At 34.0% G+C, this 123,292-nt stretch overlaps 9 protein-coding genes across 13 annotated transcripts in view; 4 read left to right on the forward strand and 5 right to left on the reverse strand.

Moving 5' to 3' along the window:
• Nucleotides 1–2,442, reverse strand: part of LOC145597390 (respiratory burst oxidase homolog protein A-like) — a 13,691-nt gene extending 11,249 nt beyond the window's left edge. The window contains exons 1-2 of the mRNA XM_081653545.1: nucleotides 1,389–2,442; nucleotides 1,119–1,278 (exon numbers count right to left, since the gene is read on the reverse strand). Of these exons, the coding sequence (XP_081509671.1) occupies nucleotides 1,119–1,278; nucleotides 1,389–2,088 (860 nt within the window). The 5' untranslated portion in view covers nucleotides 2,089–2,442. The remainder of the gene's footprint in view (nucleotides 1–1,118; nucleotides 1,279–1,388) is intronic.
• A 43,701-nt stretch (nucleotides 2,443–46,143) lies between these two features.
• On the forward strand, nucleotides 46,144–48,440 carry LOC145598062 (protein LURP-one-related 17-like). The gene is made up of 2 exons (XM_081654355.1): nucleotides 46,144–46,538; nucleotides 47,845–48,440. The coding sequence occupies exons 1-2, from the start codon at nucleotides 46,215–46,217 to the stop codon at nucleotides 48,229–48,231; spliced, it is 711 nt and encodes a 236-aa protein (XP_081510481.1). The 5' UTR covers nucleotides 46,144–46,214; the 3' UTR covers nucleotides 48,232–48,440.
• A 693-nt stretch (nucleotides 48,441–49,133) lies between these two features.
• On the reverse strand, nucleotides 49,134–56,872 carry LOC145598460 (uncharacterized). Of its 2 annotated transcripts, none has more exons than XM_081654819.1 (7): nucleotides 56,483–56,872; nucleotides 54,770–55,099; nucleotides 52,066–52,221; nucleotides 51,222–51,559; nucleotides 50,431–50,947; nucleotides 50,308–50,340; nucleotides 49,134–49,934 (listed from the first exon to the last, which is right to left on the reverse strand). In XM_081654819.1, exons 1-7 carry the CDS (start codon nucleotides 56,652–56,654, stop codon nucleotides 49,429–49,431), a joined length of 2,052 nt encoding a protein of 683 aa, XP_081510945.1. In that variant the 5' UTR covers nucleotides 56,655–56,872; the 3' UTR covers nucleotides 49,134–49,428. The 2 variants fall into 2 exon arrangements, with proteins under 2 accessions (XP_081510945.1, XP_081510944.1); XM_081654818.1 differs by having other exon boundaries at nucleotides 52,066–52,224; nucleotides 56,483–56,871.
• Nucleotides 56,873–58,990: 2,118 nt separating this feature from the next.
• On the forward strand, nucleotides 58,991–64,153 carry LOC145598808 (serine/threonine-protein phosphatase PP1). Its single transcript, XM_081655197.1, has 4 exons — nucleotides 58,991–59,373; nucleotides 61,420–61,979; nucleotides 63,446–63,658; nucleotides 63,801–64,153. Exons 1-4 carry the CDS (start codon nucleotides 59,196–59,198, stop codon nucleotides 63,813–63,815), a joined length of 966 nt encoding a protein of 321 aa, XP_081511323.1. The 5' UTR covers nucleotides 58,991–59,195; the 3' UTR covers nucleotides 63,816–64,153.
• Nucleotides 64,154–64,620: 467 nt separating this feature from the next.
• Nucleotides 64,621–68,973, reverse strand: LOC145598807 (lysine--tRNA ligase-like). Its single transcript, XM_081655196.1, has 6 exons — nucleotides 68,758–68,973; nucleotides 67,058–68,088; nucleotides 65,988–66,956; nucleotides 65,734–65,840; nucleotides 65,162–65,233; nucleotides 64,621–65,066 (listed from the first exon to the last, which is right to left on the reverse strand). The coding sequence occupies exons 1-6, from the start codon at nucleotides 68,794–68,796 to the stop codon at nucleotides 64,753–64,755; spliced, it is 2,532 nt and encodes an 843-aa protein (XP_081511322.1). The 5' UTR covers nucleotides 68,797–68,973; the 3' UTR covers nucleotides 64,621–64,752.
• Nucleotides 68,974–72,530: 3,557 nt separating this feature from the next.
• Nucleotides 72,531–86,980, forward strand: LOC145598134 (uncharacterized). 2 transcript variants are annotated; one of them, XM_081654443.1, is made up of 18 exons: nucleotides 72,531–72,669; nucleotides 72,798–72,998; nucleotides 73,367–73,444; nucleotides 75,492–75,564; nucleotides 75,699–75,764; nucleotides 76,719–76,784; nucleotides 76,877–76,959; nucleotides 77,952–78,003; nucleotides 78,177–78,248; nucleotides 81,657–81,724; nucleotides 81,821–81,869; nucleotides 81,964–82,048; nucleotides 82,150–82,251; nucleotides 83,644–83,695; nucleotides 84,308–84,359; nucleotides 84,918–85,034; nucleotides 85,140–86,015; nucleotides 86,128–86,980. In XM_081654443.1, the coding sequence occupies exons 2-18, from the start codon at nucleotides 72,808–72,810 to the stop codon at nucleotides 86,713–86,715; spliced, it is 2,670 nt and encodes an 889-aa protein (XP_081510569.1). In that variant the 5' UTR covers nucleotides 72,531–72,669; nucleotides 72,798–72,807; the 3' UTR covers nucleotides 86,716–86,980. The 2 variants fall into 2 exon arrangements, with proteins under 2 accessions (XP_081510569.1, XP_081510570.1); XM_081654444.1 differs by lacking the exon at nucleotides 73,367–73,444.
• Nucleotides 86,981–87,817: 837 nt separating this feature from the next.
• Nucleotides 87,818–100,038, reverse strand: LOC145598307 (uncharacterized). Of its 3 annotated transcripts, XM_081654645.1 has the most exons (9): nucleotides 99,826–100,038; nucleotides 96,898–99,510; nucleotides 96,711–96,814; nucleotides 94,004–94,073; nucleotides 92,596–93,411; nucleotides 91,779–91,981; nucleotides 89,732–89,852; nucleotides 88,904–89,110; nucleotides 87,818–88,233 (listed from the first exon to the last, which is right to left on the reverse strand). In XM_081654645.1, exons 1-9 carry the CDS (start codon nucleotides 99,979–99,981, stop codon nucleotides 88,093–88,095), a joined length of 4,431 nt encoding a protein of 1,476 aa, XP_081510771.1. In that variant the 5' UTR covers nucleotides 99,982–100,038; the 3' UTR covers nucleotides 87,818–88,092. The 3 variants fall into 3 exon arrangements, 2 of the variants coding, with proteins under 2 accessions (XP_081510771.1, XP_081510772.1); XR_014103531.1 differs by lacking the exons at nucleotides 87,818–88,233; nucleotides 88,904–89,110 and having other exon boundaries at nucleotides 91,779–91,989; XM_081654646.1 differs by lacking the exons at nucleotides 87,818–88,233; nucleotides 88,904–89,110; nucleotides 89,732–89,852 and adding an exon at nucleotides 89,871–90,513.
• A 12,960-nt stretch (nucleotides 100,039–112,998) lies between these two features.
• On the forward strand, nucleotides 112,999–117,084 carry LOC145597868 (endoglucanase 20-like). The gene is made up of 8 exons (XM_081654126.1): nucleotides 112,999–113,266; nucleotides 113,542–113,754; nucleotides 114,760–114,960; nucleotides 115,089–115,166; nucleotides 115,302–115,454; nucleotides 115,894–116,002; nucleotides 116,106–116,272; nucleotides 116,480–117,084. The coding sequence occupies exons 1-8, from the start codon at nucleotides 113,024–113,026 to the stop codon at nucleotides 116,867–116,869; spliced, it is 1,554 nt and encodes a 517-aa protein (XP_081510252.1). The 5' UTR covers nucleotides 112,999–113,023; the 3' UTR covers nucleotides 116,870–117,084.
• Nucleotides 117,085–117,752: 668 nt separating this feature from the next.
• LOC145599489 (WRKY transcription factor 22-like) lies at nucleotides 117,753–119,381 on the reverse strand. Its single transcript, XM_081655861.1, has 3 exons — nucleotides 119,011–119,381; nucleotides 118,798–118,917; nucleotides 117,753–118,299 (listed from the first exon to the last, which is right to left on the reverse strand). The coding sequence occupies exons 1-3, from the start codon at nucleotides 119,379–119,381 to the stop codon at nucleotides 117,891–117,893; spliced, it is 900 nt and encodes a 299-aa protein (XP_081511987.1). The 3' UTR covers nucleotides 117,753–117,890.
• Nucleotides 119,382–123,292: the final 3,911 nt, after the last annotated feature.

The following is a 123,292-nucleotide window of genomic DNA, read 5'->3' on the forward strand; positions in this document are numbered from 1 at the left end:
AAGCATAATCCCTCTAGATAAAGTTCATAGTTTTGTTGCTAAGTCTGATTTTTTTTTTTTCACCTAAAATAAAAATGAGGCAATCAATGGTCAATAAGAAATTACAAAAAACTTAAGAACAAAGGAGTATATAGATACAACTGTACAAGTGTATAACTACTTTCACCATCTTATACCCTTATCCATAAATTTGTTGGAAAGGACCAAAATGCCCTTAATTCCACCCTTTCACATGTTCTTTACTTCCAAGGAGTATTTCCTTGTGTAAATTTGGTCACTTGATCCATCAAACAGCAAAAGTAACCTCTAATCCTCTATAGTTGGAGTTGTTACCTAACATGAAACAAAATGACCAAAATATCCTTTTATGACGCAAATTGTAGTACTCCCTCCGTCACTAAATTACATTCTTTTTTGGAAATTTACACGGGAATTAAGGAGGGAAGAATAAGAAAAAAAACAATAATCAGATAATACAATGTTATTACTCATGAGTCATGACATATCATCAATCCTTTGCCAAAAAAAGAACCAATCACATGCTCCTAATTGAAAATTTTTAACCAATCATATTCATTGTAATTTGGCACAAGGATTATGAGTGAGATTAGGTAAGAATGAGTGAGAAAGCATTAAATATAAAACAGAAAAAGAGAGTTGATTTACTAAAAAAAACTTACCAAAAATGGAAAAGAGGAATGTAATTTTGACATACAAAAAATAGAAAGAAGGAATGTAATTTAGGGACGGAGGGAGTAATGATACCACGAGTACTTCGCATTAGACTGCTAATGACCCCAATAATAGCCAACCATATGCATCATCATATAACGTTGGGATTGTAATTAGTGGGACAATCATTAGCTTCATAAAAAAACATTAACCAATACTACATTATTTTAGTATCATTAATTAATTGCAACAAATCAATCAATTCAAAAAAACATTGTGTAGGTGTCAACGGGATGATATGGAACAGTTAGGACTTACCTTACCTTACGATAAAATTCTATCTACATCACTCTCAAACACCATAATAAAACTCGAACAAAAAAGTAAAAAAGCAGAAATTTAAAATTGGTAAAAAAAAATATACATTAATAAAATGAATTACGTACATGTCGAAGAAGATCTGGAGACGAGAATCAAAGCTCTGATCTGTAATCTGAGACCAATACTCATACAATTCTTCCTTGCTAATCTTCTCCACCTTCAACCTCCTCCGCCTGCTCAACGCGTCGAACATTTCCAACGCGAATGCCTCCGAATTTTTCATCCCTAATCCACAATTCAATTCAGTTCAATTCAACTCAAACAAATCACATAAACAATAACTAGAGCTCAACTTGATTAATTAAAATAGAACAATTAATTTTGAATTTTGTTACCAATGCATTCAGCGAAGTCAGTGCGATAAAGAAAATTATCTTTGGCTAATCTGGTGAAATTGTCTTCAACTTGACACCAACTAACACTTCCTTTACTGCTAATAAATCTAAGCCCCTTGAGAGCTCTATGCGCACCAGACCGAGTTCGATTGAGTTGAGCCAGCTGTTTCCTCCGATTCCTCGCCGCAATCGCCGGGTCAACTGCCGACTCACTCGACGACCCTTTCATCGAAGCCGAGTAGTTCAAGAACTTTCCAGAGAATCGCTTCGTCAACTGCGCTGAGAACGACTGCTTCGCTTTACTTATCTCCGCCTTCAACTCCTGCGAAAACTGCCGTATTCGGCTGCTCGACGACGTCGTTCGCCGAATCGTCGGAGTTCGAGACCTCGACGCCGGAATCTCAATTCCTCCGACGGAAGCCAACGCGGAATTCGGCACAGCTGATGATGTTGACGCCACATTCACCGACGCCGGTGCCGGAGGTGTCGCCGCCGGCTCCACACTCCGGAGAATGATAGTCTCGTCATCTTCGATATCGAGAGTAACCTCGACGAATTCATCGGCGTTTGAACGTGGAGTGGAGTATCCCGACGTAGTGACGTCACTTGTCGGCGAAGATCCGGTACTCATCGCCACCGACGGCGTCCGGATGTTGTCGGAGGCCCACCGGCGGAGTTCGTGCCTTGCATATCCTCTCATTATTTTAATTATTATTTTAATAATTTAATCAAATTGAAAAAATGGAAATAAAATTAATAACTAATACCACCACCAGAAAAATCCTTCAGCATTGAAAAAATCACCGAAAACGCGTGGTTGATTGAGATGGAGGAGAGAGAAAGTGGTGGAAGCACTGTTTATCTCTCTAGAAGAGGGGAGGTTTCTCTCTCTAGAGTGTGAGTGGAGGGATGGGTGGATTGGATGATAAAGAGAAGATGGTTGAACAGAGAAAAATGGGACAGAGGAAAAACAAAAAAAAAGGGAAATAAAAAAGGGAGGGAGAAAGGTGGTGGAAACGACAATAAGGAATTATTTGAAAAAGGAAAATGAGGAAATGAAGTGGAGTTTAAGAAAGGTGGGTCTTTTTATATAAGCGGGGGTGGAGGAGGGGTGTGAGTTTAGGACATTTGCTAGTTGAGAACTTGAGATGTAACGTAGAGTCAAGTCGACTAGAGTCGAGTCGGTCAACTATCTTTTGACGATACGTTTTGTGGGAAGAAGTGGAGTCATGAGTATGATTTGTGACTTTGTGAGCTAGCTACTCATATTCATGTGGCGATGATGGTTGAAAAAATAAATACATACATAATGATGTGGCTTGTCAATGTTTTGGCTACATTTATGGGCAGATGAGAGTAATGTTTTTATTCATCTTGAGAAAAAGATAGAGAGTTCACTTCACAAGATCAAAGGAGGTTCCATCCCAAAACCATATGGCAATAGGAGGAGTAGCCCCTTAGCCTTATTAAGTGTTTAATTCTCTCTTCTTCAACCAATGTGAGACACTTACATGTGATGACACTTGAGAGGTTTATTCTTTAACACTATCTCATAACTCACAAATGAGGAATACACAAAAGAAGGTTTTTTCCTTGGGAGGGTTTTTTGGTTCCCTTTAAGGTTTCTCGTTGGGATGGTTTTTCTAGCCTCCATTGCTGGAATTTTTTCTGCTTTTTTTGAAGGTTTTCCTTCACTCTTCTCATTTTCTTTCCTTCTCTTTCTTCTGATCTCAATTGTAAATTTTTGTAGGGGCTTCCACCGATATTTTTACCGGTGGTAAGCCCCAAAAAAATTTTAATTGCTTTCAATAAATGGATCCCATTTTTATGATGGTGTTTAATCAACTAGGCTTATTTTCTTTGTTTGTTCGTGTGCTAAAGATTGAAGGTTTAGGGTTTCAACGTATCCGAAAGTATTCAAAAGGTCATACGAGTTTTTTCACCCAAACAACTACTCATCCGTGGATCTCAAAACTTTAAGCTAACTTACATATTGTATTGTTTATGATGAAGTTTTTTATTAAGGCGATTGTTGATCGAATCTACGATGTTACTAGTTCTAAGGTGATTTGTATTTGTGTTGAAATTTTAAATTTCCTAGGAATTGTTTGTAAGTGCCGTTTGACTATCTTTCATTAATAAAATTATTTTTCGTCTCGTCAAAAAAAAAAGAGAGAAATACACAAAAGAATCTCATATTATTTCTGAATAATAACATGTAATATGGCTAGGATTACCCTAAGGAATTTATAAAATACTCTCTTAAACTAACAGAAGCAACGGAGTCGTGGAAGCTGAAAAAACCCGAAGCACTACTTATTAAACATTTAAACACGCGTGCCTTTCTTCACCTGGTGAGGCACACCGCACACTAGATAGAAACTCACACAACCTTCTCAAACGTACATCTAAATAGCTACCCTCTTTGTTAGGTGCAAGTGTGAATAGTGTTTTATCCCACATTGAATAAAAAAAAATAAAAAAAAAAATAAAAAAAAAAATTGACTTTCTGTTTATAATTTAAGCAGCCAAGCAAAGTACTACAGTACTACTCTTATTACTAATTGATTTTAGGATGGAACCTCATCGTTGGCTTTGATTTGTGGGTTTTTAGGTTTCTCTCCCATAGTCCCATCTATTATAACAATGATTTTATGTTTCGGATGGTGCTCAAAGTATTTTGTAAAGAATGAAATAGTGGCTTGTAGATACAATCGATAGCTTGTACTCCGTGATTTCTATTGCCTTAGATATAGTTAGATTGTGGCTCATTATGGAAAGAAACTAAAATCAGTTATTTTCCTTAAAAATTGTACTATTGCCTATTTCCACAATTGGGAAAGTATATATGTTCCATTTTTGGTGGGTTCAATTTTTGATATCCTTTTACAAATATATTAATATGTTATCCATTTAATCCTTATTAATATTTTATAGTAATATTTGCAATTGTTATCCAATCACCTACTACTAACACTACAGTATGTATTTTTGGTAGTAAACTAAGGGTGAGTTTAGGATGTATTATAGTATGTATTTTATATGATAACTAGTGCTTAGCCCGGCCAATGCCTCGGAACATACGTTATATATTATTGTAAAATAGTTTTCATGTATCATACTTATAAAGATGACTTTGTCTGAGCCTTTCATCCCTAGGTGGTATGAGATAATAGTCATATTCAATACTTATTAAATTTATTTTCTAAGTATCTTATTATTTTTTTTTTTACAAAAATATTAAACCTTGTGTTTTTCAATTATATACTTTTTTTTTTTACATATGGATAACGTGGTTGGTAATTGGCTTAGACGGTTAAGTAGTAATCTTTCTTATAAGAGGTTGGGGGTTCGAATCTCCTTAACCTTGTCTTTTAATGTTGATTTCTTCGGTGACGTGGCGTAATAGTTGAGATGGTTAAAGGTGACGTGGCATCATGAGATGTTGGGAAGCTGACGTGCCGTAACTAAAAAGAGCCTACGTGGCACATCGACGTTCTTAGAAACACCTTTTAATATATAGTATAGATGTTAAGCTAACTAAACTCGAGAATATAACACAAAATACATACATCTAGTTAAGTTCTAGTAAAACAAGTTTTAAGAAGTTAAAATAAGTAAATACTACTTGTGAGCAAAGTCTAATGCATTCATTTGACCTAAATAGTGTTGTTTAATTAGTGACTCTATTTAGGATATTTACCATATGAAATGAAACATCAAGTGTCACATTATTGTATTCCATATTACTTTAATTTGATAATTTTATGAGTATTTCTTAAGAATTAAGTGTTCTTAATTTTGTTTCAAAAAAAAAAAAAAAAAAGTGTTCTTAATTTGCTAAAAGTGACGTATAATTTGCTTGTTTATTAATAAATGTCAAACTAAGCTACTTGATTTTTTTGAATTACAGTTGTAGTCTTCTTAGCACAACATGGACACGTTAATGTTATGTGTAAATTCAAACAATTTGCAAGTAGAGCTTAGAAATTACTTGCCGTCTATCACCTCTAGCTAACAAGCATATCATCATAAATAAAAATTGTAATTACAAATAATCTATTGCAAGGTAACCAGTAGTCAGTAGAATATAACATAGGCAACTCAATCAAAATTAGGATTTATCTTCGATTTTTATTTTGTTATGGAGTTGACTTCTTTGGGAAGAAAAATATTGAGATATATCACATATTATATTTTAGGAAGATATTTATTCCCTATTATTATCTTATGTATTCCTTATTATTCTAGGATATCTTACAGTTCTAGGTTAAGGAAATATGTAATGCTTATATATTGGGGGAGTTGTTTAATGAGAAATCAAGCTATTCTACTCTAATTAATTTGTCATGGTATCAAGAGCAGGTTAATTTTTTTTTTCTTCCTTCGTTTAATTAATCCACCATGGCTGGCGTTTCGCCACCTAGGGCTGTACACCGGACCGGACCTGACCCGGACCTGAATGGACCGGGACCGGAATCATTGAATTTTGAAGACCGGAGACCGGACCTGAATTAACAGGTCCGGTTCCGGGTCAGACCTGAACAATCAGGTCCGGTCCGGGTTTGGACCTGGACAGACCCGATTCTTGATTTGTGTTATTTTTTTCCCTAATAAAAAATCTGCTGGACCTATTATAAAATTAAATACAAAAAAAAGAAAAAGTGATTTCAAAAATAAAATTAAAAAAATTTTTAAAAAAAAAAAACAAGCACCAGCAATCAACATTAAATTTTGAAAGGAAAAAGTAGTAATATTACTCCAGATCAAGGCATAGGAAATTGATACTTCGTAGCCCCTCACAATCTCTTTAACTTGATAAACCATTTAACAATCAAAGGTGGGCTATCAATATATTAAATAGATCTAAATTTCTCGCACAATTTCATACTCCTTGGCGTGAAACTAGCAGCGGGTATCTGCGAGGACGATGGTTGCTTGTGAATTCATCATACACGCTTGAAGGTGGTTGCTAGCAGGGGTAGGCGGCGGCGATCGTGACCTCTTGGTACTTGATTAGGGTGGTTGCTCGTGAGAATACGAGGGTGGTGTGGTAGATTGGGTGTTGGTGTGGTGGTCTGGTGTGCAGATCTGCTGCGTGAGGGGGTGGGTGTTGGTGTGGTGTCGGCTGAGAGAGAGAGTGAGTGAGTGAGGAGTGAGTTAGGGTTAGTGGGTTACAACTTACAAGAATGAAACTGACTTGTTTTCAAATTTTGGAATTTTTTTTTTTAATAAAAAAACGCATTTTTACCGGGTTTCAGGTCCAGACCTAAAAACCCCGGGTTTGCACCTGATCCGGACCGGGACCGGAAACCTTGATTTTCAAGGACCGGGACCGGACCTGAATCTACAGGTCCGGTCCCAACAGGTCCAGATCAGGTCGGTTTTCAGGTCCGGTCCTGTTTATGTACACCCCTACCGCCACCACCTCCACCTCCACCTCCTCCAACCAAAATTGAACCAAATTCTCCCTATTTTCTCGGTCCTCAAGACCGACCCGGGGATTTCATAATTCCAACTCTTCTCAAAGGCGACAACTATGAAGAATGGGCATCTGATATTCAAACCGCACTAGAAGCTAGGCGTAAATTCGATTTCTTGGATGGAACGATTGTGAAGCCGCAACCTCCATGTACAAAGTCGGACTGGACAGCGATTAATGCCATGTTAATTTCATGGATTACGAACACTATTGATGCTGAAATAAAATCATCTCTTTCTAAATTTCGAGAGGTAAAGCCTTTTTGGGATCACCTCAAGCAGAGGTTTGCACAGACCAACGGTCCTAGGGTGCAGCAACTTCGATCTTTGCTTGCAAAGTGTGAGCAAACTAAATCTATGTCTGTGTCAATTTATTATGGCAAATTACACGCCCTTTGGCAAGAATTAGATCATCACGAGCCCTTGATTTCGTGTAATTGCTGCACCAACTACACGGCAGGCCGATTACATGAAGTTAGACGAGAGCAATCTAAGCTTCATGATTTTTTGATGGGGTTGTATGCGGGTTATTACTCTGCCTTGAGGACTAATATTCTATCACAAGATCCGTTGCCGACCCTTGACAGGGCTTATCAGCTAGTGACACAAGAAGAAAGAGTGCGTACAGCCAAGCAAGAAATTGAAGTGAAGCAGCCCACAGAGGCAGTAGGCTTTGTTGTTTGTGCTGCTTCAACCGGAGGACGAGGCATCAAAACTTGTTCTCACTGTAAGAAACACGGCCACGACATCTCAAGTTGTTGGTTTCGGTTTCCTTGTCCGCACTGCCAGAAAAAGGGGCATGACCCGAGTAAGTGCTTCGAGATTACAGGGTATCCCGAGGGATGGACTCCTCGCAATCAAGGGGGGGCTCGCTCCAGTGCAGGGGGGGCTCGTGCCAATGCAGCCACGACGGAACATGGGCAGGCTTTTTCCACCGAGCAATGGAAGGCTCTTGCTGGTTTTTTGGGTAATACTAAAATTCCCGACAATCGCTTAAATGGTAAGTTTGATGATACTAGTTGGATTATCGATACCGGAGCGACCCACCATGTCACCGGTACCAACACTTGGCTATTTGATACTCACAGTGTTCACTGTCCAGTTGGGTTGCCTAACGGTGATCAAGTTCTTGCTACTCTAGCCGGTTCCGTTTGCTTGAATGACAAAATCACAATTTCTGGAGTTCTTTTTGTTCCAAATCTAAATTGCAATTTAATTTCTGTCTCTCAATTAAGTGATCAGTTAGAGGTTGTTGTACAATTTAATTCACATATGTGTGCTATACAGGACCGACGGAAGAAGCTGATTGGAACGGGTCTTAGGCGAGACGGGCTCTATTATCTAAGCAAACCGGATGTGGTGCAACGTGTGTCTGTGATTGAAGCGGCATCGGATTTGGACCTTTGGCATAGACGGATGGGGCATCCTTCGGAAAGAGTAGTTAAGTTGCTTCCTCACATTAGCAATAATAAAAGTAGTTTAGCAAAGGGATGTGAAGTTTGTTTTCGTGCTCAACATCCTAGAGATAAATTTCCATTGAGTGACAATAAAGTTTCTAGAATTTTTGAAAAAGTACATTGTGATTTGTGGGGTCCATATCGACACGTTTCGTCGTGTGGGGCTCGTTATTTCTTAACTATTGTTGATGACTATTCCCGTGCCGTTTGGATTTATTTGTTGATTGATAAGACTGAGGTTTTTCAGATGTTTATGTCTTTTGTTGCTATGGTCGATAGGCAGTTTAATCAAACAATTAAAATTGTGCAAAGTGATAATGGAACCGAGTTTAATTGTTTGAAAGATTATTTTGTTGCTACTGGCATTCTTTTTCAAACGTCATGTGTAGGGACCCCTCAACAGAACGGGAGAGTGGAGAGAAAACACAAACATATACTTAACATTGGGAGAGCCTTGAGATTTCAGGCCAAATTACCTATTTATTTTTAGGGGAGTGTGTGTTAGCCGCTGCTCATTTAATAAATAGAACCCCTACTCCACTTCTACAAAATAAAACACCTTTTGAAATATTATTCAATAAATGTCGTTCATTTGATGCCATTCGTACCTTTGGGTGCTTGTGCTTTGCTCACAACCAAAACACCAAGGGGGGATAAGTTTGCTAGTAGAAGTAGGAAATGTATTTTTCTTGGGTATCCGTTTGGTAAAAAGGGGTGGAAACTTTTTGATCTCGAAACCAAAGAATTTTTTGTCTCCCGTGATGTTAAATTTTTTGAAGATGTGTTTCCTTATGGCTCCCCGGATGATGTGAATGTTGATGCCTCTATGTGTGATTTGGAGAGTGATGTACATATGGATTTTGCGGATTATGATTTGTCTGATGATGATTTGGTAGCACCTAATAATAACGAGGGGCATGATATAAATAATGGGGATGAGCATGTTCCAACTCACCCCCACGAAGGCAACACAGCAGCTAACTCCGCAGCCTCCTTGCGGCAAAGTGAGGAGGACCGCAGGAGGGCTGCGGAGCCCACTGCCGAGGCTGGGCAGCCCCTGCCACAGGGTGCCGCTGCACAGCAGCTGCCAGCCACACAACAGCAGGCAGCCCCGCAGCAGATGGCAGCAGCCCAGCAGCATAATGCTGCCACTGCCCAGCCCGAGCAGCCTCTTGATTCTAGCACGGCTCCGAGCCAAAATTCTCAGATGGGTCGGGGTTTTCATGAAAAGTATTCTTCAGTTCTTCTTCGAGATTTTGTCACACACACGGTTGCTAAGAGCCCGCCTCCGCCATCCAATCAGTCTCCAGGTACTCCGTATCCTTTAGCGCATTATATAAATTGTAACAATTTCTCTGTCAATTATCAGAAATTCATTGCAGCTGTTGTTCAAAGCTCGGATCCTAAATCTTTCAAAGAGGCTATGAAGTTCGATGGGTGGCGCAAATCTATGCAAGAAGAGATTCGAGCTCTGGAAGATAATGGAACTTGGATTTTGGAGCCTCTTCCTCCGGGTAAGAAAGCTCTTGGAAGTCAATGGGTCTATAAGACCAAGTTTTTGTCCAATGGTGAGGTAGAACGCCTCAAATCTCGTTTGGTTGTATTTGGCAATCATCAGAAAGCAGGAATTGATTATGATGAGACTTTTGCACCGGTGGCTAAGATGACCACAGTTCGCACTTTTCTTGCTATTGCAGCTTCCAAAAATTGGGACATCCATCAGATGGATGTACATAATGCATTCTTACATGGTGACTTAGTCGAGGAGGTCTACATGAAACTTCCTCCCGGGTTTGAAAGTTCGGATCCTAACTTGGTGTGCAGATTGCGCAAGTCTTTGTATGGCTTGAAACAGGCTCCCAGATGTTGGTTTGCTAAACTTACCAAGGCTTTGAAACAGTATGGTTTTAAACAATCTTACTCTGATTATTCCTTATTTACATACTCTAAGACTAATGTGCAGATTAATGTCTTGGTTTATGTTGATGATCTCATTATTTCTGGGAATGATTCCGTTGCACTTACTGTTTTTAAAGCCTACCTTAGTGATTGTTTCAAGATGAAGGACCTTTGTCCTTTAAAATATTTTTTAGCTAGGCATCGAAGTTGCACGTAGCTCTGCAGGTTTGTTTCTCTGTCAACGTAAATATACGTTGGATATTATTTCTGAGGCAGGGTTGTTGGGTGCAAAGCCTAGTGGTTTTCCGATGGAGCAAAATCACAAATTGGGTACGGCTACCGGTGATCTTCTACCGGACCCTGAGTCGTACCGGAGGCTAGTTGGCCGGCTGATATATCTTGTTGTCACTCGGCCTGATCTTGCTTATTCTGTTCATATACTAGCTCAATTTATGCAGGCTCCTCGTACTGAGCATTGGGATGCTGCTTTGAGAGTGGTACGATATTTAAAAGGCACACCGGGTCAGGGAATTCTATTAAGCTCGGGCTAGTGACTTGACTTTAGAAGGGTGGTGTGACTCCGATTGGGCGGATTGCCCTTTGACTCGGCGTTCTCTCACAGGTTGGCTAGTGTTTCTTGGAAAATCTCCCATTTCATGAAAAACGAAAAAGCAACCTACAGTTTCTTTTTCTTCATCTGAGGCCGAATATAGGGCTATGTCCGGTGCTACTCGTGAGCTCAAATGGCTAAAGGCCTTGCTGCTAAGTATGGGTATTCAACATCCAAAAGCAATTAAATTGTTTTGCGACAGTCAGTCTGCTTTGCACATTGCACAGAATCCAGTTTTTCATGAACGAACGAAGCACATTGAGGTTGATTGTCACTTTGTTCGTGATGTGATTAATGAAGGCTTAATTTCTCCATCTCATGTTCCTACGAAGGAACAATTGGCTGATATCTTCACTAAAGCTCTCGGAAAGTCACAGTTTGATTATCTTCTCTCCAAGTTGGGCATTTTGAATCCGCATGCTCCAACTTGAGGGGGGGTATTGAGATATATCACATATTATATTTTAGGAAGATATTTATTCCCTATTATTATCTTATGTATTCCTTATTATTCTAGGATATCTTATAGTTCTAGGTTAAGGAAATATGTAATGCTTATATATTGGGGGAGTTGTTTAATGAGAAATCAAGCTATTCTACTCTAATTAATTTGTCAAAAAAGCATACAAAGGGTTGACTATTTTTGTACTTGTAATCATTTCTTTGTTTTCCCAATATTTTTATAGGATTGCAAAATGTTGTCGATGTTTAATTTGCCTGTTTAAGTTGAATGATTCATTATGTTGCTTATATTTGCCTGTTTTAATATTTAATTTAGAGAAATCTTACGATTGCACACTAGGTTTTTTTTTTTTTTTTTTTTTTTTTTTTTTTTTTTTTTTTTTTTTTTAATACTTGTATTTTTTTTAGAGAATGTTGTATATATTGCTGCTGAAGTCTATTATATATGCTTTGTATGTTGAAGTCAAAATATTCATTTTAATTATATGTTGCTCCCATTTAATTTGTCGATTTCAACTTGTAATAAAGATAATATTTTTTTTTAAGTGTAAGTCATGACATATTGAGGGTTTATTCTGATTAACTGAAAACAACTGAACTGAACAGAATTGAATGAATAGAGCTGAAATGAATTGTTTATGAGCAAAGGTAATTGGGAACGAAAGTTAAACTAAACTGAACTGAAATTAAGCTGAACAAAACAGGCCCTGACAATCTGATATCAATTATTTTTTCTACGCCATGCTTTACAACCAGATCCTAATTATGACATATTGTAGTTAAAGTTAAATGTCTTGGAAAATGAGGGTATGATGAGACTCAAATGCAAGACCAGTACAGGATTAAAGAGGCAATTCTCTAACAAGTCTCACCTCGGCCTTTAATTGCATGACATGCATAAACATGCACAATATTGAAGATGAGAAGAATGTTCAACATTTCTCAAATGATGATTAATGCGAAACTAATAAGCACTGAATAATTAAGTGAAATTTAAACCACTCATACTCAAACTTTCGGCTACGTCCTTAAAGTTGCAGCACTAAAATGACAAAATTGTTTTTGACATTGTATTGCATATAACGTATTAATTATATATTATGGAGCCAAATTAAAGCCTTAAATAGGAAGAACTTGCAGTGACATGTATGTATAAGGCAATCATTACGGAGTAATAATCAATAATCATTGACTTTTGTAAATCTAAACATGGAATGTTATGATTAAACAATATTTCAAGTTCCGAATCTTATAGCATGTGAAAATGATTTGACAAGCCAACAATTGACACTTGCTATAAAAGTTAAAATTATCAATCAATTCATTAGAAATTGGACCAATTTTTAACTTATATCGTACAATTCTTGCATAATTTCAAGTTTTCAACATTTATTTATATAGAAATATAGAATCACATTTTAAAATTTTAATCAAGTATGAGTAGGTCAAAACTCAATTTAGCTAAACACAAAGCTGCCTATCCTAGAAGCTTGTAGATTTTTCATTAAAAAAATTTACTTGTAAATTAATGTAATTTACAAAAAATATGAAATTTGTAAACGGCTGGATCAAGCATCTTAAAATTGGCGTGTATAATGTGTTGAAACGGAATTTTTATCCTATTTACCTTTATTGGCTTGCTCCAAAATATTGAAAGTATTCCACCAATTAATCTTGTTTATTTGTTATAAACAAGAACAAATTTTTCAGTAATCTTTTCATGATATCAGTACACTTTCCCTTACTATATACCCTCTTTCTAAATTCTAACCATGATAAAATTTTCTAATTCAAACTACATTCAATGTTCATAAATATTGAACAATTATATACGAAATTCTTACAATAAAAAACAAAAATGGTAAGAACATTAGAACGTTTGAATCCTGAAACGCTGCAGGATGATATGGATTGATGAGGACGGCAGAGATAGATCGTTGGGTAGGTGGGCTTCTAGAAGATTCATTTACATAAAATTCCATTGGGCCCACCCAATGCTTTTGGAAGTTACAGCCCACCAACTTTTGCATTTCCAAAGGTACCATTTCAATATTATTATGGTCCTTAATTACCCACACGGCTACACTTTCATACTCCCTCCGTCCCTAAATTACATTCCTTCTTTCTATTTTTGGTATTCCAAAATTACATTCATTCTTTCTATTTTTGGTAAGTTTTTTTTTAGTGAATCAACTCTCTTTTTCTGTTTCATGTTTAATGTTTTCTCACTAATCCTTACCTAATCTCACTCATAATCCTTGTGCCAAATTACAATGAATATGATTGGCTAAATTTTTTTTAATTAGGAGCATGTGATTGGTCCTTTTTTTTTGCAAAGGATTGATGACTTGTTTTGAGTAATAACTAATCTATCTTTGTACTTCCCTTATTAATTCCCGTGTAAATTTCCAAAGAGAAATGTAATTTAGGGACGGAGGGAGTACATATTTTTTTTCTATATATATTGCCTTTTATGACTCTCAAAATCATTAAACACAAAATATGTATGCCTTAAGCTTTGACGACATTTTTTTTTTTTTAATTATGATTATATTTTTTGTAGGCAACCATTTTAACGAGAAACATGCATGCCATCACGAATCTTAGCATAAAATCAAACTAAACAAGAATTATCACAATAAATTAATAATTAATACACATGCATATACTACTAGATAGAGGCGGGGCTACAAATGCTAACAGTTAAAGTGGCCCGGTGCAATTTTGTTAAATTAGGATTGAAAATCAATTTTTTAAGGAAAAGTATTTTACTAAATTAAAAAGTCGGGGCCCTTTTATAGTAATTTCACTTAGGGGCCCTGTGCGATCGACCACCCTGTACATGCTCAGAACCACCCCTGCTACTAGATTAGGTCTGATGGTAAATGATTGAATTTGTGACTTATAGGTCTTTGATCCGACTCCCTTATTTTAGAGGTTTTGAGGAGGAAACCACTTAAACACTTGATTTTCCGTCCTTGATGTGTATGTATGAGAGTGAGAAATCGCCAATTAATAGCTAGATCTATGTAATCAACTAATTATAGATGAATAATAATAATAATAATAATAATAATAATAATAATAATAATAATAATAATAATAATAATAATAATAATAATAAGGCCTAAGCTCGCTTCACAACTAAACATTTTTATTATGTTGATGTCGAGTGGTGATGCTTAAAATTTGATTTATCAAACTTATTTTATACACTTGTACAGTTGTACATTACTACGGATTTGAAAAATAAATAAAATAAAATATTTTCTTAATATTGTGAATGTTATCAGTGCTTATGCTCCCCAAGTGGGTTTAGATGCAGAAGAGAAACGACAATTTTGGGAGGACCTAGACGAGGTGGTGCAGGGTGTCCACCACTCAGAGAAGTTATATATTGGAGGGGATCTAAATGGGCACGTTGGGGCGAGCCGAGATGGCTATGAGAGTGTCCATGGAGGCTTTGGGTATGGGCAGAGGGACGCCGGTGGTGAAGCTATTATGGATTTTGCCCAATCATATGATTTAATTTTGGCTAATACTTGGTTTAAGAAGAGGGATTCACACTTGATAACTTTTCGGAATGGAGCAAATGCAACTCAAATAGACTTCCTGCTCACAAGGAGCATAGATAGACAAAGTTGCATAAACTGTAAGGTTATCCCAGGGGAGAGTGTGGTCACCCAACACCGGCTATTGGTAATGACTATTCGTCTGAAAGAGAAGGCGAAGAAAAAAGTTAGACAAGAAGAACCAAGGATAAGATGGTGGACCCTAAGGGATGCAAAAGCTAAGGTTTTTACAGAAAAGGTAATTGAAGAAGCGGATTGGGATGGAGAGGTGGATCCGGACATGACTTGGTTACGAATGAAGAACTGTTTCCTAAGAGTGGCCAAAGAGGTCTTAGGGGAAGTAAGGGGAAGAACTTCGGTACAGAGAGATACTTCGTGGTGGAATGAAGAGGTGAAAGCAGTAATTAAGCAAAAAAGGGAATGCTATCAAGCCTTAGGAAAATGTAGGAGTGATGAAACCTTTGCAGCGTATAAGGAGGCTAAGAGTAAGGCAAAGGCAGCTGTTCGCCAAGCAAAAGAAAAGGCATATCAGGAGGTTTATGAAAAGCTTGATTCCAAGGAGGGAGAAAGGATCATTTATAAGATGGCAAAGAGAAGACAAGAGGCAAGGAAGGATATTGGCATGGTGAAGTGTGTCAAAGATAAGAACCAAATGGTCCTAGTGCAAGAGGAGGGCATCAAGGACAGGTGGAAGGGGTACTTCGATGAATTATTTAATGGAAGTAATGGAGTTGTGATAGGAGATACCTCTATGAGTGATGAAGAAATCAACATGGAGTATGTGCGAAGGATTAGGAGAGTAGAGGTGGAGATTGCACTGAGGAAGATGAAACCTAAGAAGGCGGTTGGCCCTGATGGGGTACCGATAGAGGTGTGGAGGTGTTTGGGTAAGATTGGTATTGATTGGTTAACAAACCTTTTCAACAAGATATGGACGGCTACAAGGATCCCACAAGATTGGAGGAAGAGCACCTTGGTCCCGGTTTATAAAAACAAAGGAGACGCTCAAGATTGTTCTAACTATCGAGGAATTAAGCTTATGAGCCATACTATGAAGTTGTGGGAAAGGGTGATTGAACAAAGGTTGAGGGCATGCACAAGCATTTCAGATAACCAATTTGGTTTTATGCCTGGGAGATCTACTATGGAGGCAATCCATTTGATAAGACAAATGATGGAGTTTTATAGGGTAAAGAAGAAAGATCTTCATATGGTCTTTATTGATTTAGAGAAGGCATATGACAAGGTGCCAAGAGAGATACTTTGGTGGGCAATGTTGAAGAAAGGTATCCCACGAAGGTATGTAGACCTAGTTAAGGATATGTATCGGGATGTGTCAACAAATGTGAGGACATGCGGAGGGTTGACAAAAGATTTCCCTATTACAATCGGATTGCATCAAGGGTCTGCATTAAGCCCTTTTCTTTTTGCAACGGTTCTAGATGAATTAACTAGACCAATTCAAGATGAGGTTCCATGGTGTATGCTGTTCGCAGATGATATCGTTTTGGTGGATGAGACTAAGGATGGGGTTAATGTCAAGTTGGAGCAATGGAGGCAAAGGTTGGAATCTAGAGGGTTTAAGCTAAGTCGGAGTAAGACTGAATATTTGGTATGTCGTTTTGGCACTCAGAGGGGGACAAGCAATGAAGTGGTGAGTTTGGATGGAAAGGATTTGACCATGAGTGAATGTTTTAAGTACCTAGGGTCGATCATCCAGAAGAATGGTGACATTGATCAAGACGTGACCCACAGGATTAAGTCAGGGTGGCTTAAATGGAGAGCGGCCACGGGAGTGTTATGCGACCGCAGCATTCCCTTAAAGTTGAAGGGAAAATTCTACAGGACTGCCATAAGACCAGTGTTGCTCTATGGTACAGAATGTTGGGCTTCTAAGAAAGAGCATATTAAAAAGATGGAGGTTACGGAAATGCGCATGTTAAGGTGGATGTGTGGAAACACTTTAAGAGATAGAATCAGAAATGAGGTTATTCGCAAGAAAGTAGGTGTGGCGGGCATTGTAGATAAATTAAGGGAAAATCGTCTGCGTTGGTTTGGACATGTAAGACGGAGACCCGAGGGTGCACCGGTGCGAAGAGTGGAAGAGTGGGACCATGGAGGGATTAAACGAGGAAGAGGGAGACCAAAGATGACTTGGTTGGAAGGAGTGAGGAAGGATATGAAGTGCATGGATTTACGTGAGGATGAAGTTTTGGATCGTAAGGGATGGAGGAGAAAGATTTATGTTGATGACTACACGGAATAATCAAATTTGGTTCATGTTAGCCGACCCCACTTTTGGGATTAAGGCTTTGATTGATTGATTGATTGATTGATTTATACGGTGATCTGATTCGGCTATCTTTTTAAGAAAATTTGTGGTAATTTGGCTATCAAAATAAAAGCTAAGAAAAAATTGAAAACAACATTTTGGCCCTTGAGAATTGCTTGTAAACACCATTTAAATTGTCAGATATTCCTGCCTAGACCTAAAATGTGTATAAAGTTGGTTAAGTGATACAATAAGTAGTAAGCCAATAATCAAACACTAGTCTCCAAAGTAGACTAAGGATTTCGTGAATTCTACGTTTTAAATACGACCACATACTCGTATATGGATGGTACGACCGTACAACGTATCAATTTCATTTTTGCTTCTCTAGAAACTTCTAACAAAAATTCAGTGTGTACTGTGTAGCAGTGCATGCATGTAGATGGATTACAAGTACCGTAGTAGGTTTAGACTTCTTATATGTAAATATTAAACATATTATTTAAATGCAATATTAGAAGAATCGTGCTCCCTTTTGTTTTTTTTATATGCATCAGTTTGACCGGTATATTTGCCGAGACGCTACTTTAACCATAAATATCTTTAATTGTGTGCTAGTAAAAATTGTAACAAAATTATCTTATGAAACTAGACATTATGAAGAATCTAATGATATATAATATAATGACATTTATTCATTTTTTAGAGGTGAAAAAATTAAGTCAACCATGTATGTGAATAGTGCAATTGTCAAAGTGATGCATATAAGAAAAATAGAGGGAGTAAAAAAGACAAGAAAAAAAAAGTGATATAATTTTCGATATCTCATATCTCTAATATAAAAATTACAGCCAAATTTTGGTGACTGAGTGACTTTACAATTTTTTTCTAGGAGTTAAGTTAGAATTTGTTACTCCTTTGATTTGTCTTGATGCATGAACTTATCAACGTCAATTAGAAAATATATTACGGAGTAGCTAGTCAAAGTGTGGAAAACCGAGCTATTTACTCGGGTTTTGTTTAAAGTTTCAGTTTTTTAGGTTGGATATGCCTTTCTCACAATGAAAGTTTTGGGAGAATGTTTTCTCTGTATTCCAAGAAAAACGGCGCTCAATCCTCTTAGGGATTAGCAAACCTAGTATTGTACAATATATACAAAAGCTAAGCCACTAACAAGCTTACACCTAGGCTGCACAAAAGAACAAAAAAACAGCTAAGAGCAGCTAGCTGTACAAAGAACAGAGCTGTACAGAAGCAAGATACAAATACAAAGAAAAATACAGAATACTAAAGCATAGAGGTTTTCTTCATCCCCTCCTCAAGTTGGACTTGTTGATGAGACACAAGTCCCAACTTGAAAGATAAGAACTTATGTTGCTGCTCTGAAAGGGATTTGGTCATAATGTCTGCTAATTGAAGAGAAGACCCGATGAAAGCAGTAGACAGAAAACCTTCTTCAAGTCTTTCTCGAACATAATGACAATCTTTGGAGAGGTGTTTGGTGCGCTCATGAAAAACAGGATTGTTAGCTATGTGCATTGCAGATTTGTTGTCACAGTATAAAGGAATGGGCTTAGGGATAAAGAACCCTAAGTCCTCAAATATACCATCCACCCAAACGATTTCACTGGTGGTCTGTGACATGCTTCTATATTCAGACTCACAGGAAGATTTCGAAACTGTTGCCTGCTTCTTAGTCTTCCAGGAGACTAAATTTGCTCCAAGAAAAACACAATAACCTGTTAAGGATCTGCCAGAGAACACACAAGAGCCATTATCAGCATCACTGTAGCCTAAGACCCTTAACTCTGAATTGTTTGAATAGAAAAGACCCCAGTCTGAAGTCTCCTTTAAATATTTCACCACATGCAAAGCTGCATCCCAATGAGGTTGCCTAGGACAACTCATGAATTGGCTCAATTGCTGTACAGAATAGGAAATATCGGGTCTGCTCATATTAAGATATAGCAGCTTCCCTATTAAACTCCTGTATCTTTCAGGATCAGTCAAAATAGTTCCCTCATGAGTAGAAAGTTTAACATGTTTGGGAAAGGGTGCAGTGACAGGTTTACAATTACCTAACCCTGTATATTCCAAACTATCAAGCACATATTTTCTCTGATTCAACAAAGTTCCCTTGCAAGTTTTTGACACTTCTAAACCAAGAAAATACCTCATTTCACCCAAATCTTTAACAGTGAACTCCTCATCCAATTGTTTCTTCAATTCTGAAATATATTGATCATCATCACCTGTAATGAGCAAGTCATCCACATAGACTAAAACAATAGTCTGTTTTCCATCCTTTACTCTAGAAAACATACTGTAATCTCGAGTAGATTGATCAAAATTTCTTTCCTTTAGGAACCTAGTAAGTTCCTTGTTCCATTGCCTTGAAGCCTGTTTAAGGCCATATAAACTCTTCTTGAGTTTACATACCTTCCCTTTTGGAGCTTTTTCATATCCCTGGGGTGGTTTCAAGTAAATTTCTTCAGAAATAAAGCCATGTAAAAAGGCATTATTGATGTCAAGCTGGTGTAGTTTCCAGTTCTGCACTGTGGCCAAGGCAATGAGTATCGTAAGTGTAGAAAACTTGGCTACAGGAGAGAAAGTGTGCTTGTAATCCTTCCCTTTCAAATGTCTCTCTCCTTGAGCCACCAATCTTGCTTTCAGTCTCACCACTTTTCCATTTCTATCAAATTTCACTTTGTAGACCCATTTTGAGTCCAAAGCTTTCTTATCAGCAGGAAGATCAGTGAACTCCCATGTTGCATTACTCTCTAGAGCATTCAGCTCTTCCTGCATAGCTGCTGTCCACTCTTTGTTTCTTGAAGCCTGTGTGTAACTCACTGGATCTTCAGTCTTCATGACATTGTTAAGGGAGACAATGTAATCTCCATCATAGAACTCATTCTCACTGAGCTTATGAGCAGCAAATGAAGGAGATTGATCATCATGAATAGCTGAGTTACTAGGGGGAAAATCAACCTCAAAGTTCTGAAATTTACTTGGGATTCTTCTGTCCCTGGTAGATTTTCTCATAACAGGTGTTGCCCGTTCTGCTCGCAGTTCTTCTTGCAAGATCTTTTCTCCTTCTGGCTCTTGTTCTTCTTGATTGATCAATCCTTCATCAACCTCCTCTCTCATATCCTCTGTATCATCATCATCACCTTCCCCAAGATTAACTTGGATCTCTTGATTTACTAAAGGAATACTGTTGTATATTCCTTTGTTCTCTCCTGCTTCATTCTTAAGATGCAAAAAAGGGAAAATCTGCTCTTTGAATTTCACATGACAACTGGTAAATACCTTTCTTTTTTCCAAATCATAGAGCTTGTATCCCTTTTGCCCCATAGGATATCCAATTAAGACACCACCCTCTCTCAGCAAATTTATCATTATTTCTCTTTGTTTCACTTGCATAACATAAGCACCCTATAGTTCTGAGATGCTTATAATCAGGTTTCTTTTTCCATAATCTCTCAAAAGGAGTTTTCCATCCTATAACAGCACTTGGGAGCAGATTGATGATGTGTGTTGCTGCAAGGATGCATTCACCCCAGAACCTCTTGGGCAACCCTGCATGTATTCTCAGAGCTCTTGCTGTCTCAACAAGATGCCTGTGCTTTCTCTCTACTCTCCCATTTTGTTGTGGGACACCAGCTATGCTAGTTTGGTGTGCAATTCCCTTCTTAGCAAACATTTTACTGCATTCTGACTGGACTATTTCAGTTCCATTGTCTGACCTAATCGACTTGACTCTTGTTGCAAAATGATTTTCTACATATGCAAGAAAATTTTCTAACACATCTCTCACAATGTCTTTGCTTTTCAACAAATGCACCCAAGTTGCTCTACTATAATCATCTACTATGGTCAGAAAATATGTAGAGCCATCTATGTTAGGAGTTATATATGGACCCCACAAGTCAACATGCAACAATTCAAATATAGCAGATGCTATGCTATTACTAGCAGGTAAAGGAAGCTTATGGTGCTTAGAGACAGAACAAGTATCACAGCAAAAACTTTTAACAGATTTGCAATTACAAAAATCCAAGTGTTTCATCTTAGACAAAGATCCATGCCCAAGTCTAGCATGCATAACATCTAGAGTCACTGTATTATTACAAGCCAAAACTTCAGAATTATTTACCAAGCTTGCTGTTAAGACAGTCTTGCTAGTTGATTTTTTGCTGCCCAATTCCCTGCTCAAGGTGAACTTGTATAGATCATTTGTGATCTTCCCAAAAGCCAAGCTTTCTTCACTGGTAGGGTCCTGAAACACACAACCATTTTGATAAAAAATCACTTTGATGTTGCTGCACTTTATTATCTTGCACAAAGATAATAAATTGTTCTTGAATTCAGGAAGATACAGGACATCATAGAGAACTATCTTAGGCCCTAGCTTTATAGTTCCTATTTGAACTACTTTCTTTACTGAGCCATCTGGTAATATCACCTTAACAGGTCTTGATAGATTTCTCAAGTCACAAAACAACCTTTTATTCCCAACCATATGATCTGAAGCCCCAAAGTCAATAATCCAAGAATGGCAGCCAAAATTTTCATGAAAACTAGCCACATTCGAGAAAGAAATTATACCTGCAAAATTGCTCATGGTATTTCCCTTTGAGTGACCACTTCCTGTTCCTTGTTTTTCTTGAAAAGCTCTCATTACTTCCTTCACAACTGCAGAAATCATGCCTGGATCTGGCTTGCTGGAACCTGGTCCTGCATCATATTCTTCTTCATCCAAGGGAGAGTCCATCACATCTTCAAGCTTCCCAACATTTGCTGCAGTTCTCTTTCCCTTATACCAGTCATGAAACCCATAGATTTCGAAGCACCCAGACCTGTCATGACCTTTCTTCTTACAGTGATCACAAACAACATCAGATCTTGGTTTCCTTGCTTCTCTTTTCTGGTACCTGCTCTCATTCTGGTACCTTCCCTCACTTTGTTTTGCTGGTGGATATCCTCTAGACTCCTTCTGAAGCTGGAATGCTGAGGCTTCTGCTATCTCTTGCATATCACCAGACACTTTCTTCTGTTTTTCAGTTTGTTGCACTAAGTGGAAAGCTTTGTTAACACTAGGGAGAGGATCCAAACTGAGAATGTTCTCTCTAACATTCTGATAACCTCTATTCAAACCTATTAGAAATTGAATCACCCTATTTGTTTCAACTGTAGCCAACATCTTCTTGTACATACTACATGTACATTTTGCTACAACCCCACAAGTGCATTCTGGTATTGCCTCAATATTGTAAATTTCATCCCAAAGCTTCTTCAACTTACAGTAGTAATCACCTACTGACATATCTCCTTGTTCAAGCTTTCCAAGATCCTTCTTGAGCTGGTACAAAAGAGGAATGTTGCTCTCAGAATACCTCTCAGTCAACTCATCCCAGAGTTGTTTAGAAGTTTTAACAAGGCTTAAACCACCAGCCACCTGATCAGTCATCGATCTAAAGATCCAGCACCTCACCATGTAGTCATTTCTCTCCCACCTGGCGTAATCTTTGTGCCCTGCTGCTGGTTTTGGCACCTTCCCTTCAATGAATCCCCTTTTGTTCTTAGCCCCTAGAGCTAGCTTCACATTCCTACTCCAGATCATGAAGTTTGTTCCATCAAACAACATTGAAGTTAAAGATGCAGCATGACTATCAGAATGTGAGAGAAACAATGGGTCTTGATAGTTCATTTGAGCATCACAACTCTCGTTTTCAGGCATTTTGAAAGATTAAAAGTAAAGAGAATGAAGAAAAAAGGAGAAAAATTAAAGCTTTCAGGCGGAATTTAACCTGGTAGCTCTGATACCATGTGGAAAACCGAGCTATTTACTCGGGTTTTGTTAAAGTTTCAGCTTTTTAGGTTGGATATGCCTTTCTCACAATGAAAGTTTTGGGAGAATGTTTTCTCTGTATTCCAAGAAAAACGGCGCTCAATCCTCTTAGGGATTAGCAAACCTAGTATTGTACAATATATACAAAAGCTAAGCCACTAACAAGCTTACACCTAGGCTGCACAAAAGAACAAAAAAACAGCTAAGAGCAGCTAGCTGTACAAAGAACAGAGATGTACAGAAGCAAGATACAAATACAAAGAAAAATACAGAATACTAAAGCATAGAGGTTGTCTTCACAAAGATATGTCAACCTCATATAGAAGAAATATAATTACCAATGCAATGAAAATGTGGCCAGTTGGTAGTTAACTAAGCTAGAGAGCTAAAATCTTAAATGGAGTACCTATTTAAGACTTTGCATCGTATATTCATGTATAAATAACCTCATATAGAAGAAATTATGGATGTGATTTCATGTATAAATAATCTACATTAGTCCTGTATTTGGCATGTGATTAATATAAGATTGATATTAATGCAAGAATAATCTAAACATTCACACGCACCCCTATTAGCTATTACCTCGAAGGTTGTTACGGTCTCTTTCTAAGTACGGAGTATTGTTTTGCATGCATTGGTGGGATCGTGAGATTAAGGGGTTTGGATCTCGAACTCAATTTCACAAATAATCAAATGCATGCTAAACAAATTAAACAAATGATTAAATATTATTTTATTTATTATCACTAATCTCTAATCTTATAACTATCTTATCTCTCTAAGCAAAAAGCTATAAATAAAGAATGCATGCATTAGCTTAGTACCTCTAATGGGAAAGATCGAGACAGCTCATAGATTAATAACAATCCAATAGAAGCATTTCCCTTGTTAATTAATAAGACATGTGGGATTATTGTTTAAAGGGATTGATATAAATAGATAAATCAAAACCCCCTTAAATCTTACCGTAATAATATTTGGGGAGGTAGGTTGCATGCATTAGGGTGGGAAAATGTTAAAAGTCATTGATACCTAACTTATTCTCATAACATGCCAAAAAAGTTATGAAGATTAATATTAATGAAATCTCACCACTAATTATTCATCCCCATCCCATGCACCTTATAATCTCCGTCCATAATAATAATACTAATCTCATTAAACTAAGTGATTGTTTCTTTATAAATAAAAAAGCAAAACTAGTATTTAATTAATAGAATAATATTTTTCATGTGTATTTTCATTTCCTACAATCACTACACTTAGCTAATTTTTATTTGATTTAACAATAGATGATGTAAAAGTTGTCCCAATTATGAAAAGTAGAACGAACTTCATACGAAGGTTAATTTCATTCCCATTCTTTATTTTGCCAATCAAATAACGCATATGCCTATATGCCCGCTTTAGATTAATGTGTGATATTGTATATCTGTGATACATTATTATGTTATTTTTTTAAAAGCCTAACACTGGTATTAATGTAAGCTTCTATGACTATTAGCAGCAAATAATGAAATTTCTACGTAGTTTTTGTTGGCAAAGATTTCTACGGAGTTGACTATAGCATGCAGATGAATTGACGTCGTAGATTAGTTGTTTACCGGTTTGAACGTACTTCACATAACAACGACGACTTTGACTAATTAAACTAAACACAGTGATTGACGCCAAAATGAATTATAGTAATTTTTTTTTTTTATAATAATAATACACATAAAATGCCCTTATTTCAATTTGTACTCCCAGGGTCAATACTGCCATTAGTACCCCCTTTTGTGTTACTTTTATTGAGTTGAAGTTAAATAAGTTTATTTTTTCTCCACATTAATTAATTTTAAATTTAATAATATTTTGATCTAGACCTCATCCAATTTCCAAAAGAAAAAAATAAAATAAAATAAAAAATAAGACCTCCATATAAATACATATACTCTGAACCGTTAACCACAAATAATTAAGTTACTGAGTTACAAATGTCATCTTATGCCAAATTGTCTTATCCGTTGTTTATTTTAAATTTTCAATCCACCAGAATTCCTCTCCTTATCTATCAAAGGACCCTTCTCCCTAGTTAACAAAAAAAATATAATTATCTCCTTTACTTCCTACAAGGAGTTCAGCGTGCCAATTGCAGACATTAGGCAAGCATTAATGCATTATATATGATCTTCTCTATATTCAAAAAAAAATTTATGATCTTCTCTGTTCGTGTTATACAAAAAATGATACGTATTTTAATTTTGAGTTAAAGACAAATAAATTTATTTTTTCTCCCATCATTACAATTTTTAGCTTCTTTTTTAAAAAAAAAAAAAAAAGGAATTTCAAATTAGACCTCTATATTCTCTTGACACTATTGTTTGGACCATTTACGCCTTTTAGCCTATTATTTATGGTCTTCTCCATTTGTGTTATAAGAAAAACTTAAATTATTTTCTCATTTTTATTATATATGGAGTAATACTTTCAAATGTTAGTAACTGACAGCACATATCATGATATCATTGTATTTGTTTTATATGATTGAAAATTACAATAATATATGGTCATTTACTACATGCATGAACTAAGAATTTAACCCATATATTAGTAAAAACATATAATAGCAGGCTAAAATTAAGTGACGAGGTGAGCATAACGGTGCACTTAGATATCAATCATTGTAAAGGAAGAAATTCACAGCATAGAACAAATTTAATGGGGAAATAAAATGATACATGCTGAAAACGATATCGTTGGTTCAATTGTAGACATATGGCTTGTATTTTGCCATATATATAAAATCACCATGGCAGACAACTTTTTTCCTAACCACATTGTTAGTACGACCACACATAACTACATAAATAATGGCCTGAACAATTGCACGCTTGCTATATCCCCACCCCCGAATAGATCGAAATATATATAGAGAGGTGTATTTTTTTTCAAAACCTTTTGCATGCCTCCGGTTTACAATAATTTTATTGTACATCGAACATTTTGCGAAAAGTGACCCTTTTTTTTTTTTACAAAAGTGACCCTTTTTAATTACAAAAGTGACCTTTTTTTCATAAAAGTGACCCTTTTTTTTCACAAAAGTGACATTTTTTTTCCACAAACGTGACCTTGAAAGTGACTCTTTTTCTCACAAAAGTGAACTTTTTTTTTCACAAAAGTGACCCTTTTTATCACAAAAGTAATTAAGTTACATATGCAAATTGCAAAACAGAGTATCAAAATGTCACTAGTTTTTTTTGTTTTTTTCATAAGTAACCCATATTATGTTACTTTGATTCGAAATTTCTACTACTTTGATCTATTATTATTGCTGCTATTGTTACTCGCTTGATCTGTTGTGAAAGATGAACTATCAATTTAAATACAATTTTTCTGTTAACGAGGATCAAGCTCACGTACGGTAGTGGTGGTGGCGGCGATGGCTTTTCGTAGTGGGTGAAAAATTAGATGAACATACATACCTCGAAATTGGTTGTAGAAGATAAATCATTTATCAAAACATGAAAATTATGTTACAAAATCAAGATAAAATCAAAAAAAAGAAGGAAATGGAAGAACAAAGGAGAGAGAAAGAGGGAAGAAGAAGTGTAGAGGAGAGAGAAAGTGCAGAGGAGAGAGAAGAGAGCAGACAAAAAAAGATCAAATAGAAACCCATGAAGAGAGAGAAAAATAGAAACTGTAGTACTCCGTAAAATTTTCTCACGTTGAATACCGTCATTCATTAAATTATTGTAAACCTGCTTTTTTTAAACTTTTGTGATTTTTTTATTCATATTACACATGTCCACGAGTAACACATTTAAAGTACTCCATACAACTAATATGTCGACGTGTGTAGTGCATTCACCAATTACGTACGTATGTGATGTATTTCTAAGCTAAGACAACATGAAAATGATTCTTTTATTTGTTTATGATAAGTGGTGAAAATGACCTTAGTTGAGCACGACTGCACAAGTTTTGGATAGCTCCCTATTAGTGTATAAGTTCAAGTTAGAGCTGAGTGATCTAGTCAATAGGTGGATGCAGCTAGATTAAGGATATGCAAGTCATAATAAAAGCCATTTATATTCTAACTCAACTCTTTCCGGAAGGAAGGAAAAAAAAAAAAAAAAAAAAAAAAAGAGGAAGAAATTTAGCTCAGTGGCAATTGATTTAAATAGACATATCTATAATAATATTATTATTATTAAGAATTCTTTAATCCAAATAGTCAAATATTTACAAGGAAATTATTTTGATCTCTTTTTTCGTTCAAATTATGATAAAAGCATTTATAAAAAGTTTCATGGTCCCTAACATATCTAATCTTACATATGTCATCTAATCATCTCGACTTAGTGTTTGTTTGGTTCACATGAGAATGAAATCCCCATGGGAAGTAATATTTTTATGTTTTTCGAGAAAATAACAAGGATTTATTAGGTTGGAACAAAGGTACTTCGTAAATTAATTCTCATATTTCGTGAAAAATAAAATTTTATTTCTTCCATTTCTGTTTTTAGTACTAAACCACTAAACCAAACAAATACGCAAATTATAGTAATTCACTATTTACCAAAAAATTCAACTTTTCCCATTTTTTTTTGGTTAACCAAACAAGGCCCACTATAATGGATCTTGTGCTGTGTATCACAACTGGGCCTCATTCTTCCTAATTATTATGGGAACTTGGGCTGATAACCACTTTTAGATTTAGGCGACAAAAGGTCAAAAGCCTTTGACAAAAAATTCATGTTCAACTCCAAATAAAATTCTATGTGAACATAGAGATCGGATATTCTGTGTCATTTTAGTTGGTACTAAACTACTAATACTACAATATTTGTTCGTCAATTTATTTCCATTGTCATTTCTTATCATAGTGTTATTTCTTTACTATTATAGGGCCTAAGTATAAATTGTGAACACAAGATCTCCAATTATTTGAAACATCAGTGCAAAAACTATAACCCTTGGAACAAAATCACCTATATTATGTATATATTGGCAACAACAATCAACACCTACCATTTATCTAGTAAAATTTTAATTTACATAAATTACAGTGTTCACTCAATAATACTAGAAAATTTCTAAAAAAAAAAAAAAAAAAAAAAAAAAACCAAGGCAAAGATCGTACAAGCTAGAAAGAAAAGCAGAAAACTAGTCGTTGCCAAAAATGCCGAGTCTGAGATGGAGGAGGTGGACATTGAGCCACATTGGATGGTTCGCTATTTGTAACACACATTGCGAGCTGTTGAACCACAAATCTCGCATGTTGTGTTGCCTCTAATTTCGAACCAATTTTTGGCACAATGTTCATGGGCTACAGACATATCTCCTTTACACAAACAACCCAATAGAATGAACACATATTCAGGGTGGCATGACTCATCGAGACAAATTCTACACGGCATCTCCTCTTTCATCAGCGCTAATATCGTCGCCGTCGTCGGGGAAGAAGAAGATGATGATGATGATGAAGGTGAGGGGAGAGAATTCCTACTCATATCGATCTTTCTAAATATCTATAGTTTGAGTTCCTTGCACCTTTTTTATTCGCAAAATGCAAGTTCCGTGTGTTTAAAAAAAATGTGTTGAATCACAATTCATAAATCCCCAACTACCAGTCTACCATGTGATAAATTCTAACGTCCAAGAAACGGAGTTAACGGCAACAAATCTAACTTTGCTTAACAACAGTGAGTCATACAAGAGTTATGACACATAGTACCATGTGATAAATGTGTTGAAGCTTTTGATGAGCTCTCTAGGCTGGCCAAGTTCAATGTTATCAATTCCATATAATCGGTAGTAGTACATACATAATATTGAAAAGGATTTGGATCGGATTACATTTTCTTCATTTTATCGTTGTTAGATTGATAGACTATTCTTTGATTAAAATTAAGATGTACTTCGTATTGTTTTACGTGTCTAGGCTGCATATGTATAAATTGATAAACACAAATTCTTATGTGACGCGTTACATCATTTGTTGAAAGTGTGACGTATGGGTACACATTCATATAGGGCATTGATAAGCATTATTTGGTTACTAATGAGGCTTTAGAAGTATAAATGACTTCTAATAAAAGTCTTATGAGTTTGTGAAGGGTCACTATATCTTAGATTCTCAAATAAGTCAATTATCAAACTACACATTTGTTGCGTGAGGATTAGTTCATTATTTGTAAATGATCAAATACAATAACGGGTTGTATATTGAACAAGTACAATTTTTTTATTATTATTTTTTTTTTTTTTTTGTAAGGAGAAGGGGCCCTACTGAGCCGGAACCTCTCACAGGTCCTCCCGACCAGGATTAGCGGGCTAGGCACTTTGAAAGTGGGGGGGAGGATAAAAGAATCCCCACCCCAAAGTGCCCTTTAGTGGAGTTTAATCCCACAACCTCATGGTTGTGAGATGCAAACCTTACCACTAGACCAAGCATAGCTTGGTTATTGAACAAGTACAATAACTAGTTGTATATTGCGAGGTACCACAACCGGTTGTATAATTAAATTTCCGGCCGTTTGTGCTCTTGCAAAAAGTTTAACTTTAAAACTTTATAGGGTACTCGTAGTCATACGTGATATATTCTTATTCTCCGATCCTCTAAGTCTCTAAGGCGGGAAACAGCTACGTGGGAATGTGCATAATATTTACACTTTGTACTTGTTTGCTATTCGCACATTTCTCTTTCTTGTTTACTATCACTTCAAAGTTCAAAGTTTTCAATATTCTAATTCTAAGTTGCTAGCAGCTTTAAAAACATTCTGTAACCCATTTTACAACTTAAGCTAGAAGTCAATGAAAAAGCTTCTAATTAATGGAATAAAAATAAAGTTTCGTGTACTTGTGTTGACAAAAGCAAAGGTGTTTAAGGCTTTGAGTTAACGATTAAGGGTCGTCATCCTTGTTTTTCCATTGCTTTATATCACTAACTTTTCAGCCGTAAAAGCTAGAGTTCTTCACGTCAAAATCAAATAAAACTAGAGTTTTGTACGCAATATTCCCTTTATTTGTATCAATAGTCACATTCACCCAATCGCTTATAAATTTATAATTATGATTTCACGTCAACAGTGTCAGTAAATAATTAAAGATCGATATCTCTAGCGAAGTATAATATTATAAGAGTTGTATATATTTTTCTCAATTCTCATCCTCGAACCTTTCAACCCTCCACGTAATAAGTGATATTCGTGCATAATTATTTCTATTTCAAAATAAAATTTGTACGTACTAATACTTAAAAGTTGTGATAATGTACGTTTTCAAATATCCGAAAATATTATATGTTTCTATGTTTTAATTTGGACGGAGGAGGATATTGTAATGAGCTAGCAATGAATTAAAAGTAATTTGTAAGGAATTATAGGATGGTAGCTGATGGAACCTGGAACCGTTGAGATTGATTATGAATCAGATGCTCCAATAAAGGGGTTGAATTAGTGCATGCTAGCGAGATTAAAAATTATATATATTCCTTAAACTTTCTAATTGTAGCTCCAAAGTATAAGTTTACTAATGTTGGGCTTTAAAGTATTTGCTTTTTAAATGGGCCTTCCTAGATTTGAATGTTTGGATGTGAAACTTTGATGCTTCTGGACATTTGGACCTACCAAAAGTTGCTTCTTTTTTTATTTTAAACTCTAAAGGATGCATTTTATTACTACTACCTCTGTATCATACTACGTATGATTTATAATTATTTGACATTTTTACTCACATTTTATGTCAAATCATTGCAAATAATGCGAAACGGAGGTAGAATGATCTTTGTCAATTTTTTTTTATATTACTAGTATGATCTTTATGTACCTAATTTTATCTAGGTACTCATAAAATTTATGTTGATTCTGTCAACAAAAAGTTTATGCTGATTAGCAACAAAAAAAAATACTCTTTTATGAGACAATAAAAAAAGAAGTGATTCGAATGAGTAATTAAACTCCATTTATTTTTAGTTGACACTTTACTTTTATCACCTATAACAACATGAAAGTTTAATGATTAACATCACTAATTATTACTGTAATAAATAGAAACTAAAAAATAAAAGGTACATTAAACCAATTTTAAATTAGATTGAACATGATTATGTTTTATAATAAGTACTCCGTATATAAATTACAATAGCTAGTCAAAGAAGAGTTTAAAAATATTGTGAAAAGTCAAAACATGACAACAAAAACAGAGAAAATATACTAACTCCATAATTTTATTAAATTAGTTGGCCAATATCCAAAACAAGTTAGTCAAATGTTTTTTAGTTGGTAACGTTTCTTTCCTAAATTAGTATCAACTCTCAAGTAACCGAATTATTTCCTAAAAGAAATATCTACTCCTTATTGACTGAGCTAAGGGTGGGCGTGGGTTGATTTGGGAAGTGTAGAGGCCTAGAGAGGGCCGAGAGGCAATGGTTATGTTTTGTTAACTTGAAATACAACCTGTTAATACATTAACTTGATACTAATTTGAGAAGGCAATGCATAATACTAACATGAGAATATCGAAACTTGAGATTATTCCTTCTAATTTTTTAAACTCCGTCCCTTCGTTTTCATGTATTGATGTACACGTCACCTTGAAATTTGTGTAAAGTTGATTGTTAAGCAAATGGAAAAATAATAGAATAATTGGCTTTTCTACATCTTCTTTCATTGTTCCAAATTTTGACTAATATAAATTAGAATAATAATCTCAATTTTAAAAGGTCATTTAGTTCTTTCAAAAATGGTCCCCAATTAATCAAAAGTCACAAGTAAAATTTGGCACAACATTAAATCCTTGATTATAAGAGATCAAGTGTGGATTCATTATTTACATGGAAAAACCCAATTGCCTTGTTCAATAGCCAATTGTCAATAAAGACCAATTTAAAAAGATTGATTTATACTCAGACACATTCTGTAAAATAAAAAATACTTAGTATGTAAAGTTTTTGAATGTATTTAAGTTCACTTTTTAAATGCGTTCATATCATATGAAGTATTAGTAATTTTTTTTATGAGTAGTTCACATTGAGCTATGAGAAAATCCAAGTTTATCTTTGACATAAAATTGTAAAGATATCTCTTCAACTATTCATTTAAGATTAATTCGACATTTTTTTAACATGTACACATAAAATACAACATCAACTATATTACAGGCCTTGGTACATCATATATACACTATTAAAGCATCAAGGCAGGTATCATAGTTTGAACCTAATTACGAGTAATTAAGAAAGTGTATGCAAAGTATAAACCACAATTCAACCAAGCAAGTAGTTTTATGGATTACTCTATATCTATGGACTATGCCACCATGTATAATGTATAAACTAGTAAGCACATTTGGTTTCAACTTAAATAAGAGAGGAATTACATAATAATAATATCTTTAGTCTATTCATTGATTTGTATAAAGAAAGACTGTTGTAAGTTGTAGTATTATACTTATATTAGTTTATACAAGGATTTTGTAATTATTGATTCAAGTTTCTTTTTTGAAGAAAAAAATAAACCGGCCAATACATCACACTTGAAATCAGTCGGTGTCAATTGGATTTTTGGGACATGCAATACTAATAAATTATCAGCCAATCAATTAGTCAACATTTTAGGCTATCGTCACATCATTTGTAAAAATCACTCACAATTCACAAATTTAGTCCTTTTATCACAAGATACGACTCTAATCTGCCGCACCTATTGTGGACATTATTCCTAATTCTAGATATTACTACTATGTTTAAGGAATTATTATTACAAAAGTCATATACATGTTCTTCTTTTTTTCCTCTAACAAGAATAATGTTGGTTGGATTTTCGCTATCGAACCTTTGGATTTGAAACTTAATTCTGTTACGAAATTTCTAGATACAATTTGTAGAAAATTTGACGGTTTGTTATAATTTTATATTGTACTGCTTAATTGTTATGTAAATATAACATACAGAGTACATATAATTTCATGAAGATTGGTTACTGAATCCAAAAATAATACAGTATATTACAAATTTACAATATTTATAATTTGTAAACTCAACTTGATAAATTAATTTGATAAATGCATTGCTTCTATCATTCTCCATTTATCATGATCATTTGAAATTGTACTGTATTAGAAAACTCAATAAATGTAAATAAATACAAAATCATAAACCATTGAATCATTGTTATGAGCCGACTGACTCGATCAATATATAATAGTGCGCCATATGTGTAACGTTGATAAGTACTAAGAAGTATAATCATTTCATTCAAAACTGTCACTATGCTTCACGTGTAGAGCAAGAGAAATATGAGTCAGATTGGAAGCAAGTAATCTATTTGCATGCGCTTGATCGTTCATCCAATCTATTTTGCCTTATCCTATATTCCTATTTAATGCGAGAATCAATTCGATGATATAATACTACACTTTAATAAGACGATTTCACATATACAAAGTGTGTTTACAATTGATATTCCTATGGCTTTCCTTTCAACAACAAACTAACTTATACTTATCTCATTCCTAATACTACGTATTTAATATTATTTTCTCTCTTTGATATGAGAAGACCTTATAAAACGGAGGGAGTATATAATTCAATCAACAACTCATTTGACATATAAGTGGTATTAACTACTTGAATTTTCGTGTAAAAGTCCTATCATTATTTTATGTTGTTTATGTTGTTAGTACGTACTACTTCTTATATGGGTTTCAAATCTTTCAATGCATATAAGTAAACATTTTTTAAAATGTAATGCAAAATTTCTTTATAAGGATAATATTTTGAAACAAAACCACACATTTTTGGATGAATCAAGTGAAATCTTATGTAAGCATGCATGTTTGTCGTCGTTTCTTTTCTCTTCTTTTTGGTTGAATCTTATGTGAGCATGTTAGTTGTTTCTTATGTATCCATCGTGAGGGTATTATTATAATAAATATATCAATGGAATATAATATGTATCATCAATGTGTAAAATTTATAAATATATAAGAACAACATCAAAGAAACAAAGTGTTTGGTAATCTTAACTAAAAATAATAGGAAATTTTGCCAACAACTACCATTAAAATGACCACTTTTGAGAATAACTACCATTTATAAATTTTTTTTGAAAAAACTACCACAAAAACACAAAAAGTTTGAGTAGCACTACCACATTTAATGTTTCCGACAATAATCTCCATTTTGGAGGCATATTTTATAAAATTTTCCTCTATTAAATGACGATATTGCTCTACATTAACCCTGTAATTAGATAACACATTTCAATTGCCCCAACTCCCCCAATTTCGTAAAACTCTTAATTCAATTTTTTGATCATAAACCCTTATTTTAAGGATTAATTGAGAATTTAAATCAACTATAATGCGAAATTAAAAATAATTGACCTATAAATTTGTTTGATTATCGAAATCACTTGTTTTGTATACCACAATTTGATTGAAATTTTATAAACTAGGTTCCCTTTACCGGAAAGTGGTAGTGCTACTCAAAATTTTTGTAACTTTGTGGTAGTTTTATTAAAAGAAATTTTAAATGGTAGTTGTTAAAAAAAATGGTCATTAGTTTTATTAAAAGAAAATTTTAAATGGTAGTTGTTCAAAAAAATGGTCATTTAAATGGTAGTTGTTGGCAAAATTTCCAAAATAATACAAGACAAAAACATTATATTTTAATTTAACAATTTTATTTAATTTGCAAAATAAAGTATAAAACACGTACTCCTTTTTAAAATCGATATTTTAACCGCTACATTTATCGAGGCACAACTTTGATTAATAATAACTTTATTACAATTTTTTTTTTTTTTTTTTTTTTTTTTTTTAGGGCAAGCAAAGAGATTAACCATCAATAATCCATGAGTACATAAGGGGCTACATTAGTGGAAACACAACTCTCCCAAATCTGTTTTGTTCCAAAAGGAATATAGCTAGCTAGATTATGTGCCACTGTGTTCCCTTCACGTTTGACATGCTCCCAGTGTAATCTCGTGAATGAAGCGCTTTGAGACATAATTTCACTTAGCACAGCATCCACGTCCGTGAGATAAGCAGCACCCTAGTAAAATGAGTAAAATTTATTAATAAGAAAATCGATATTATGAAAATGTATCTTTTAGTTAATCCAACAATACTCTATATATTATGTGATAGACTGATAGCATATGTTCAATTAATAAAATAAAAAAATGTATGTGTTAAATATGAGTTTGGGTCGTACTCGTCACAAAGAAAAAGAGTCATAAACAAATTTAGGGGCGGGCCTACCTAGGGGCCACGACCCGCCCCATGAACACAATTTTTTAAAATATAAATACTACTCCGCATATTGTTTCACTAAATACCATAAAATTGTGTTGGCTAAGTTGGTTTAATTTTTACTACAGTATATATATTGCCCAAACACTCTACTGAAACTAGTGGTACCATGTTCGATTCTTGTTGATATTATTTTTTTGGTCTTTCCTTTTTATTTAAAACAAAACTTATAGGGTACGGCCCGCCCACCCAATGAAATAATCCTATATCCGTCTTTGGAAAAGAGTCCATTTCACCAGGATTAAAAAAGATTCTATTTTAAATTCATATGACAATAAAACAAGTAGCCCAGTGCCCCGTTTTATACGGAATAATGTGAAAACTCTCTCTTTTAATATATAACACTTAGGGTTTTTTCTCATTGACTGAACTGAACTAAACTGAACTGAATTTTTTACAAGAGAAGGAAATTAGGAGCTGAACTGAACTGAACTGAATTGAACTGAAATGAAATGAATATTTTATAAGAGAAGGAAATTAGGAGTTGAAATGAACTGAGCTGAATTGAATTGAACTGAAATGAGCTGAACTGAACTGAATTTCAACATAAAAGAATAGGCCCTTACATGTGTTGTTTGAAAATTTTATACTCGTACATTTTCATTGTCGTCATTTATTATTTATTATCGCCTATTAGGGCCTGTTCTCATTGACTGAACTCAGCTGAACTGAACTGAACTGAACTGAAATGAATATTTTATAAGAGAAGGAAATTAGGAGCTGAACTGAACTGAACTGAACTGAATTGAGCTTAACTAAACTGAACTGAACTGAAATGAACATTTTATAAGAGAAGGAAATTAGGAGCTGAACTGAACTGAACTGAACTGAACTGAACTGAATTTCAATGTAAGAGAACAGGCCCTTAAACGAGATCAACTCTGACACGCCAACGGTGCAGATCAAAATCGAAATCCTCTACAGTCATTGTCAGCAGAAACTGCACGTGTTTTGACAATCTTACGAAAGATATCATCAGAAGCCTAGTGCTTGGATTTCCCCAAAACTTGAAAGAAAGGATAACTTTTATGATTACGTTTGCATAGTAATAATACCAACCTGACCCCACTCACTAAATATCTACGCTTAATTTACTCTAACAATCCTAATTTTATACGCGTGTCATTGCAACAATTATTGGCAAAAATCCTGATCATGCAACAAGCCAACAACTTAAAACAAAAGTTTACATTGTTAATCTCAATTTTGATTTTTAAGGAAAGGCTTTTCTGATGTTGGAGAGTCACTTTCACTAAATGTGGCAAGATCTTGAGATTATTGACTAGTAATTTTATATTCCCTTTGTTTTTTAGTGAGTAATACAAGGTTTTTAAATAATTCAGGGTACAAATCTAGCATTACTGTTTACGAGATCTATGGAGTTGTTAATATGATGAAGTACAAGTACTATACCAACTAAGTGTAGGTATACCGATAAAGAAAAGACCATTAAGGACCTGTTTTGATTTATTAAACTGAATTAAACTGAATTATGAGCGAAGAAAATTAGGAACTGAACTGAAATGAACTGAAATTAAGCTGAAGAGAAAAGGCCCTAAATTCAATCTCTGGTAGAGCTACTTTGAGAATGAGTATCCTTCTTCGTATTTTTAAATGTATTTATTCTATAATTTGTTAATTTAAATCGAGATAGACAGATAATTGTTAGTCTTATCGCTGCTAGTCATGATCCAATTGGTATATAGTGAGATTAGGAGCTTCGTGATAAGAGTAAGTTGTATCAGCAAAATTAGATGATTCAACAATTGATGAATTGTTTGTTGAATCACACAAAGATTTGCGCTCGTTCTAAAAAAATTGACTATTCATAGTAAAATTAGAGAATCAACAAGAATCGCCATTTGCCATAAAACTAAGCGGTCAGTATAATTGAGATCCTTTCATTCTAAGTTGCATATATTTACGGGGTACTTAAAACTCTATTCTTATCAAAGTAATGTGAATAAAGTGAGACGAAAGAGTTTGTACATTGATACTCAAACTTTTGTAGTATCAAAATCAAGTTTCCCAAAGTTTACTTCTTGTCCTTGTTGACTACTCATAAAGAATAATTGCATGATATCCACTTTTAAGTAGGTTTGAGGCTTTGAGCCGTGGATTAATTGACACCTCTCTTTAGGCAAAAGTGGATTATAGATACTTACTTTTGGTTTGCTAAATGAAGAATGTATACTGTATGATTAGTCATAACTACTAAAATTGTGTGCTACCCATGTAAATTTTGCTATGTGTTTGCCGTATGTTATCACTAATCATCAAGAAATGTATGTTTAAGGCTAGATAAGTAGATATAATTAAAGGGAATTGTGTACTTTCTGAAGTTGGCCGCAATAAATTACCTTTTATTTGTAGGTAGGCCTTACTTCTTTTTTTTTTTTTCAATTGTGTCAATTGTAAGTTCTTGTCATAGAATCATAGATGACGTTTATATGTGTACGTTCAACTTTATTTATTACGGAGTAGAAGTTTATGCAAGAAACTCTTTAACATTAACACTGTGTTTGGAAAAAAAAGGAGGAAGGAAAAGAAGGGGAGGGAGGAGAAGAGGAGGAGAGGGAAGAATGTTGAATTTTCCTTCCAAATCTTTCCATTGTTAGAGGGATCAATTTTCAACAATTTAATCTCTCCATTTCTCTCCCCTCCAATTCCCTCCTTCCTTATTTGTTATCCAAATGAAAGATATTCTATCTCTCCATTTCCCTTCCTTTCTTTTCCCTCCATTTCCTTCAATCCAAACACACCCTAACTTTAATATGAAACTGTGAAAGATATTTTTTTATTAAGAGTATCATTTTTTTTATATGATGATGCACAAATAATTAGCGTGAATTGGTGTATCTTGTCTAGAAAAATATCAATTCCTTCATTTCAGAATAATTGACACAAATTGACTTTTTGTTATGACTTTTTTTATTTTGACGAGAATATTTATTTGTTATTTACATACTAATAACTTTGAATATACATTTTTATATTATTAATGTATTAAAAAAAACCAATCAATCATATAAAATATATCTATATAGCTATTAATATGAAGTTTCTTGATATTAATTTTTGATAATTTTTTCTAATGTTTTATTTTATACCTTGTATATAAATAGTCTCATAAATCAACATGTATACTAAGTTTGACTATATCAGTTTAATAAAAATATTTACTCCATATAAAGTTTGACTTTTTAATCAAAACATTATATACAGGAAGAAAAATAAAAACCAGAATAAATGTTTGAAATCTCTAGTAGCAACTCGTATCATATTCATATTGACATATACTGATATACCTTATCACTTTATCACTACCTTAGAGTTTATTGCGTTCATACAACTCGTTATTTCATACTGTTTGATTCAATTATTGTAACAGTAATCAAAGTAAAATGGGGCTATATGTATATAAAGTAATACATAGCATATAGTCATATACTCCATAAAAATAATATTTCGGCAAACACTTTTCAACAGCCTAATGAGTGAAGTTATTTGTCAAATCAACAGTGTTATACACCATTAGAACAACCGACCAACATGAATGAATGTTCTAAAAAGCTATGAAATGTAGTGATCGATCTGATGGTTCAAAACTGTAAAAAGGGCACTGAAATTCATAATTCTTTGAACCCAAAATATAATAAACGCGGTGACCTTTTTGCCGCAAGATTATCGGACAAATTACAAACATAATACAACCAATAAAAGAAAAGTATGGTTTGTTTGGTGTGGTTGTACTCCAACCACAAAATACTCTTCAAGGAACATTAACAAAAATATCTATTAATTGCTTTAAAATCATTCGTAAAATCTTTATTATAATTAAATTTATCTTGATTTGTGTATGATATGATATAAGTTGTTATTGTTAAATTATGGGCATTGCATTATAATGTGATTTGTGAATTATTCTCTCCACAACAAGAGGATAACAAAAAAATGATATACATGATAAGTTCACCGAAATGGTGGTACGTAGTAATGATCGAAAAGGACATAATTTAGGAAATGTTTTGAGTGCCAAATTAGTTGGAGCATCAATGTCAAAGCATGGTTAAAACACTTCTTATATTTGTTTCGTATATGGATTGTGATGTAGTGAGTCCGAGAATTGGCTATCCATTCTCCTCCTCTTCTTTTATTGGATAAGTAAATATGAAAAAGGTAATGTCTTAAGTTAAATTAAATCATTTAAGACGTGTTTTCATCTCATCATCAGCGTATAATTGAAGAACAAACGAAGTTTTTGAAGATCAAACATCCTCTTATGCAAAATCTACCATATTGAAAAAAAAAACCATTAACACAATAACACTAAGGGTATGTTAATTAATTCACTTGATTTTCACTCATTTGAACTTATTTTATGTTATTTGAACTAATCTGAACTTATAAGACCTTAGGGCCTATTCTCATACGTTGAAATTCAGTTTAGTTCAGTTCACTTCAGCTCCTAATTTCCTTCTCTTATAAAATATTCAGTTCAGTACAATTCAGCTGAGTTCAGTCAATGTCTCAATGAGAACATGCCCTTAAAACTTTTTTCAGTCATAATTTGTACTTGATAATAAATGAAAATCAGGTGAACAAAACATACCCTAACAAGCAAGTCTTTTAAGGTAGGGGAATTTGATATGACGAGTATAATATTTATTATTATTATTTTTTTTTTTTGAGGGAACCGCATTGAGCAAATTATATTAATCTAGGGACAAGGTGTCCGAGAGTAAAGTAATATTTATTATTTGGTAATAAAAAAATTATCAATGATTGAAATTACACATTAAAACATAAAATAAATCAATTTTAAATATATAGACATAACTCTAAATGTATATGGATACGTACGAATGTACCAATGTAATGCAATCTATTCCGCTAATTTGTAATAATCAATTAGGTACACTAAGATTGTCCTTTCTAGTCAAAATTAGAGACAAACATTATCATGGAGGGACAAATCTTAGCGAATCTCACCCAAAATCTAATAAAAAGTAACCAAATTAAAGACTGCCGTTCGTTACATACAAAGTTAAGAATGTAAAAATAACAAATAAATGCAACATGCTACGGTTGCATTGCAATTCAATTCGTGGTCATTTTAGCGTTTTATCGACGCCAATGAATTTAAGGCATATGCACTTCCACAAATTTCGTCTGTTTTCTTTGTCTCCAAATCTCATTCAGTCTCTGTTCTTGAGTGTTCTATACTTCTATCCAATACCTTTCAACTTCATAAGAAAAAAAAGTATCTTTTTAATACGGAAGCTCAATCTCAAGTAAGCCATGTAATAGCAATGGCAAAACTAAAATAGGCCATTTAAGCTATAACATACTCCTCATCGCACTTGCTTTCCTATAACTTCGGAGAAAAATATGATTACGTACTAAATGAATTTTGATGACTTTAACGATACGATTGTACGATGTATACTAAGAACACTATAGTTAAACAAATCAAGTTCTTAATTACATAGTGTATTGCCCGCAAATACTGATTCTTCTAAACATTAAAAGAATTTACTTAATTACCTAGTATTTTTACTACTAACAAAGTTATGATTATTTAGTGTAGCTTTAATGATTTTAGCTAGCTAAGCAAGGTCACCCACAATCAAATCCTCCTAATTATATGTTCTTGAAGTGAAGGTCCCTTACCATTCCACACCACTTTTAAGTTTCGACTTGCAATTATCAGCCATTAAAAATAGTAAAATACTTTGTATAAAAGTTGAGGCATGCTCATCAGGATCCTTTTCTTTACCGTGAACAAAAGGTTAATTACTTTTTCTTGATCTAATTACAGTTATACTATTCAATTTGATTACTAATTAATTAAGGCTTGAAGCTAACATATTTGTCAAAATGTCATTAGTCATTTTGTTTTCTTTTATAATTTCCACGTCGTTATTTATTTCAATGCACATGGATATACGTGGCATTATTTCCTGCGTGCGTAGCCTTCATTATAAAATGACGTGCTAAATTCTTCAATATTTTCTGCGAAATGAGCTAAAATATTGACTGTTGTCTGACTAAAGATATGGTCTGAATAGGTGGGTGAGGTAGAGCCCATTCAGTGTCCAATCCTTACTCACGCGCCTAACGCCGCCAAAAATTATACAAATACTACAAATTTTGAGTGAGAAATATTACAAATATTGTGAAAATATTATTATTAACACATTGTTAGAAACTAGATTAGTACTCGTGCGATGCACGATTTAAGAATGAAAAAATATTTTTACTAATATTATACTATTAATTGATTTTGCAACAAATTATATGAAAGAGTACTTTTAGGAAGAAGAAGGTCATTAATGTGTTTTTATTAATTGATACTCATACCTTTTTTTTTAATTTCTAGAAACTAATCTTCCTAATATTTGAATTTATTTGTTGGAAAGATAAAAAATTGAAAAAGAAAAATGATTGAAAAAAAAGATGATGTCATAATCAATTTTGGAGGGAAATTTTTTAATGAAAAAATAACATGTGTACAAAGATGATGTCGGGGTTTTAATTTTAGTAATAGTTATAGATTTGTTCTTATTCATTTTAGAAATTTTGTGCATATCTCTTGATTCAGAAACCATGTGTTTCACTACTCACTATTGTCTCCTTTGGTGTTTGGGTATGTGCCTATGTGGTGTATTCTTATTCGGTGATAAGTTATAAAACCATGTATAATTCATTGAACTATTCATTCATTAATTAGAATGTCATATTTCATCCATTTCTTTATAATTACAACATTTTTCGAAAATAAAAATGTCATAAACTCACAATAGTTGCAATACATTATAAAAGGAAAATTTTTATGGTAAAAATTGTACTAATACCTTTATTTAAAACACATGGTCCACTTGATTATACTCCTAACAATCTTTTAACCCCATTTTATGTGCACTATATCATGTAAAGTCTATTTTTCTTAAATACCGTGATAAATCTTGTGTTACAACTATAAAGAAACGGGGGAAGTATAATGACTTACTTTTAATTTTACACTATTCACATGTGTTTGTGCTTTTACTTGTACATACAATTAAATATAATCAAGTGAAAACTTGTCAGAATTGTCTAAATGTATAGTTTCATATATAATATTATTTTTTTATGATCTGTATTTAATAAAATTAAATATATTACATAGCATTAGTTAAAGTTTTACATTGTAATATGCTTGTCTAATAATTGGAGAATTTATTTTGAAATAGGTCAAGGGAGTACAAATATATTGGCTGACTGAAGTGTTTGCTTGAACATTAAGGTGAGTAAGAGATATACTACCTCCGCTTCTTATTACTCGCAACAAATTCCTTTTTTGGAAGGTTCACATTACTCGCAACAATTTACTTTTTTTCCTTTTATGGTAGGTTTTTTCTTATAAATTGACAATTTTACCCTTACTTATTTTATAACTCACAACATTACTACTCCTAATCCCCACTAAAAAAGATTCTCTCCCTCACTTTCTCTCTCCTTCACATGGACCACTTTTCTTTTCCTCCCTTTTAACTCCCCTAATACTTTACCACTCCCCTTAATTAATCCCCCTTCAATCTTTTGCCTCGGCCTCCGCAATCTTGTACTTTGTTGCGAGTAATAAGAAGCGGAGGTAGTATATGAGTAGAGAAATTCTTGTCTTCAAACTTTGGCATTTATTCATAAATTCTCTATAAGTCGATGAATGAAAGTTATCAATCCTAATAAGGAACTTAGGTTAATGAAAAATTCCCTTTGTGTTTGTCAAACATTATGTGAAACACTTACAAGACACATAGAAATACATTATTGGGCACACCAAATCTCATGTCTATACATAATTAGCATACACTGATTGGGGTTTTGCCAACACAAAATAAACAATAATAGCCTTAACAATTTGATTTGTGAACACAATTTATTTTTTAAATTAATGTAATGAAGGTTTTCCTATTTCAATTGAAAAAAACACTAATGGCCAAAAAAGTGAGAAGATATATCTTACACTCGATCACCACTAAGTTCATATTAGTGGAAGATTGATAATACAAGTCTCTTCTTTTAGAATTTAGCTCTATAAAATCATTATTTTATAGAACACACATAATATCTTGTTTTTTCGAATATCAATGTACATGGAGGACCAACTTGCTATTTAATTTTTGCTATCTTCCTCCTTTTCTATGATTGCTTTATTTCCATGGAAGATTTAAGTCTTATTCTCTTTACTTGATATGAGTGATATCCACTTAACAAAATTAATTATGTTAAATAAAATTAAGTTTATTGTGGAGTAATTAAAATTTAAATTACTAATTTATTATATATTATATATGAGAGTGAGGGATAGCTCAAGTGGTTAGAGGCTTAGAGCTCCCCTCTCAGTTCCAAGTGATTGGATATCTTTACTGTATAGAAATTATTTATTTATTTATTTTTTGTTAAAAGAAAGGTTTTAGACCTTTAGTGATGGATGGAATTATTGATGTATAATACCAAAAGATAAAGCACAAAATATGTGAAAATTCTTGTGAAACATATGACAACAAATCACCAATTAATCAATTTTACAAGAAAAAAAAAAATTCTAAAGATAAGACTAAAAGAGTATCATAATGTTCATTTCCTAATTGTTTAAGAAAATACAAATTGTTTGATAATTCCAAACTTGTTAACATCCTTGATCAAGGTACGTATGTAGTCCCAAACTTTGTCTTCCTAGCTTAATGGCATCTTTAAATTTTATTTTATTTTTTTTAATAAATTTTTTTCCTGATTTTTTATTTTACTTTTTTTGGGCATAGTTGCACCACTTGCACAATTACACTTGACTCTGAAGTACAAAGTACATTTACAACAGCTAATACCACAATAAATGACATACGCGCTGCTTTTTCATCCACTCAAAAATGGATTAATCATATGCAATATTTTTTCATTGAAAAAAAAGGTATTCTCTATTTATAGCAATAAATAGTGACATGTAAAAAATCCAGAGAAAATTAAACTTGAACCCGAAAATTATTCGAACAAAAAATGTGAGTAACCAAATAGTTAGAATATATCATCGAATCATTAAATTACGTTTGTCGAAAGTGCATAATTGACCTGAACTACAGGTTTATATAGCTGGTCGAAATCACAGACATATGGAAATTGCAACTTGTAAATACAACTGTATCTTTTTATTGGAGTACAAAATTATTATAGACCCTTTTAATGTCATCATATGCAAGTTGTGTAGGAGACCCTAATCAAATTCACATATGTAAATTGTGTTTTTTGTAAGTACCGTGTTTAAGCAAAGATGGGACTGATCGAACTCAATAATTGAATTATTGAATTGAATAAGCATGCATGAAAGTTTTAGATATGGTTTAATTTCAAGTTGACAAAATGCGACCTTAGTGTATAATAATTACCTGAAATACGTACATTTACAACAATAATGTTACCTATCCAAATAATTCAAATCACACCCGTAATCCATGTATAATTATTCTACTTCAATCGTGTAGTATGTTTGTTCAAAGGCATAAGTTAACGAATGTCTCGGGGGCGTTGGATAAGATAATTAAAATTTGAAATACTCTATTAAATTAAAACGAAACATTAATTATACCGATTAGCGTGTGATTTTGACATTTATTTTTAAATTACGAAGTAATACTTTTTCTGTCACATACTGTAATACATGACACGGCCAAACATTGCACACATGCCAATGCATAATTTGACTTTATTTTTATATTATTAAATATTAATGAAAATTATTTTATGAAACTTTATACTTCCTTTGTTCTTTTTTTTTGCACCATGAGGGATTTCATGTTTGCCAAACATTACTTTAGTTGTTAATATCTTTAATTATACTTTTGTAAAAATTATAAAATTTGATATTTAAAAATAAGAGATTTCGAGACGAATCTAACTAGCTAGATCCTACATGACTATATTTTTCCTAATGGATAAATCACAAATGATGGTCAAAGAAGATTATGTAAATAGTGTAAAAGTCCTAATGGTGCAATAAAATAAAAACGGAGGAAGTATTAAAAACTATTTAACAATACATTTTATGATAAAATACGGAGTATATTTTATCATGTTGATAAAGAGTTATGGTCAAACCTAATGCATGAATGGTAAAAAAAAAAAAAAAAAAAAAGTTTAATATCTTTTGTATTATGGGACGGAGGAAGTATCACTTTAGAAAATACATTAAATGCTTATCTAATGCCTTGAAGACGTTCGTTATCAAAATCCTTTAAAAAAATATACGTTAATATCGTAATTGCTTACTTCATATTAATATATACATTTGTAATTATAAAAATATGAAGTAATCAAAAGGATTGCAGAAACTGTAAAAAGAAATACTCTGGAAACGTATATATCTCAAAACTGTTAGGCTCCGTTCTTTAGAGCTGCTTTGCTCTGCTCTGCTGAAATCTGCTCTGCTCTGCTTCAATCGGCTCTGCTCTGCCCTGCTCTGCTTAAAAGCAGTACTTAAAAATAGCTGCTTCAATCTGCTCTTCTTAAAAGTAGTACTTATAAATAGTTGCTTCAATCTGCTCTGCTCTGCCCTGCTCTACTTTGTGCTTCATTTCTCACTCACTCCTTCTATAAAATCAGGCCCTAAACATTAAAATCAGTCATTATTAAAAAAGAGAAGAAAAAAAAAAAGTCATAACAAGTACCAACGCGCCTATTAAATATCCATCTGTAAACACGTGGCATCATGGTTGAATGGTCGGCACCCACCCAACTAGCTTTGTGCTTCATTTCTCACTCACTCCTTCTATAAATATCTCCTTTCTCCTTCCTTCTTCCCATTTCAAACTTCACCAATAATCCAACCAAATAAAACCCATTTTAATTATTTTCACAACCCAAAAAATTAAAAGCAAAAAATTATGGTTCTTTTTCTTAAGGCTAAATCTTGTACAAGAGTTACCGATGAAAAACGGTGTCTAGAAGATTGCAAGGAATACATTTACAAGGCCGATAATGATAACGGTAACGATAACGATAAGGATAAGGATGGTGGTGTATCATCAGCTACATGTACGTTTTTAACTGTTTGGAGGAAGTCACTTTTGATGAGTTGTAGTGGTTTTACTGTTATTGATTCTACTGGTAACTTGATTTACCGTGTCGATAATTACCGTGGGAGGCCTGGTGAAATTGTTCTAATGGATGCTTCTGGAACTTCTATTTTCACTACGCGTCGTCATAAGGTAATTTAATATATTCCATCCGTTTCATAATAATTAATTAGCTGTGATGTAATGTTTGAATTGTTATTATTATTATTATTTTCTTTTTATGTGGATGTAGTGTAGGAAAGAGAATAATGAGGATATATAGTGGTGAGGTTGTTGACGGTCGGTAAAAACACGAATTCTTATAGTGGTTCTAGGGTTGGTTCTATTAGGACTTTGAAAGAGTTTTAATGGATTTACATTATCATCTTTCCTAGTCATGTATGGTTTACATTATTGTATGTAACGTAGATATTCTCTAGAATTTATTCTTAAATAAACCTATTGTATTGTTTAGGAATATTTGATATATTTACAGTTCAAATTCTACAATAGCTAGTAAATGTGTCACTTAAGGGCCTATGTCTTCAGCTTCAGTTCAATTCCTAATTTCCTGATTTCCTCCTCTCATAAAATATTCAGTTCAGTAAATCAGAATAAGTCCTTAAATTGTTACAATATGGCCAATTTTGCTTGTTACAAAACGGGTAAGAAAATGGTATGTTCGGCCGAAAACTAATTATTGATTTACTCATGCGAAACACCAAAATAAGCATTATTTAGAGGGGCCACTATGCATTTAACGCCTACAACCATGCGAAACACCAAAATAAGCATTATTTAGAGGGGCCACTATGCATTTATCACTGTTCAACCTCATGCTTACAAGTAATTGCAATGACTTTGTTGCCGATTTTGTAACATAATCATTCAAAAGAAGTAACTCAAGCAACTTGTTCCACAGAGTACATGTTAGAATTTGAGTATGTCGCGGTTGATTTTACATGCTTAGTCCTTATCACGTAAGGTATTCTATTTGAAATCAAATCTCATCTATTACTAGATGTTAACCAATTTAGTTCGATGTAAACCAAAATCTAAAATCAAATCTCGTCTACATTATTTACCATTTTATGGCTATAATTCCTATTACAACAATTATATAGTCAATATAGTTTTACCTTAAATATGAGAGACGATGTGAAAACTTTAGCATAAGATTATCACCCTCCATTTATTGTACTAAGTAACGTATTTGATATTCTACGTATCTATGAGACTAATTGGTGTGAAAGAATAAGACCTTTGAGTAATCAGTTTCGGTCCATAGGATGCATACTCGTCTATAATTGGCTCTCTAGAAGTGGATAAGAAAGAACATATTCTACGTGTCTAAGAGAACAAGTTTTAAAATTGTTTTGATGAACTCTTAATTAGATTTTTAATTTTGCATAATTTATACTAAAACGCATTCTAATCTAAATTTTTCTTTGATGAACAGACGATACGACTAGTGGACGATTGGCTAGTATACAAGGGTGATGCTAGTTATCATCACAATTCCAAAACATTCCAAAAAAAGCAGCCTATTTGTTACGTGAGGAAGAATGTTAGCTTACTGCTAGCAAATTCCAATGTACTTGCACATGTTTTCCTAGGGGCAACAACAAAAAACCCTACATACGTGATTGAAGGCTCTTACGCGCAAAGATCGTGTAAGATCATCGACAAGTCCTCAAAAAAAGTTGTAGCAGAGATCAAGAGGAAGGAGGCAGCTAATGGACGTGCTTCCTTTGGTCTCGAGGTTTTTCACTTGGTTGTATATCCAGGATTCAATCCTGGGTTCGCGATGACCTTGGTTTTGTTGCTGGATCAGATGTTTAGTTAAGAAAAAACAAATGTTTCATTTTTAATTATTGTTCTTGAGTGCCCCTCTGGTTTTTCCTGCCAAGACGAGGGCTGATTCCCCTGTTGTCTTAACAAAGTGGGATTGTAAAACTAATCAATGTAATCAATTGCTAACCTGTTAACTAACCGCGATAGCTGAAACTTTCTTCAGCTAAGTAAAATATATGGAAAGTTGCTTTTTTACTTGCATATGAAAATTTTGATTTCCTTGATTCTCCTCATTTCTTGAGCTGTGATTCTAACCGTGCTAGACTCTGGCATGTTTAATACTAGTCATGTATTAGAGTGTGCATATGAGCTAGTTTAACTAATTTAAACAAGTCTTAAGTGATTGCTCAAAACGGTTCATTGATAACTTTCTTAGATTCAGACTTCTAGTGCCTCGGTATGGAGCTTCCCTTCGGCCTTCACCCCTAAACCTTGCCATCCTCCTGAATAAATGTTGATTGCAAAAAGATCTCCCAATTCCTTACTACGGACTCTTGTTTATCTTCAGAGTTTTCAATGTGTCCGAACAGTAGTTTTATGACGGATCTGTAGTTATATACAAGTAGATAACCACACTCAGTCTGCAGGACGCAAATCATTTTGAGAGGAAAAAAATGATGCTCGCCTGCAGTGTTTTCCTCCCTTAAAATGACAGATTTATTTGCTTATAGTAACACTTTGAGCTTATACATCCATTTTGTCACCCAGTGAGGCCGGCTCATGCAAGGCTTAATCATTTTGTTGAAGTTAGATTGGATGGGAATTTCAAATATAATACAGTGTGGCCGAAAAGATCAGACATCGACAATTCACTTATTCAATATAGCATCTGATCAGTGATAATGCTTGCAATTCTGCACATAGGTAACTAATGATAGATTAAAAATGGCAACAGACAGGAAAGAGGGAACTGAAATTACAATTGCCTCATGGAATGGCTCTGTACAAGGCAAAGAATACCCCCCCATAAAAAGGAACCTCTAAAATCTGTTCAACTTATAATGTTACAACACTGGAATTTTGGGCCTCACTTCAAGGAGGACGCCACCATCAATCCTGAGCTACACATAAACAGCAATATATACAAACTAACATGTTCAGCTAAATTTCATATGCAGTCATAACTTCACAACAGATCTTGGTATTACAACACGCAACTTCCCGATGAAAGCTGCTAGGTCCATTCAAGCTAGCTTCTTGTCCTGTTCCAATCCATTGGCGAAACTTTTCTCAACTTCTGTGGGTTGTGGTTACTCCTATCCAAAACCCTTGGAAGAGGAGGAGGAGGGGGAGCTATATATTGTGGTTTCACAAAGCTGTTTCTAGCTTCTGTAACAGAATCCCTAGACAATCTGCTTGGGGATGTTCTGTTTGATCTTGGAGCAGAAACAGAACTCAGTCCTATAACTGCATGAATGTGACTAAATTCTTCTCTCCGTTCAACCACAGAGATTTTGGGCTTTTTTGAAGAAGATCCATACTCTATGCTCTTGACTACATGATTGGCTAATGTCTCTGACTTGGGTGTCATAAACTCCTCCGGTTTTTCACTCGATCTTGACTTGCGAGCTTTCATGGATTTTTGGGATGGTTGTTTTGGCCATTTCAACATTCCGTTTGAAATCCTATTTGAGCTATCATTTGCAATGTCACAAAGTGTCTGAGCAGCAGCCAATACTCTGGGAGAATGCAGTGCTGCCAACAAGAACCAAACAATGATGAGAAGAGAGGCAACTGCACAAAGTAATTTTAATGTTGGAAAACCAAATGGGTAACCAATCATTTATAACATTGTTTGAAGGTATTGAGCAGGTTTCCATTAGAAAAAGGGTATTGAACAGGCAGAACAATACTTGCTCATAATGAGAACTTGTAAAATTGATACTCCGTATCAAATTTGAAAAGGGTATGAATATTTTCTTGAAGCATGACACATGGCTCACACCAATAAGTCAAAATAATTGAGTTTATGCTGTAGGTCTGACTAGAATTTATACAGGTGAAGAAGTGAAGCACAGATCTTAAGAGAGGTGAAAATAATCATGCTTTTTAATCAATAGCCACATACCACTAATCTTGGAGTGCACATTGCTTCCAGATTCTGCAAACACATAACATGCATTAACCCCAAACACTAAACACGGTGTAAAATTAATTAAAGCCAAAAACTTTACGAGAGCTAGGTTCTTACCAGAGGGTGGCAGACAAGCTGTTGGACATGCAGCCGTTGAAGAATTCTGCTGACAGCACAGTTGATTGACAGGTACGGATGAACTTCTTTCGGTTTCGGGAAGTTTGTACATTAATTGTCCTGCTGGAACAAGACTACTATCATAAGTGAGCGAGTCCAAGTCCACAAAAGCTTCATTGCCCCCTCCAATAAAACTGGCAGTGCTCCTTATCCTTACCCATCTACCTTGGCATGAGCTTTTATTCGATAATCTTACAGCATCATTATTAGATTTATGGTGCCCATTAAAATTATGGGACCAGGGAAAAGGCGGCAAGCTAACTCGATGAGATGATGTCTTGCCATTACGTGAATCATTAAGCTTTGAGGATACCACTGGCTTCACTGCATCCTGCAACAAAGAGTCTAAGTCCTTTGGTGGAGGAAGTGCCAACCTTTCCAAAATATCTCTAGGTTGATACGATGGAGAATCCTTTTTGTCAGCAGGAGTTTCAGCCTTCATAGACGATTCCAGATCCTGAAGAAAAAAGAGCATGGTAATTATGCATAAGGATGAAAAAGGTGACCACTGCCAAGTACAACTAAGCCATATTGTTACCATGATGTTTAGGCTTTCATCTATTTGTGCTGGAGATAGGGGACTTGGAAAAAATGATATTCTTCCCCATGGAGGATAACTAATTACACTTTTAACCTTAAAATATGGTTCTTGTAAAAATCATACTTGCATTAACACACTTTTATAAACACAAACAATAAAACTAAAATAAAAGCTTTCAGTAGCTACTTACCTTTTCACATTTGGGTAAACCTGCAGTAAGACTACACTCATCACCATCAGAACCATTTAATGAACTTGTGTTAGAGGGAGATGATGACAAAGGGATTTTCTTGTTGGTCTCATTATCCATCTCTTCTGCTTGTTTGGCCTGTTGCGTCCCTGGAAGCCTAATGACAGAACAAGCCTTTTTAACAGAATCCAGTATATTCTCTGTCGGATTAGCTACTTTCTTCCCTTTATCTTTGCCAAGATTAGGACATTTATAGGTTCCATCAAGGAGTTTATCCAAAGAAATGTCATCCAAAAGTTTTGAGACATCATGTATATCTGGCTTGAGACCATATATTCCTGCAAACAAATGTCAAAGGAGCATCCAAGTTAATATGCTAATACACATACACAGCAAGCAACAAACAAAAAGACCCCGCAAGTATAAAAGCTTTACTTTAAAGGCGGCCAGAACTTGACCAAAAAATTAACCGTAATAACTGAGTATTTCCAAATTGATGTCATCCATTTTGAACAACCAGCAACTAGAATGACCTACTAATAATGACGACTCGTTTGGCAAAAAAAGGTGCCAGACAAAGTTTTACTTATTGCAGGGTAATTTGTTCAAACAGGATACAATCAAAGCTAAGAAACAATACACTACATACGAGTCATTTATCATATTATGCAAGAAGTTAGGAAGAGTCATACTACGACAAAGCTACAGAGGGTTATAGAAGAGAATTATTAAGAAAGCACAAAAAAATTCCATCCTAAGAAAAATCTTCTTAGCTGGAGGTTATGGAAGATCCAAACCTCAGAAAATTTATAGCAATCTCACAATAGAGATACCAGTTTCATACCAAAAACATTGCTTCCTCCACTTGTAGGACTGAAGTTTGTCAAGCCAACTTTCAGTGAAAATGGATCAAATTTTGCCTTCAGTGGAACTTTAGAACTTCTTCTATCACCCCTTCTGCCGTTTATATTGTTCTTTTGTTTAACTGTCTGAGATTTGTCTACTGTAAAATAAATATGAACCAATATCAGTCAAACTACAAGAACATCACTAAGACAAGGAATAAGCTTTCAAGAAACTTGAATCACATTCCTCATATGCCATAAAAAATTAAAACAATACAGACATCACATTCATGCTAACTATTTTCCACATGAAGACAAAGTCAAGGACAAAACCATCAGTTGTTGACTGTTTATCAGTTGACTTGACAGCAATGATAATTGATAATTGCTATTGTACTGCTAGACCAAAACAACACACTCAGCTCTAAAAAAAAAAAAAAGGAATACAACACAGATGACTGCCTTAACTTACATCACCTCAAGAACCTTTCGAAGACATTAGGTTTGAAAGTTGCAAATCTTTTATATTGCTTGCAATTGTCTAATCTCCAACCTAGTTGAAAACAAATCATCTATATTATACTCATTTACTACTGACTTAATCAACTAGATCAATGATAGTAAACATATCTAAACATCAAGACAAAACTAGAACCAACTCACAGAGAAACTAAATAGAGAGTATATTGAAGCCTCGTCTATTACAAACACAAAGCTTGACTTGAACAAGAACAAGATTTTTTGGAGATTCGCTATAATACAGCAAAAATTAGGCACCCTCACTTGACACGAATAAATGAGACTATTGATGGAGTTTGAGCAATGGATGAAGAAGTAATATAGGATCCACAAATACAGCAGAAAGCAGTAACTAATATTTTCACCCCACTCCGTCAATCTCAAAAAAAGAACTACACGTATAAATCTAAACCAAGCCAAGGCTCGATATCTTAGTTTGCTGCTAAGAAGGGCACATGCTCTTTAGAAAATTTATTTTAATTTTAAAACCAACAGATTCAAAAGAAAAACCCAAGCGGATCATATACCAATAAAGATTTTGAGTAACTATGTCAAACTACAAATGTTTGACAAGAAATCATACAAATCATATATAAAGAGATTACGTTAAAAAATTATATCAACAACACGGCCAAAATGAAATGTAACTTTGTTTAAAAATTTGGAAATAGAAGAAAGGGAGGGAAAGGAACAACTTCCCTTATTTGGATTAGAAGGTTAGGGAAGGAAAGGGAGAGAGAGATCCACCATTCCCTCTTAAATAAATATCTTTGTTACCAATTTGAAGAAATTTGGTGAGAAAATGGAGCTCCACCTTTTTATCCATACAAATTGTCAAAGAATATGAAACCCACTAAAGGGTGAATAACCTCAAATTAAATTCAAGCCCTATATTCATATACATTTGCTTAGAGACAAGGAATATTGTATGAGATATGTCAAAGTAAAAAGGCTACACAATCATGAAAAAGTTAATATAAAGCTTGATAGAAATAGTCAATGCTCTAGAAATCCAACGGCTCAATATCCAAATATTTCGTTAGCATTTGTGGAGGGAAAGGAAGAGAAGGAAAAAGGAGGTAAGAGAAAGGGATATGAGGGGTGGAGAGAGTAAGTATTTATTTTCAATCCAAATCTTTCAACAATAGGGATATTTTTTGTTTTATTAAAAAGGGAAGAAGTACAGATTCCTCTAATTCATATCCCTTCCCTTCTCCAAAGTCTTATCTAAATAATAGCTATATATCCCTTCGCTTCCCTTCCTTCTCCTCCATATCTTTCTATCCAAACATAGTTTAAATCTAAATTCCAAATATTAAATACAGTCTCTCAAAAGCTTGATTGGGAAGCGACATTAGGATGTGACATACATGGTTTCATGACTATGACATACCAAGTAATGATCAAATTGATTAAATGAGCTATATATAGACAATATCTTGCAAAGCAGGAAAGAAGAATAATGATGAAAAAGTTCTAAATCTCAAAACTACAGAAAACCTCAAGAAAGAAAAGAGCCAAGACAGGCTTGACACAGCGCATACAAGTATATTTTAGTCGTGTTTACTGAAAGGTGGATGCAATACTGCACCTCAATCAACATTATGCTCCTGGATCATTATAAATACAACCACATTATGTAGGGCCATCTATAAGTACAAGAACCCATCCAAGCATCCATATCATGTCTAACTCATCTAAGTGGTTAGAAATTAAAAAGCATGAACATCAAACATTTCTTAGTATTGTTTGGGGTTGGGAGGGGAGGGGGGGGGGGGGGGGGACCCATAAACTAGTATTGTTTGGGGTTGGGAGGGGAGGGGGGGGGGACCCATAAACTACCTATAGAAGATCCACCATTTCAGCTTTAGTGCTTCCTTCTGTTATGTACAGGCCGTAGACAGTTATTTTAAAAACAATGAAAGCACAATGCAAGTCATTAATCTGCACAGCAGTATGCATTCCATTGTGGATTACTTGCAAATGTAGAGGAGTCGAAAATGAAAAGAAAGAAAGTCACTTAAATAAAACAAAAAGAATAAATAAAATTAATTACACTCAAATAAGCATATATAACAAAATCCTCTATCATAATAATATAGATGCTATCAGAAGCAAAACATTATCTTCCTTGTCAGATAGCATTGCCAGGAATAATATGGCTGTTCACAGCCAGCACATTACCTGCATTGGAGCATTTCACTAGGTGCGAGCCAAGCTTATCTGAATCTATCTTCAGTTCATCGGCCTCTGCATGAGACGAAAAACTGTCCGGTTGCAACATTCGGGGTTTCTTAAACAAGCCACTTCCATTTCTTGGAACCTTTCCCACCTTCCGTTGAATCTGTTTTCCTTCATATTCTGACATTAACATGGTAGAACCACTTGAAATCCCGTCAACCAACCCCAAGGATACATCCTCTGTCGTTGATCTAGATGGAAGAAAATTGTTCCTGCATAATGCCGCATCTGATTTCTTCAACCAGGGAGGTGGCCCAGAAGCAGTGGAGGTACCTGATCAATTTTGGAAAGCATTAGAGGATCCGATGTACAAGCAGCAAATTAAAACTTTAATTATCAATATTCTACAGATATTTACTCCTCTATATAATATTCTAAATTCAACTTGAAGACAGAAGCAAATTATCTTGATACAGTATGACATTAACACCAAAATAAGTTGGTTAAAATGATTGCATATATTTTTTTAACCTATCACGAACCAGAATTTAGCAAGAGTTATATGATTAAGAAAGCCTCATTGTCCTTAAGGAGTTCTATCCATGTCGGCCCTACTACAAACCAAAACTAGTAAAAAGCTTACACATGACAAAGATCTTTATATTAAGTTACATTATAAGTAGCGTAAAGATAAATCATTGAGAATTTAATTGCATAAACACAGAAAAAAAATCCCTATAACAAACAAAGGGCACTTGAAAAGTTGAAATCATAGCAGATAGAAGTAATTCATGGCACAAGAGACCATATTCCAAAAGTTATAACACCAATGTGACTTTTTTTCAGGAAGTCAGAAAGATGAGAGAGGGACGCTAAGAAAATGAAAAGGAAAAGGAACTAACAGCATATATTGCACGGTCTGCATCAGGCACGTAGAATTTCACACGATGGCTACAAATATGATCTTTCCGTATCCAAACACTGATACATATCCTCCAATAAGACAGCTTCATATACCATAGTTTGAGCATGACATCATTTACTAGCCATAAACAATTTCAAGAGCTACAGAGAGTTGCAACACAGCAAGCGATATTGAAGAAAATCAGACACTTAAACCGACAAACAGCGCCTATTGCTTGAAATGATTCTACAATAGCAACAATCAAACCATGGGAAGACAAAAAAAACACCACTCACAATAATACATGTTCAATGGATCTGAAACATAGCCAGATACTCACATTAAGACAGAAAAGTATCTTAGCTCACAATCACACCCGATATACCAATCCAAAACTAACCAAATACTCAGACAATATCAAGCGATTTCAACCATACTGAAATTGATAAATATTAACAACACAATTGCCAATAGTCTTTTAGGGGTAAAGAACCAGACTTTGCTAAGGTTAGCTCTCGAAGCTGACCCAACTCAAATCCGGATTAGTCGGAACTTAAATTAGGCTCAAAATTACCAGGTGAGATACCTCAAGTCAATAATAACTACTGGGCATTTTTATTTTTGATCCAGAACAACGACGAAACAAGACAAGGTAATTATTTCCTATCCAAAAATAAAAGTACAAATTAGTAAAGTAGCCTCTAATTAAAAATCTCCAATCAACCCAATACACAATCAATCAATACTGAGCTGAAACACCCAAAAATCAATCAAAAACCAAATAAAAAACAACATAAAATCAAAAAATTCACCTCTATGATTATGTAAAGAGGTACTGCATTCATCAATTTTCGGACCACGAAAAGGCGAAACGGTGTCGGAATCACGAGCTTCTCCATCAGTAGAACAAACCCTAGCTCCAACAAAAACGTCTGAACCCATCTTCGAAACATCCACCGGAATCGCCAACTCAACAGCTTCCATCACCGCCACGTCATCGTCATCACTCACTCTTCCACTCAAACCAAACCACCACCAATAAATTCAAAAATAAAACCCTAATTGCAAACCTCAAAACACCTCGGATCGGCGAAATCGAGGAATCGACGAAGAACAAAAACCCTAGGAGAGAGAAAATGGAAGGTCGGAGAACGATTTAGAGAGAGAAATCGGAGGAGAGAGAAAGGGGTTGCGGCGGAGGAGAGGCGAAAATGGAGGCGTCTAGGGCAAGAAAAGGAGGGGGGTAGAAAGATAACTATTTATAGTTTTCGGGAAAAGGGAGAAATCAGGGTCACTTTGGATTATCGGAGGGGAATTTTCCGGTGAGGTTTTGAGGGAAATGACGATTGTGCCCTTGGTTACGTGGCAGGTTGTTGGGGACATGAAGGGGAATTAATTGAGTTTGTAGGGGTTTTTTGGGGATTTTGTTGGTGTTAAAGTTGATTAGTAGGGTTTGTGGATTGGCCAATTGGGATGTGACTCGTGTTTGGCTGAGCTAGTCAAGTGAATGGATAGATTGGGGTGTGGATTTACTTAAATGCCCTTGTGAAAGAGAAAGTGTATTTTAGGCTTTTTGGTAGGATTATCTTTAGTGTTTGTGGATTGGTACTTTACTAGGGTGATGAAGAAGTGGGTTGTAACTTGCAAATGTGTATATCTAAAAAGTAAAATAAAAATAAATAAATACTAGTACATACTATTACTAATTTTTTATTTTGGGAGTATTATTGAATTTTAAGTGATGAGCACATAAATTGGTTAATTAGTAGGCTAATTGATTATAATATTGGTAGTTGTAAGATAGATTGTAATTATTGATATTGGGGAGCTTGGAAATGAATTAATAGTAGTTCTTTTAGTTGTTAAGATAAGATACTTAACTTAAATTGATATATTATTAGTCTAAATGGGTTTATAATTCTTAAGGATTCTATATGGTATCAATACGATTCATCATTGTAGTTGAAACTTGGATATTTATACATCAAATATTGTATATTTTATTATTTTTAGTAAAATTCACAAAGTATGAATAGAGGACGGACCACCATTGGAACTTAATTAGCTTAATGAAAAGCTCGTATTCAAATTTTTTTGGTTTTCCAGTTCCCTTCTTATAATGTACTTTCTATTTATTATGATTAGTATGTTAATAAAATAAGAAAAAATGAGGGAGAAAGTTTCACCCAACTCTAAATTAGAACAACCATCATACCTCACCCACTCTTCTTCAAGTAAATGGATCCCCATCATTCTCAACCATATTCTCCCAACAACCATAAAGTGCAACCTTAATTGCCCAAAGCCAACCCTAACCCAGACTATAACGATCCTTGATCACCCTTGTCCATTGGCACCCAATTATCCCCGACATTCATCAACCGCCCCTTTTCAGCTAACCAGTACCATAAGTTGATTTCAATTAATTAAAACAACAAGAGAAGTTATGTTTTTGAAATATACACTTATTTCATTGATTTGAAAGTTGTATGACATGTACAAAAAATTTCAAAAGCAACAAATGTATATTAATTTTGATCAAATTACAAATTCTTACTTTTTCAATACACAATCTAAGTAATAGGTTAGAATTTTATTAAAGTCTTAACTCAACCAAATTAAAGAAATTGTGCAACAAGAAAGACATAAAATCACGTCTTGGATGGTGGAAGCAGACTAGGATACCGCTTACTTTATGAACCTCTTATTCCTTCGTCTACTTGTTCCTTAGTAGCCAAAACTTGAAACTCACCATGTATGTACACAATGTTTGGAGAGAAGGGAGTTGATAAGGATGTCGTTGTGCGTGGTTCTAAAGATCATATTTAAATAATATCATGGCAACATATTGACTGGCTACAAATGGTGCTTCATTACAATTGGAGGCCGTTCATTATCCACATTGATTATTTGCAAGTAATGAAAAATTTAAAAGAAAAGAAGTGAGTTATTATTTGATGTTGATTCTTTTTATCATATTTTTAAAAAGACTAATAAAGCAACACATTATACATATTGTGTCTTATGACTCTTATCTTAAGTTCTCAACACTTTATCAGCGTTCTAGCATAAAATGTCTCAATAACGTTATAAAAAAAAGTAATTACCACCGATTTTTGCTTAGTACGGAGTAGAAGGGTAAAAAAATCATAATTGATAAAGCAAGAAAAATATCTGGAATCATGATATTTTAAATTTTAATAACCCTCTTATACGGCCACATGACAAAGGTTTGACTTGATAAAATAACAAAAACATTATTTTACCGATAGGGTTTTCAATAAAAACCTAATTTAGGTCATCACATATTTTGGGTTTTTTTCTTCATTCTTCTTCTCACCTCCAAAACCCCATCAACGGTCACATAGAAACAGAGCAAAGCTCTTTCTGGGTTGTTAATGGCGGCCACTCACCATTAAAACGACCTCGTTTTTGTAAGAGTTAACACCCAGAATCCTCTGCTTCGCGGGTTTACTGTAAGGGTTGATTTGTTGATCTTAAAGATTGAAACTTTGACGGTTGAAAATGGATATTGGGGTACTTGATGAAATCATACGGAGGTTACTTGATGCTAAGAATGGAAGAACTGTGAAACAGGTTCATCTTCCTGAGTCTGAGATTCGACAGCTTTGTGTTGCTTCTAAAGAGATTTTTCTCAGTCAACCTAATCTTCTTGAACTTGAAGCTCCAATCAAGATTTGCGGTATAATTTCTAACTACAAGAAATAATCCATTTTTTTGCTTATTCTTCTAATTGTAAATTGGAATTTAAATTGGAATTTAAATTTGAATTTATTTTGGGTGTAAATTGGTTATCTTTGAGCTAATACGAGTTTTGGGATTTTAATTCATATGAAACATGATTATTTAAATAGGGATTTTCTTTTTCTTTAATAATATTGATCAATAAGTTCATTATTCGTATTTATACTCATAACAAAAACCCCATTTTTTCTTTATTGAATTTGATTTTGATATGGGGTGTTCTATAATTTGGTGACTGAGGGATTGCTTGTCTGATTATGAATATGATGCATTAAATTGATTGTGTTTTGAGCTACCATTTTGGTAGAAGTTCAGTTGTATATGTCTCTTATGCCGATGAACAATTTTTTGCGCTACAATAGGGGGTTAGGTTGTGTGTTGTTGTATAATTGACTTTTCAGTGATTGCCCGCCAAACCATGGCGCATGGTAGCCAGTATAGGCATATCCTGCTAGTTTGATTTTCTTTTTATTGGTGATATACTGATCAATATCTAAATTTGAGATGATGGATGTTATGGAATTTAGCGGCAATTTTGATGTTAGTAGTTCCAAAGGTGTCACAATGGGATCCTAATTCTTATTTGGATTGAACTAATTAAATAGCAATTTACATTTCTTGGTGTGGAATTTTCCCATTGGATAGTTACTTAGTTAGTGTGCTTTAAGTTACATGGTTCACAACTTCACACTGAAGAATTGAATTGATTTCTTGCCCTGTATGCTATACATGGAGCATGTTTATTGGTTGTTGGGTGAGAAATGGTTCTTACTTTTGTCAAAAAAAAGAAATGGTTCTTACTTGAGTTTAGTATTTACGTTCCTTATTCCACCAATTTCATTTATTATTGGAATTCAATGATCCCCTTTTCAGGATAGTATATTGCCTATTTGGCTTATTTGGTAAATATAATAAAGACCGTAATGTTAATGAGTTATGTGTAGTTTTGTAGAGAAATTCTTATGTTTATGGAACTTTATCCCCATACATATACATGTGCTTTTCAATTCAACACTTCCTATAAAGTGGTATTGGTTATTTGTGAAGAAAAGGACATGTTTGAGGTGGATAAGCACTACCATGAATGGTATGCTGATTTCTTACAAAAGTACCTATTAAATTATTTTTGTTACTTTCATCAATCACTGTCTACTGCCTATTTAAAACATGATCGTAAGGTACATAGGTAGGATATGGGCGTATGTGGGTAGGAACTGAAAACAACTATTTGTTATGCAACTATGGGGTTAGTGTCATGTGGTGATATAGTGACTGAAACCAATATCTATGATGGGCAGTTCTAGAGTAAAGCTGTAAAGATAGTGGTCACGCTTACAATGTTTGCGGCAAATATGTGGATATTGGGTGTATTCTGTATTGGTACATGGTGTACATGGTTCACTTTGAAAATGACTTGCTATCACACCTGTATGCTTAAGTGGGGGATTCAGAACTTGTTGCTCTATAATATCGATATGTGGGAAATGTTCGACCTCATGTTGCAGATGCTTCCAATTTCATAATTGTTCAAGGTCTTTATTCTCTGTTTTTCCACTTCTTGAAATGTATATTACCTTTAAGCGTATTCGGTTTGGTGTAGTATGTTACTGTCAGTAGCTATCAGCCTATCACATAGATCCTCATGTAGTGGGAGACTGGGAGGCATGTGTTTAGTTCAATATTTTGTATATATGCAATATGGTATTTACACTTGAGTGCAAAAGTTAGACTTCTCATTATGTAGGATGGAATGCTATGCACATTATTGAACAAATGTATAAGATTATCTTCATTGTGCATTTATAATATGAGCATTTGCTTGTTTTGGCACTGTGTAATTTGAGCTTATTATGCTGCACGTTTTATTACCAAGTATATGTCCACAAATATTGGTGGAATTATCTGTGGTATTATAACCAAATAACTTAACTGCTTTAAATCTTGGGTTGTATGGGAATGCTGACAAGACTACTTGCTGTCTCAGGAGATATTCATGGTCAGTTTTCTGATCTGCTTCGTTTGTTTGAATATGGGGGCTTACCACCTGAGGCAAATTATTTATTTTTGGGAGATTATGTAGACCGTGGTAAGCAGAGCATAGAGACCATTTGCCTTCTTCTCGCATACAAGATAAAATATAAAGAGAACTTCTTTCTTCTTAGGGGAAATCACGAATGTGCTTCAATAAATCGCATATATGGGTTTTATGATGAGTGCAAGCGAAGGTATAATGTTCGCCTTTGGAAAGCGTTCACAGACTGTTTTAATTGTCTGCCTGTTGCTGCACTTGTGGATGAAAAAATCCTTTGCATGCATGGAGGATTATCACCTGATTTAAAAAATCTAGATCAGATAAGAAATTTAGCTCGACCAGCAGATGTTCCAGATCAGGGCCTTCTTTGTGATTTGTTGTGGGCTGACCCTGAGAAAGAACTTGATGGCTGGGGAGAGAATGATAGGGGGGTCTCATACACTTTTGGAGCGGACACTGTCTCAGAATTTCTTCAGAAGCATGACATCGATCTAGTATGCAGAGCGCATCAGGTAATTGCTCGGCATTATAATTTATTGCTTTTGCTTGATGTATAAATTGCCTGTAGAAGTGGGATGTAATATTGAGTTATTCTGTAATTATTGTAATAGTTGCATCCTTGATAATGCTTTTCATGTTTTTATCTGATTACTTGTCTGTTTACATGTAAATAAGGAGTATAAGAGGAAGCCCATTGATTGTTTACAATTTTCACCTTCAATGAAATGGTGTATGCATTGTGTCTTTGAGTGCATTGTTTCATCCTCGTTTCTTCCTGTAGTTAAAGGGGTCTCTGTAAGGGTTTACCTTTGTCTAGCGTTTAGGAGAAGAAGATAGAAACCTTAGGGATCTTATTAGATTTGATGATTAAGTGGTAGCAATATTTCTTTTTCTTATCTTGGTGGAGCACCTGAACTTATGAAGGCATAAATTTATATTATAGGCAATATGGCTTTAACTTAATTTTAGCAATTCGGCTGTCTCTTCTAATTTGGGTGTAATCCTGAGATAAACCTATGTGTGGGGCCTTTATATTATGTTCGGTACTGAACTAACCCAAATAGCGCGTTGTAAGGGTTGGGCCATTGAGGAGAATTGTAATTATCATTCCATTCTGTTTTGATGGCTGCTTTACTTTATATAAGTACACTACATAGCACTTGTAAGCACTTATGTAGTTATATTGTGTTTTGATTATATTTGGACTTGCTAATGATCACCTTACTATCTGTGATATTAACTATCCTTGGGGAGTTCTTAGACAACTTCTTTGGAGAGTTTGCTTTACAATACCATTCCCATGGCAACATATACTACTCCCTCATAATATGATGCCCGTTTCTCATTTTTCATAGGAATTAAAGATAAGATAGTAGAGGGAGTGTGTAATGTTCTTGAATGTATGTATATTTTATATGGGAAAGGTAGAAATTTAATTTAATGGCACAAAAAATTGGGAAAATGTAGAGTACTTTATATGGGAAAGGTAAAATATGGAAATATCAAAAACAGGAATATCATTTTGGGAAATCTCAAGGCATTATATTAGGAGAAAACATGTTTTTTTTTTGGCTTTCTGACCTTTGTTCCTGACATATCTTTTTAGGTCTTGTACTTCTGCTTCCAGAACATTTTAGCTAATTGTTCTATTTTCTTGTGTAATTGTGTTATTTGTGACAAAATGTGTCCTCAGATTCCACTATTTTAAAGAGTAATCAATTATCCTGGCTTAGTTTTTTCAGTTTATCAAAATTTCCTGGTTTTGGTTCGTCTCTATCACTTTCTTGAGGGGCTCTCTATTCTTGTATATGAACAAATTTGATTCGTCGCTTGTAGTATGAGAAAATGTGGGACTTTAACTAAGGTGGGGGTGGGTGTTCAAGCTATCACTTGTTTAGTAGATTTCCATGCAAAGCATCTAAATCAAAGTAGGAGACTAATGCCACCTCTCTCTCCTTGCTGGTTCACAAATTATCAGGTTGTGGAAGATGGTTATGAATTTTTTGCCAATCGCCAGCTTGTGACCATATTCTCTGCACCAAATTACTGTGGGGAGTTTGATAATGCCGGAGCCATGATGAGTGTGGATGATTCCCTGACATGTTCGTTTCAGATCCTCAAAGCTTGTGAAAAGAAAGGAAAAATGGACTTTAATAACCATATGTTGAGACCTGGAACTCCACCGCGAAAGGTAAAATATGCTTCAATAGCAGATTACGTTGTACCTTTTGATTCTTATTAGTGATCTCTACTATTGATCAGCTGTAACATGTTTGGCTAATATCATTGGATTGGTCACCAGATTGGTTACTAATACAATTCTCTGGTTGCAGGGAGGGAAAGGTTAACAGGTTCATTATACTTATTCAGCTTGAAGCTTCCCTGTCAACTCAAATTCTGCTAAATTACACAAGCGATGCAATGTCATCTGTAAGAGAGGCGACTTTTTCAGGATCCTGTGTTTAGTCGAGCAATATTTGACCGTATTTTGTTGTAATAGCTAGTAACTAATGTTAGATCCCCCCTCCCCCTATTATTGAATCTCCTCTTATGGCTCAAGAGTTTTAATTCTGGAAGGTAGCAGAAATGAGCAAGCCAAAATTGATGTTCAGATACTTGACAGTTGACACTAGTGGTGATTTCACTTGCTACAAATTTAGTACTCCTTATTTTCTTTTTGAAAGCAGTGATTAAGCTAAATTTGAATTTCCTTTGATGTGGTCTTTGGAAGAGTAGGTGCAGAGATCTTGTGTTAAGGACTTGACTACTTGAGGTTCAATAAGACTTGGACAGGATGTGCTCCAATTTTTTTTTGGCAAATAGAATGTGTGCTTGCCCGTTAAGTGATAGGGCATGAAAGTTGGGCATGAGATGCATAGCTAGCCATAACTTTAATGGAGTTGTGGGTATCAGGTAAATCTGCGCCTGTGACTTGTGAGGGATACATGGAAATTCAGTTTTAGTCTTAATAAACGTCTCATTCTTTTGTATTACAAGAGTGACATTGCCTTCTCTAGTCTTGTTAAGCAAACTCTTATGCTTGCTTCTTCATTTGCAGGTTTGATTTTTGCTTGGTTAGTCTGCGCCTTGTGGCCTTAGAATATGTCCAAAATTTTTAACATAGATCTGATAATACACAGCCATAGTGCCATACAGAACAATAGTAGGGTAGTTTGATGTAAGCTTGATGCTCAATTTAGAAAGATGGACAATTAGTGTTGTTAATGATTGATAATCCATATTTTATTTACATTAATGTTTCTTTATATATGCATAAATTGAAAACTAGTTACTACAAAATAGCAGATGCTCCTCTTCAAGTGAGGATTCATCATCCAAGATTGACACCCAAGTTTCCGCTACCCTAACTACTTTGCCACCTGAAAATTCTACCACAGTGAATGCCCGAATTGAACCTCCGGTGCTTGGAAACTTCACTCTGGGAACAATAGCAGCATTCAGGTACATGGTTTCCCCATCAATTGCTATCATCTTTCGAGAACCTCCGCAAGACAATTCTTTATGCATGTGCCCAAACACTACCAAAGGAATGTCATAGCTGGTGGTCTCTTTCAATTGCAAAATTGCTTGTGCTAAATCTGTATAACATGAGTAATTTAAACTCAAGAACTAACATAAAAAAAAGTTAATCTAGACACAAATATATAGATTAATAAATGAAAACACATATTACCTGGATCCCCATGATCTCCAGCTTCAGGCTTCCAATCAATGCCGCATATGTCATCTTTGCCAGAACCAAGACCTGCATCAAGCAAAAAAGCAAGATTTAACAAAGCACTCCCTACATAATTTGTATCTCAAAATAACACATTGTATCTCGGAATAACACATCATAATAAGTAGTTTACTTTAATATCATCAAAATTGGTCAAAGAAATTTGTAAATCCACAATGTACCATACTTGCTCAATGCAATACATATTTTGGGTAATTCCAGGGCATACAAAGTTAATTTGATATAAAAGTTCCAATGGTATATTTTGTTTTTTTTAAAAAAAAAAATTCAATGGCGTACCACGGCAATATATTTATAATAGACATGAAAATTCTGATTTTGAATAAAATTTACTTGATTTTGAAACTCAAATTTCAACAGTATACAAATGAGTATTATGACTGGTGAGCATATGCAAATTTACAGAAATTCTTTATGACAATTTTGGTTATAAACTTAAAGAAGTAATTAATTTGAGACAAAAATAGCTAAATATTTACCGCCAAGTTTTAAAGAGCCGTAAATACCTCTTGGACCATTATGTGAGAGAAGTATTATGGAATTTTCCTTTGGAGTCCGTAAAGCAGCCTTGTAAATTTGTTCAGCACTTTCTTCCATGTTATGTACTCCATATCTGAATTTACATACACCATCAATTAGTACTACAATAGCTATCATGCAAAGGACAAAAACTAGCAAAGAAAAATGTAACATTCCATTTCACACAAATTATGCGACACAACTTATGCTACAACTAAAGCCTGCCATTATAGTTTCGTACCTGGCCGTGATAAGCTTTTTCCTGAATAACTGATCGCCTCCACAAGAAAATGGTCTCCCACCTACAACACTAAGCTTTAACGGAGGGAAGTCCAAGCAGTCATATCCGACATGAGCTTCACCAAGGTATTCCAGCTGAAGTTGAACTCCATCTTTCTCCTTCTTGGAGAACTTACTAGTGGACCAGGAATCATGATTTCCAAGTATTGCTCCTTTAGGGAAATTAAGCTTCCCAATACTCTTTACAAGCTCAACATTCTCATTGCCGAAGTCACCTGTGAGAAGCACCAGATCAGGCTGTAGAAATTGAAGCGCTTTGGAGTCAAGTTCAAGACTCCAGTCTTCATGGGTGTCTCCAACAACAACGATACGGAAAGATGAAGACATAGATGATAATGAACAATGACTTTCATCAGTAGATGGCTCAAACATAGGCTTCATGGCAGGGAAGAGCAAGACTTCCTGTATGCTTCGGGAATCAGTCACCAACATTGCTAGATAATCAATACCCAATTCCCAACTAGCAGAAGGAGGCATCCCATACTCAAGCGCTGTACAAGTCTCATCCAAAACCACTGCTCCACCATCTGATTGTGAATCCTTCAGTTGATCAGTAAATCGTCGGTGCTGTACCATTGGATCATTTGCTTCAGTGCAACCATTGCAAAGCACATTTTTGTTCACAAACAACTTGAAATACTCGGTTAAGCCAGGCTTTGATCTGTGGCACTTGGCCAAAGGATGAATCGTTTCTGGATAATCCATAATGAAGGTTGGATTTAAACAAGTTTCCTCCAAAAAATGTCCAACCAGTTTATCTAGCAAGCGAGCTGATGTTTGTGGAGGCTGACATTTCACACCATATTTCGAGCATACATCCATCAAAAATTTGTTAGCTTCTTCACTAGCTAAATCCTGTGGTATGGATAGCTGAGTAAATTTTTCTAATTCATCTATCACATAAATCCTCCTGAAATTCAACAAGCGAAGGTTGTCATAGTGTTCAATATTCAAGAATATGAATAGAAAGATGCAGCCAGCACAAAAATAAACGGACACAATGTAACATACCTGAATGGAGGGGTAAAATCAATCTCAATGAACTCCTTATCTGGGTCATTTGAATGACATTTTATAATGAAACTACCAGTCAATACCTTCACCATCTCACTCAACATCTTTTCGGTCAGCCACATCAGATCATTGTAATCTGAATATGCCATATAGAGCTTGCAAGTGGTGAACTCAGGGTTATGTCTCTGGTCAATAGCCTCATCGCTAAATTGCTTTCCAATTTCATAGACACGGTCTAGTCCACCAACGACTAGCTGCTTTAAATGAAGGTCAGGTGCTGTACGCATGCATAGCTTCATATTCAGCTCATTATGATGGGTCACAAATGATCCTGCAGAAGCTGCACCCCCAGGACTCATATTCATTATGGGTGTTTCAACCTCTAAAAAATTTAGATTGTCAAGAAACTTCCTCACATATGTGATAAACTTTGAACGGGTCTTGAATACTTCTCTTGCTTCATCATTCAACATTAAGTCCAAGAACCGCATGCTATATCGAGTTTCTTCATCATTCAGGAGGTACAAGTCAGGGTTCCTTGCATTCCCCAGGGCCCAAACTTGACTCTTTTTCACACTAGCATTCTCTAAAGGTTGATCCTGTGTAGGCATTACGCGGAGGCAATGTGATAAAACAACAAAAGACTTCGAAAAAATACTCAGCATCCCTCTCTTGGTTTTCCCAGGGAATCCAATTACACCAATAACATCAAAACACTTCACAGAAGAATGGAACTTGGAAAATTCAGCTTCTTCCAACTCAGAACTCCTAGTATCAGCGACAACCTGGACTTTGACACCACCACCATACAAATCGTAGAAGAGAAGCTTTGATGAAGATGGGCGCTTACTCTTAACCCTTCCCGCCAAAGAAACTAACACATCCTCAAGACATTCCCCATTGTCCAACCCACCATATGTCCCTATGAACTCGGCTACAGTCATCGTAACATTGAACTTATGAGGGTATGGATTCATTCCAGCAGCTTTCTGCGCATCCAGGAATTTTACCCTGCTCTCGTAGTATTCCTGCAGCAAAACCAATAATTCAACACGGAAAGAAAACAAATGCAACTTCACTAAATCAACAACAGCAAAAGACAACACCATATCATCTAACATTAACCAACCATCAAATTTTACTTCTACTTTAAATAAATAAAGCGAAAACTTACTCACTGAAAGTCATATAAACAAGAAACAAATCACACATTCAAGTCCCACTTTCAACTACATTTTCTACTCCTTAATGTGTTACTACTTTCAAGAATTTGTTGCTACTTTTCCTGTCTCATGATAAAAGCATTGCATTATGTACAATATAAATTACACTATCACACGGCAATTAATTCTAGACAAAAAAAAAATTGATAATTACATCTAAAAAGTAAGGGTGATTAAACAAAGTCCGAAAAACAGCTATTTTTCAATTGATCAAATATTACCATACAATCATACCTCAAAAAAATCTTAACTTTATTCCAAAATAATTAATTTTCAATGATAAAACATAATAGCAATGATATCCAGAGTAAATTTGATCTTCTCATTCAATTAATTATGCTAATTATTGTAAAATTGATCTTTTCATGCAGTTTATTATACGAATTTTTACAAATTGAGGCCACAAGTTAATTAATTTGAACAAACATTAAAAATAAGAATAAGGAAAAAAAAAAAAAAAAAAAGACAATATACCTTTGAATTTAGGGGTGAATGTGAGGAAGAAAGAGACATAGTGGGTGGTGGCAGTGGGGTTGCGGCGGTCGGCCGCCAATATGTTGAACCCCGGTGTTGGAGAACGAGTGGAGAAGAAGCGTGCGTCGCAGCGTGGTAGTTGTAATTTATATTACCTCCTTACATATTATTTGCAACTAGGTTTTATATATATAATATTGATTGAGAAGTATTACTGTATTCCGTATAATCACAAATTAGTCGAAAAATAATAAAAGTATGAAATATGTTAATTTGTTATTTGCAATTTTAATTGTAGCTTCCAATACACAATTTAAATAAAAATAGGCAAAAAATCTGAGCATTATTTTTTCTTATTGTAAGATTATTTTAAAACTTTGATTTTTGGTATATAATTGCCCATTTTTTTTAGAAAGATTTGTGAATAAATATTTTATTTTAAATATAATAATCACTACATGTTAATATGGAATATGTAAAAAAAATAAAATAAATAAATAATATGATTTTTGTAAATGATTTGTTTCCTTAATTGAAATATTATTTTTTTAGAAAAAAGAAAAAAAAAATAACTAGTGTGTCTTTTAGTATATAGTATTGATTGATTGATTGATTGATGATTAGACATTTTTTCTCTCTACTTTATGTCAAATTGTTGCAAATAATGGCCATGTTTTGAAGAAAGCTTATTGGGGGTATATTAGCTTATTTGACTAACTTTATCTGATTGACTAGTCAAAAAAGCTAATACAAGTATTTGGTAGTAAGCTTATTGAAAGAGCTTATTCCACTAAATAAGCTCTTTTTGAAAAAGCTCATTTTAGGAGCTTTTTCAATTAGCTTATTCATTGATTATTGTGAAATAACACTTATAACCTCATTTAATTTAAAATCATATCTAAACTACCTACCCTATAATTAGCTTATTGTCACATACTCAATCACCTTTAAACTATCAGCTGTTTACCAAACACTTTTATAAAATCTGTTAATACAATAAGTTAGTCAAATCAGTTAGTCAAAATCAGCTAATTAACTCAGTCAGTTTCAGCTTTCAGCTTTCTCCCAAACAGGGCCAATATGTAACAGAGGTAATACATGGACCCTAGCTTGAATTTATAGGGGCCTTGTCAAAAAAATTATACTCCAAAAATTAGTTTAGGTTTCATGCCATGCATAATATTTTACTATATTTAATAAATAAATAATACGTATTGCTTTATAAGTTCATTATGTTTAATACGAGTTTAAAATAAAAAAGTACTAGCATAGTGCCCGTGCAATGCATGGTTTATAAATCAAATATTAATTATTAATCCCTTGGAAAAAGGAAAAAAAAAAAAAAAAAACCTAAGATAATTCAATTAGTAATGAAAGGCTCATTTACTAAGGGCTTGTTACATTTACTTAATTTCAGTTCAGTTCAATTCAGCTCCAATCAGTTTAGTTCACTTTAGCTCCTAATTTCCTTTTCTCATAAATATTCATTTTAGCTTAGGGCCTGTTCACATTTACTGAAGTGAAGTGAAATGATTGGAGCTGAACTAAAATGAATATTTTATAAGAGAAGGAAATTAGGAGCTGAACTGAACTGAACTGCTTGGAGCTGAACTGAAATGAATATTTTATAAGAAAAGGAAATTAGGAGCTGGATTGAACTGAACTGATTGGAGCTAAACTGAACTGAACTGAACTGATTGGAGCTGAACTGAACTAAACTGAACTGAAATTAAGCAAATTTGAACGGGCCCTTAGTTCAGTTCAGTTTAACTTCAATCAGTTCAGTTCAGCTCCAATCAGTTCAGTTCAGTTCAGTTCAGTAAATGTGACATGCCCTAATGGTCGATACAAAAATAAAAGAATGTAATTTGAATAGTACTTTAAGTTTTTAATATTTTTTTATAATTTTATTTTATTAATTGAAAAATAAATTAATATTGGTCCACAATTGCGCATAATTATATAAGAAAAGTAGACTCATTCATTTTCTATCTCTTGTAGAAAAAAAATGTAAAATTTTTGTGTCTTACCTTCTGCTTCAGTAGCTACAATCTAATACAAAATATATATTTTACCCGTCATATTCACCAAAATCATTAACTATTATTATTGTTGTTGTTGTTGTCGTTGTTGTACTGTTGTTGTAAATTCAGCATAAATTTTGCTTGAAAAATATTTTTTTAACCTTTAGATGTATATTTTTTAATCTAAGTTAATTTAATTTTACTTTAGGTTTGTATATTTAACATTTGTAAACTCTATATTTATTTAAAATTACGTTAGATAGTAGTCTAAAATTACGTAGCTAATGGAAAGTACATGAATATTAAATTTTCACAATTATATTATATGATTTGTGAATATTTAGTGTATAACTTATATAATAGATAATTAATGACATTTAATAAAAAAAAGAAAAAAAAAAGGAAGGGATTTTGGAGGGAAAAAACAGCACCAGGAAATGACATGTGTCATTCCTGGCGTCTGTTTTAGTATTATGTAATTGATTGATTGATGATAAGGAGAATTTGTCAAAATCTTCTTTAGAAGTTGAAATACAGTTTTTGTAAGAAACAATATAAAAAGTCTTTTGTTAGAACACACCTTAATTTAAATTTAAAACCACAACCTAGTCAACCCCAATCGTTGACATCTTGACACCACCGCCTAGCCGCCACTAGAACCATCTCTCAACCGCTGGCACCACCTCTAAACCTCTAACACCACCACCCATCAACCTAGTCGTCATCACTGCCTATCCAAATCCCTTTAAACCCACTCGGGAAAATCCCCTCCCTTTCCTTTTATCTTCCAATTAGACTTTCTCTCTCCTTCATTCTTCCTAGCAACCCTTAAATTATGTCAATTGAAGGGGCAAACTCCATAATTTTGCTAGAATTGTTTGCAAAGAACCTCAATTAACCTAATTTCGAGGCAAGTGATGAGGTAATAAAGTTAATAAAATTGGTTGTTAATTTCATACTCCAATAATGGCCTGATAATTTGGGTAGTATTCAATGAAGTTCGGTGGGATTGGTGTAACTCATTATGTGACCTTGAATCACAAGTTCAAGCCCCACTAATTATTCTCGCAGTACTAAATTCTATTAGAATTAGCAATTTTGTCGTGTATCGTGTTTATGTTTGAAAATAAACGGGTTGGAGCCTCAACACTACTTTGAATCATTTAGTAAACATGTTGTCGTTTTGTATTGACTCATTTAATTAAAAGCGTCGAAAAACCTAAACACTAACCCAAATTTTTAGTGTCCAGTTTGTGTCGTGTAGTCATCTTATAAGAAAACACATTATCTCATTCAATAGATTTGTCAATAATTTCATAAATTATTGGTTTTTTGTATTTTTAGGTAGGTTGAGTTTTGTTAATTTAGTCTTGAGAATCTCACACTAATCTAACCTATTTGAACAATGTATCGTGTCGTGTCGACCCCTTTAATTAAACGTTTTAAAACCCTATAAACTTATACTCCATTTATCATATCCGCCTATTCAGATTGTATCGTAGTATCAGATTTTGCCTTCTCACTCGCATTCACACAATCACACTAGACTCATAGTGCAAATCCTTCGGCGCGAGCAACACTAAACATTCAAAAATTTGCCAAAAAAAAAAGGAGCGAATTAACACCAACTTTTCCTTAGGTACAATTTCAACCGTAGATCTTTCAATCATATGTAAATATATACGGTCCACAATTTATATCTACGGTCCACACGACCGCAGACAATAATAACCTTATTATTAAGAATCTCTTTACTCAACTTCTCTCCCATTCTCTCGAACTTCTTCACTCCCAAACTCTCTAAAAACAAGCAGAGTGATCGATAAACTAGAACAACACTCCGGCGAATCTCCGGCGAAAATATTCCGGCGAAGGTTTGAAACTTCCGGTGAGTATCACATTACGATTCAATTTGATGTTAATTTTGTGAAAATCTGCCCTAATTTTGCTACGATTCGTTGAATTTGGTTTCATTAATGTTGGAATTTGACCTAATTTGCTGAAATTTTGGTGTAGTGTGGGTGGAATGAGCGTGGGGAGCGTGGTTTATCAAGTGCCGGCACCGGTAAACGACGGCGGTTCGGGGAAGACTCCGTTGCAATTAGCGTTGGAGGTGAATGCGTGCCGTGTGATTGCTGTTGCGGAGCAGCTTAACATGTGCGCACAAACTTCCGACGACCCTCAAAAATTTCATCATCTTTGTCTTGCTCTTTCCAGGTTTTTTTTTTCTTTTCTCTTTGTAAACCCTAATTTTCTCAGAATTTCCGGTTTATTTGTTGATATTACTATATTGTTGTCATTTTGGAGTGGCGTTGTTCGAAGAAGATTTGATTTTGATGCAAAATTAGGTTAGGTTGATGGTGTTGGTATCTTAGTAATCAGTATTGATTTCTGAAGCTAACAAGTTGTTTCTTGTTTATGGGTTTTATTTTTGGGGGAGTTTAGGTTAGATTGGATGGGTGTGTAGGCGCGTAGTAGCGTGTAGGAAGAGAAATTCTGTTGTTTGTATGGTTTTTTAGGTGGATGGCGAGGGCTAAAGGCGTAAGTAACCATGTTTGTTATGTGCTTGATGTTCAATTTATTAGAAGGCTGGACAAATTGGTCGATGAAGCTCTTGGACATAACCAGGATTTTCAAGGAGGCAATAGCCCGCATGCTTTAAGGCAAGCAAACTTGGTTGCTCATGATTTAAACACTTTCTTATTTTTATACCTCTATAATTACTACTTATTGACACAATCTGGAAATTGTAAGACAATCAGAGAAGGGAACTGATGGTATTGTAAGAATCAGAGATAGCGCTTGTGATGCCTTTTTTCCCTTACAAGGGCTTATAATTTTTATATTTAACTTTCTGGTTTTAAGTTACAGCTATTGGACTCATGTGCGTGAATTAATCATGCACTACATTATAGCTCTGTTGATTATGTATCGCCAGTTGTTTATCCCATTTCTGCATTACAATTTTATGGAGTTGAAAATGTTGGTAGCTAATTTGGAATTTTAGCTTTTTAATCGTAGAGCATAATTGTCTGAATTAGGTACATGCAGAGGTAGTCTGTTTTGGGTCACTTAGGTGTTGAGGACTTGGAAGAGGTAGGTAGTGGCCTACTGAGAACTTAACCAGTGAATTCAAAATGATTGTGCAGTAAAATTTCTGTTAGTACATGGATTGGATTTTTTGTGGTAAATACATTTGAAGTTAAGCATTGATGGGTACACACTGTCTATGACTATATAAAAGGCAAGGATGAGAAGGAATAGTAACGAAGCTACGAGTATTGCTAGTTGGGCTTGGAAATGTATATGTAAAGTGAAATCCAATCTTAAATTTTGCAATGCTGAATGACACATGGATGACAACTCCATCATATAGTATAGCTAAGAGTCTAAGACCTATGCAAGCTCCTTAGGCTTAAGAAGATTCAACAGTGGAGTAACAATGTGCTCCCTTTTTATTTTTATTTTTAAGTGATTCGCTTTCGCTTGAAATTTTCAAAGAATTATAGGGTATTTAAAATACTGGTATTATGGTAGTGTGGTTTGTTGGAGAATTTGTATTATGAGAAACTGAGAAAGTGATAGTGGTTTATTAGTTTATTCATAAATGTAGGATTTGAGTGGAGAGAAATGATTTGAAATGTAAGAGTGGGGACTATGAGAAATGAAGAGAGAGAAATAGTTTACAAATTAGTAGTAGGGGCCAAAGGAGAGAGATATGATGATAAATAATAGAATGTTTCCAAATGGGTAAGTGTGTTTCAAAAATAGGCTAATTATGGAAAGTGTGTCACTAAAAGGAGGGAGTATAGAGCAGGTTCATGGCTAGCATTGATTGGTAGATTGCAATATGTACAACAGAAAATTGCACCATCTATGATAAGGCATGTGATTAATGAATCCTACAATTACTTATTTTTTGACTGTGAGCTCAGTAAAGTGCATGCAGAGCATCAAATACTGGATTGAGAGGTGCCAAAACTACTGATATGTGCATGCTTCTAAGATGGATTGTCAGTAGAACTAATAAGTCAAAGTTTAGGAAGAGGCTTGAGATAGCAGCAGTGGCAGCTGTAATATTTAAGATTTGGTGTGCGAGAGATACAAATTGCTTACCATTTTTCGGTTATCCAGGATGTACAAGCCTACAAGGTTAGGTGAAGAATAGAATTAAAGGTTTTATGGGGAAGTAAGTGTCCTAGGTTGATAGAGATTGGCTGGAGGACCTATAATTCCGTTCCTTGTGCCTTTTTCGTATTCTTGTTGTATGCTTGTTAGGCATGAAGGCCATATTGTTTGAGAACAAAGTGATCATTCCCAGAATATAATGCTGCCGTTATGGTTCATAAGCTGTGACAATGTTGATATCTCAAGCAATATAATCGCTTACTTATCAAATAAGAATGTATAAGAAAATCAGTAGATGTGGGGATCTATTGTATGCCATCGGACAGTTTTGATCATATCCTACAGTATTTGCTGATACATAGATGTTTTAAACTCATGGAGTTGATTTACCCTTGTATTAGCAGACATTGCCAGTACATGGAAATAGTAGGTTTGATATGATTGATAAAATATAAACTACATCTCTTACAGTTTTTTTGAACTACACGACTGTAGTTCAATTGACCTGGATCATCATTTAGATTAATTTTATTGTTTCACAGCATGATTTGATTTTTATGGTTTGCTTAAAATGAAATGCAGGGGAATAGACTATGGGCTTGCAAACAGCGAGGTGCCAGCCCATGCGTCAAAGTTGCCTCCAGTTTTGAAAAAGGTATTCCCATCTATTGAAAATTCTTTCTCCTTTGTTTTCTCTTGAAACATTGGCTTTGAGCTCATTGTCTTGAGCTTTGCTTTCATACTTAAAGATTTCAACAGCATTCTGAGCTTTATATCATATTATCATAGGTGTGTAGCCGAAAAGATGAAATCTTTCTGCAAGCATCTATCATGGTGCTTATGATCTCTGTTAAGGTATGTCACTTATTATAGCTTTGCTTAGTGATGGCGTTTGTGTGGTGAGAAAGCAATTATCTTTGTAGTGGGTGCATTTCTTCATTTAATTATTTCAATTCCATTTCTATGGGATATTTTGATTCTTATTTTTAACTTGTTTATATGTATGTAGATTTAGAGATGGGGAATGGTGGCATTTAACACTCCCCCAAGGACTTGTTCTCTCCAACAATCTAACTTTTTTCAGATAATTGTTATTTATTCTTGTCAAAATCAGACTAGATTAGGCCAGAAATATTCAAATCACACCACTCCAGAACCTTTGATTCTTGTTTACTTATTGCTTAATGTCTTTGATTGTGTATAAAAAAAACTATGAAAATTACATATTGGAAAAGTTTGTGGTGAAACAAATCTAACAGGATCCAAGTTGATAATGTTATTTCTTATAGGTTAGTGTATATATGTAGTTAAAGCTCAGTTAAATTAACACATTAGACCAAGCCAAACCTTTTGTTAATTTAACACATAAGGCCACACCAGAAACACCAGAACAAGTCCTAAGAATTGATTGAGCACCCTTTTTTGATGAGTAATGAAGATGTTAAAGCACCCTTTTGTTAGATATGTTGTGTTTTTGAGTTTCTCTTTCCATTCCCCTTTCCCTTTATTTATTTATTGTATATCTGTTCTCATTTTTCTGCTTTTCATGGGGTAGTGAATATGAATGAACTCTTTTAATTTTGATTAGAGGAGGACCTGGGTTCTAGGGAAAATGACTCCCTCAGATTACTCGCAAAATTTAAGTTCCTTATTAAGCTAATGAATGCTCATCTCTTCATTGAATTCTACTTTATTTTGAATGCTTAGTGAGTGTTACATGTACTCATGTGGCTCTTGCAGCTTTTGAGCATAAATACATGTGCGTGTTTGTGTTGAGCATTTTTTGAATTATGGTTATTTTGTACACAGAATGCTTGCAAACTCGGATGGTTCAGTGTCCAGGATACGAAAGAACTTCTGACTCTTGCAGATGAGGTGGTATCTCATTGCTTACATTTGAACTTTCTTGTTTTCCTGTTCAATCTGATCTTTTTGTTGAAGTTTATCTTTTGATATTTCCCTTGTAGGTTGCAAGCTTCTTCGTGACCAAAAAAGATGTTAACACTGAAGTGTGTAATTTTCTGCCAACTTTTTCTACCATAATGTCCAGGTACTACCTCATGTCTTGTTTGTCATATGCTCCCTCCTTTCAAATATTTCTGTTAGGTTTGGGCACTTGTCAAGGGATTCAGTAGTGTCATAGGTATTTTGGCTGATAGTAAGGGAACAAGAATAAAACAAAACAGATAAATAGAGAGTTAGCGAGTGAGAGGAGTCACACGAGTGTTTAATGTATACACTTGGGTTGAATGGGTGAAAGTATGAAGAAGATTTTTGCAGACATCCTTAAATGGAATACAAGAAGATTATGTGGACAAAGAGATTATGAATTTATGAGCAATACTAAATTATTTTTTCTTTAATCATGGGATGTAGGAGGAAGGTTTTTGTTTATGACTATATGGAATAATTACTTTTGGTTCATTTAGCCGACCTCACTTATGGGATTAAGGCTTTGATTGATTGATTGATGATCATGAAGCTCCTGACCTTGTTGCTTAGTATTTACATGTGTGAATAATGGTTAACAGGCTAATGAAAGTAAGTAAGAGATTGCTGCAAGATGCTCTCCAGAAAATAGAAACTGTAAAATATAACTGTGCTAGAATTGTTAGAGGTTCCAGATTCATGTTAACAGTCTATTAGTCAACCCTATCTGTTCATGGTGTGAGGCCATAAGGAGGCAGAGGTTGCAAGAATGCATCCCAACTTGATTATGGGATTTTTTTGGCAATTTGCTTCTTCCATTGGGAACCCCAGAATATAGTAAATACTAATATATTGGGCAATCCTATGGCTCAAATTTTTTTCAAACAATCTTCTTGCTAGTCTAAAGACTGCAGATTGGTGATGACTTGAGAGGCTAATGGTTTCCCTACTATTATGACAATGGAAAAGTTTTAATCAAAACTGTAGATTTTGAATGTGAATTATTGATTATTTGTTCATGTAATTTATTCTTAGAAAGGGAAATACTTTGTATTTAGTCAAAATTTTGTCCTTTCTTGTTTAAGTAACTGTTTTTTTCCCCTACATCTATAGGTATTATCCGCGATTTAAATTAGGCCATGTTATTGCGTCTCTTGAAGTTGAGGTAGACTTCTAATCCCTATGTAATGCATTATCTCCTTTGTTTTGGTTAAAAGCATACTAGTATCCAATCGAGTCCACTTTTTTAGCCATATCTTTATTGAGTGGGATAGATTGAATCTATTTTTGGCTACATTTTGAAATTTGCACACTTACTGTTTCTGGCCTTTGGTGCAGCCAGGATATGGGACTCACTTGGTTGATTTTCACATCTCCAAGGACATAAAAATTGCGAAAGAAGAGAAAATAGTAAGATTTTTTTTATTTTTTTTGTGGCCTGCTTCAATTGAAGTTTTTATCTTTTGGACGGAAGAAACTTATCTTGTTCACTCTCTGTTTTTGAATCCTTCTCGTTTTTGTTTTTTAAGGGACCAACTCCTAGAAGTCAATGTGTATATTTGTTACAAAATTTATATTCTATGTTATGAAATTATGTCAAATATTTATACTTCAAAATAATTATATATATATATATATATATATATATATATATATATATATATATATTTCAAAACGACGTGTATTTAGAAATAGCAAGGGTGGCGTATCTGAGCAATAATTTTTTTTTTTTTCCTTTTTTTCTATCTGGCTTGGTGTTTAATATATATAGTAAGGTCCCGTTCTCTTCACCTTATTTTTGCTGAATTGAAATTATTTTTACTGAAATAAAATTATATTTGTTGAACTTAAATTAATTTTACTGTACTGAAATTATTTTTGCTGAACTGAAATTATTTTTACTGAACTGAACTTAATATTAATGAATTGATCTTATTTTTACTGAACTGAAATTATATTTACCTAATATTATTTTTTTTTAGGGTGAAGAGAACAGGGCCTAATACCGTGTGTGTGTGTGATATTGGAATTAGGGGTGTTAAGGGGAGGGGGAAACCTATAAAGACTTGGATTGATGTTGATAGGTTGCTATACCAATAATGCACTTAACTTATTTGTCCAATATGAGGTTATCATGGAATTATGTTATTTTTCAATTGCTATTTTGTAGTGATTAAGAGTATTGCAATATAAGTGGTTGAAAGTATACCTTTCACACTTGTTTATCAGTAAACTGACATCGAAGTCGTGATTGAATTTGACACTCCATTTTTTCTTGTTTGGCTTTTATGTGTTTTGCTGTATTTTAAGAGAAGTGTAGAAGAACAAAAAAAATAAACATTTTATGAAGTATTGCACCAAATGCATAGAGAGAAATTGAATCATTAGGACAATCAGGCTTGAAACATCCCAAAATTGGAAGGAGGATTGTCACTCTGAAGTCAAGATTAAATACGGAGTAGTATACTAGTATGTTAGTTCTTGGTGTCTGGAATATATAGCAACAGATTTCGAAGACTGGAGTAATAATATAGAGGATCTTGCAGAATAAGTTTGGAACCTAATTGTGGAGTGGCCTAGCTTGTAATGGCAGGTTGGAGTTTATGGGATTTACTATTTTTTTCATGTTAGGAACATTGGTAAAGTCTCCTTGCTTTCTTCTTTGCAGCTTCGCTTAGCCAACAACTCTACAGCTTATCATTTTGCGTTGATTGAGCACATTTTTGTGTGTGTGTGTCGGGGGGGGGGGGGGTTTAAATGAGCGTACTATTATCGACGAACCACATATTTTTAAAACACTTCAAACTACTCCTTTTGTCCCTTAACTTTTGCCCCATACTACTTTTGGTTATAGGGGACCACACCTTTACTCTCTCAACCACTACACTTGGTCCCACTACTTTTCAATCTCATCAATTTCTTCCAACCAAAACTTAAAAAATTTTCTTACCTCTATGGAAAAAAGGGACGGAGGGAGTATATTGAGGGAGAAATTCTGATGAATCTTGAATTCTTTGTGGTCCAAACTTCAGAAGTTTTTATCTAAAATATTAAGAATACCCTTTGCATCCTTTGTGCAACCCCTGGAACCCTTCTGCGAATGTACTGAATTGCTTCTGGTCCTCTGAATTTTATTCTGTCAATAGTGCTCTCTCTATCTTTCCAGTAACAATATGTCCAAGAATAAGATTTAACCTTAATCTGGTCTACAAATACAATATTATTTGGTTTGTTGTTTGTCGACGTATTTACCTTTATCAGTTTCCACTTTTTAGCCGTTGTAGTTCTTTTGTATAAGCTAAGAGTGTACCATATTTTTATTTGATTATAAGCTCCTGAGTTCTGCACTCCTGCTATTGTCCTTGTCAGTCAGCTTGAAGCAGTATCAGTCCTGGGTGTCATAATTTCCTTTGATTGATTATATCCTTGAATTCCCTTTGTATCCAAATGTCTTATAGTCCCTGCACTTGTTATCATCTGACCATTTAATGCACAGAAAAAGGTAGAAAGAGAGGTTGATTCAGTAGCAAAGCAATATGGTTCCTTAAGTTTTTTCTTCTAAATTGTAATCCAATTAATCCAGAGGGACTCTTGGGCTGAGATACTGAGTTGAGTTGCCATTCGTTTTAATTGGTTAATTAATATGAACCCATAAAGTGTGAATATGCTCGACCTAGAAGACTTTTAGGCTTAAAGTCTTAAACCCCGCAGCAGTTTTTCTGATGTAGAAAAAATGTAATTGTCAAACATTTTCCAAGTCTTAAAATGGATTTGCCCTAATATTTTGTTTTTTTACCCTTTCTGCATAATATATTGGTGGACTGATGGTTTTGAAATTTTGGTGGAACTTGAATATATTCCAGTGAACTTGGAGTGGAAACATCCTTCGCATCATTCTTTCATTTTTATAACGATACGAAACTTATGCATGGATGAAATAAATCCTGAGTTTTAGATATTTTAGGTGAGGGTGGTAATGATATCGTAGCTTTGAGATCCTGTAGGTTTCTTGTTCAATATTCAAATCATCGTCTACTTCTAAAGTATGAAGGGTACAAATTTTTAATTGCTATCACATTTGTTGTGCATTTTCAAATGGCCTACGGGGCAATGAAAGAATCATGAAAATGAGCGTACTTGGAAATTGGAATATATGGCCTATGATATTCAAGAACTGCTGTACATGCCTACAAGTCACATTAACAGTACTGTTTGCTTCAGCAGAATGAAAATTTTGATCCTGTAGCCTGTAGGTCATGTCTTGAGGTGGATGGGACAATGTATTTAGATTTTTGAACAATCTTACCTTTCCAAGGACAGAAGTTTATCTCTTATACTTTTGCTTGAAATCATAAGGACAGGATGACACTTCAGAATGAATTTGAAGTGCAGAGTGCTGACAAGCCATTTGATTTTGTCTGATGTAACATGTCAAGTGTTACCCCAAGATTTGGACTGGCAGTGGTTTTGACTAAAGAAAGGAGTTTAATAGTTGAGTTAACGCTGTTAAATGGAGAGTGTTTTACACACAGAGCATAATTAGAGTATAGGCTATGCAGTTGGCTGACACTAGACACTCATTTGTTGGCTGTTGGTGTATCCGTGTATGGAATTAAATCTCAACATTTTGTTGGCGATGTTCATATATAGCTTTATCTTAGCGTTAGAGACAAGGGTTGGTTATGCTTAAGTTCCATTGTTTTACTCTGTATCTTGTTGATCACTTCATTATTGATCCAGTGTTTTCTTGTTTTTATAATTTCTGCTTATCCTAATGGTAACGTTTTTAATCTATCATTTTGCTTTCTAATATCACAGTATTTGTTCGTGGCTATGAAAGACAACATAGATACATCATCTTGTATTGTTACCCCTCGACAGGTGAAGTATGTAGTCTGCTCCTCTAATCCTCTTCTTCCTAATATACAGATTTTCCCTGCTTTACCTTTTTTTTTTTTTTTTTTTTTTATGGATTTGTGCAGTATCTTGCTCAATGGCAATGCTGTGGATCATAGAAGCAGTTCGTCGATGGTTTGTAATTAATCATGAGTATAAGAATCTAATTGCTGATGTCAGCCCCCCCTCCCTCTTTTGTCTATCTCTTAAGTGGTTTATTGTTTATCAGGATCATGGGCCTCAGCTTCCAACTGTAGTCAATAGTTCTTTAAAATATGGAATAAATCTCCTTCAAGTGGTGGGACAATTTAATGGTATTTTCCATTTGACATGAGAGTCTGCATTGTGTTCTGATCTTTTATTTATTTATTATTTCTATTTAAGTGGCCTCTGAGATATCCTCTTTGATGTGAAGGTCATTGCGTTCTCTCCATTGCTCTTATGAGTGTCATACCATCTTCTGCTCTTCCAGTTCCTCCAGATTATGATCAGCCCGCAACTGCTGCATTAAGCTCAGGTATGCTGTGAGATTATTGGTGACAGTGATTGAGAGTATATGGGCTTATAGTTTCAGACTTGTGTGTGGTTTGGTGCATGCAACTATGCGCAATTTGTTCTAACAAAAAGTATATAAACTTCTGCTTCAGTCTCTTCTATTTTTCTTCTTTTATATATACAAGCTGTGAGACACACGCAAATTGCTTGTGCAACATAAAAAATTAATATGCATGGCTCGATTCTCTTTTTTTTTTTCCCTAAAATATTATCTACCTTATTCTAATAAAAAAAAAAATATTAGTGGGTTTATAAATTGATGAAATCATAGAGGTTAAAAGGTAAGATATGAGTACATTATAATGTTCATGCAAAATATGATTTCCCTTAAAAAAAAATTAAAAATGAAATAAATTAAAGGGTGGTAGTTTTTTTGTTTTTTTTTTTTAAAAAAAATGGTAGTTATATTTTTTAAATTATGGTAGTTTTCTTTTGAAAATCATAAAAGATGAAAGGGGTATTTTGGGAAAGTGAAATTTATCACCCAAAACCCCCTTTCACTTTATATATTACTAAAGATATATATATTTTTTTGGTGGAAAAGGGAAGAATTAAATTAACTTAACTGTCATCCAAGACAGAAACGTACAATACAGAGTTACACCCATCAGTGGGGTCACCCAGCAAGATCATAGTCTTACTAATAGTAGCATACTTTTTAAACTTTATATATAACTTATTGCCTTATTGGAACTGCATGGTTTATTTATCTGTATTTTTTTATAGGAGCTATTAGGTATAACGTTTGTGTGTGTGTTAGGGGGGGGGGGGGGGGGGAAGCTGGCTGCGGGAGAAGCTAGTGTTTCCTTAGTGTAGTGGTATTACAACCATCAGGCTAGTTTTATCCTATTCATAATAATAAGCCTTTACGATTTCTCTCTTCTTCACTTTAATTTTCTCTCGTTCTCCAACTTGTGGTTTCTGCCTCTTCTACCTGCCTCGTTCTTACCTCCCCTGACTTTCTCTCCCTCTCCACCTTTCTGACCCTATCATCCACCTGATTTTTTGTCTTCTACTGTCTTCAACATCATAAATTCATAATTGCCTTAATATCACAATTGACTGTCAGTAACTCATCAACTTCATTGACGTAATTGTTTGAAGTAAAGACAAACCGCAAAAGGCTTGATCACTTCTTGAACTTTTTCCCTAATCTAAAATAAATTGAAGGTAAGGATTTGTTGAATAAAATTCCAGATTAATGACTACTTTGTCTGTAATTGCTCACCAGTGCAGCTGCTCAATCATGGTTGAGCATTTTCATTGATTGTTTACTAGAATGACATACTAGATCTTTGATTGCTCTCTCAATCTCCTTTTTTTTTTTTATTATTTATTTATTTTTTATGGTCAGATTCGGAGATTATTGAAGGGCCATCCCGGGTTAGTCTTCACTGCCCTATAAGGTAAGTTTTGTCTGATGTTCAGTGTCTTCCACTCTGTGCCTTGGTTTCTTACTCAATTTTACTCCTGTATTACTAGTGTATTTTGTGGAGTTTTCACTCATAGGTGTAATAGACACAGATAAATGTGATGTAACTAAAATCTTGTACTGTATCGGGTCGCAACAAATTAACACCTATCTTGTAGTAATGCTGATACAGTATTGCTGTATCCGTGATTTTTGTTTGCTTTGTTTTTTAATGCTAAGGATAAGGCTCATCGTAGGAGGGATGAGTGAGATTTGACCCCTAGCCTCAAGCCTGAAAGTCGGAGAGCTAGCCAACTTCTCTAGCCTCCTATCTCTGTTGTATTCCTGAATTGCATTTCCCTCCACATTATTGCAGTCTTGTATATCCACTGTCTTTGTTTTTTTTGGTTCCTTCCTGTCTCTTTGCCTTTTATCTGTGCTGTCATCATAATCCATGTCACTGCTGACTGCTGCTAATCGTGAATGTTCAGTGCTGGAGTTGCTGTTGCTCCCTGAAACAAAAATTGGCATTACTGATACTGGTGCCTTTCTGACTAACCAAGGGACGCGTAATTTAATTAATTAATTTTATTTAATTTGTTGGCAGTAAAACACGCATCAAAAAGCCAGTGAAAGGAAACTCTTGCAAGCACTACCAGGTAATTGCCCCTTTAGACATGTTCCAACTATGCTCTTCTGCTTTAAATATATGTTTCATTAAATGTTGTAAAAGCTTATCATTTTGTACCTTTAATTGTTTATGTTCTGGGGGAGTATTATAATACTTCCACTGTTTTTTTAGTTGCATCTTTTTGTTTTTTTACGGATTCCTAGGCAATTTTGGAGTAGAGAGAGGTAGAGAGAATAAAAATAAATGGGGCCTGTGTGATAGGAGAGATAAAGAGAATTAATTAGCTAAAAGGTAAAGTGATGCATCTGAATTGAAACTTCCTATCTAAAAGAAACAAGAGGAAGTAGCTTGTAAGATTATGATTATCTGATGCTGTTGAAAGAGTTGTGCAGACCCTTGTATACATTTGTGCGTTGTTGGCCTCTTTTTCACACAATTTCTATAGCTTTTTGGTCAGGATGAGTAGGGGAGGTGCCGTTTATCAACGGATAGGGTTTTTCGGTCAGGATGAGTTTTCATACTTGATATGACCTGCTCTCATTCTCAATTAATTGGATTTTTTTTATAAAAATATTTTTAAATGCAGTGTTTTGACTTCAGCAACTATGTCGAGATCATGTCAAAACGACCATCCTGGCGGTGTCCAAGCTGTAATCAAACTGTGTGCTTCACTGATCTTCGTGTTGATCAGAAGATGGTCAAGGCAAGTTGAATCTGCCTATGTTTTTTTTTTAATTATTTTTTTAATTTTTCTTTTTGGGGTGTTACATATTTTACTCTTAATACTATTGCTTCAATTACTTTTTAGGTCCTACAAGAGGTGGAAGAGAATATTTCTGAGGTAATTCTATCTGTAGATGGTTCATGGACAGCTGTTTCCAATCGTAAGCGTAAAGAAGTATCACCCGATAATACATCAGCTAACCATCAGGAGGGTCATGAACTGGATTCATCTTCTGATATTCTGGAAGCTAGCAATATGTATGATCTAACTGGTGAAGATGATGATATGGAGATTGCTGATCGATGTGAGCCAATAGATGTAAAACCTGTAATCCAGCATAATATTCAGGGCCCATGTGCTCCTTCAAATATAACCCTACCATCAGTGTCTAGATGTACCACAGAATTGAATCAATATTCTTCTGTACAAGCTATGCATGGTCCATCTCTTGGGGCAGGGTTAAATTCCAGCTCTATCGGTTTTAACATCAGGCCTCAAGCACATTTTGGTGGCGTTTCGGGTACCTCAACTGGTAATCATGGGATGACTCCTGTGTTGACAGATGCTGTTACTCCTGCGCTAAATCGACAGACTGATAACTTTCAAGGGACTAATTGTCCAGCAAATTCAATGTATAACAATTTACAGTTGCAAGACGTATATTCACAGGAACTTCTGAATAATTTTCTTTCAATACCCAGAAATGTTAGGAGGGATCCATCTGCTATCCAGGCTCTTCCAGTACCCCAGATCCCTTCTAATCCACTGCAGCATGCAAGACCTAATGTGAGATTCCCTGCAGCAAGCGTGTCCTCTGTTCCTTTCCAGGGGCCTGTTGGGTCAAATGCACACGTTTCTAGCCCTTTTGGTATTACTGTTGAAAGGCAGCGGAATCATCTTCAATCACAAGCCAGGCCTCATCTGTCAAATAGTTCACTACCAAACCATTCAGTTTCCTCAGTAAGTTATCTGTGACTCTGTGTACTAATTTGTCTTTGATTCTGTTGTTTTAAGCTTTCCAGACTAGTTTGTTACGCAACTTGCTTCGTTTAATCATCATTCTGCTTAACAGGGAATGCATCATATGTTGAGCCAGCCACAACATCTAATGCATAATAGGCAGCCACCTCATCTAGCGCGGACATCACTTCCTCGCAACGATCTTCAGCACGGAGCTCCCCCAAGAGCCGGGCTTACCAACTCACCGAGCACTCTCCAACGTGTTCGGCTGCCTCCGCAGGCTTCGCTTGGGAGACAGCAGCAAAGCATGCCTCTCCATACACAGGAGGTCAGGATGCCATCCTCCTTGCCCCAGCACTCGGGAGTAACACCTCAGGTTGTCACTCGGCCTGAAAACTTGATTGATTTTCAATCAGAGCAAAATTGGAGACCCAGTGGCCGAATGCGAGGTGCACTCACGGGGGAAGCTTATTCTCATGCTTTGAGCCAATACATGGGTCAAGCGACTCAGGTTGCACAACCAGCTCAAACTCCTATTCCTAGACCATCTGTGTTAGCAGCATCTTCATTGCCACCTAGCCTTATCCAGATGGCCAATAGAAGGATAGCCTCTGAGCTGCCAGATCGATCAGCAACCATTGCTGCAACTATGTCTGGAACTGTTGGTGCGCAGGCAGAAACATCTCGAGGGCTCAATTAATATAACATTACGTCTGCAGTATTCATTTTGTGGAGGCTGTATATGAAGATAATTTATGTTCTACGGTTAGTTGATCTCTGCTGGGGGCGTGTTGAAATATGTTGCTATGTCGATTTTTATTTATTTCTTGCTGGCTACCACACTTGACAATGTAGGCTGACCCAGAAGATAGATTTCCTTCCACGCTTGTCGTAGTGAATCCTAATTATAGCAATGTATATTTTAGTTATATGTACAGTAATGAAAGCAAATTAGTTTTTGTTTTTATGGTTCTCCAAAGGAATACTTTGTTAAAACAACCTTAAGTACATGGGAAAATATTTCAGATCAGCTACAGTATTCAAAAAAAAAAAACAGCTCTATGATGGAAACTTGAGTCAAATAAGGCTGTGTTAATGTGATACTCAAGTTTCCTCGAATTGCAAAGAGCAGAAGGAAGGCTGCCATTAGAAGGTTACTTGTTAGGCATCAGAAAGAAAAAGCATTGTTCTAGCCTGGCTCGGAATCTAAGCCAGTGAACTCAGCTCAACCAGGGTGTCCTGTACCGTCTAGGAAATGGGATGAAATTTGCGTAATCATATCCACAGAACATCAATAACAAAATAGAAATTTTAATCAAAGCTTGCAAGTTAAAGCACTGTCAACTTGTGCTCACCACACAGTAGATATTGAACACCTTTTTCTCAACTGTCTTCTCTCAGTAAGTATTTTCAATACATTGAAAGATTAAGAAAAATAGAATTTCCCAAACCATGTAGCCATGTAGGTAATTGTGCTGAAACACTCCAAAACAAAAGACTTATTATCATGAAAATTTTGATTAGCTTTATCATTTGTCTCAAAAAAAAAAAAAAAAAAAAAAAAAAGATTAGCTTTATCATGAGAATTTAAAGTAAGAGTTATCAAGAATCCATAGCAGTTCAATTTCTTAAATTCTCATGGCTTGAAAGTTGAAGCAAACTTCAGCAACAAAGTCTTGTATAAAATTAAATTGCAGTGAGAATTATAGCATCCTATGTTAACAAGAAATTAGTAATTAAAGTAATAAGAAACAAAGGGAAAGCAAGCAAAATCAACAAGTAAAGAAGGGCTGCTAACAGAGTTGAAGAATTAGCGAAAATTCAGACCAAAAAATGAATTGTATTGCCTCTAGTCTATTTACGATATCATCAACCTAAAAGTCTCTTCAACGATCCAAGTTATATTTTCTCACTCATGTTGACCCATGAGACCTTCCAAAATGGACATCACAAAAACCAAAATACGTCCCTGGGTCAACAATTGCTAGTTGTAAGTCTTGTAACCATTCTCACATTTTTTTTGTCAATCCCTGTGCCGAAGGATGTATACCTGCCATGGCCTAACTTTCTGTGGAAGCTACAAAAGAAAGGTCCCCAACTCTTGCCCATGCCTTGTCAAGCAGACCTTGCGATCCCCAACCCATTCTAAGTGGTAGGACAGGTCAAGATTGTGAAGCAAAAGATTTAAACTGTCCACATCACTTGACCGAGCATGTACCTACATAGATATTAGAGAAGGTATATGTTTGAGATTGCACCCCAAAATAATCATATAATCATCCAAAGCACAGTAAAAAAAAACCTCCAAGCCAGACAAACAATTATAAGGACATCCTAGCAAGACATCCAAACAGGCTGAATCATCTCCAAACAATAACGGGAGGCAACTAAAGTCATAGTGCTAAACCTCTGAAAGCTACAATTGAATGTAAGAGAGTTTGAGTCAATATGAAGACATAAAAGACACCAATTTCTTTCATGAAGCACAGATACAGCATCCAATTATCTTTCTTAGCATAGTGTAACCGGTAAAGCACATTAACAGGAGAACAAAACAATTCAATATATATATAGCAGAGAACATAAGTGATAATTTACACAATAATTATGACTACGGAAAGAAGACATCAAGGGACAGATATTCTTTGATGTTTGCTTAAAGTATAAAGAAACTTCTAGAACTGCAGAACAGTATATTTGGCTTTCTTGCTGCAAACTACCAAAACGCCAAGCACCTCAGCACCTCTATCACATTTTCTTGTCATGGCTACAAAAATTCCTATTTTCTGTTCAACATAGCAACTCGATGCCAAATTGATGGATATTTATGTACTCCAAACTAAAAGCCACTAATGTACATATGAAGAAATTGCCAATTGAAAGAATACCTGTGAATTTGCCTGTCTACCATTTCCAGTAATGTTTGCCATTATGCTCGCCCTAGAAGAATTAGGCGAGAAGCCTTCCCATGGCGGAACAAATATAAGTTTAGTGCATTGTATGGGAGTAAAGTTGCGGCTTAGCTTTTCCCACCATGCAGATCCCAATGACCACCATCTTATAATTAAACCATGCTCCGAGAAAGCAACCAGTCCCTGCCATTCAAAACATGCATCGAAAGTGTTAGCATGACTAAAATGCATTAGCCACGTCCACAAGGCAAAGAAGAAAATTTATAGATCTAAAGGAGCACTATAACAGAGTTAGACTAGGTAAAGAGAATGAGAGTTTATACCATCCCAGGAATACATAAGCAGAATAGGCCCATAATTAGGCCGAAAAAGATAACTGGAGTCCAAAAGGAATTAATTGTTAAACACTGTGCTGACTCACCCGAAGCTTTCAAGTCATTTCACAACAGGAAGTGTTGACAACAATACTAATGTGGTACAAACAAAAAGGTATTTGGCACAGGTAACTTCAAAAACACTATCAATGGAGAAAATGGAAGACACTTATCCACGCACACACAAAACCCCCCAAAAAAGTCCAAATGAAATCAATAGAAGACTCTTTGATAATGGGATAGTATGACATCAAGGCTAATTATATCTTATCTTACAAACCCAACAAAAGATCAAATAACAAAACACAATAATGATAGGTGTGATTAAGAAAAACTATATCACGAGCTCAATAAACCTCCAAAGAAGGAGAAGGAAATGACTAGAAAAGAAAAAGTTACATCAAGGAAGTAGTAAGCCAGACTAAATTACCTCCCCATCTGGTGAAAAGGTCAATGTAGATATTGCAGTAATGACAGTTTCAGGAGCTCCAGAAAATAAAGTTGGGAGTCCGGGAGGTCCACTTGCATCAAGAATCTTGATTTTTGTGACACTAAAATCAAACAGAAAGAATAGGACACGTTCAGCATCTGAAACAAGCTGGTACCATGAGCAGAAATGGGATGAAGCAGCATATTTTCAATCTTTTCGAAACAACTTAAAACTATTTTTCACAGGAGAATAGAGAAAGCAATACGTTAGATATTAAGTAACCCATTTGATCTATTATAGTAATTATACTCCCTCTGTCCCACAATTAAAGTATATTTCAAATTGCACAATCTTTAAGATATACCTTTGCCATTAATATTTTTTATTATGTATTAATACAAATTATAAAAAGTTGATATTAAAATTACGCATTAAAAAAAATCTAACAAAACCTCATATGACTTTTATTGGAATATAATGAGAATTTTTGGTCATTTTTTAAAGGTTGACCATGAAAATAAAAGTAGACACTATATTATAGGACAAAAAGAGTACTCAACTTCAATTTCCTACTCCAACATCCATTATGGGAAGGAACTGTTTCCAAGCAAGATTGCACTTGCATACAAGCTGAGAACAAATCCTTGCTCCCTAGAACAGTGCTAAGGGATCCTTTGTTATTCCAATTTTAGCATAAATTTGTAGACTACAGGCCAGCACTCTAATTTGAGAGCACTGTACAAAACATGCAGTTCATCACCAAATGCAGACATCCTGCTTGACTGTAGCAGTGAAACATTGACAAAGTAGTTAACTCCAAATGATGACAGGAAAGTGAACGCTAGCAAGGGAGTACCTAATAGGTGCTTTAAGTAGCTTCTAAAAGTAATTCTAACAAAAATTGCTTGGATAAAACTACCTTGAAAGCCAGTCCAAGTGAAGCTTCTATACTAAGTAAAACAGAGATCTTAGAGCTTTGGCTTCAGCTTTCTATGGCTTATCAAGGTCCAGTTGCATTTTCTATGCCTATCAGATTGGTGACTTTGATGCAATCCAAGCAAAGAGTTGTGTACTTGTGTACATAACTTTGTCATTACCTTAACCCAAGAATGCCATTTAGAAAATTGATGGACCGACCTGTGATTATGTAATTAGATAAATGCAGTTCTAAACTTTAACTTATTGCACAAAAAGGTGTTCTACCACATCCCCCCTCCTTCCCCCCCCCCCCCCCCCCCCCAAAAAAAAAAAAAAACAGTAAGGCACTGAAAAGAAAATTGTCAAGTATAAAGGAAGCAATGAAAAATGCGGAGATTGTTTCAATCTGGTAATCGATGACATTATGACCAGCAAAGCAGCAATTAAAATGGCAATAAGCTTAGTCTCAATGAAAAGTACTTAGCCCTAAATAAAACAACCCAATCAGGGCCCTCTTAACTGTTAAGGCACCTACTCAAGTAACCAATAACCCATCTATGGGCCTATAGTATCCTGTATAAATCTCAGACAGATGGTGCATATTAAGCTTCAAATGAAGTAAATGTGTCACAATATTCAAACCAAAAACCACATCACTTTCTAAGCTGCTAGCACATGCTGCAAATCCAAAGAAAGCATGAAGAATGGAAAACCGGAAACTCATTTGGTTTTCTTAGAGGAAAAATACTGATGAGATTGGCTTTTAGGAATGATATGTCATGTCACTATATAAGAATTTGACATCATGAGGGATTCAAAAAGGATAAATTGTTCTTACTAGATAACATCCCTCCAGCAAGTGTAACAAACAGAGGAAGTGGACCCAGAAAATAGATGTTAAAACTGCCAAAAAACATCTTTGTTTCCTGAAATGCCTATTGTTTCGATTTTGAACTAGTTTACTTTGGGATAGTACTAGGGATGATATACACTGTCTGATGAAATTAATTCCACAATGTTTTAGTGGTATCTAGCCCTTTTTCATGGAAAATTTTACTCTTAGCTATCTATATCATTATCTTAAGATAAGTGATAGACGATTGAAAAATTTAAGATAAAATTCGCATACCTTTGCATGTCATAAATATGAATACTTGCATTGTTAACCTCTGCAATAGCATCTCCAACAGCTAAGCGTGTAGAGGTATCGTTCAAAGCAACCATCGGATAAACACGTACAACCTCTTTCAAAGTTGCCATTGAACTCTGGAGGCAAGTCTTGCGCATAACTGTATTGGCAGGATCCATTGTTTGCAAGATGAAGTTGACCACCTGCACATCTGTCTGAATGTCAGAGCCATTAAATGTTCAAGCAATGCAGAAAATCATAAGCTAGTTATCAGATATAAAATTCTAAAACAGAATTCATTAGAAGTAAGTTTACTACATTAATTCATTTGGAGTATTTTAATAACCTATAAGTTGTGATACCGTTAGCCACTTGAAAAAAAAAAAGCAAAGAATACTTTCAATTAGAACATGATACAGATTAACATAACTTTTTGGCACAAACCATGCATATGAACAGTTGTAGCCTGATTGCCTGAATAATAGCACTCAGGGTGTGTCTATTCAATATATATTGAATGATTTGGACTAGTATGTTTGAACTTTTAACTTATCTGACCTCATTTCATTGAACTTATTTTGTAACTTGCTTTGTCTGAATATGTTGCAACACACCCAGAATCTTGCAGTTGCCTAACAGATTGTGTTTATACATTCAGATATCCTTTGAGGTAAACCAAATGCTATATACTATCAAAGAAGAAGGATGCCTAGTATTCTTGTCATTATCTTCCAATCTTTTATCCAACAATTTCATAGACACTGTTTTCCAATATTGGATCTAATAATTTTATAGGCATAAGAATGGAATCACAAACCTTATTTAGATACTGAGCTAAGTTTCTGGGCGAACCACGCATGAGCCTAATGAAAGTCATAAGGGATACTATATGAACTAGTGAATCAGAGGCAGTAGACCATATAAGGCCTTCGACTACACTCAGAAATCCAGGTATATCTGCCAATGCTAAACTTGGAAGAAGAATGTTGACTAAAGTTTCCCGAAGTTTAGGAGGTACAGCTGCAGCCACAGATGAAGTATTCGCAGAAGCACCACTTACAAATTCTATTTGAAAGAAAATGTCCCCAATAAAACTATGAATTTCAGCACCTATACATGCTTTCCACGTTGTCTCCATGCCTTCAGCTAGGAGTTCTGCAGCTGTACAACTATATTTCTCATTCATAGCCATGACTAGTTTTATTAGTGGATGGACGACCAACATTGCAAGGCTGGGTTTTACAAGACTTGGATACCAAACAGCTAGAGCTGCTGCAACAATAATATGAGATGCCATTGCATCTTGACTTGTTCCACCAACACAAGAAATCCAATCCTGCAGTTCATAAGATTCAAGCCATTTCTGTATCTCAGCTTCTTCAACTTGCAAAGATGCCCCTTGAATTTCTGCAGACCTTTCAGCATGCAGACAGCTAGCCTGGGTTCCTGTCTTTTTCTCATTTAACAATTCACTATCTCCCACTTGACCTACATAGTTTACAGTATCTGTGTGTTCAGTCGTTCTCAAGCAACACAGGGGTGGAGGGATAGCCCTTGAAGCAGCACAGTGAAATAAAGATCTGGCAGCCAAACGAACATGCTCATCTTCATCTTGCCAGAAGCTGACCAATAGCTGAAATTGAATGAAAACCACATATTTCAGGATCAATATGAAACTTGACTCAGAAAGATGCATACAGCTGAGCTACTTGGGTTTTAAATGAGCATCGATGTGGACTGAGGAATGTAACAGCGAAAAGGTTGATGTTTAAAACCTTGTTGTTCGTTCGTTCGTTTGTTTGTTTTTTTTCTTATTATAATTTATTATTTGTTCACTTTTTTTTAAAATTTTTTTTTTTTTACAGTTATGGCTTATATTCTTAATACTCCTAGCTGACAGAGACAAATTCGTTCTTACATAACTTTGAACTGTTCATGCTACATAGTATTACAAAATTTCCTGCTACCAGCTTTGGTTAGTACAACAGAAAGTCTGGATCAATAACAGCTAATATCATTTCAAAATTTTGAGAATAAGCAGCTATACAGCTCGATTCAAGAAGAGTATCAAGTCTATCAATTATTAAATACTAAGAAACTGAAATGTTGTCGAACAAGTTAAGAAGAAAAACACAAAATTCATTCAAATCACACACAGTAACATCAAGAAACACATAAAGTAAATGCATGCATTCAACCAGAGATCTAAATAAGGTCTCACCAACCTGTAGTGACGGAGGCTTCACACCAGGAACTTTCTTAGCGAAATTACGTGTATAGAATGCAGATAAAGCACTGCATCATGGATTCAAAAAGTTAGATTGCTGATCCCAGGATAATAATAAGGCCGAAAGAAGACAAATAATTTTTCGTTGTACCATTAGTAACTACTAAATAATGGCGAAGAATGCAAATCCAACATCCAATGGATATGCTATGTGACCACATTATTACAGAATCCATTTTCTATGAAATGTGGCAGTGATGAAGATAATGTCCTATTTGTTTTATTGCATTGGACTATATGTGAAGTTTGTGCAATTGTGTGTTATAACTGTTTAGAGCTAAACAGATCCGGGGAGAATCATTAATTTGCTTTAAAAATTTGAGCAGGAGACAGGAAACACTTTAGGCATACATAAAGTTTACAAGTTTGTTATTTAAAGTAGAATGGAAAGTGTAGTATTCGTATTCTGGTCAACAAATCATGTTTTCCGGATTAAGTAAATCTTCCATTGTTTCCTTTGTTTGCTCACATCTTTTCTTCTTCTTTCCTTTGTATTTGTAGTATTCGTATTCTAGTCAATAATCACATCTTTGTTTGCTCACACTTGAAGTAACAGCGTGGGAATATTAACACTAGGCTGTGTCGCTGTGATCACTTGCTTAATGGGTGTTACTTTCCTTTGTTGAGGTCTTTAAGATTTTCAGACAATATATTCTTATATTTTGATGTATACATATCCAACAAGAAATTTTTCTAGCCCTTGTTTCCTCTCTTTTTTTATTTTTCATAATTCCCTGCTAACTCCTATGTTTTTATTTTTCTTAAAAGTATTGGTGTTTGCATGTATAATAATAGTTCACTTTTTCAGAAAGAACAAATTTATTGGTAAAGAAGAAATTTGTAGATACAATATGCAGAAATATTTCCATTTTAGAAAATGTATCCCAGAGTTTCCACAGTGAAAATTGGCTGAGTCAGGTAAAAAATTTGGTAAATGATTTGCCATGGAATCAAGTTATTTATTGAACTTTGGTCCTTTATTCCAGGAATAACAGTTAGTTAATATAACATATTCAGAATATTAAACTGCAAGTTTTTAGTAGGTTGTATCCCAGCTCCTGTGTCCAACTTTAAAATATTATTCCCAGTCCAAGATTTTTCCATTGTGAATTGGACACTATTAATCCTACCTTTTTTTTTTTTTTTTTTGAGGGGGATATTAATCCTACCTTTAGGGGAGGTATAATGGGTTAATATGCCACGTGTTACTTTGTGATTCGTCAAAATTTTATTTATTTATTTTTTTTTAAAAAATATAATTTAAAAATGTTTTTTTTTTATCCCCTTTCCTTCTTCCTTATCCTTTTCCCCTCCTTCCTCCATATTTTCCGGCTAGGCAGCCAGCAGCCCAATACTCCCCTTGCAACCAGCCACCCCACCCCCGAAACACTAAAACCCAGCCACACCCACCCCTATAACAGCCTACCCCAGCTACCCCCACCCCGTAACACTGTACCCCAACCTATCCCCACCCCAAAACGATTCATTTCAGCCCTCCCACACCCTCAAACGCCCAGCCCCAAACCTTCCGTAATACTTGAAAAAATGCCATCCCAGCTCTCCCCACCTTGAAACGCCCCACCCTAACAAAGGCGCATCTTGGGTCTTCAAATTGGGTATCAATTGAAGTTGTTGGTGTCAAATTGCTAGATTAGAGGCCAGAATTTTGCTTTTAGGTGGCCGAATTGCTGATTACGGGTGGTTTGAAGGCCAAATTGTTGTCGATTGGTGGCGGATTGGAGTGCAATGACTACGACAATGTATAAAAAAGCTCAAGGCGCATTGAAGCGAGAGGGGTTCTGCTGCACCTAGGTGCGCCTCTTTAAAGTGAGGCGCACTATATGGGCAGTTAAGAAATTTTGGCTGAAGTTTGCTTCATGTACGCCTAACCCAAAACGCCTCGCCCAGATCAAAATAAGTGCTCACCCCTGATCGCCTTGCGCCTCAGCGCCTAGGCGTGCCTTAGGTGCGCTTTTTCAAACACTGGACTACAAAATGGATGAATTGCGCGGGTGCTGCGTTGTTGAGTGATGATAGATCGCTAGTGAAAAGGTGGTGTGGATGCTGGTGGTGTGATTGTTGGTGAGTGAGCAGGGAATAACGAGGGCAAAGGGATTGCATGGTGTGAGGGGCTGAATTGGGTTGATTGATGTTGTTGGTGCCTGGTGGTTGGAAATGAAGGGGGACTAGTGGTTGGGGAAAGGAGGGCTGGTGCATGGCCAAGAAAATAAAAAAGTAAAAAAATAAAAAAAAAATCCTTGCCCAAAGCACAGGTTACTGGTTATAAGGGACCATTAGAAGAAGATGCCTCCCAAACGTTGGATTATTAGATAATAATCAAAAGGTGGGATTATTATCAGCGAACCGGTCAAATGTGGGATTATTAGAATCAACTTTTCCTAAAAGTTAACATTATTCCCACCTAATATTCCTGCTAAGCATGTAATTTATTCTCAATGAATCAATTGCCACCAACTAGATGATAAAAACCTTCTCAATGCAATTATGAGATTAGTTAATAACTTAATATATCCAGCTCAATGAATCATTGCCAACAACTAGATGATAATAATAAAAAAAAAAAAATTAAGAAAAAAGTCTACGGATAAAAAGATGATGAAATTCTGCAATAGGCACTGCAATACCTGCTGGCTCCTGAACAAGAGTGGGACAAGCTAACCATGCTCTGGGCAAGGGACAGCATTGTCAATGACCTCAGTGCACAAAATTCTGATGATGATTTCCAAAGCTGACAATTTAATTTGGGGGCTTAGGATACTATGCGACACGTATGAAAGAAATTGACATAATGTAATAGGAACATCAAATCACCTGAACAGCAGAACTGAAAGCAGGGAATGTTATTGTAAAAGATCCTCCATCCCCTTCCAAACCAGGAGCCAACATAACGTTTTCATATCTTTTTATATTCATTTCCATCATAAGTAAGCGCTCAAGTTCAACATCGACACCCCATAGATGCAAAAATGAGAGGCTGAATTGCAGTAAGCTTAATCTAAATGTGTCAATGCATTGATTAATCTTCATCATATCTCGAAGATTCCCTTGCTCAACAGTATAATTTGACATAGTCCCCAGCTCAGAATAAATTGATACCTCTGATTCATTTAGAGGGGCATCTGATTTGTTTCCTTCAACATCCCCAAAAACATCAGGAGATAACAAAGCTGAAAGGTCAAAACTTAGAATTGCAATTCCAGATATTGGACGGGAACATCTAATTGGAAGCTTTTCATGGTTTCCTGTACTTAGTTTAACAGATCTGGCACTACTACTATTGAGTGATGACGAGCTGCGCTCTGTCAGATTTATTTCACTGAATGAAACAGACACACGACTTTCTAGATTAGATGGCAAAGAGCTTCCTTGTTCTGTCAACGATGGGATCAATGAGGATCTCGAGGTATTATAATTGGATGCATGCCCAGATATGTTAACACCTTTGCAAAAGTTATTAAACATTGAGTGAGCTGCTGCACTGCGCAAAACCCGCTCTCTAGAACCAGCCTTTATATCCCATATGTATAAGGCATCCTTTGTACCTGATGCTACTGATAGATTCTGAGAAAGGCAAGCCAAATAACCTCTCACACCATCCCATACCACTTGCAGAGGATAGCTAGGATGTCCTGGAAACATTCTTTCAACACGCAAAGTCTCAAGAGAGACAAGAGCAACACAACAGTCCTCACCAACAGAGAGAAAACATTCATTCCATGGATGATAACTTTGCAATGGTGGCAGGATAATTTGGCGAACAGGGGCAACATGGTGGTGCAGCACCATAATTGCATTGCAAGTCTCAAGATCCCATACACGAAGTGTGCAATCCATGCTCCCTGACAATAGAACATTGCTGCATACCTGCTCAGTGGAAGCCCCTGTCATCTGGTGCGCTGCCAAACATAAAACTGACCTTTTGTGTCCCAAAAATTGTTTTTTGGATGCATCAGAGTTTATTTCCTGCGCCAAGAAGTTGAACTGGACTAGCTCTATCAGACCGCTATGATAGCCATACACAATTGCATACGGGGTATGAGCATATAGTGATATAACCATTGTTGAAGAAACAATATTTTCTTTTGTGCAATCTAGATCATCTTTCTGCAAAGTGCCTGCAACTACCAGGTCTAGAGTACTAGCCATTGTAGTCAAAGGAGTCACTCCAGGAGTATGCTTTGAGGCCTCAGAGTTTATCACATAACTTGATTCATCAGCCCAATCGTCAAGGAAGTCCCCTTCTCCAAGTAACCTACAGATTTTGCCAAAGCTCTCGCAGTCATCAGGCTGCTGATGCAGTGACCATATAGTTACACGAGGTCTCCACAAGGAAGGCTCCTCATTATGAAAGCAAATTGATTCAATTCGAAGAAAGTTTTGTTGCAATTGAACAAAATTGCTTGACAATTTCACATTCATCGGACTAGCAGTAGCAGGTATCTGATTTACAACCTCATACTTGAAAGTGTCACCCACATAAGATAACTCGTATATGATGGCTGATCCTCTCTCATCCCACACAGAAAATTTCAAACCAATGACATTGTGAACATTTCCGGACTCTGAAGTACAAGTATGGTCAGAAGTGAAAAACATGCCTCCAGCAACACGTGATGCACTGAAATCAGCTCCACCACAATGGTTTTCATCAAAAGAAATGACTCCAATTACCATAGCACTGGAAACTAAGAAAATGATGCACCCGGTTTTATACACTAATCCTAACAATTGCCCACAAGTGGCAACAGATAATACCAATTCTCCTTCATAAGGCCTGTTATTCACAAGAGAAGAACTTTGATGCAGCTTCACCCCACCCTCCTCCAGGTTAGAGTCTTTAACCAACGGTATACATTGACTTTTACCAAATGGATCAATTAAAAGAGCGGAATGCTTTTGTTTGTCATCAATAAACTCAACTAGGGCCATGAACTTTAGTGGCCCAATCGACAATTGTCCATTAAACACTGTTTGCACAATATTGAGGGAATATGTATCAACAATAATAATAGTACATTTCAGTGGTTTTCTGCTCAGAGACTCCTCATCCCCAGGAACCTCACCCCCTTCAGTCGAGTCCACATATTCAGCGTCCGAACCACGTGAATTATCAGCAAAACACGAAGCCACACATACATATCTCCTATTTGTCGGTAATGCCTGAACAATCGATGGACTACCAACCCAAGCAGGCAACTTCCTTCGACACCTACAATGTCCACTCCCTCGACTCCAAACACACAATAAACCATCACTACACACACTTACTAATGCAGCTTGATCGCTACCGGGCAGACTGTCAAACCCTACACCACTATCATCACTACCAACCTTTTCATCTAACGAAGGTAATAGAGGATAAGCAACGCAAAGATCAGCTATTGGCGCAACATGACCACATAACATAGCAACAGGTTTAATCTTCTGCAACAAAATACAATTACCAAAACTAATCACCAATCTCAATCAAATCAAATGTGCCATTTCATGATTGTAAGCATGGAATTGAATTGCCAATAATTTAGAAGTTGATTAATTAAGCAAGTACAAATACGGAAACATTGCAATTAACATGAAAATTCAATAAAATGTTGCAATTAATACGAAACTTTGACAAAATGCTGCAATATACGCAAAATAAAGTGTAAATTGTATGAATTGATAGAAATTTGATTGAATTTAGCTGGTCAATTCATCAAACAGTTGGTGGACATGAAAATGTGAGAGAGAGGGGCTGACCGGAGAAGAGGTGTCGTCGGAGAAATGCCACCATACGACGGAGCCATCGGCGGCGCCAGTGTACAGCGACGGCGGTTCATCGATAACAGCGACGGCGGTGATGCGATGAGACGGCGGAGTTTTCGGCCAAATTCCGACGATCGATCTACACGTCATCGCTATTTTACTTGATCACTGATTTCGTGTTTCTCTCTCATCAATTCCGGTGTAATAATTGTGTGCGACGGGTTAGTCAAGTCTGTAGTCATTGAGGTGGACTGGGTCTTACTAAGTGAGATGGATGTTGAGGTTGTTGTTTTTGGTGGGCTGGCAGATATTTGGACCCGATTTGAAAAAAAAAATGATATTTATTTACTCTCTCAATCCCAAAATAAGTAAAGGTATAAATAGTCAAATTTATGTGTTGAGTTATTGATTAACATGTTGGTCAAGGTAATCTATGCAATATACTTTTTCGTTTATTTATATTTCCAACACACACTTTATCATAATATTTTAAGAAAAGTGGCCCTCACAATCTCACATGATATACAAGTAATAGACTTAAAATGAGATTGAGAGGTAGTTGGAGTAGTTATAATATAATCAAATGAGTCATGAGTTGTAACTAATTAAAGGTAATAGTAGTACAAATTTTACCACGAAAACCTTCCTTTTATAGTGTGTTAGTTGCAGCTAATGTGACGTTTTTATTTTAGGGCAACCGAAACGACTCCCGCTATATAGCCACCCCTTTCTTTCTTTCAGAACCTCGTAGACGGAAGACAAAGGGAGGTTTTAAAACAGGGCTCCGAAGGATCGCGAAGTAGACAGCTCAGCCCCCTAACCATGATATTCCCAAATGGAAACATATAAGAATTGAAGCCTTGAAGTCAAGGTCGTATTAACATTATTAGAAGCTTAACCATTGAACTATATTATAGTTTTGTGTCTTTTATTACAAATAAAATAAATCAAGTAGAATTAAATCATGAATTTTATACATAATTATTGTTATATACGTAATAACTTGAGGCATCGCCCATGCCCCGAGAAGGCAACAACTAGCACTTTTAATTTCAAATTAAAAAAATTGAGGTTTGCTTTAACTTTCGTAATTTTCTACCAGGCCACTACATATATTCTTTAATCTTTTGCTAGGCTTTAACTTCACCAACTTAGAATAAAAAGTTACTGGTCACCAAACCCTCACATTTGGTGCACAACCCCTTAGAATTATAGAAATGGATAGATCGTAGATATTACAACGAACTGTTTCTTTGACTTTTTATCTTCGACTTGGTATTTACTTGGACGAAAGCAGCAAACTATCTTTCTTGAGCACTTGAGTATTCTGGAAGCTTCCTAAGGCTTAAGGATTCAAAACATAGATAAGTTGTATTTGTACAATTATCACTTACATAGTTACATACTCAAAAAATTAATCGTTAAATATAAAACTCCGCAATACTTCGTATATATTAGGCAGTTGTAACCCGTAAGTGATGCAATTATTTACTAAATTGGTGGGACAACAAGATAGTAAGATGATTGTAATTAAGTATCGTGACCAAAAATAAAGAATTAAAGCTAAGGAATTCGATCTGCAATTAACATGTATTCGTATGTATAATTAAGCTAAGTATATAATTTTCATTGTTTTTCTTTTACATTTTCTATGTGCACTTTGTGTAAGAAGTAATCAACAAATTAAAAGAAATGATAGATCAAGACTAATACTAATTAACGAATTAATGTGCACAAGCACCAAATTAATGGTGTTAATTAGCCAATAATTACATAGAACTACAATAAGATCAAAATCGAGAGAGGAATTGGAGTTGCTTAAGAAGAGGGCTCAAAGTCTCCATCAATTTCTCGCTAGGATGATTATGAATGCCTTCATATGTTGTAATAACGATACTTTTATCCCTTGAATGTCGTTGTATCTGTTTTTTTACGTTGCATGTATGGTATGTGCAACGATAATAGCTCCTTCACCATGCAAAGCACAAAGATTAAGAACAAAAGTTAGGAATGTCATCAAAGATTAAGAGCAAAAGTAGGACTTTAACAAAAGATTAAGAACAAAAGTTAGGACTTCAAAAAGCACATTAGCTAGCTAGATGAATTTATTCGAACATCGTTCTTGTTCTTGGACGAATGTAGGAAGGCAACCCAACAATAACCCATGAAAGATTTTTAATTACCTCATAGTAACATAGGCAAATAATGCTTCATATTATAACTTATTAGACTACGTTCATTCTCTTCAATTGTTGATATACTTGTCACAACTTATATATTTTATCGATCTAAAATTATACGAAGTATTTAATTGAATACTGTTCAACATTTAATTTAATTAGGAATTATCTCAAAATAATAATCTTGTCAGAATTTATATCTAATGGATAGACGACCACAGTGTATTACTTGTTGTGAAAGTTGATTATTAACAGCAAAAGAAATGCAAGAACTCTTTGGACAATATAATAGCCATAAACACTAATATCACATAATATTAATTTTTATTTCCATATAAAGCTTATATCATATAAAGCTTATATGGAATGGTAGCTTAATTAGCAATTTTACCATATGATCAATAAACTTATTGTACTTCATTAGACATATATATTCCATGTATAATGTTTTGATTTTAATTTCATTTTATATATATGAATAATCCATTAGAAATTTGATAGGATATGTATGAAGTAATATAATATATATAGCTATATAGCTAATGTAGTAGTGTATTAATGTAGCTAGATGATTTTTATCAATATATATACTGTATATATATTGACAAAGTTCAATATACTCCATAACATATTAACATTATATTGCTGAAGAAACTTTCCCATTGTATTTTGTAATTAATACTCCAAATTTATTCTCCATCAACTATTTTATAATCAATTATCTGCATCACTATCATTTATAATTTTGCCAAAAAAAAAAAAAAAAAACATGCATGCATGCAATTTCCAGACGATCTGATCTAGGTTAGACGGAAAAAAAAAAAGAAATAGGTTACCTTATAAACCTACCATTCATTATGTACTAAATTAATATACTTTGTATTAAATAAAACTTCTGACTCACTAATAATCTCTCTTAGTACTCTTCCTACTTTAATTGGCATTTTTTTCTCTTAATTAAGAAAAGGTTCCAAGTACGAAGAACAATTGCAAGCAGAGACGTATCAACAAATTTAATTCAAAGTTTAATTAGACAAGAACGTACAAAAAAAAAAAAATGCAAGTATATGATCAATAGTATATATTTTATAAAGACATACACATACCTAGGGTGGGTGCTATTTTTGACAGATTTCTGACCATATTTTCTCCATTTATAGCCATCATCAAGAACATCTTCTGCACTTTTTGTATGAAAACAAAACCTTGGAGGCACAACTTTTTTCTTCATAGAATTAGAAGAACATGCTATTGATCTTGATACTTTACTACTTGAACTATTATTACTATTGTTGTAATCATTATTATGGGTGATTTTCCCTTTATCTTCTCTACCTGTACTTTGACCGTTATCACTATTATCGTTGAAGTGGTTGTGGTTAGCTGGAGCTGATGAGGTTGATGATCCTACTGATACCGGGCTCGGCTCAAGACCCTTTTGTTGATGATCATTAGAAGCTGAAGAGAAAAGGTTAACCCAATCAATGTTATCTAACATCGGAGGAGTTTGAGGGGTTTGGAATTGTGAGCAATTAGGGGTTAATGGGGAGTATAGTAGGTTGTTTAAGGAACAAGAAACATTATTAATGTTATTATTATCATTAATAATGCTATTATTGGTAAATGAAGATGTAGGGTTTGATGAAAATGTGTGGTTTTGGATAAACTGATGATTATCATCGCCGTTATCACAAGTGAAAATTTGCATAAGATGACGATCATCACCATCGTTGTTAGTGTTGTAATTAGGTATTAGGGTTGATGGTTGTTGGACAAGATCTTGGGGTAATAATAGAGATGATGTTATCCCAGTTGATTCCATTTGGAAAGAAGAGTTGTAAAAATTTTATGAGTTGGATAGATTATGTATGTTGTGATTGGTAAAAACAGGAATGTTTTCTTTGCTTGTTGAAGATGGTATTTATATAAACAAGGGGAAAAGGTAGTTGAAGGGTATTGGGAGGAAGGTAGACAAAGGTAGGTAACTGCGCAGCCTCATTTTTGCATGATGTAAAAGTTTTTTGACCTGGCCTTATAGTACTTGTAAGGACTGTGTTGGGAGATATGCCATCGGTTAAGATTATTTAATACACCGTATATATAGTCATCATATACAAAATATAAAGTATACTAATTTAGGATATATGGAAATGAAAATAATAGATTATGTCGAGTTTTTAAAACATTTATACCTCGTGCCTCTCGAGTACGTGCAGTAGTGGTAGTGATAAATCAATGAAAGAAGCTGCTTCGTATCAGACGTTCATATATATATATATATATATATATATATATATATATATATATATATATATATATATAATGATTATTCTTATAATTATAAGAGCTGGGTAATGTATGTAACTATTATTTTAAATGATGGAATACATATCTTGGCACTTAATTAGACTAATTTGATGTTAATATTACATGTGTAATTAGTATTATCTACATAAAAGAAAGTCTGGAAACTAACAACACTTTGTAAAAGTCGACTAGTTTAATAAGTCCACAACGTTACATTGTTCAAATATACGTGATAAAATTGGCACGGACAAGATTGAATTATATATATCGACTAGTTGATCCTCCCTAACTCAATTTATATACTAGTCTAGCCGAATGGAGTAATAACATATGTAAAAAAATTAATGTAAAAAGGGAATCAAGATTCAAAAGTTTTATAAACACGTGGGAAAGGTAGAGAAAAGAGGGAGCTTGTAGCATACAATAAAAAAGAGAAGTAGAGCCAACCATACACTACTTAATTCTGTTCAACTGCCTTAGCAAAGTATAGAGGGATTGTATGTGTGACACACAAACGTATCCCAGAATTCATCTGTCGTCATCAACCAAACTAAACACAAGCTGCCGTATTTTATCAAGTATTTTAAACTTATAATCTTAGATGACTAGAAAATCCAAAGACACTACTGTTTTTTTTTTAATAATTATGCTAGAGATTAATTTTAAAATGGATAATAATGGTATATGGTTTTTGAATCAAATGACACGTATTTTTATTAATCATTAATTAAGATGACTTTTAAGCACTTGATTTGTTTTATATTGGGTCGTATATATACTTGAATACTTTCGAAGAAGGATCGGATAAAGTAGCTAGTTTGCCAGTATTATCGACCATGCATTATTGAATTTTGTTTTTGTGTAGTAATTTGGATGGAATATTCACCATGTAGCCACGTCTCACAAAGAAAATAACGAGACAAATATCACATTTTGAGCAATAAATCAGATTTTAGATATTCTATCTCACACTTTGAACATTCCATTATCTACTGATATAATCATATTGTGTTTAACTGTTTAATTCTTAGAGGTGATAAGTTGGTATCTAAAATCTGGAATCAAATCGCTCAATCATATTGAGGCTAATTTCTACTATATATATCTACATCCATGTATCAATCTAATATATATATACAAAGGGGAGTTTTTTCCCGAGTTTTTAGAGCGCCACGTAGGATTTTGTTATTTTAAAAAAATTATAGAGCGCCACATAAATGTGCGATGTAGGATTGGAATTAAATGATGTAGGATTGGAATTTAATGTGTGCCACATAGGTTAAAAGAATATTAAAATATTAAAATTACAAACTTAGGATAAAAACTAAACGATAAAAACTAAACGGTAATTGGAATTTAATGTGTGCCACATAGGTCAAAAAAATATTAAAATATTAAAATTACAAACATAAGATAAAAACTATTAAAACGGTGATGCCTCAAAAAGAAAAATAAAAAATGATCCTACATGCATATTATTAATGTGTATCACAATTAATTAAAAGATTATCACAAGTCATGTTCTAGAAGATATGATTTTTTCATATTACAAACAAAGTCCATTAAATTCTATTCCACTGTATTTTTTAAGTACAAATCAACTAATTGACATTAGGAATAATATAATAAAACAAACGTAACTCAATGTTGATCCTACGTTATTTCTAAGAAAAAAAAAACTCAAAAAATTAATCCTTTTTTAAAAAAAATAATCCTTATCACCTATGTGCATATAATTATTATTTCTGAGGGGAAAAAAAAACTTAATTGGGAAAAAGATAATAATGATTACAATTTTAATAATGATAAAATTTAAGTTAGGAAAAAGATATGAATTGTTTTAATTAGCTTATGTTTTGTTATTATTATAAATAGGCATTAATTTAATCCACACACCACCAAAGAATCACACAATACTTCATACAAAGCAATTTAGGACTTTATATTGCGGTTTAAGAAATGTACGTCTAATTCCTTAAACTCAAAATAATTTGTTAGCAACGTGTTTTGATTTCTATATGGCATATATTATTGAGCTTTGGTGATTAGTTTAGGGTGATGTGATTGTGAATTTTGCCACGCCAAGGTCTATTTTGTTGATGGATCCTGTATAAACTACAAAGTGGTGTTGATTGTTTAGTGGCGTCGGGTGTTCGGCCATTTGTGTAGTCTAGCTTAGTTTGTAGTGTACTCCTGTGTTTATGTTACTGTCATATTAGCAACGTGATATTTAGCAAAAGCATCACTACAATTTTTTTAGTCTTCTGTTTTTATCATCATTGTTATTGATTTTTTTTTTTTTTTTTTTTTTTTTTTTTTTTTTTTTTTTTTTTTTTGCATCTACCAGAGAGATTGTGCTTTGATTATGTGGTAATATTAATTTTAACTATTTTTTTCATTGCATTGTTTTCTTAGGTCTACTTCGTCGATTCGAGAACTTAATTCTTCAAAAAATGATTGGAAAATTAAAGTACGCATATCAAGGCTTTTTGATGTTTTGAACTTTTGGAAACTGAATAGTTTGATTAGTTTTCTCTTTTCAGATGAAAGGGTTTTTTTTATTTTTTTTATTTCAAAAAAAAGACAAAATTGAGAGGAGTATTTTGGGAAAGTGAAATTTATCACCCAAAACCCCTTTCACTTAATATATAGAATATTTTACCGATTTTAATCAATTTGCAACCCACTATTTTTGGTGATTTGCCGATAATTAAAGAAATATGCATCAACTAAATATGTTACGACTAGATTAAAGCATGTTATAGAATGATTATATTAAATATCTGTTTTATTAATTAAATATTGTTGGATATTATTAAAGCAATATACAAAGTAATAATTTTGAATGAATATTATTTATTAATAATAATAATAAAAACAAATTTAAATAAGTAGTTTTTTAAAAAAATTAAGTAATTTAAATAAACAATAAAAAATACAAACCAATGTATATCATAAACCATTAAAAAATTTCATGGGCTTTCAAAAATATGATATTAAAAAAAATATATAATTACAAAAAAAATCATAATATATGATTATTGTTATACCTAATATCCACAATCACGTAAATATAGAATGAATATATTAAAAACAAAAAGAAAACAAAATCAAAATCAAAAAATTATTCTTATAGATAACAACTAAAAAAAATGATAAAATTTAATATTAACAAGAAAAAACGAACCTTAAAAAATGATATGAATAACAATTAACAAAGAATTGATTATAAAGAAACAAAGATACAACTGAGGTTGGAGATGGAGATGGCAAATTAATCTTATCACCGTTATTGATCGGAGGTACAAGAAATATGTACCAGAATTACAAAGAAACAATATACTCTACACATAGGAGACCCAAGATACCTAAATCATAACTACAAAAAAAGAATAGAGTACTCTGTACAGAGGTGTACAAGAGATAATTCTATTTGAACATCACAAAAATTGTTTTTTTTTAAATTTTTTTGATAATATTTTAAATAATCTTAAAAATAAATCCGTGCGTCGCACGAGTTTCACACCTGGTAGGTATATATTGCGATGGAATTACATCTATCTCTTAGTGGTTAATTAGTTATAGTTAACTTAGCTAGCATTGCAATGTATTATTAGGCTTATTATCCATAAGTTGTGAGCTACCGGACAATTCTAAAAGATTTTTTTTTTGATATTGGTTTGATAATTTTGGGTTAACATGTCTTTGATCTTAGGCAACAATGAGCCACTCTAAGAGCAGGCCGGGCAATAATGAATTTTAGATACCATACCGAGACTCAGATCAAATTTAATTTGGAAGTCTCAAATTAGCGTGAGTCTAATCAAACACGTGGTGATATGAACTCGTCTCATCCAAACTTTTACTTGTTGACCTACTGTGTTACATAATAGATAGATAACCCTTTAAAACTTTATTTATTCCCAAAAGTATGTACTTTAGCACTACCTATGCATGGTTTGTAAAATTACTGCATGTAAGTAAATCCATTTATACTTCAAATAACAATAAAATAAATCAACCCAAATAAGTGGTGTCTATCCATAAGATTATGAGCACCTTATAATCATGTCAAAATCAACTAAAATCTTATCTTGGTTTGAGAATAACTTGTAAACATAAACCATATTGGATAGCCTATCTTGTCTCTAGTTGATCAAATCCAAATTGAGCTTCTTGATGAAGTAAATTGGAAAAATGCGTTTAATTTGACCCAAAAGAATGTTTTAACAAGTTTGGCGACCAAGGATGGTTAAATTAATTAGTTAAGCTTATCAAAGGGTTAATTAAGGAACACGTTTTCTTGTTTTATTGATTTAAGGGAATTTAAGCCTACTAAATTGGATCAAGTTGTTTAGAAAAATGGTAGCATGGGCTAATTAGACTTGGTACGTAAGGAGTTTATAGAAACAAGAAATCGGAACAAGACTATCTAAGACAGGTATAACTTTAAATAATAGAAAAGGATTTTTATTGGTGTACAAGTTAGATACTATGATTATTCCATGTCATGCTGCTCTCTTATGATACTTGAATCACAATTATCTATTTCGTTAAATTTTGTTGTAGATTTTCTCAACTTCATTTATGATACAAATATCTTTTAATTATATAGATGATTTAGTGACATTGATGGGTTTTGTGATAAACCTAGTTGTATACGCAAGATTTGTTTTCAATTTTTTTTCTTTAATGATATGCTAGCTATATATCGTGTTTGTTTAATTTTTTTTATTTTATTTTTATTATTCTTTTTTATTCGAATAAAGACAATTCGTGTCTCCGGATAGATAAACTTTATTAGGCCGAGCACAAGTCTATGACGGAGAGAAATTTGACCACATATAACTTTGCTAGGACACTACATTATAATACCAACTAGATGAAGTCCGTGCGATGCACGGGTCGTTTATATATATATATATATATATATATATATATATATATATATGTATATATATATATATGTATATATATATATGTATATATATATATGTATATATATATATATGTATATATATATATATATATGTATGTATATATATATATATATATATATATATATATATATATATATATATATATATATATATATATATATATATATATATATATATATATATATATATATATATATATATATATATATTAAATATTTTTTCTATTTATGTGATTACATTTGTTGCTCCGTATTTTAGTAGTTTTACGTAATATATCATTTTTTCGTATTTTTTTTTAAAATATTAGATAAAATTCCTAGTCTCATAAGATAATATTTTGTATTTTAATTAATGTAACCATTAAAACCTCATTGGTCAATTACGTTTATGTGGCATTTGAATTATTTAATGGATATAACTATAATTTATAATCCTACGTGACACGTTAACTAATTTTAGGTGGCATAATCCTATTGTAGCGTTTTAAAAATACTTATCATATGTGGCACGCACTCTAATAATTTTTTAAAACATTTCATTTTTTTTACAAATAAAAATAATATCCCAAACAAAATAAAAAATAAAATTAATAAATATAAAATATAGATGAATCCCGTGCGATGCACGGTTTGTTTGAATTTTCTAAAATATATTTTTTTGTATTTATGTGCTAAAATTTGTTGCATATTTAGATAAAATTCTTAATATCAAAAGATAATATTTTATATTTAATTAATTTAAACTTAAATATATCATTGATCAATTTTGCTTACGTGGCATTTGAATTATTTAATTGTAAAATAAATTAATAATCTCTTATTTAATTGGCTACAACTAAACTTTATAATCCTACATGGCGCGCTAAGAAAATTAAATCCTACGTGGCGCTCTAAAAACTCAGGAAAAAACTCCCCTTATATATATATATATATATATATATATATATATATATATATATATATATATATATATATATATATATATATATATATATATATATATATATATATATATATATATATATATATATATATATATATATATATATATATATATATATATATATATTCTCCCTTTTAGTAAACCTTGTTTTAAAGGTCTCAAAATAACCAACCTGACCCAAGAATAACCCGGTTTAGATTTTGACTTATTTAAGTATAATTAATGATTTAGCATGACTCAAACTCAAACAAGATTCGACCCGACTTAACTTAGGGCCTGGTTCTCTTTAGCTTATTTTCAGTTCAGTTCAGTTAAGCTCCAATAAGTTCAATTTAATTCAGTTCATTTCAGTTCAGTTTAGTTCAGTTCAGTTCAGCTCCAATAAATTCAGTTGAGTTCAGTTCAACTCAATTTAGTCAATCAGAACAGGCCCTTAAAGAACTTGGTTCAATTACCAAATTGACATCTATCTCTACTCTTTTAATACTTTATTGGAATTGCGAGACAACTTATGATCTCAACCCACACGTGTTCTTACAATTTTTTAAAGAGTATTGTTGTTTTTTTCAATAATCTATATGTATGGTAGAGCAGGTTTGTGTTTAATAAATTATATAGTCATATTTTAAACGATTACTCGTCGGATATTTTTACAACAGTCGTTTGAGATATGATTACCATTGTTTTAATGATAAACAATATTATTGAATCACTTTCACATTCTAATATAGACAAAATTAGTCTTCTAATTTCTAAATTTTTGAGATTCTATAAAATAAGAATAAAAAGTACATTAATAATGAAACTAGATAAATAAAAAAAATGTTGATAATACTCTTTTATACCAAAAATGAGTAATATAATAAATTACTTTCTATGTTTTTTGGTGAAAATTAATTACTTTCTATGTCAATTATGAACTACATACATAATCATTATGGTAGCCACATTTATAGGAGTAATAGGACTACTATAAAATTTTCAATATTTATTTTATATTTCTTCCGATTCTTTATAGTTGCAACACTTCCCTAAAATGAAAATGTCACAATAGTTGCAACACACTATAATTGGAAAGTATTTTATGTCACTATTATCCTTATTATAATCTCATAACCCATTAAAATATAATCTCTCTCCTCCATTGTAAATCACATGAGACCTACTTTTATTAAATACCGTGAAAAGAGTGTGTTGCAAGTATTAAAAAACGAAGGAAGTATATAACTAGCGCAAAAGTTGAACGTATTGTCATTAATTTGAAATGAAAGATCGATATATATGCTCATCATTGATCTGATTTACTTTCGCGGCATGGCATGCATCATACATTCATACGCTATAAATTAAACCTAGCTAGTCCTTCAAATCCTCACGAAACCAGCAGAATGTAGCGTGAGTGTTTTCCATACAACCACATGCATCGCTGACATCTCCTAGTCCCTTACCTTCAATTATTCATATATTTGAAGGAATGATCATTGAATTTTTCTACTGATAAACTAAATTGTGCATACATTGTACGTAATTAAGGAAAATATAATGTATGGGATTATATTGCATGGAAAAGGATAAGCAAAAGATATCAAATCATTAATCTATTTGTATGCAAATGCGTCAGCTTAGCAAATATTGTCGCTAAAGAATGTCACTTTTAAAAGAGCTATAATCAAATCTTACCACTTTCATTGATTAATTATTTTCCTTCACTATAAAAGAAAAGGCACAGGGAAAACCTTGAAATTAATAATGGCGTAAAAAGATAAGATAAGATAACATTTTCCCATTGATCATCAAGTTGAACGGTACATGTTAAATAGAGGGATAGATAGGTTAAATTTGTGGAGTACGTATAAAATCTCAATACTTTTTATTAAATAGCTATTTATGATAGCCCTCATAATTAAACTTCTGGACTATCATGCACTTATAACAGTTATAAGAGCATTATGCACTCATGAGTTCATAATTATAGGCTAGAGTGACCATGCAATTATTTTATTGTACAATGCTTGTGCCTAGAAGCAATGTCATGTATTGATGTGTACTTTTTAACCAATTGAAGTTCATAGTGATCATCGAAACTCACTTCTTAAAGGAAAAAAAAAAAAAAAAAGTATTTTTAGGGATTTGAAAAAATCTGTATTTTTTCAAATTTGTCGGATCAGATCGGATCAAACCATCATATCAGATCATCGTTGATCACCTCTAATTTAAATTGAATTTGGACATGCAATATATATGTAGTAAAAATGTTTACAATGTACAATTGTGCGTAATGATGGTCGTACTCAATTAATTGGAAATTAACTAAAAAGCATGGAGCACCATAGGCGGTACATGCATGGAAGTTATAACAGTTAATTTAAGCCAAAAAGGTCAAAAATCTAACTCAATATTCAACTTAGCAATGCTTTATTAATTTATTCAACTATTTTGTTAGGTACATACCTTACTTGCCTAATTAATAACATGTATGATATAGCGACTGATCGAGAGCAAAAATCTTAGTGTGACTTAAATAGTTTCCATTTCCCAAATCCTTACGTTACGTTCACATATTATGACTTCATCATTTCATAATTATTTAACGACTTTGGGGTAAAACCGAAAAAGTCAAGCTTACATACACCTTTGAAAAATAAAATTAAAGACAAATTAATTAGAGATGGACTTACATGGTACGTGGAATAATCGTGCATGGTATGGTCCTAGTCCTATAAATACATGTTGCCAACGGAATATGGGTGAAAGTACTTGTAAAAACTCACACAATAATTATATAATAATATAATATACTCATCATTTACAAGAGTCGATCATATGGCTAAGTTCATGATGATGAAGATAATGATAATTGCAGTTTTCGTTTGTGCCTTCTTTAGTTGTGTAGAGCTAGTTAAGGCGCAAAATGATAAGGTGTGCAATCAAGCTAATTCGAATTACAAAGATGCCTTAGGTAAAGCAATCTTATTCTTTGAAGGACAACGGTCGGGTAAGTTGCCGGCGAGCCAAAGAGTCAAGTGGAGAGGTGATTCTGCCCTAAATGATGGCAAACCTGATAATGTAAGTTGTACATACGTACATACTTGTGTAACGTACGTAGTACATCCTATCCACCTCATTTTGATTTATTGTTTAAGGTTGTGCTTGTGCATAGATTTGTAGGATATTACTAGTTATTTTATTGATGATATATAAATTTGATTGTGTCCTACACTTTTATGTATTTGAGTGTAGCTCATTAGAAATGTACAATAATGTATATCGTACTCGTAGATCTTTTTAATCCTAGAAGCTAATATAATACTAATTCTTGTTTTTTTTGAAATATTTGGCAGGTGAACTTGGTTGGAGGATACTATGATGCAGGAGACAATGTGAAGTTTGGGTGGCCAATGTCATTTACAACAACCTTATTAAGTTGGGCAGCAATTGAGCATAACTCTGAAATTTCTTCAGCCAAACAACTTGATTACCTTCGCCAAGCCATTCGTTGGGGTTCCAATTTCATCTTGAAATCGCACACTTCTTCTACCACCCTCTACACACAGGCATGTTTGATAATTTATTTACTTATTTATTGAAAATTTTACGGTAGTCATTTGAAATATGACTACCAATATAATGTTTTCATCATTATATAGTTTATAATTAACATATTTTTTCAAAGTAATTAATTTTATTACTTTATTTTAGGTATAAAATAGTATTATCAACAATTTTTTGATTTATCAATTTTTTTAGTTTTATTTATGTAATTTTTATTTTTTTTTATAGTTTCTTGAAAAATATTTATTTTATGTTGGATTAAACATTTCAAAAAATATATTTGCATTGTAGATATAATAAGACTAATTGTGACTATTTTATAAGGTGAATAAATAAATCAATCATATTTTATATCATTAAAATAATATGGTAGTCATTTTTTCAAACGACTACTGTAAAAAGTCAGTCTATATAAAAATAGATTTAATTAATTAGTAACATGCATGTATGATCCTACCATACCATTAATTTGATTTTTTTTAGCTAAATCATCTTCACTTTCACTAGCTTTTGATAAGTGGGCTGTATACCATGCGACTTATGCTTAAGGAATGTGACTATACGACTATACGAGTACTTGTTAGTTTGTAACAGACCATGCCTTCACAACTAACCCTACATACTGTTGAAAAAGTTCATAATCGTTACGTTGCAAGCTTACAGTAATTTAAGTTGTTGTAGTAGCTATTAGATGTTAGTTATAGTAGAAAAATTTTCTTGTCTAACGATAAGTGTTTGTTGAATTATTCATTTGATACCTCAAAATACAAAAAAACGAATTTGAATTTTTATCTCTATCTACGTACTTGTACCTTAAAGTTAGTGTTGTAATTATATTGAATCCTCCCAAAACGAAAATTTTGGCATAGCGTGAAACAGAGGAAGTGTATCATGGACTATAATTCCAAATTACAATAAGCTTTAATTTATTAAATATAATAATACTACAATTTTGTTTTGTTTATATCTTTTCAATATTTTTGAAGTGATCTGATGAATTTAAGCAGGTAGGAGATGGAGACGCAGATCATGCATGCTGGGAACGGCCAGAAGACATGGACACACCAAGAACACTCTACAAGATCACGTCTTCATCCCCCGGAACAGAAGCCGCCGCTGATGCCTCTGCTGCCTTAGCAGCTGCATCAATTGTGTTCAAAGCCGTTGATTCCACCTATTCTTCTAAGCTCTTAAACCATGCACAATCTGTAAGAAACCCCTCAAATTACAAAAATTGTTAGATTTGTATACTTCTAATACGACGAAGTACTCTGTAGTCTGTACTCATAGTAATTAAGTTGTACACACGTACGTACGTATATTTGTTGGTTTGCAGCTCTTTGACTTTGCAGACAAGTACAGAGGATCTTATTCAGCTTCTTGCCCTTTTTATTGCTCTTATTCTGGTTATCAGGTAAATTATACGAAATATTACCTTATTATAAATACATTTGTAACCAATCAAGTATGTCAATATACATGCTACATGGAATATATTACTATGCTAATTTTGACGTAACATCTATAATATCTTATATAATTTGTGTAGGATGAACTTCTATGGGCTGCAGCATGGCTTTATAAGGCAACTAGTAACAACAAATACTTGAACTACGTTTCGAGCAATAAAGGATGGAGTCAGGATGTTTCGGAATTCAGTTGGGATAACAAGTATGCCGGGGTTCAAATTTTGCTAGCCAAGGTACCAGCAACTTTTATTTCACTCAATGCTCATGAAAAGGGCCTAATCCTCCCAGGTTAATTAAAAAATATGGACCATAAATTCTTATAAACTATAAACGTATGACTTTTCAATAAAATTATAACAATGACAATGTGTTCATATAACAATATTTTTAGTCCTACACTAACCTTAAAGGGTTGAGTGTTATAAAGACTACTTAATTAAAGTCTTTTGAGTATATCTTCATGTATTGAATAATAAGAGATTTTAGGATAGTTGAGTTGATAAAAACTTCGATATCACGTTCCTCCCTGGAGGCTGGAGGCAGAGGTTTTAGTTACATGGGGTATGTACACGGTGAGGGTTTGTTAGTTAGGTGGCCGGCCTAGCACGAGGCACATGTACGTGTATGAACCAGATCGAATTGAAAATAAAGCAAGGCTTGATATTGTTTCAGGAATTTTTGGCAGGCAAGAAGATGCTGAGTGATTATAAAAGTAAAGCAGACTCATTTGTATGTTCGATTGTGCCTGAAAGTGGTTCTGCTCAGTTTCAAACAACTCCTGGTATGTACCAATACTAGTTGTACTTAAAACATCTATTTTCTATTTATGATGCAAGGATTTTTGTTTGATTTGATTTGTTTCTTCTTTGATTTCTGGATATCAGGGGGACTTCTATTTATTAGGGATGCCGCAAATTTGCAATACGTGACAAGTGCATCAATGATCATCTCAATCTATACTAAAGCTCTTAAAAAGGCGAATATTTCTGGTGTCAAATGTGGCTCAACTAATCTAACTCCTTCAAAACTTACTGCCTTCACTAAATCACAGGTTCGCTTCCTATTCCCTTTAATATGTGAAGTTAAGTTTTGCACAACTTTTTAGAAGGTATTGTGTTTAGTTATTGCATTGGTATTTAAAACTGACAAGTAATAGCATATCAGTATGTTGATTTATAATCTATAATAATGCGCACTTTGACATTTCAAAATAACAATTATTAAAGGTAACGTGGGCCTATGTCCTTTTTTATTATAGGTAGATTACATTTTAGGAAATAACCCTAATAAAATGTCCTACATGGTGGGTTTTGGAAGCAAGTTCCCTCAACAAGTGCACCACAGAGGTGCCTCAATCCCATCCGTTATGGCCCAGCCAGATAAGGTGGGTTGCAACCAGGGCTACTCGAGTTGGTACAACAGTAACAAACCGAACCCTAATGTTCACGTTGGAGCTGTCGTTGGAGGACCCGATGCAAACGATCAGTTCAAGGATCTAAGATCAGACCACACCCATTCAGAGCCCACTACTTACCTAAATGCTGCTTTTATTGGTTCCATAGCGCCTTTGCTCTCCGGTGATCATTCAGCAGAATGTTTGAACTTGAGGAAGACTAATGATACCTTAGGTGTGGCCGAGACAATGTAATTCAATGCTAGATCATTTTAAAATAAAGTAAATGAATTGGGCATCAAGCATGTATATAGTATAGCATGCATGGAAGCCTGCAAAAAAATGGAAGGATATAAGGTAAGATAAGATTATTCTATTAGCATATATATATATTGTATACATGCATGTAAAATGTTACAATATAGTAGGCATGGATGATTGTAAAAATATTAATTATATATTTGCTTGTATACATATTACATATATAGTACGAATTACCTACATATGATGTTTCATGTTTGCAATTCATGTTTACATAATTGCAAACTATTCTAGGCCTTTTGTTCAAACCTGCTTCTTGTTTGCATTGTGTTAATTACTTAGTAATCCCTTATATTATTGTATTCTCATATTTGATGCTTTTTGTAAGATAAGAAAAACGGTCAAAGGAGAAGAATAAAATAAAAGAGAAGAAAAGATTATCTAATTAGTTTAAGGGAATGTAATATACAAATTTAGAGTAATTAATATGATTATTAAATTAGCTTAACTTTTAGCTAGGCCACTAGATATACAATGACGTTTGGTATGTATGTAGCATGCATTAGATTCCCCTCATAAATTAAATGATGTTTTTTTTTCCTTCATAAATTGTGGGTTTAACAGCTTGTTAATTAAGATATTTAGATTCCCCTTTTCTTTTAGGTATTGTACTCTTATTTAATTCAAATTAATTTAATTAATGAAAGTAATTATCCTGACTATGAATAAATTATGATAAGATTTTGATATCTAAATGTTAGGGGACCCTGGCTATAGATCCCATATCAGAATACCAATTCAACCAAAAGTTTAAATTAATGGTTGAAACTCATAATTTAGACTTTGTCACGCACTAAAGAAATCGTTTCTTCATCCTTACAGATAATTACATCTAACTAGTACAATCTACACATAGATTTTACAAAATGATCAAAGGGCGTGACTTGAGATAAAACACAGCTTAGATCAATCAACATTGAATTGAATGATATATTGATATCCCAAGAAAGATTAATCACAAAGCTCCACTTTTCATCAATTCTTCCAAATAGTCTAACCCTGCAAAAAAATCATCTTCATGCACCCTATTTCCCATACAAACACCTTCTCCTCTTACATAATCTGTAGAGCTTCCATCATCCTCATTACCTTGCACAACTAAACCTCGATCATTTTTAGTTGATGATTCTAAGGTTATAGTTCTCACCAAGGTGTTTTGGGATTCATTTGTAGTTACAACTTTGGTTGGAGAAGAACGAATAAACCTTCGAGCACAACGGCCAGCTTGAGAATGGCGACGAGTTGGATAAGGATGTGAATGTTCTTCCATGTAGGTTATCAGGAATAGCCCTGGGTCACTAATGCTTTGCTCCACTTGCTTTCTTGCTAAGCACCCTCCTGCATAACTGCATCTATAGTAGCTCCTGTTTTTCCAATGCAATCACAAAATTAAGGATCAATTGGAGTTTTAAAGAATAGTTGTACTTCTAGTTACTTAGCTTGTTCATAACCCTTAAATTAAGACTATGCTTAGCAAATTCATTCAAAAACAATGAAAAAGTGAATGATTAGTCTATTTAAAAAGTTGAACATACAAATTACGAGTACATAGTATATGAGATTATCTTATTAAGACACTCCTAGAAGTTTTGATTTAATGTTTAGTTCAATTTTGTAAGCTAAGCATAATTTAAAATTAATACGAGTAATAATAAAGGTCCATCAATTCATTCTTAAAGGGTAGCTCATTGGGAATACATCCAAACATACTACGGTAAAACCAAACCAAAAAGTTATTTAAGGTAGATCACATGTAAAAGTAAAATGTTGACCAACGCAATCTTAATTCAAAAGGCTAGCTAGCATATTTGATTTGCATATTGTGTATGTGTGAAAGGGTTTGATAGGAATAAGTAACAAACCTTGGATATGGGGAACCCTTGATTACTTTTTCTCCATATTTTCTCCAATTCCATTTATCAGACTCAACACGATCATCTCCTGCTTGTTGAACAACCTTTATGATTTTATGTTTGTTTTTCCTATTAAGGACATCAAGATACCATTTTATATATGAAAAAAAGAAAAAGGCGAGTAACTTAAAATCAATCGAATGAAAGGAAATTTTAACAAACCTTCTTTTCGATATGGTAGCTCGAGCATCAGCATATGAGACATCGGTTGACTTCTCCTTTGGTTCGTTTGTAGGACTACTAGTGTACACATCAAAGTTCATCAACATGGAACTATCAACAATGTTATTGGGAGACGACTTAGATGAAACACTATGATTAAGTGGCTCGAGCTCTTCATTGAAGATGAGCATCGCGTTCTCTTGGCCACCTTGATTGTCATCGAGGCCTAATAATAACGATTCAAACCAAGCATCATAACAAGGTGACATGTTCATGGTGTTACTACTAGTAGTGCTGACCGAACCATCACCTTTGACAATAGCTTGTAAACTCCATTCATTAGCTCTATCAAAACTTAACTCATTCATCATATTTGGAAATTTTTTACAACAAATTTTTCATTAATTACTAAAAGTGGACTTTTGTGATGAGAATAATATTGGATTAGATTGGACCAACTTTCTCATCATCTATTTATCTAGAAATATAGTTGAGGAAATAATTTGTGGCTTTTAAAGAAATGGGAATTTGGATTTTGGAGGTGATAACCGAATTATTTGAATATTGATAATAATAATTGGTTGACTTGTCAAAATAGTCAAAGAGTTTGATTTTTGTTTGTTTTCTTTAATAATAACAACGTAATATTTGAAATTTTGAATGTATGACTTTGTGTCGTCCCATGGGCTATGTCATTATGTGGCGACCGTACAAGTCCGCAATTTGTGCTAATTATTCGCTAGCTTAATTTAAGCTAATTATTTGATAGATTAATTAAAGCTTAATTACCCTAGTGGCTTGTGAGATATGAGGAGCATGCAAGTCAAATATTCGATATACATCTGATAAATTAGTTGGATTTTGATTAAATTACTACTCGTAAGGTCTAAAGTCACTCTAGTAAAAATATGGGTAGTAAGGACCTGTTCTGATTTATCGAAATGAGGTGAACAGATGAAGTTATTGAACTGAACTAAACTGAATTGAGCTGAACAGAATTGTTTATGAGAGAAAAAAATTAGGAACTGAACTAAAGTGAACTAAATTGATTTGAAATTAAGCTGAAGAGAATATGTCCTTATATGCTCTGCAAATTAAATTTGATAAAATTTTGAAAGGTGGTACGAAGTATATGTTTTTTTAAAAATATATATTTAACTTGTAGAAATTGACATAATAATAAACTAATAACTAGTGAATAGCCTGGGCGTTGCCCTAGATAACTCATTTTATAGTTGTGTAACTGCTAATTTTTAAGAGCATTCAATAGTTTGTATGTAGTATGTGTCTTCAACACTTTGTAGTATCTCTCACACACACACACACAAAAAAAAAAAAAAAAAAAAAACACACACACACACACACTTTTGTAGTATAATATTATTAGTTGTGCAAATTTATAGCATAATTGACAATTAGCTTAGATGGTTAAACAAATGATTTGTTGAACAAGTGACAGTGTGACACTAAATGGTAATTAAACGCCAAATATCAATTTATTTATAAGTTTTTTTTTAAAAAAAAAAAAACCAATTTATTTATAAGTTTGTAGTTAAGGAGTTTGTAAATTTGAGAATTGTATTGCTCTCAAACTCTCACTACTTATAATAACTTTAAATGTAGCATTGAGTTTTAGTATTATGATCAACAAGCTAATTAGATTGGGATGAAAAAAGTGTTTGATTTATAATTTATGGAGTACAAGTATGTATAAATATTTTATAATATTAATTTCAGTAATATATACTGGTGTTATAATTTAAGATAATATATTATTTAAACTTAAAAATTATAGGTGTCAATTCAATTATAGGGTGGATATTAAAATCACCATTTACATTACTTGATTAAAAAAAGTTATAAATTGACACATAAGACAAAATGTTGCCCACCCAATGTAACTAAGGGCCTGTTCACATTTACTGAACTGAGCTGAACTGAACTGAACTGATTGGAGCTGAACTGAACTGAATTGAGCTGAAATGAATAATTTATGAGAGAGGGAAATTAAGAGCTGAACTGAACTGAACTGGACTGAACTGATTAGAGCTGAACTGAACTGAACTGAACCGATTGGAGCTGAACTGAATTGAACTGAACTGAAATTAAGTAAATATGAACAGGCCCTAACATCTTAATGAAGTCTCATTTTGATAATTAAAGATACCTTATACAATATACGAAATACATGACTACAAGTAAAATGTCATTATCTTATTGAATATTCCATTTAGCATGTCAGGCTACCAAATACAATGAAATTTGACTCCAGAATCTCTTACTACCAAAGTAGCATGATATGTATACCGTATTTCCTCAAAATTTTATTCATGATCATTATTATTATTATTATTATTATTATTTTTTAAGATGAAGTATCATACTAAATCGACACCTTTCACAACGTTAAGGCAGCTTAATTCCACAAATCAACGCTTGAAATTAGAAGAAGGGCAAGAGGTAAGAGAATTCCTCTACTCCCAAACAAATACATTGGTCTTTGTTATTTTCATTATATTCTACTTAAGGTCTGTTCACATTTATTTAATTTCGGTTCAGTTCAGTTCAATTCAATTCAGCTCTAATCAGTTCAGTTCAGTTTAGTTCAGCTCCAATCAGTTCAGTTCAGTTCAGCTCTCAATTTCCCTCTCTCATAAAATATTAATTTCAACTCAATTCAGTTCAATTCAGTTCAGTTCAGTTCCAATCAGTTCAGTAAATGTGAATAGACCCTTAATTGAGAGTAGACTAGCAAAAGAAGTTTTTTTCCAAAAAATATCTCTTAATTATTCTAGCTTGTCAAACAAGTTGGAATTTTTTAAAAATGGTTAACCCAATAATACTACTTGTATATAGTTTCTCCCTGATGTAAAGTCAATATGGTCAGCCAATGTTGGCGCTTCTCGATAGTGCAACTTGTACGTAGAGTGCTACATGCATAGTCAGTAACCGTGTGTTGAAAACTTTTGATTTACAATCCAAAATTGGCCAATAATTTGTAAGAGAATAGACAAAAAGGCAATCACCAAATAGTACCACAAAAAAAAAAAAAAAAAAAAAAAGGGTCAAAAAGAATCAAGGACCAAACGTCCAAGCCCCATTGTGTCGGCTAATATGACTAACATATACTGGCATCTAGAATCCTACTTGAGGGATGACTTGATGAGTGATAAGTGAGCTTAATCTCACATAACCTATCATAAGCATGGCTATTTGGATAACTTGATTGAAGCGTCTAATACTTGATACTAGATTAAACCCCAAGTAATGCATGGGTTTCAAATAATTATAAATTTATAATGACAATAAATTTTATCAAAAAAAAAAAAAAAAAAAAGTATAACTCGATCGGTATTAGTATGAAATATATATGTTCAAAAAAAAAATGAAATATATTTTTTCAAAAAAAATTATGATATATATGTGAAAGAAAATAATTAAATATGTAATACTTATAAATTAATAATGGGCAATGTGATATTTAAAGAAGTACTACGTATATTGTAGGTTTTGTACTAATTAAAAGTCAAAGTTTAGATAAAAACATAAAAATAAGGTTTTTTAGTAAGTTATTTTAATTTGGAGGGAAAACTCTTTATATTATATTACCAAATGTTCCTCTAGATTCGCCTTTTGTATAATGTAATTGATTGCATTCAGTTTTATAAACATGTAATTCAGATTTAAGCAGATTTAGATTAACATTAAAGTGACACTTGCTCCACTATTATAAAAAAAATGTCAAAGGAAACATTTAAACCGTGTCTTATAATATTAACCCTAAATAATCTTTAAAATAACTTGAATCATAATTATAGTATTCATGATAATTCAATTTTAATTACGAAAAAAGTATTGCCAGGTTAAAAAAAAATCAAATCAATGGGGCTTGCCCCTCGTGTTCACGTAAAACAAATTAAAATAAAATAAAAAAATTAAAATTAAAGAGTCTAATGACCCCCTAAATAACTGGTTTGGTTGTGTTTTGGTTGGATTTGGGTTTGTTTGTGGCAGCGGAGTTGGTGGCAGCGGGTACGGGAGGTGGTGGGTTGTTGGGCGTGGTGTGGGTTGCTGGGCTAGGTGTGGGTTTTGGGATCGGAGTTGGTGTGGGTTGGAGTAGAAAGGGCTTAACGGAGACTTGAGAAAGTAAGATGCAATTTCAATATCTGGGTACAAAATGTTGATGGAATTTGAAGTGAAAGAACGGATCACCAGCAAAGACTGCTGCCACTCTTAGACTTTGGGATCATAATTCAAAGTGTGACCCCACCACCCTAGATTT

Source organism: Chenopodium album, chromosome 20 (genome assembly GCF_948465745.1).
Source record: "Chenopodium album chromosome 20, dcCheAlbu1.1, whole genome shotgun sequence".
NCBI classification, from domain to species: Eukaryota; Viridiplantae; Streptophyta; class Magnoliopsida; order Caryophyllales; family Amaranthaceae; genus Chenopodium; species Chenopodium album.

Excerpts from the sequence above, each read along its gene's own strand:
- LOC145598807 (XM_081655196.1), bottom strand. The coding sequence starts at position 68,796 with ATGTCTCTTTCTTCCTCACATTCACCCCTAAATTCAAAG. Across the intron at positions 66,957-67,057 it reads GATTTTACCCCTCCATTCAG|GAGGATTTATGTGATAGATG; the intron begins GTATGTTACATT and ends GTTGAATTTCAG. Across the intron at positions 65,067-65,161 it reads TGGAGATCATGGGGATCCAG|ATTTAGCACAAGCAATTTTG; the intron begins GTAATATGTGTT and ends CATGTTATACAG.
- LOC145598062 (XM_081654355.1), top strand. The coding sequence starts at position 46,215 with ATGGTTCTTTTTCTTAAGGCTAAATCTTGTACAAGAGTTACCGATGAA. Across the intron at positions 46,539-47,844 it reads TCACTACGCGTCGTCATAAG|ACGATACGACTAGTGGACGA; the intron begins GTAATTTAATAT and ends TTTGATGAACAG.
- LOC145598134 (XM_081654443.1), top strand. The coding sequence starts at position 72,808 with ATGAGCGTGGGGAGCGTGGTTTATCAAGTGCCGGCACCGGTAAACGAC. Across the intron at positions 78,249-81,656 it reads TTGCGAAAGAAGAGAAAATA|TATTTGTTCGTGGCTATGAA; the intron begins GTAAGATTTTTT and ends CTAATATCACAG. Across the intron at positions 83,696-84,307 it reads AGTCTTCACTGCCCTATAAG|TAAAACACGCATCAAAAAGC; the intron begins GTAAGTTTTGTC and ends ATTTGTTGGCAG.
- LOC145597868 (XM_081654126.1), top strand. The coding sequence starts at position 113,024 with ATGGCTAAGTTCATGATGATGAAGATAATGATAATTGCAGTTTTCGTT. Across the intron at positions 116,003-116,105 it reads TCAGTTTCAAACAACTCCTG|GGGGACTTCTATTTATTAGG; the intron begins GTATGTACCAAT and ends TCTGGATATCAG. Across the intron at positions 116,273-116,479 it reads CTGCCTTCACTAAATCACAG|GTAGATTACATTTTAGGAAA; the intron begins GTTCGCTTCCTA and ends TTTTTATTATAG.
- LOC145598808 (XM_081655197.1), top strand. The coding sequence starts at position 59,196 with ATGGATATTGGGGTACTTGATGAAATCATACGGAGGTTACTTGATGCT. Across the intron at positions 59,374-61,419 it reads AGCTCCAATCAAGATTTGCG|GAGATATTCATGGTCAGTTT; the intron begins GTATAATTTCTA and ends TTGCTGTCTCAG. Across the intron at positions 61,980-63,445 it reads TAGTATGCAGAGCGCATCAG|GTTGTGGAAGATGGTTATGA; the intron begins GTAATTGCTCGG and ends ACAAATTATCAG.
- LOC145598307 (XM_081654645.1), bottom strand. The coding sequence starts at position 99,981 with ATGACGTGTAGATCGATCGTCGGAATTTGGCCGAAAACTCCGCCGTCT. Across the intron at positions 94,074-96,710 it reads TCTTGTTCAGGAGCCAGCAG|TGCTTTATCTGCATTCTATA; the intron begins GTATTGCAGTGC and ends TCCATGATGCAG. Across the intron at positions 91,982-92,595 it reads TAGCTCAGTATCTAAATAAG|GTGGTCAACTTCATCTTGCA; the intron begins GTTTGTGATTCC and ends ACAGATGTGCAG.
- LOC145599489 (XM_081655861.1), bottom strand. The coding sequence starts at position 119,381 with ATGATGAATGAGTTAAGTTTTGATAGAGCTAATGAATGGAGTTTACAA. Across the intron at positions 118,918-119,010 it reads GCTACCATATCGAAAAGAAG|GAAAAACAAACATAAAATCA; the intron begins GTTTGTTAAAAT and ends TGTCCTTAATAG. Across the intron at positions 118,300-118,797 it reads AAGGGTTCCCCATATCCAAG|GAGCTACTATAGATGCAGTT; the intron begins GTTTGTTACTTA and ends TTGGAAAAACAG.
- LOC145598460 (XM_081654818.1), bottom strand. The coding sequence starts at position 56,654 with ATGGAAGCTGTTGAGTTGGCGATTCCGGTGGATGTTTCGAAGATGGGT. Across the intron at positions 52,225-54,769 it reads AGTGAAATGCTCCAATGCAG|TAGACAAATCTCAGACAGTT; the intron begins GTAATGTGCTGG and ends TTTATTTTACAG. Across the intron at positions 49,935-50,307 it reads TGTGCACTCCAAGATTAGTG|CACTGCATTCTCCCAGAGTA; the intron begins GTATGTGGCTAT and ends TCTTGTTGGCAG.